The 121,896-nt window shown below is 55.3% G+C and overlaps 2 protein-coding genes across 6 annotated transcripts; both read right to left on the reverse strand.

Moving 5' to 3' along the window:
• Positions 1 to 31,395: 31,395 nt before the first annotated feature.
• On the reverse strand, positions 31,396 to 113,732 carry OSBP2 (oxysterol binding protein 2). Of its 5 annotated transcripts, none has more exons than XM_065692158.1 (15): positions 113,528 to 113,732; positions 105,156 to 105,233; positions 89,130 to 89,338; positions 60,722 to 60,972; positions 45,965 to 46,163; positions 44,190 to 44,310; positions 43,704 to 43,770; positions 43,178 to 43,345; positions 38,593 to 38,838; positions 37,528 to 37,648; positions 36,785 to 36,888; positions 36,306 to 36,401; positions 35,759 to 35,943; positions 34,670 to 34,890; positions 31,396 to 34,182 (listed from the first exon to the last, which is right to left on the reverse strand). In XM_065692158.1, exons 1-15 carry the CDS (start codon positions 113,689 to 113,691, stop codon positions 34,040 to 34,042), a joined length of 2,373 nt encoding a protein of 790 aa, XP_065548230.1. In that variant the 5' UTR covers positions 113,692 to 113,732; the 3' UTR covers positions 31,396 to 34,039. The 5 variants fall into 5 exon arrangements, with proteins under 5 accessions (XP_065548230.1, XP_065548231.1, XP_065548232.1 ...); XM_065692159.1 differs by having other exon boundaries at positions 44,190 to 44,307; positions 113,528 to 113,731; XM_065692160.1 differs by lacking the exon at positions 105,156 to 105,233 and having other exon boundaries at positions 113,528 to 113,731.
• Positions 113,733 to 114,672: 940 nt separating this feature from the next.
• On the reverse strand, positions 114,673 to 121,059 carry IQCD (IQ motif containing D). Its single transcript, XM_065692579.1, has 5 exons — positions 121,044 to 121,059; positions 119,353 to 120,191; positions 117,892 to 118,125; positions 116,316 to 116,387; positions 114,673 to 115,145 (listed from the first exon to the last, which is right to left on the reverse strand). The coding sequence occupies exons 2-5, from the start codon at positions 120,034 to 120,036 to the stop codon at positions 114,876 to 114,878; spliced, it is 1,260 nt and encodes a 419-aa protein (XP_065548651.1). The 5' UTR covers positions 120,037 to 120,191; positions 121,044 to 121,059; the 3' UTR covers positions 114,673 to 114,875.
• Positions 121,060 to 121,896: the final 837 nt, after the last annotated feature.

The raw sequence follows: 121,896 nt of genomic DNA on the forward strand, positions 1-121,896 counted from the left end.
AAATATTATAATCACCAGGTGCCAGAAGAGAGCTCCTGCACAGGCTGCAGCACCATTCCTGCAGGTTTTAACAGTGAATTCCAGGATGCAGCAAATGTGATGATCCAGAGTCTTAGCTTATGTTTGAACAAAGGCAGTTGCAGCTTCTCTGGCTTTTCATGCTTTAAATTGTCCCTCCTCTTGAGGATCCTCCCCAAACTCCACATATCCTGCTGTGGGTTCCCTTCCCTGAGGGAGTCTGAGCAGGGCTGGCAGCTCTCAGAGGGAGGGATGAAGGGAAAGATGCTCCTGCCCCAGGAGCAGCACAGCGCCAGGAGTGTGAAGGTTTTGGGGGCACCAGGCAGGAGGACAAGAGGCACAGCAGGGAGTGGGGAGCCTGCAGCTCCAGGTGAGACTGAGCAACCACTGACAAGACTGAGGAGCAGAGAACAAAGCTAAGAAGCAGTAGAAAAAGCCCTCTTAGAGACAGACTGAGCTGTGTAGAGTTCACCACAAGCAGCAAAGCCCCAGCGTTACGTGAGGCCAAGCCTGGGTGCAGACAACCACTCACAGGAAAGATGAAGATATACACATAAACCTATTTATATTCATCTTTTTTCTCTAGCTCCTTGGAGTTGCCTTTATTTATAAATTAAATATTATAGGCTTTACTCTAGAAAGCCTTGGGATTTGGATGTAAAAGCCTTTTCTTTGCGGAGTTCTCTGTAAGAGAAGGTCCAAGCAGACCAGCCACAGGGCTCTCTCAGATTCAAGACTGCATCACATCCCCACAGATTTTAATCTATCTTTGGCTGAGAAATTCTTCTTGTTCCTATGATCAAGGGCCTGGCCTTCAAATTTCTGTCTCATTGTCCTAGCAGAGACTTCCTGGAGCTGTGTTAGGAGATCACAGCATTAAACCACTCAGTCAAAGTAGCAGCTGGGAAAACCCCTGTGTCAAAGGAGAAATAGGGTGAGTTGATAAGTAGACACATGGGCATCATAAACAACCTCCTCCTTCAACATGATGCCTCTGGACAACACAGCAAGAGCGGGATGCTGGAAACCATAAGCAGACAGAAAACTTACTGCCGCTCTCCTGGGGCACTGAAACAGGAATGAGTTTCCTTTGGCTGCAGAGCAAATTCATGATGAACTCTCCCATCTACTGAAAGCTCTGAGGCCAAAGCAGTGGCTGCCGGTGGGAAGCAGAAAGCCATTGCAGAGGGAGTGAGCCCACAGGATTGCAGCAAGGTGCCCTGCAAATGGCTGGGCTTGGGGGGAGGATAGAGGAGCTCATAGCTCTATGAAATATGAACGGCTCCAAGCAGGAATATTTGGCTTCCAAGATCTTTCATTTCTTTTTTTCACTTTCAGAATAAAAGTGAATCTCAGCATAGGACAGAGGAGGCCAACAACTCACCAGGTTGGCAGGAGCCAAGGGGGACTGACCATAAACAAAGAGCAGCCAGTGGTTTTCAAGGGAGATGTTTTTCATTATCAGTCTGGGGCTGAATTTGAACCTCCTGCATTCACAAAATCCCTGTCCTACACGCCTTAGCAAATGAGCTGGTATTTTCCTGCCCCACAATCTTATCTGTTTCTTTGACACCAAACTTTCAGGTTAAAAAGCCAAGAGGATTGGAAGTTGGATCTGCCCTTGCACAGTATTTACTCTCCATGGTAGTCACAGGCGTACAACACTTCAACAACCTGTCCTTCTTTACTGTAAATGTGTCTTCAGCAAACTAAAGCAATTAATACTGAAGACAATCAATACTGCAGCCATAACAGGTTTGTTTCTCAGGTACTGTAATTAGCTATTGTGCTGGTAGCTGGGAGTTCTTTGGTACCGTAGTACATCATCCAAAACCCACTACAGTCTTTGGGATAGTCTATAAAACAAGCAGCCCTTTCCTGAAAAGCATTTAAATATAAAACATAGGATTCCCTGTGATGAGTTTAGGTTTTTACCTTGGTGGAAAGCACACAGAGTTTCCTACTATATACTATTCCAAGTACAAAGGAAAATGTAAATGGATTTCATCAGCGCATACGAAGCAAGAGAGCTTCAGTTACTGCCCCATGCTTTCTGAAAACAAAGTGTTTGTCATCACAGTTGTGTGGAGGTTTTCCCTGGGTACAGAAAGGATTTCATCACAAAACAACAGGAGACGGGGAGAATGGCAAGCCTGAAATAAACCTGCCTGGCACCAGAGCGCGTGTTGGTTCAGATTCAATACCAGCTCCAGCAAAATCAAAGTAAGCGATGAAGATACAGGCGGCTGTAATTACCCAATGAAGCATTTCCGCTGGTCCTGAATTTCAGGCTTATGGAAAGAGTTTTCTATCATAAGGCAAACTGAGGTCCCTGATGAGAACTCCTGTGGCACATTCTTCATGGTAGCTTTTGAAATGACCTCTGGATATTTGGTGCTGGGGAATTTCAAGCAATATTGAAAAGTGACGAATTGAAAAGCACCTGAAACTCCGTCAGACTTCTTTTGGATTTTGCATTTAATTGAATTTTATCCTGTATTGTCCCAAAGTGTCACTGAGAAATGATGTGTCTTTTATAGCTTCTGTGAAGTGTTATCTTCCTGGAACAACAGAAAGTGTAAAGAGCCACCGAGACAGGCTCTGTGTAGACACATTATTAAAAGCTCACTGCGCTTTCTGATCTATATGCACTTCTACAAGTGGATGGGAGCAGTGGTCCCACAGCCCATCCCAGCACCAGAGTACTGCCAGTCAGAGAGGTTTAAAATGAGATAGACATTTCATTCAACATGAAGGCAATGCTCTCAGGGAGAAATGTGACATTTTTACGTTCTTTGTGTGACCAGAATGAATACATGGGTAATAGCGTTCTGTGCCATTACAGCCCCATCTTTGTGCTGAATAGCATTAGGATGACCAAGGGTGCAGCTTCAGCATTCTCCACCCTTTCCCTTTTCTTGGGTGCCCTGTGCAATTTTAACAGCTGCACATCAGGAGAGGAGAAAATGGACCCTTTTCTATTGTGAAAAATATCTGTTCTGTTCTATTCTACATCTATTTGAAGAGAAGGCTCAGCAGTGAATGTAATGCACTCTCCAACCACTTAAAAGGAGGATGGAACCAGGACGTGGCTGGTCTCTTCTCCCAGGTAATAAGTGACAGGACAAGAGGAAACAGCCTCAAGCTGTACCAGGGGAGGTTTAGATTGAATATTAGGGAAAACAGGGGGAACAGCGAGGGATAGGGAGGGGTGGTGAGATCTGGAGCCAGTTCTGCATCTACAAGCCCAGATGCTGAGGAGAAATAAGGCAATTCCTATCTGTGGGAGGTCAAAGCAGAGCACAAGACAGACATGCAGCACATCTTCCCATGGCTTCCTTAAATGCATGAGGAAGCATCTCACCTAGCAGCATGGCTTCACGCTGGATTGGTACTTTCTGGTGCAGCAAAGGGCAGTACAGGACTCTAAAATATGCAATTTGATTTGGCTACAGAAGCTGTCTCCAACATGGGCATCTTCATCCATGCACTGAACATTCTCTCCTGGAGATAGCGGAGGCCATGAGCATGGCCTGGGATGGGCTCAGCGCATCTTTTCTCATTTCATTTTGCACTCTTGGAGCCAAGTCCCATTTTAAATGATTCAACACCAAACCCTCAGCTCAGACCTGCTGTGGGATGCTCACAAGTCAGTGTTTTAAGAGCTGAAGCCAGGGTTGCCAGTGCTGCTGGCATCCCTTGGGCTTGGCTTTCCCCAAGTTCAACCCATGCTGGTTGCTCTGCTGTACATTCCTGCCCTGCCTAGGAACAAAGCAGAGATCATGAAATGCAGGTTCAGAGAACAGCTCAGTTCCTCTAAGCAGGTAAATAATACTAACACCAACCTGGAGAGCAGCATCTCCAGAACATTCTTTTTGTTTTAAACAAAGCTCCCCTTCTCAGAGACTGAAGCCATAGCACAAAGGCTTCTCTTCCTGTTCTTTCCCCCTAGAAGCAAATCATGTTCTTCCTTTGTCAAATGCCGGTGCCTGAAGCTCTCTTTGCATTACTCTCTGACCAGATGACTCCCTGCAGCTCATGGGATGGGTTTTCCCCATCAGAAATTTCTGTCTGTTCTTCACTAAGAAACTGGGGGTCTGATGTTTTCCTGGTTGTCTGAGCTGGGGAAAGAGCTTCTTTCATCACTGAAGGGGCCTGTTCAGCCTGAGTTGAGCACAGGAGAATTTCTAGCTCAAGAACATTTTTAATTGGTTCCATTTCAGAAGTTGGGCTGCACAGCTTTGAAAGGGTCCTAATTCTTATTAATTTCCCTGATAGCAGACGTGGCCTTCTTTTGATGTGCAAATTTTCTACTCTTTTTTTCCCCACTCAGCGTAGATAGGGATCTTTGGGAAATGAATATTATAGCAGCACAGGGGGAAGGGAGGAATGGATAGAGAGGGATGGGCACAGTGTGTCAGGAGGAGAAAAAAGCGTGCAGCAGCCAGGCAGAAGATGACTGATGACTGTTTAAGAGATCACAGAATGGTCTGGATTGGAAGGGACTGCAAATCAAGAGCAAAAACTAACACCTTGCATGAACATGCGAAGAAGCTTGGACATGCAAACATGGACCCAGCTGTATTGAGGACAAAAGTGTTGCACTTTAGGTACTTTAAAAGCAGCCGTAGCATCATAGAATCCCAGCCTGGTTTGGGTTGGAAGGGACCTTAAAGCTCATCCAGTTCCAACCCCCGCCACGGGCAGGGACCCCTTCCACTGGAGCAGCTTGCTCCAAGCCCCTGTGTCCAACCTGGCCTTGAGCACTGCCAGGGATGGGGCAGCCACAGTCCCCCTCTGTCAGTCTAAAGCTATTCCCATGCTCTGCCTGGGCTAAGTTCGGGAGGTCAGGCGAAGGAGCAAGCTTCTCCCTGGTGTGATCTATGACTTCGGGTGCTGTCTGGAGGACATCTGCAGCTGAGCTGTGGCACCTTCCACTGCTCCGTGAGCACCCAGTGTGCCACAGGGAAGCCGTGAAGTGTACTGCTTCCCTCTGGTGTCACAAGGAAGGAAATGGACAATGCTAAGGCAGTGAGCCGCGCTGCTGTGAAATGAGTTCACTCCTGCATGAGCCCTCTCTTCCCTTCCTGTGCTGGGAGCCCCTACATGAAGACACAGCTGAGCTTGTGTCTGTGCAATCTGGATGCAAGGCAGGCCTGAACAGTAGCAACAGCCCAAGCAGATGCTCAGGAGCACCATGGAGGTGCCCTCAGTGCCATGATGGGTTAATGAGCTCCTCAGAGATGTGTCTGTGCACAGACCTTGGAGCTGCTGCAGCCTTTCCCCAAGGAAATGGGCAACAGAAACATTTTGGCTTTCAGATGCATCTTACCTGCAGCAATACCTCCAGCAGTCAAAGGCTGATGGGAAATTCCAGTTTTGTCACTTCTTTGGAAGGAAGAAAAGTGTTCTTCTGGGAGGAAAGGAAGTGAAGAAAACTCATTTAAAGGCAATAAATCACCATGCACAAATATGTGTTAGAAAAGGAAAGGAAGGGGAAATATGTCAGAGATGTCACAGTAAAGAATAAATAAATAAAAAGCAGCAATGGAATTCTCCAGAGCGATTTTCCAAGCACTCTTCAGCAATCTATTTCTCTTTCTTTTACTGGTTGAGTGGACTAAGATGTTGTTGTCAGATAAATTAAAATAGCTATAAAACATTCTGTATGAGTCCTTTGGCTTTGTTTCCCTGTATCTCATTGTAACTGCTTATTACTAGCCTGTGTCTTTATGGCCCACATGGGCTCTGCAGTCACTGCATGGTACATTCCCTTGGTTCTCACTAGCACCCTCACCCCCATGGCAGGTTCCGCTCCCTGTAGGGTATAGCCCCTCACCCCTCACTTCTCAGGTACAAGCTATTTCTTTCTAGAAATCCAACCTTTCACTGAACGCTATTAAAATGCACGTTCACTGCAGCTCCTATTGTCAAGTAATTCAGTAAAAACCGGCTTGTCCCTGTGCACCAGTTTGTGTCACCTGCAAAATTCATGGCATGATTTAAGACATGCTCGGCTCTGGATCATTGACAAGGATTAAGACTTTCACAGCACCCCCCCAGGAGCTCAGACCAACTTTGCAGAAGTTTATGACCTTTGGGGGACATTATATCCCCAGCAAACTGTTTTAGTGGGGGGACTCAAAGACACCAAAGGACTATATATCAAGTCAAGCAGAAACAGAAGCCATACACAATTTGGGAAAGGCATACCCAACTTGGCTATGAAAATTACTTCTGTCACTTCTGCCCGCTATGAATGAGGGATCCAAAATGGTAGAGAAACCATCCCCAGTGTGACTCAGTCCTCACAGAAATATGTCAGAAGAATGCCACTGAAAATGTATACTGTACAAAATGATAAATGGAGAGCAATGCAATGGAGCTAACACGGAGAATTGGAGCTTGACCAGAATATGGAACTTATGTAAAAAATAAAGGAGACGATAATAAATGTGAAATTGAAAGATTTAATTTTTTGGTTCAGAAGTTTCGCTTTAGAACACAGCACAGATGCCCAGCCTATCTCAGAAGCAACTATCCAAACCCACTCTGGAATCAGCCTACTCCACTGTGCTGTCCGTATGGGCACATCCATACGTTTGCATGTAGAGGAAGGGGATCCTGCCAGCCCAGGCAGGTAATGAGTATTCCCTGTGCACTCTTCCTATAGCAGGACCCAGCACAGGAAACTGCCTGACCCCAGGGCTCAGAGACAGGGGCAACAGGTCAGCTGTAAACACATGGCATCATGGAAAGCCTACAGAGACCAGTGCCCATGAAGGACTTGCTCATCCCAGGCTACTTGGAAGAGCCTTCCCCATCCACCTTCCTTTCTCCCTGTTCCTGGGTGCCAGCACAGCTGAGTTCCAGCTACACCTCCACAGAAAGAAAACAGAAGAGCATTTCTAGCACTTATTTTGCTCCATTTCATCTGATAGTCCAACCCCAAAAAGGACATTCCTAGCAAACTATAATGATAACCTGCTGGTGGAAGTAGAAGGAGAATGGCAGAAAAGCCAGATGCTTCTGAGGTTAAGAAGAAAAAAATCTTTCCATCCTTGCTGGACAACATGACCATCATGACCAGCAGCAAGTGTTCTCCCCATCCAATATACAGTGGGTCATCTTCTCTCAGCTCAAGGCAAAGAAAGCCACTAACCACTGTCAACACTGCTCAAGGAAGCCAAGGGGTCATGTTTTGCACGGGAAGAGAAGCTGGAGCCGTGGTTGTATGGATGTGCTCCCTGGTGCAAGGCCCACAGGGATGGCCACAGGGTGAGGAGGAACCATGGGCTACAGGTACTGAAAGTGTCCAGAGTCATTCTTGGCCAGACTCATGCTTGCGTTCCTCCAGCTGAAGGAGGAGGAAGGGCTGTGGTTCCCAAGGAGAAGGGAAAAGAATTTCTTGCCAAACATGACGTCTCTTTGCTGGTGCTGGTGTGGCAGCATCATAAGTGTGGGTTCCCATGACACTGTCAGGAAGAAAAACCCATCTGAGGGTCCTCGCTACTCCTTCACACTTTCCCTGCCTTCCCCTCTTGGGCAGATTTTCAGTGTCCTGCATTTGAATGTCATGAACAAGATTTTAGGCAGTGAAAAATCCCCTGCACTGGCTTGCTATGAAGGATGAAACGCTGGGGCTTTGTTTGCGTTTTGGCATCTCTCAGCAGCAAATTTCCTTAGCAACTTTGATGCTCGCCTGGGCGAGTTATTGGGGGTGGATTTTAGCACACAGAGAGGAGGTATAGTCATCTTTGACCAACCGTCTTTAATCAGGGTGACTGAGAAAGATAACAGAACCAGCTCAGTTCCTCCTGATAGCAACTCAGCCTGGCTTGTTGCAAGCACAGAAAGCGGAGGAGTGGCAAATTCATCAGGGAAGTTACACCCTAGGACGAGACAGTGAAAGCAGCAATTGTTCAGCTATTGATCTCCCACCAAAATATGTGGGAGTAGGCTGAGCCCAGCCCCAAACTAGCTAAAATGGATTCAGTTACAACCGGGATGCGTAGCCAGTTCACACACCATAGCTCTGAACCTACGACTTTGCTGATGACAGTCTGAAGAGAGGAGGGGAAGCCTGCACCAGTGAGCATTTTAAACATTCTTGTCTCTTAACTGAAGATAGAAGGCTGAAACATGTGACGGGGAAGTCCTGTTCCCAAATGGTTATTTAGGCTTTGGCATACGATATGCATTAACGGTTCCTTTACGCCTGAAATATAACCTATGTCTGTGAACAGCACATCCACAGCACATCTTCCACCAGCTCCCTGTCCCACGACACCCATAGTAGATGGGAGTGACTGGGGCTGCTGAGGGAAACCAACAGGGGCTTGGGTGGCTCTAGGGACCTACGGCACAGCCAGGTTCCCCTGACAGATCAACATCAAAGTACTCCAGAGAGATCCTTGGAGGTGCGCAAAGCATAAATGTGTGTCTTCCCATAAAGCTCAAGGGCATAAGTTGCCTGAAGGCTGTAAATACACACCAACGTTTTTAAGAAGCACCACAGTTTGTGAAAGCAAAACTGTTTTCCTCTGGCTGGTGCATTCACCATCCATGAGCAAAGTCCCAGACCACAGTGAAAAACTTCAGGGCACTGAAAAACTGGGAGGAACAGGCCTATAACAAAGCTTATGTCGTAAAAAATTACCCTTGGCAGCATGACGCCCTGAAGTGAATAGGCAAGGGGCTAAAGGGTAGGATTGCTTTCTCTTGCTTGGTTTGCTCTTTCACCACTACGTCCTCGCAGGGGAACTCAGCACAAGGGCTTTGCTTATTTCTTTTCAATTTCACATACCACTGCTTTTTGGGTGGCCAAGTGAAAGCAGAACTGATTTCCAGAAAGTGCTGAACCCTTACCCTTGAACTCTAATCCTGTTCGGGTTATTAAAACAGCCAGAGCACCCGGCAGCTTGTAACAGCCTTGGCATGAGGCCACATCTAAGGCCTGAATGGATTTTTAGAAGACAAATCTTCTGGCAGAGGAGCAAGGGTGGAAAGGAAAAATGAGACGCATTGTTGGAGCCAGGCCACATTAGAAGACTTGTTCCCCCTGGCTGCCCTGAGCATCCCATGGACAAGGGGGGCCGTTCTTCAAGCACAGCCATTAAAGTGCCCCTGCCAGCAATAGCCACAGCACGGTGGAGTTTATTCCCATTTGCACCTCTGATTGATGTCCCTGGAAGCACAGCTCTGGGCACACCACAGCTCTCCAGCCTGAGGTGGATGAGGACCCTGGAGCTCCCAGGCACTGCTCCAGGTCTCGTTGCAAAGGGAGCATCTGTACTGGGTTGTTTTCCTATAGGCAAAGTGGGTTTGGGCCCTGCAGCATCGCACAGTGCCATGCTCAGGCGCAAGATGCATCAGCCCAGCCCTGTGAGAGCAAGAGCCGGAGGGGCTGTGCGACCACACAGGGAATCATAAAACTCAACTACCCTTTTCATTTCCTCAATGTGGAGAAGCTGCTGTGTGCACATCGACAACCTGTGTGCTTCCTCGGGGGATTCTCCCACAAAAAAATATAAGGATTCGTTTAGAGAAGAAAACAGCAAGTTAAAACAAACACACAGGGTTTAGATTCCACTTGAAAGTGATACTGCAGGCTGAATGGATTGATGCTGCTGGAAAGTAACAGTGGAGTTTGACATCTGCTTGACTAATGGTAGCGCTGGGCAATGCACAGCAGTGGGGGTGTCAGGGCTCACATGCAGCCAGGTTTAACAGAGGTATTTTTGGTAACACAGATGTAGATTCCATCCCTTAAATCTTTAAGGCTTATCAAAGAGGGGTTTTTTTCCTTCAATTTTCAGCTCTGTCTATTCTTAACCACTGAGATCTTCTTATGTATAATAAACACAAAAATGCTTCTCTTTTCAGCTTTGCTGCTAAAGCCAAGATGATTATAAAGCTAAATCCTCAGCATATGGTATGGGTACTGTTCTTGCAAACTTCTCAGTGTGTCTTACATGGAAGGGTGAGTTAACCCTTGGTAAGCAAACAGTGCTGTCCCCCCTCAGCTACCTGTGCCAGGCAAGGAATCAGGTCAAAGCATTGACCACAGCATGCAGCAGTGGGACACACACGACATGGGGCTGGTGACGTTTCCTCCTGCACAGGCTCACATGCAGGAAGGGAAGCAAAGGGACAAGAGGCAGAAGAAAGCTCTAGGTAATGAAAGCACCTGCATTACTCCAAAATTTAGACCCTAGCCTTCTGAAAGCCAAGTCCAGAGAAGGCCAGGGCACAGGCATCATCCCACCAAACAGGATGCAGCCACAGGGAGCTGGTTTTCTCCAAGCTCAAATCAGGTGTGCCAGGGGTTATCCCAAGGCACTTTGAAGATGCTCTTTCCAGAGTCCAGCTTCTAAAACCAGACACTCCCTCTAAATAATGAATGGCTCAGCTGCCTCCTCCGCAGACAGGGATGGCCATCAGGGGAAACTCAACCACCAGTAGCACCCAAATGGGTAGCAGAGATGCAACTGGCTGCTGTCCAGAGGGGTCCCTGACTCTGCAGATGGGAAAAGCCTGAGGCACTGCAGTGCTGAACACACCTCGAGGGGGTCAAGAAGAGCTGCAGGTTAGGGATGTGTCTGCCATGAAATGCAGCTGCAGGAAGAGCCCCGCTTTCATCAGGTGGGGTAACAGCCCCACTGTGTGGCTCCAGCGAGATCGAGTGCATCTCACACAGTGCAGGAGCACTGGCAGAAGCGTTGGCAGGGAACAAGGGACAAATTCAGAACATCCTTCAGAGGTGAGGATGAAAGGTGGAGGAAGGCAAAGCAGATGTATTGTAAACCCTTAGGAATATGCGGTTTTCCTTTGTGTGCGTGTGAATTCGCAGAGCTTTTCTGTTTCATTTCCAAGTTTCGCAAAGTTTTTCTCAAAAGTATTCTTTTTTCCAATGCAGGGGAAATGTCATTTTTCTGTACCATCACCTCTTACCCACTAGTTGGATGTGAGATGCCAGTAGAAGTATTTATATCTGCAGAAAAAGACAACGTTCCACAGAGCCTTCAAAAATAGCTAAAGTGCCTTCCCGCTTTATCTTGCAAGGATTAAAGAAAGTGATGCTGGTCCCTAAAGTTAGCTCTGACAATAGTGAGCTCTGAAAAGGGACAGCTCCAGCTGCCAGGGAAGGACAATGAGACACCAATGGGTAACAATTTACAGCCTGAACAAGCAGCTCTCCAGTGTCTGCTGGTTCATGGGCTAGCCCCACATACAGGGAAAGAGCAGGAGGATTCTATTGTGTTCTATGAGAAGGCTCCAGAGACACACTGCAGCTCAGGCTTCTTCTCTCAGGAAGAGAACAGGAGAAAATGGTCACTGGAAAAGGGTTTGGGGGAGAAGAGGGGAGCGGGGTGCCTGTGGGTACAGAGACAGAGGAGGTTTCTCTGAGCAGCTCCCACAATATGACAATCCTGTGCCTGGATGGTGCCAGGGATTGAGTTGGAATGTGCACTGCTGCAAACATGCTGTGGTCAGAACCCAACGCTCCCTCTTTACGTGCATCTTTCCAAGGCGGAAAGCGAGGAACAAAGCGACAGCACTGAGCTGTGTCAGCATCAGGCAGTTCAGATGCTTGATTTGCAAGGAGGAAAACTTCAGCCCAAAGTCACTCTCGGGGCTCTGCCTGTGGCAGTCATTAATGACGAGCTGGATGGTTGCACAGGTTCAAATGTGGATTCTTGATCACATCTCAAAGAAGGGGTACATGTGGTCAGCTGAAGCGGTGATTAGTCAGAAGCTCACACGTGGCACCATAAATCAAGCAGTCCTGAAGGCAGTTCAGAGCCAGAGGACTTTGAAAGTATTTTTTGAGTTTCAAAAGAAGGAGGCTGCATTTATATACATATATTGCCTCTGTTCCTTAGGGACCCTTTAGCACTCTGTTCAGTGCATGTGTTTAGTGCATATCATCCATACATCACCTAGATGAGTGCTTCAGACAGCTCTTTGAACAGTGGACACATTTTGTTCCGTGGGTTCCTTTCAAATATGTTTTAATCATGGACAAGGAGTTAGCTACACAGATAACATGAAGAGCTCTCTCCCTACTGGCTCACATATCTCCACAGCTTTTGATCGCTGGACCATTGCGGTGTAATTCATCATAGCAGAAAGGCTGTCAACAGTGAATAACCCTGGTCCTGAGTGCATGAGATTAACAGAATAACATCAGCCAACCTCCATGCTTCGCTTACATTGCTGCCCATCCTCATGGACAAGATGTTACTGGGTACCTGGAATATCTCAAAGATCAAGGAGTCTGGAGGACTTCTGTCTTTCAGAAGATGAAAAAAGTGCTGAGCTATCTGGAAATCAGTTCTGTGACTCTGGAAGAAGCTTTCAGCAAGATCTTTTACAGGTAATTTGTCACTTAGCAAAGAAACATCCAGTTCAATGATTACATTAATATCTCAATGGAAAGGAAAACCAGAGGTCACTCAGACATCCACTTTCTAAAGGGGGACAGTGTTTAGTCCAAACAGAGTTCCTTTTATGTCTTGCAATATTACGGATTAGAGCTTTATACCCAACTGCATTGCCAGCGCTCCCCCAGTTGAGCCAGCTGCCTGCTTCCCTTCAGAGCCAAGCACTCAGCAGTCATCTCCTTTGACCATATTCTATAGCAAATGACCATTGAAATGTTCTAAAGAGGCTGTGGAAACCCACCAGGCACCAAACACAGCCTGATCCAGTGGGATTTGTAGCATGATAGGGTCCTGTGAAAGACGACCTAAGCCAGAACACAACTTGTGCCAATCAGTCTTCTCTATCGCAACCGCAACTGTGATTTAGTATTTCACACTCACTTCTTTGAAAAGTGGCTATTATTAATAACTAAACCAGCTTGCCTCCCAAACAGGGAGCAAAACAATGAAGTGGACAATCCTACAGATGGGCTTAGGGAGAGGAATGTGAGCCCAAATGCTATTAAATTACAAGGCAAGGAGACAAAGACAGTGCATAGCTCGTGTGATGTCACGTAGGAACAGCAAAAGCAGACCTGTAAATCACAGGGATGTAATCACCAAGCAAACCCAAAAGAAGAGCATGTTTGTGAATCATTGTGACAAGAGGACATCAAAACTAACTGCAGGTGGAGGAAGTTCATTTGTAAGAAAGCGTCTCAAGTGTCAAATGGGTCACCTATGTTGATAACACATCACTGATGCCTCTTTGAAAACCTAGTAGAAAATGGTAAATTGTATGATCAAGAGGAAATGCAGTTTTACTGCTACATAAATCCATGGTTCAGCCATACCTTTTGATCTTCTCATCACAGATACATACTAGAGCCAGGAAAACATCAGACATGGTGACCCAAACAACAGGGTGATCAAAGGTCTGGAATGGCTTTTGTACGAGGAAAACTGGAGGACAAGACTCTTCAGCAGAGAAGAGATTGCCATAATGGGCATTTGAAAGAAGTCAACATAATCATAGGGGCCCTGAGAGGATGTGTGGGGCTCAGCTTTTCTTTTCTGTTCTTACAGAAGGACAAGGAACACAAAATAAAACTAGAGGGAATAAAGCTCAAAGCAAGCAAAAAAGAGCTTATTCTTGATCCAACACATAATAGATTTGCTGGCCTCCTTGTCCACGAAAATTGCAAATGCTAAAACTTTGCATAAGATGAAGGGAACACTGGAAGCAATTTGGGGGAGAGATTCACCAAACCCCTCACGGTTCCTCAGGAATCTGCAAGATGCCTCTGGAGCAAGAAAACTGTCCCACCAAAAGCTTGCAGGTCGTCTAAGATGCCAAAAGAGAAGATCTTCATAGATAAATGTCTGTCTAAAAAGCAGGAAGCAAAGGACTGGAGTGCTCGGTTTCTGGAGCACAAGGAGGTGGCTTTTTTGAAGGGATCTCTGCTGAAGACAGGACACTTATGCAGGATCTGTGAAGGAAATGGATGGAAACATAACCCAATTTGCTGAACTGAGTTACCGAAGGTAATAAGGGCAAGGGCTGACAGCAGAGAGTTTCAGGAGGAGCTCATAATATTGAGAGAGTGGATGACAAAACGGCAGATGAAATTGAATGTAGACAAATGTAAAGTGATGCACACCTGAAAACCGACTCCTAACTTCAGGCACACCATAATGGGCTCTGAAAAAGAGCTCCAGGAACAAGAGCTGGATTGATAATGGAAATAGTTCTGTGGAAATGTCAGCTCTCTGCAGTGCTCAGAAAGTCAGAAAATGAAACACTGAGAACAAACAGAAAGAGACAAAACCCACCCTTGTGAAACACTGAGGTTCACCTGCAAGCACAGAACTGTGGTCTTCCCTGTCCCCATCCCAGCTTCAAAGGGCACATGGCAAAGCCAGAGGATACACCGAAAAAGAGTGATAAGGAATCAAAAAACAGATGTTATTTGATCAAGGGCTATTAAAGAGAGGTCAAAAGGAGTCCCTGAGGCACAGGCTGTTGGGACCAAGGATATCACATCTCTATGGCCTGATGCTGCTCTCAACAGCTCCTGAGCACTGACCTCTGCGCTCATTGTGGCTCCAGGTGAGCAGATGTTGGACAGGACTCTGTTGGGATGATGCATATAGCCAGCTCACGATGAAGCAGAGGTGTGGAGAGATCAGGGATGTACAAGCACCAAGATGTGGATCCAGGCAGTCAGCAGGCTCCCGTTTCCAGCCAGTGGTATTTTCTTTCTCAAAGACAAGTAGATTACATCAACTGGATCCCTGGGCCACTTGATTCCCTGCCCTAGCTGACTACTTCAGAAACTCCTAGGAGCTCCTAAGGTAGGGTTTCCATTCACAAAAGCCTTGTTGAATTTTCCCATAGGTCACGTCTCACTTATATAGAATCATAGAACAGTCAGGGTTGGAAAGGACCTTAAGATCATCCAGTCCCAAACCCCCTGCCATGGGCAGGGACACCTCACACTGAACCATCTCACCCAAGGCTCTGTCCAACCTGGCCTTGAACGCTGCCAGGGATGGAGCATTCACAACCTCCTTGGGCAACCCATTCCAGTGCCTCACCACCCTAACAGGAAAGAACTTCCTCCTTAGATCCAATCTAAACTTCCCCTGTGTAAGTTTTAACCAATTACCCCTTGTCCTGTCACTACAGTCCCTGATGAAGAGTCCCTCCCCAGCATCCCTATAGGCCCCTTTCAGATACTGGAAGGCTGCTACAAGGTCTTCCTGCAGCCTTCTCTTCCCCAGGCTGAGCAGGCCCAACTTTCTCAGCCTAGAGCCTAATTCCCTTCCATACTGCAGTTTCACCTCCTTTGGACATCAGTTTTAATAACCCGCTCTTCCTGGATTTGCTCAGAAGCACTTTCGAAAATGAAGGTCTCAGTGCTTGCTTTCCCTCTGATACTGAGAACATTTTAAGTGAGAGCTTTCACAGTAGGTTTAATACAGTTAATAGTTTGGCTATTTCATCCTTGAATTCCTTTAGAGCTCTTGACTGAATAATATCTGGCGCTACTGAACTGTTACCATTTATTTTGTCAAGTTGGTTTATAACTTCATCTACTGAAACATCACTTGGAGACACATCTTCTGACTCGTCCCCCACAGAAACAGTTCCAGGCTGGGGACTCCTCCACAAGGAGAGAAAACAGTTGCTGAGCTTCCCTGCTGCGGGCTTATCCACTTCATTCCATCCACATCCTGGGCTGCAGCAAAAGGAATATGAGCAGCTGGTAGAGTGAGGGGATCCTGCCCCTCCGCTCTTGTGAGACCCCACTTGCAGCACTGGGTGCAATTCTGGTGTCCTCAGCGTAAGAAGGACATGGAGCTGTTGGAGCAAGTCCAGAGGAGGCCATGGAGATGACCAGGGGCTGCAGCACCTCCCATATGGAGCCAGGCTGAGAACACTGGGGCTGCTCAGCCTGGATTAGAGAAGCTGCGTGGAGACCTCAGAGCAGCTTCCAGCGTCTGAAGGGGGCTACAAGGATGCAGAGAGGGGCTCTTCATTAGGGACTGTAGTAACAGGACAATGGGTGATGGGTTCAAACCGGAACAAGGGAAAGTCGGGTTGGAGATAAGGCAGAAGCTCTTCCCTGTGAGGGTGCTCAGGCGCTGGCACAGGGTGCCCAGAGAAGCTGTGGCTGCCCCATCCCTGGCAGTGCTCAAGGCCAGGTTGGACACAGGGGCTTGGAGCAAGCTGCTCCAGGGGATGGGGTCCCTGCCCGTGGCAGGGGTTGGGACGGGAGGAGCTTTAAGGTCCTTTCTAATCCAAACCATTTTGTGGTTTTATGATTCAGTGCTTTTGCCTCTAAATCATTAGCTGGCCTTAGTGGAGTGGTCCAAGAGTGGTAGGGCGTCAACAAGGAGACAATATGAACATGAAGGAGAAGAATACTTTCTGCTCTAAAACTCCCTTGCTCCAGTGAGGCTGGATGTGTAAAAATGATGGTTTATAGAAGAGATTTTTTCTTGAGCTTGCTTTGGCTTTGTGGGTCCATGCGAAGTTTCACCAAGGAGGATGATGTGCTTTGAGAGCTGGCTCCGATCTCAGCCAAAGCTTCTCAGCTTGCAAGCGGTGAATGACGTGTTGATTGCAACTTGGCAGAGATCTGCATAGGAAAAGACAGCAAATATTAATGAAGAGGGATAACTCTTTCTTATCCTTCTTTTCTGCGGTTACAGGCCAAGCCACAAGGGTTGGCTTTTGGGTGCTAGATCCAAAGTTTGGATCTCAGAGATGGCACATAGGAAGGATCCTGCAGGATTTGGTCCTTGACAGGTGCCATTCCTCCAAGTCACATCCTGCTCTTGAAGAAGTCAGGCTCTGCCATCAGGTGACAATAAAACCCAAAAGACAGTGCTTTGGAAACAGCAGTCTTCTAAGACAAAGAAAGGCCAGTACCCTTGAGATGCATTCAGCCGCAGATTCATATTGGGCTATACAGTCAGTTGTCCTGAATGAAGAGCTACATCCCTCCTTGCTAAGCTGCAGCATGATGCATCCATCTAAAGCAAAGCTGCACCTAGATTTGCCACTTTGCCTCACAGCCTTGATGCTGCTCTATATCCTGTTTGCTTCTGCAGGAGGAAAAATGCTCTCAGTCCCTGGGGAAGGAGGACCTCCTGCTTTTTCATTATGCAGCTTTCCAAGCGCTCTGCAGATGAGCAGCGCCAGGCAGGGGCCTCTCGTTGTGCAGAGCAAACTTGCCATCTAGTGGGTGAGAGCACCTCTGCCTGCCACAGTCAGAGTGGGATTTATCTCTAATGGGTATCTTCTAAAGGCAGAGCTCCCACTTAACCCAGCCTTCGGGGTAAGAGCACCTTCCCATAGCGACTGCTCCAGCTGCTCTACAGCTAACTGCAAAGAGACTGGATGCCCAGTTCTTACTCCAAGCTTGCTTTTAACCCACCAGTATTAGGCAAGACGGATCCTGTGTGCATGGCCACAGGTAGTGAAAGGCAACAGGACACTGTCCTGGGGATTTGTTCTCTGTCTGTGGCCTCCTTTTCAGCTCTGTGGTTCCAAGTGGAGCTCCAACGCAGGCTTCTCTGGCAGCTTCTACAGATTGGCAGTGTACAACGTTATAGTGAGGCCTCTCCATTACACACCCACAGACGTGCTCAGGCTGTAATGTCACGGAGTGGTGGCTGTTTCACAGCTCTGTCTTCTATTGCCTATGCCCAGTTTGGAGAGGATGTGGCAGACGCTACAATTCACGATCCTGTGGTACACCAAGCCTCACAAATCCTCCAGGAAGAGTGAAGGCATCCTCTGAGCTCAGCTCCCTCTCCCGATCCCTGGTCCTATGGAGCAACCATGGTGAGTTTTGGTTACCAAAGTGCCATGGGTGCTGCAGCAAGCGCAGGATTTTATCATCCAAGGAGCTGTGTGAGAGTTCCTTTACAGTAACACACAAGTCAGGAGTTACTGGCTCTTATCTGCAAGCTCAGGGGCCATGAACTCCATAAAATGTACAGGTAAGTTTGAAGTGTGACGCAGAGCAAGGTAAAAGTATTCCTCACCCTGCAAGGAGGAAATAGTTTGGGTGCCAGGTTATTACTGGCTTTTGCCTATTGCAAAAACAACTCTTGAAAATCATTTAAACATTTCTGCTAAAGTTGCTGAACAAATGGGGAAAGCAGTTAATGTGTTGGAATACGAAGTGGTAAGGCTCTTCATTTGATGGCAACCATTATTCTCATTCTCCTGAGCCCTAAAGAGCTTTTGTGGCCAAGAACCTTCTGTTCGATGGTCTTTCAGATGTGAAACCATTAAATGTGAACTTGTTTCAGGCAGGATTAAGAGGAATCAGAGAATTAGCACTAGGAATACCCAAGCAGTGATGCGTTGCAAGAGTGAAAGGTGCCTGTCCTTATGTGGTTCTTGGGCATGTGGAGGAAAGCCTACAAGCAAAGCAGGATCCCAGGGTTTGCCTTCCTAAACCAGGGCCTTATACATGGTTTTTGTGGCCTGATCCATCTCTATTTCCCCCACGGCAGCCCTCCTGTGGGAAGAGATGGAGGATCCAGGGCTGCTCCATGGTGGTGGGATCCCTGTCTGCACTTCAATTTCTCTACCCCAAGGCGGTTTGCACTGGGGGTGCGGTCTCTGTCCATCATCACCTGAACTTCCCTAAGGATAACGGAGTCTGGACAGCAAAATCGCTTTGGATTAACCAGCTTTGTGTGGGAATTGCTATCTAGGAGAGCATTCAGTGCCGTATGACCATGCTGCTGCAAGAAGTGGGGACAGAAACAGGAACAGAAAAGATCTTGTTGGCTGGTGCTCTCCAACATAAATCAAATGTGCTCAGTTAATTACGGTCACTTCCTCAGTGATGCTGGGAATTATTAGGAAAACACCTTTGATTAATCCCCATTACCTAGAACTCATGGGAAAAATGTTAAACCCTCTTGTTAAAGCCTCTGCTCAGCCACTGCTACACACGATGAAATTCATTAGAAAGCTCAGAAATTGCTGTTACAAGGTAAGCACGGCTCATCATCACCCTCATTGCTCAAAATTGCCAGGAAAAAGGTCTTATCCAGAGTGAAAACAGGTATCCTGACCCCTTACAGAGATGAGGGCATTTATCACCATAAATTATATGTATTCCCACTGCATGCAGCTGCCTCAGAGTAATTCAAGCTTTCAGAAAGTCACTGGTCCCTCCAGCACACTTTGTCTTCATGGCAGTCAACCAGCACACCACGAAACTGGTTTCCAACACAACCATTCCCTTCTGACTGCTGGGAATCAGGTATATTGGCCGGAATTCCCGGGGATACTGGGAATTAACCAGCTGATGACAAATCCGCACCTCATCAGCCATGTCCCCAGGGAAAGGGGGGGAATTGCTCACCGTGTACACAGGTACACGTACCATGTAGCACAAACCCTCTCCAATTAGCTGATGCAGTCCATGGAGAATAGGAAGGAAGCAGCTTGAGACAATTGACTGCCAGTGCCCCAGCCATAAATAATAATGGGAGTTTTTCAGTGTAAGTACAAACACTTAATAAACCTAATTCCCTAGAATTAATCAGCATAAGACAAGCCTTGCCCTGTTTAACAATACCAGCCACTCCATGCAAATGATCAAATTATGCTTTCGCAACCAAATATGTACCTGATGAAGCAGCGCTCTCCAGGGAGGGTGGGAACAGGTCATTGCAGCCAGAGGAATGGAAAGAAACACAAAGAGCAAGTAGGTTTCTCAGCATCGGATGGGAGCTTTTGTCACAGGACAAGCAGGTCTCTTCACCCCCAAAACCCCCGCTTCACACCCCAAAAAGCCTCCTTCCAAAAGGAGTTACTCTCTGTGGGCAAAGTACTCTTTGGTACTTGCGACTTTCAGAGGTGTTTAGTAACTAAACGTGTTAAACCAAGTGAACAGCTCATCCTGATCGTCACAAACACCCTCAAAATAGCAGGAGATAATATAGGCAAAAAAATGCTGCTGATTAAGTAGTGTCCTACAGAAATTATCGGAATTAGATAGCAGACAGCAAATATGCCGTTAGTTCAGCACTACTGCACCCTACATGGCTGTGTGGCACTAATAACTAACCAGGAGAAAAGAAAACAGTCTTTTCCAGGCTGATCCTGCCGCAGAAGAGCAGAAATTACTCAGCAGATGGTAAATGTACTTCCATAAAATCAGTGCTCTGCACTCCCTATTGATTGGCTGGGGTTAGCTGTGATAATCAAAGGAATATAGCCAATTAACCAGGATTGCCTGGGAATAGTGGGAATTTGTTAATTAACATAAGGCAGGTCCATCTGCAGTTAGTCCAGGCTGACTCGGAGCTGTGGGTATTTCCCATCATAAGCAGAAATTGCCTGCTTACCTGGCACTTCCCAGGAAGCTGCTACAATCAAATGTGACTAAGATTAAGTGCCATTCCCGAATACAGCAAGCGCATCAGACTGTATCAGCATAAAGCAAATATACCTTCAATTAGCCACCACCTGTAATTCATACAAATGATGGGAGTCTTTACCACATTCCCAAATGGCTCTGATTAACCAGCCTGGCCTAAGAATCAGGATAATGAATGAGCAGGAGGCAAATGCATGCAATACACACAAATAAGCACCCTTATTCTCCATCCCCTGGGAGTGCTGCTCCTGCTGTGCTCCTTTTCTCAGTCCATGTGCCCAGGAGGTGACTGCAGCCCAGCTGAGCCCCTTCCTCCCAGTCTCCTGCCTGGTCTGCATGGATGCTCTGACTCTTTGGGAATAAAGCTTCTGCTGACTGATGCTGGATGAGTCCGAGATGCGTTAATGCTGGTCTATGACAGCACCTTGCTCTCCTGGGTGCCCCTGTCCTGGGCAGTCAGACTCATTCCCAACACCGGGAATTTACCGTAAGTAAATATCTCTAATGGGTGAGCGCTCTTCATAAAAGCATACAGAATTACTCCACAAGGTGGGAAGTGATCTTCCAGCTCGGCAGCAGGGCTGTGGGTGGGGGGCTGTCAATGGTGGCAAATAACGGTGGCTTCTATTCATTCCATCCAAGCACGAGGAGGGGAGCATCTTCAGCTTCACCTCCCTGGAGCCCCAGGAGCACCATAGGAGAGTTGGGCAGCGAAGGTCCCAAGACTTTTCACCATCTGAATTAGGATAGCTCCTTCTTTTTTCCTTGGCAAAGCATGCTTCAGAACCCCTGCAATCAGAGAGAGCCGGACCCCACCGCTGCAGGGCTGCAGAAGAGGAAGGAAGATGTGGAGCTCAGTTAGCAGGAGCTGACATGCAGCACATGCAGGTACATACAGATATAGCTACAGGATTGCTGCTGCCTGCTCAAGGTCTGTAGCAGAAAGAGCCATCCTGTCCTGGACAGGTTTGGAGCAGAGAAGCGTGCTGCAGGCTGGCTAACCTGGGCTGAACCAGCATCTGAACTGAGCCATCGCCTGATGCGACAGACCCTCAACCAGGAGAGCAGCTGGCCCCAAAATCGTAATAGCAGCAGGAGTTTTAAGCGGTCACATCTCTACCTGGATATATGCAAACGTAGAAGGGTTTTCTTTTTAAACCTCCTATCTTTATAAGCAAATCAAAGAGCAAGCCTCAAAAAACTGCTAGGGTTTGCTTGGCTCAGGTTTTTCCGCCTGAGAGCTGGAAGCTTTGGAATTTTTTGAATAGAGGAATGTTGAGTAATACATAAGGAGGAGTCCCAAGCATCCCTAGCAAGGAGAAAAGCTGGATCCATACACCCATGGTCACTGTTATCACAGTGGAAATGGCGACAGATGACAACTGCTGGAATTAGCTTCCCTGGTTGCAAAAAACAGCTTTCCTTGGGGTTTGCCCTTGTGCTACAGGGTCTCTCCCCTGTGCTTTTATCCCCTCTCTGTAGAAGGCAGAGGTGAACGCTCATGGTGTGTTCTCATCTATGACCCCTTCCATCCTTCAGCAAGGTCTGAATTTTCACCTCACCAGAAGCTGTGTGGAAACCAGGTACCAGGGAGAGGCAGCCCCAACCCCTCCTTGCAGCCCCATTAAAAGACTGCCAACATAAAGAGCACAAAAGAAACGAGCGGTTCAGGTCTCCAACCTGATTAAAATGAGTTCTGCCACAAAAAAAAGGAGGATCTGATGCGATTGTGTGGCGGTGCCAGGAGTGAGCGATGGGCAGCTTTCACAGAGGAGGTTTTCAATAGAGGGCTTTCATTCCTAGCAGCTTTCCTCCAACAATTCCTGTTAAACTTCTCCTCCTGAAGAAAAGGCTTTTTGTTACCCAGAGCATTTCATTTCTGAAAGCTCCTCCTTACCCCTTCCCCATAATCCAGACCTCTTCTCACCCCAATAAGGATTCAATGCCGGTGCTGGCAGCGAGGCCCTCCCAGCTCGTGCTCTTCGCACTGAGCAGGTTTCAGCGTGGGGCAGCTTTGGAAACCTTTAACTAAGAAGATGTTATCGGAAATGTCAGCCAAGCCCACGTAGTGCAGGGTCCAGCAGGGCCGGAATCCCAGCTTTAACCACGCAGCCCCATGGTGCTCGCGTTGTCTAATCCTGATTGAGATCTCTTAAATCCTCCCTACTCCTCCCCTTGCTGGAGGTGCACAAAACACCATCAAACAGCCATCGTCAGGCAGCACCTCCTCACTAAGGACTTTCTCCCCAGCGTCCCGAATTACACGCTGCTTCAGCAGAACTTTCCACATTCTCTCCAAGCACACCCTCTTGTCATTCTTTCCCCTGCACAACAGTTCACCACTTCTGGTGCGGAGCCGTGGCTCCAGGTATTCCCTCCAGCTTTCAAGCAGGCTTGGATTACACTGAACTAACCCTAACAGCTGCTCTCACATTCCTGCACTGCCTTCAACAGGGACACATCTTGTCCCAGATGCTGCCAAGGCTGCACTGGGGTCCTGAAGCTGCGCTGCCTTAGAGACCTTCCAAGCACAAGGCAAGGCAGAAGCATCAAGTTGTGTGGTTCCTAACGACACGGGTTGAAGCCGTCTGGCCTGTCCCTCCGCGGGTCCCCATGCGCTGTGCAGCTTCTCCTGCACGGATCTGTCTCTTTCTTTTTGTCTGCCTCCTCAGCATTTCTCATTCGCACCAATTTGTGCATTTCCCAACCCAATCCCTTTGCATTGTTCTCACTCTGCATTTCAACCAGAGCCTTGGTTTCTGCAGCTCGTGTCATGCCTCCATTTTCACAGCACATCCCTTCTTGCTTCTCATTGCAAGACTGGTTTGGCACCACGCTGTGCCTCCGCCTCACCGTGCTTCATTTTCAATCTCATTACACCTCCTGCATTACATGGATGTCGGCACGTACGTGTCAGCCACAGCACTCACAGAGCCAAGCACACAGCCGGATCCCTGTTCTTGCACTGCCCCCCTGCAACAAGCACATCTCATCCTCGTTAGTGGATTTAGCCCCAGCAGCCAGGGAAAGAGCCTTGTGGTTGCTGCCAAGTGGGAGCTCGGGCTGGGGCACATCGGCTCTGCTTCCAGCAGCTCGGGAGGGCTGCACAGCCCCTGCACCCCAGGAAAGGCAGCTGAGGAAGTGACCATTGAACCGCTGGAACCATTTGAACCACTGGAACCCTGGCACAGGGTGCCCAGAGAAGCTGTGGCTGCCCCATCCCTGGCAGTGCTCAAGGCCAGGTTGGACACAGGGGCTTGGAGCAAGCTGCTCCAGTGGAAGGGGTCCCTGCCCGTGGCAGGGGTCGGGACTAAGTGATCTTAATGTCCCTTCCGACCCAAACCAGGCTGTGATTCTACCATCTTCCTGCAGAGGATGCTGCTGTTCCTCATTTCATCCGCTGACTTGCTGGAACAAACAGCAACTCCAGAGCAAAACCAAAGACCTTACCTGAACACGCAAAGCAGCTCGGACATGTAAATGTAAATGCAAGATAAGGACCTGATTTGAGGACGGAACTGCTGCACTTTAGGCATTTTAGAAGAAGCAGCAGAATCGCAGAATCTCAGGATGGTTTGCCCCTGCTCCTGGGATAGACGCTGTTGTGCATGAAACAGGGCAGTGGCTGGCTTTGGACGTGGGATAATTGAATTTCCATTGTCCAGAGCTGTTTCTTTACACCAACAGGTCCTCCAACAGGAACAACAAAAGAATGTCCAAGATCTGAATCTCCCCTGAGCATCCTGAGTGTTCATAGCCCCTTTCCAACAGTTCCTACCCTGCAAGCTCAAAGCCTCCTTCATTCATCAGCCCTTGCTGGAGAAGCAAACCCCACCGTTTCCATGAACGGCAGAAGAACCAGCAAGCTCTGCCATGAAAGCCCATCACTAAAGCAAAGTTAACCGTGGTTGATCTTCCACTTACGATGTCTTCAGCCACCTCCAGAACCAAAACCTTCGTAACAACCGAGATTCCAACAGGGAAGAGGTGAAATTCCCAGTGATGAAAACGTTGTTGTGATCATTCAGAGATATGGGGGCATTTCTGCCTCAAACTTCTGCTAAAGAGCCAGATTTGTCTTCCCTGGTATTAGCCATATGGCCAGGAACCTCATCCTACCCTTTGCAAAGATGTCCATGGACTTCTGCAAGCATTTGGGGCTTAATTCAAAGTTCTTTAGAACAAGAACAAGATACACAGAGCCTGCACCTCAAACCTCTTTGTGAAGCTTCAGATCATGCAGTAACTTCCGCACGGGAACGACTGGGAATTACAAATCATTCCAGAAACCTCCCCAACCCAACACTGCAGAAAACCGCCGCGAAAAGCCCTTTTGATGGAACCCGAAAGTCAGCACACAGCTACGGCAATCCCGTCCCCCCTTTCCCCTGGAAGGAGGCATAGGAACAAAATGCTGCAGGGAACTGGCATTCCGCCCTTGCACATGCAGGACCTCTCCTTGGACTCACTCCCGTGAAGGAAAGCCGGATTCCTCTCCAGGGAGATGTGTAGAGAGGGGAAAGCAGGCGGTGCACTCTGCCCCTCTTGCATGGCTTAGCCGTTGGGTGAGGCTGTGGCAGACGGCAGGTCCCTTGTCGCAGGCTGTCCCTGTGTCTCCTGTGCTGTGGTGCCCGGCTCCCCAGCGCTGTCAGGTCACCCAGGCTGCAGCTCCCGGAGGTGGTGCAGGAGCCGCAGGGACCCATGGCCGTGCTGCGGGAGGGCAGGCGCTCAGGGACAAGGAAGAGGTGGGATGGGGGCAGGGGTGTTCACCCCATCTCTGTGCGTGAGAGAGGAAAAGGTCACCCCAGTTTGGAAGGGAAGGGGCTTGGAGCACCCTGCTCCAGTGGAAGGGGTCCCTGCCCGTGGCAGGGGTTGGGGCTGGAGGAGCTTTAAGGTCCCTTCCAACCCAAACCAGGCTGGGGTTCTATAACAGCATCACCAAACCCTCAGCCCCCGGCTGCGTGGCGCAGGCAGAGGGCACAGCGAGGGCTGCTCCCTGGGTCAGACACCATCAGATGAAGCCCTCCCTGTCTCAATGGCTTCAAAGGGAGAGATCCATCCCCATCCCCACATCACCTCCCTCCTTCAGCCGGTGCGTCCCTGGGCTCCCTCTGCAGCTCCCTGATGTGCTGCTGGATTTGCTCCCGGAGGCCACACAGGACATGGAGCGCGCGGCTGGGGCAGAGGAGAGGAGCTGCAGGACACAACCCACAGCCAGCCCGGGAGCACCCATGGCTCCTCCAGAGGATGCCCTGGGGCTGGGGTGCTGCAGGAGCCCACATCACCCACCCTGTGCGTGAGCACCCTGCAGCCATGGGGCTCACCTGACTGCCGCTGGCACCGGGCCCTGCCCCATGGCACTGCTGGGGTGCAGCTCGTGTTGGCACCGGCATGCTGAGGTGGTCCCCATGGCCGGGCAGCTCCCAGCCTGCTCCCATGGGTGGCTCAGGCGGTGCTGCAGCCGTGTGGTCCCGACAGCCCTTTCCTTGAGGAGCAGTTGCTGGGAGAGGCATGGATCAGAGCGGAACCCGCACCCCCAGGTCTGCCCCCCGCTCCATTCGGCCTCTCATATGGAAACTGTTGGCCTTGCAGCCAGGCCAGAGCTCCTGGGAAAGCCCTGGAGCCACCCTGCACACGTAGGGCTGAGCAGGAAGGGTTTGGAATGAGCAGGCATGGAGGCACCCAAGGAGGCATCTCCTCTGCTCCCTGAGCATCCCCAGCCCTGCCGAAGTGCAAGCTGCGGAGCCTGCTGCCTGCTGCACCCAGCAGCCCAGGGTGACCCTGGGGGAGCAGCACTTCTGCGCTGATGTGCCCCCCGGTGCTGCTCCCGTCCCCGTGTGAGCCGCAGCTCCCGGAGCGGGTGGTCTGGCTGCGGCTGAACACAACGGCCACGGTGTGCGCTGGCAGATGGACCCTGCCCGTGCTCATTCAGCTCCAGCGCCCCGGAGTCATCCCGTATCGCCCCCCATTCCCTTCTCCCTTCCCCACCTGCTCCAGAGCCTCCTGGAGCTGCCGAAGGGCGTCCACCTTCTCCTGCAGGAGCAGCGCATGGAGCCGGCGCAGCACCTCCTGCCTCTGCCGCAGCAGGGAGCGGGAGCGATGCTCCAGCTCCCGGAGCCTCTGCAGGAGAAGCTGGGCTCACACCACCCCTTGTGGCAGCCTGTGCCCCCCGCCAGGGCCAGGAATGCTCTTCCCAAGGGCAGTCACTGTGCAGGACACCCCGAGCCCCCGCTCGGCCAGGCACAGGGGTCGGTGGCACCCTGGGAAGAGCTGGGGTTTGGTGGGGAAGCGTCATCAGCACCGGGATCACCACCCGGCACCAAGCCCTGCCTGCACCCAAGGTGCCTCTGCTGGGAGCCTCCAGAGCAATGGCCAAGCCTGAGCACAGCCGGAAGAGTCGTTTCCCAGCAAACCCTTCCCCCCGAAGCTCCAGCCCTCAATAAAACCTTCCCGCAGGTACATTTAGTTTGGCTCCTTAGGAATTTGGGCAGCCCTGAACACTTCCATGGGACATGTGCGTGCCTGGCTAAGGGGCTGAGCCTGCAGTGGGGAATGTGACGTGCTCCTTCCCAGAGAACCTCCAGTGTGATCCCGGCCGCACTGGGAAGCCAGGAGGCCACTGACCTTCTGCAGCTCCAGTTTCTCTTCTTGCAAAGCCGTTGTTTTTCTCCCCTCCATCTCCAGCCCCTCCGGGCAGCGCTCACAGGCTCCTTGCCCCTGCTGAGACCCGAAAATCCCCCTTTTCCACCTCCCATGCCCTTGTCTCTTCCAGGAGCCAGCTCCGGCCCCCCTGCGGTGCTCAGGAGCCGCAGTGCTCTTCCCTCCCTAAGCCCAGCCCCTGCAGCCCCCTGACCCCCGACCTGTTCTTGCCACCGGGGCTGCCCCTGCCCACCCCGCTTTGCCCAGCTCGGGGGCACCTCACCATCCTCTCCAGGCCCATCGGGTCCCAGCAGCACGCGTCCAGCCCAGCCCTGCAGCGGGGACACCAGCACCCACGTCCCCACCAGCACCACTGCAGACAGTGGCCCCGCAGGATGCCCACTCAGCACCAGGGGTCCAGAACCCTCCTTGGGCTCCCAGTGCCATGTTCTGCTCCCAGGCACTGGCACCTGTGGGCATCCCCGGGCTGTGTCTCCAGCCTCAGCACAGGATCCATCATCCCTGGGCCCCCGGTACCTGGCTCTGTCCGCTTTGCTCTGAGTCCCCTTTGCAGCAGCTCCTGTGTCCCGTGTCCCCTCCTGCCTCCCCTGCAGGGACCAACGCAGCGGCACCCGCTGCCTCCCTGCACGCTGGTGGCGAGCCCATTGTCCTTTCCCAGGGCATTCCCGTGGCCACCACACAAAGATCGGGACCAGGTTTGGTCTCCAGGGGCCATTCCCACCCCGTGCATCCCGACACAGCCGGGGCAGCCCCCACCCCTCGGTACCCCACAGCGGGGCAGAGCCAGCCCCTGGGCCGCACCTTGCAGGGCAGCACAACCTCCTGCTTCCCAAGCTGCCAGCGGGCCGCTCGTGCCGGGCAGGGTGACCCGTGCACCCCGGCCCCACATCGCCCGAGGGGTCCCGATGCTGTGGGACCTGTGAGAGAAGCGGCATTTGGGGTTGGGGGCAGCCCACACAGCCCGGACAAGCCCCAGTGAGCAACCGGTGCCGTGCCCAGAGGGTGCCTGGCCCGGCCATGCCCTTCCCCATGCTTGGTCCTGGCCCTCCAGCACCCCCAGCGCCCTGCAGCCAGCCCAGACTCACGGGGAGGGGCGCAGGGAGCTCGGACCCGCCTGGTGCCTGCTCCTCCCTTCGCATCGCCGTGCACTGCACGGGCACCGCTCCCTCCGCGCTGCCCCCGCGGTGGCTCCTGCTGCCCCGGGACCGGGGCCTCGCTGCAGCGAAGCCCCCCGCTCCTGGCATAGCCGGTCCCTGGCAAAGGGCCCCCAGCAGAGCCCCTGCTCCTGCCCGCGGCGGGGCCCGCGGCCCTCCGGGGACACCCGGCAGCCGGGTCTTTGCCTTCCCCACGCCGGGCGATGCCCAATCGGTCTCCGTGGGGAGAGTCCCCCGGGGCCAGGGCCGGGTGCGGGGAGGCGCCTGGCCGGGCCCCCCCTCCGCTCACCCCCGGAGCTGCGCTCCGGCTCAGTCTGCAGATCCTCCCGCCCAGGGACTCCAGGCTCTGCCTCCTCCCCAGAGGTGGGGACCGGCCCCGCACCGATTGCGCCCGGACACGCGGGCTTCTCCCTGCGGGAAGCGAGGGCTCGTCCCGCCCGGGGCCCCCAGGCGCAGCGGGCTCCTCCTCCTCCGAGGACAGCAGGGGCCGCCCCGCGCCCGCCCGGAACCTGTCCGCGGAGTCCTCGGTGCAGACGGAGCTGGAGCCGCTCTGATCCCCCGGGACGGGCCGGGAGCCGAGGAGCGGAGCCAGCCCCCAGCAGCGCTCCTGCCCTGGGGCAGCGCTGGCACCGCCCCGCGGACCCCCGGCTCCGGGTCCCTGCAGAGCTGAGAGAGCAGAGCCCTGAGGCCCCTGCACCGGCCCCGCTCCCCAGCGTGGACCCGGCTCCGGGGCACCGGCACCGCCCGCTCCCAGCGGGGAGCAGTTGGTGCTCCCCGAACCCTTCCCAGCCTCCCCAGCCAAATCCCGACTTCAGCTGCTCCCTCCCCACGGAGACCTGGAGAGGGGCTTGGGACAAGGGCCTGTAGGGACAGGCCAAGGGGAATGGCTTGAACCTGCCCGAGGGGAGACTGAGCTGAGCTCTTAGGCAGAAGCTCTTCCCTGTGAGGGTGCTGAGGCGCTGGCACAGGGTGCCCAGAGAAGCTGTGGCTGCCCCATCCCTGGCAGTGCTCAAGGCCAGGTTGCACACAGGGGCTTGGAGCAAGCTGCTCCAGTGGAAGGGGTCCCTGCCCGTGGCAGGGGTTGGAGCTGGAGGAGCTTTCAGGTCCCTTCAGCACAAACCAGGCTGGGATCCTGGGATTCCAAAGTTCCAACATCCCCTCTTGGGTTTTTACCCCTGGTGATGTTTCCACTCATGGACGCTCCCAGGCGCTGCTGCCGCAGCTCAGCTCAGTGGGTGCAGCACAAAGCCTTGCCGGGGCAGCAGGGCACGGGGGAGGATGCTCTTAGCCCTTCAAGCACAAACTATGGGAAGCCTCTGCCTGACAGGAGAGCCCTGGTCCCAAACCGCCCTTTGGCACCTCTGCGGGAGCCCCAGTGACATCTCCCAGCACCAGGTTTGCTCTCCCCACCCTTGCTGCTTTGGTCTCTACTGCTCCGCCGGCCGCCTGTCCCCGCTGGGCATCACTGCAGGACAGGGGGCAAAGCACAGCTGGGAGAGCACCCAAGGGCCCGTCCCCACTCACCAGCCACCCAGGAGCCATCGAGGAAGGTGTCAGGAGCGATGGCACCGGCCCTGCCGCTGCCTGTGCCCAGGCTGTGCTGCTGCAGAGGGGACACCAGGCCATGGGGCACCCCGGCAGCTGCGCACCCTCCATCAGTGCACCCCGGGGCTGTTCCACTGCCCCCCCACAACGTGACCCCCTGCCCCACACCTGGCTGTGCTGGGCATCAGCGGGGTTCAGCCCTTGGTCCTGGTGTTCCCTTGCCCAGGATCCTGCAAATCCCAGCAGCTTCCCTGGGCCCAGCCCTGAAGAGAGGAGGAATTCGGTGCTGCAGGTCAGGACAGAGCAGCTCTTAAAGCCCTGGGGGGCAAAACCCCCTGTGCTGGGGAGTGGGGAGCAGGCAGGGAGGGCAGCAGCAGCAGCCCTGGCCTCTTGCACCCTGGGCTTCCAAACTGCTCTGCTGTGGAGTGGGTGGGACATGCGTGTCCCTGGCAGGACGGGACCAACAGCATGGGGAGAGACAGATATCCCTCTGGATGCAGCCTTACTGCGTGTCTGGCCTTTGGAGACAGCCTCCTCCAGCTCCATGCCTGCCCCGAGGCCTGCAACACAAGGCAAGGTGAGGGTAACATGCTAGAAGCCCCCGTGCACTCATTAGGCTTCAGAGTGAACACACCGATGCCCCCACAGCCCCCCAGCCCCGGTGCCGCAGTGCCCGGGGCTCTGCAGGCGCTGTAGGACACAGCTTTGCCCCCCATTGAAGCCAAGATTCCAGCACACTGGAGCTGCCAGGCCTTCACCTGGGGCCATGTGCCCCATGTGCTGCTGTCTGCACCCAGTGCACGGATGCTCCTCCCCAGCTCCAGTGCCTGCACGGACAGAGCGGGTCCGGTACCAGGGTCCCCAACCCCAACCTGTGCTTACCTGATCTGACTGGGCTGGGGTGAGCAGGACAGCGGGACAGGACAGGACAGTGGGATGGGACAGGACAGGACAGCAGGACAGGACAGCAGGACGGGCAGTGCTGTGCGTGCCTGTCTCCTGGCAACGCTGCAGCCTCCGGCCAGTCTGAGCCTGCCTGGGCTTCCCCCACCCTCCTGCAGCTCCCCTGGGCCACCTCCTGCCCTGGGCACCTGCCTTTGGGCCACCTCTCTTCTCCCCTGGGCGAGCACCTTCTCCCTTGGCCAGCCTGCACTGGGACATCTCCCGGCTGCTCTCCTTCCCTGGGCCTCCCTTCTCCGGGCAGCCCCTTCTCCTCTAAGCTCTCTCCTGGACAACCTCCTCCCATGGGTCCCTGCCCCTGGGCCTCCTCTCGTGTTCCTGCTTTCCTGGACCTCCCCCCTGCGCAACCTCCCCTCGGACACCTCCAGCCTTGGACAGCCCCTGCGGAGCCAATTCCTCCCCTGACCTCCCTCTCCCCAGATCACCTTCCCTGCACCACCTCCTCTCTGGGCAACCTGATCCTTCTCCTTCCATCGACCCCCCCTTGTCCCCTGGGCCACCCCTTAAAGCCCTCATCCCTTGGGCAACCTCCTTTCCCTGGGCCATCTCCTCCCCTGTCCCACCTTCCCCGGTCCATCCGCTCTCTGGATCCTCTGCCCGGTCCCTTCCCTGGCCACCCCACCTACCATCCACCATGGAGCTCACCCACCTTGGGGCTCCTCCAGGCCCCCTGCCTGCATCCTGGGGAGCGAGTGACCATCTCAGCACTGCAGCTTTTAAAACTCCCGAATCCAAGTTTTATTTCCGTGTAGGAGAAGAGGGATCACTCACAATATATTGTTCCAAAAGAAATACATCTGACAGCATTTACAGTGGAATGACATTAAAATCCTCGGGGAGGGGCAATAGAAAGAGCAGGGGATGTGCTGTGGGTAAGTGCTGCCATTAGGTCTCTGGAAGAGAGAGGAATTCTTAAAACCAGCCTAAAAAAGAGGGAATTCTGCCTTGGGGGTGCTCCTGGCGCTGCCCCGCGGGGCTGAGCGGGGTCTGGGATGGGCATTCAAATCATCAGCAGCGACTTGGGGGCACAGCAGAGAGCACGTCCCGGGCTCCCAGAGCCCGGCAGGACCCTCGGTGTCAGCACTTACCGAGCTCTGCTCCGCCGCGGGTACGCTCGGATCCTCGATCGGGAACAGCTGGGGCAGGAGCTCCTCACCCCTCCAGCTGCACCCACAGAGCACACAGGGCACATGAGGCTTCTGAAGAGCTCCATTTCCAGCCCCTTTCCCAACAAGCCCCACCCTGGGCAACTTTGGTTGCCACCACAAACCACGCTGCAATGCCCACGGAGCCGGGAAGTGGCTTGGAGCAAGTGGGGGACACCGAGCACCTCCCTTCAAACCCCAAACGCATCGTCTCCAGAAGGGGATGCCTCTAACACCGCCTGAACGCTCCCGCATCCAGCTCTGGAGCAACGCGTTGCTTCTCCGCTTTGGGAGTTACTCGGCTGCCATCAGCCCTACATCCTACCTCTGGGACGAGCCCAGGGAAATGGTGCTACAAAAACTCAGACAGACACTTCTGTCTTCATTATTTTTCATCTATTGTGTACCATAGAAATTTAAGCAAAATAATTTTATATATATTTATATATATATGTATAAATTAGAAGCAAATAAATAAGATTAAAGGGTACATGGGAATCAGTGGGTGTTGCCACTCCCAAGAGCCAACTCACTACTGTTATGCTGTACGAGGTCTATATATACTGTACACATAGGTGTGCTGTGAAGAACGGGTATGGAAGGTGCTGGAAGAGAAGCCAACCAGGAGGAGACTGATGGTTGAAGAACCTGATTGCATACGTGTCCCATGTGCAGCCTGGGGATTCCAGTTACCACTGCCTCCAAGTTCATTATTGCTAATTATCTTCCAATGTGGATGTGACAGTCCGGGTAGGGCCGGGCTCTGACGCCTGCGAGGCAGCAGTGGGTGATCTGGTGAAGACATCAAAATGAGATCCGACGGGGCAAACGTCCAGGCCCCTGACACGCTCTGGCCCAGCGGATCCCACCTTCGGGACCTGCCACCTCCATCCTCCCGTTCCATGCCCCAGCACCGCTCGCTCCTGGTCCTCACCGATCATCAGCAGGGATTGCTCCGCTCCTCCCGGCAGGTCCAGGCCTGCAGGAGGGGCCAGGAGGGATGTGGGGCTCCCCCAGCCCCACGCTCAGGCTGCGTTAGTGATTACCTGAAACCGCTCCTGCGATAGAGCAGCCACGAGAGAGGAGGACGAGGGGAGCTGGGCTGTGGGTGCCCTCCAGGCTCAGCCCCACCGTGCCAGGGGACCATGGACCAGAGCTGCATGGCTTGATGGGGAAGACGCAGAGATGGGAGACCCAGGACCAAGACTGTGCCTCAGGGAGGCTCCATCCCATTGGCACCATGGCACCTCTTCCCTCCCGGTGTCCGGCAGAGCTCAGCAGGGAGATGCTGCCTACACAGCCAGCACGGAGGTTCAGCCCCTTGGCTGCAGTGGTATGGAGCAGGAGGGGGCCAGAATGTGGACCCCAGAGCAACACTGGGGACAAACCTCTTTGCCCTGGGTCTGCCAAGCATTCCCAGCATCGGCAAGGCTGTTTCTCCTTTGGATGTGGTTGCAGGAAAACCAAACCAACCCAAACCTCACTCAAATCATTCTAACAAAGCTTCTTGCTAAAGACAGTCCCAAACCTTGGCTAAGCACAGCAGACTGCAGGGAATCTGCTCCAGCGCTTCTTAAAATAAAGGGCAAAAAAAACCCCAAAGTCACAGCTGAAATATCCGAATTGGTGCTGCTGGGACCACTGGGCACTGTGGGAACCACCAAAAGCCTCCAGGATCAAGCGGCACAGCCCCTGGGGACAGTTTTCCCTGCAGGACACCACGTTGCTCGTGTCCGTCTTTGAGGGAACCTGAACCAGGAGCCGATGTAAAAAAATAAAGTAATTCCATCAAGTCCACACAGAAATGGGGGAAAAAGAGAAAACCACGCCAAAGGGAAGAGCTCACACGAGTGCACCGCATCCCCACAGCGTGAGCATCTTTGGAAGCTGACGTCTCAGCCAGCACAGCCGAGATGCTGCAACACAGAGGCAGCAGCTCCTAACAGCAGCAAACACGTTTGGGTAGGATGGAGCCGGCCTCGGGGGTCCTCCCGCCTCGGCAGCTGCTGCAAACCCATGGTGAACCCCACCATCCATTTATTAGTGCGTAAAAAAATAGCTTCGGAGTCCCTGGGTACGTTTGCTTCTCACATTCCTGCAGGGGCTGACTCGGGGGGGGTGGATTTGCCCTGTCAAGTGCCAGTGGGATGCTGCTGGCGTGGCCTCGCTCTCCCTCTGTCTGTCCCAGTGAGCAGGGGCCAGCCCGGGGCGGCTCAGAAGATGTCGGGGCACGTGCTCCAGTCCTGCTTATCCTTGGCCTCCCAGTAGCCACCTTTATAGACACAGATGAGCTCCCCTGTCACGGTGTCCACCTTGCGCTCAAACCACAGTGGGATGTAGCCCTCGTAGTCCTTGCCTGCCAGGGGGAATCATAGAACAGTTTGGGTTGGAAAGGACCTTGAGATCATCCAGTTCCAACCCCCCTGCCATGGGCAGGGGCACCTCTCACTAAACCATCCCACCCAAGGCTTCATCCAACCTGGCCTTGAACACCGCCAGGGATGGAGCACTCACAACCTCCCTGGGCAACCCATTCCAGTGCCTCACCACCCTAACAGCAAAGAATTTCCTCCTTATATCCAATCTAAACTTCCTCTGTTTCAGTTTGAACCCATCACCCCTTGTCCTGTCACTACAGTCCCTGATGAAGAGTCCCTCCCCAGCATTCTTACAGGCCCTGTAAACACAGGATAAGGGACGCTTTTCCCAGCCAAAAGCTGGTGAATCCCACACTAAGAGCCACAGGGTCCTTCCTTCATACCCCAAACCCAGCGGGGGGTTTCAACACCGCAACCCCCCTCCCATGGTGGTCCCTGCCCCGCCAGCATCCCACAGGATCTCACCTTCCTCCAGGGCCTCCACGGCCTCGGCCTCCCTCCTGCGGCGCACGGCTCGCTGCTTCTCCTCCAGCCGCTGCTTCTCCACGTTGGCCTCGTCCCAGCGGCCGCTCTCCATGAGGCGCTGGTCGGGGCGCAGGCGGCTGTCGGTGGGGGCCACGCGCTCCTCGGGCTCGTTCAGCGTGAGGGCCAGCTCCGAGAAGAAATACATGTTCTCAGCGTTCTCCCTGCGGCCACAGAGCCCCGGTCAGCGCGGTGCAGGTGGTGCCACCGTGAGCAGAGCTCCCCAGCCCCTCGTGTCTTCACGTCTCATCCCAGCCCCACTGATGCTTCTCCTGCTACCCCAAACCAGAGGTTTTATACAGGGTGCCCAGAGAAGCTGTGGCTGCCCCATCCCTGGCAGTGCTCAAGGCCAGGTTGGACACAGGGGCTTGGAGCAAGCTGCTCCAGTGGAAGGGGTCCCTGCCCATGGCAGGGGTTGGAGCTGGAGGAGCTTTAAGGTCCCTTCAACCCAAACCAGGCTGGGATTGGGGAGCCCTTCCTCCCACCTGCTAAATGGAGATGCCACTGATGCTTTGATGGGTGTCTTGGAGGGGAGCAGATACCTCCTCTGCTGCCTCCACAAGGGCAGGCTAAAAGCCAAGCCTGTGACTTCTGAGTGCACAGGCAAGACACAGCATGGTTTCACCAAAAAGCTGCTGGATCACAGAATCACAGAGAATTCCAGCCTGGTTTGGGTTGGAAAGGACCTTAAGATCATCCAGTTCCAACCTCCTGCCACAGGCAGGGGCACCTTCCACTGACTTCAGAGCAGCTTCCCTGCTGTGGGCAGGAGAGTGAAGAGGACCAGTCTCCTGAAGGCTAAAGCAGCTGCTGGAACAGGATAGCCAGCGATGCCTATGCAGCCAACACATCTGCCATCACCAGCAGCGCAAAAACCAGTACCTCCAACTGCCCCTAACATCCCCCAAAGCCACCCTCCCCTTGCAGGGACCTGCTGTGTGCAGCCACACAAGCCCTGCTCCCCTTCCCACGTCCTCTGCTCTGGGCACACGCGTTCACCCTGTGGGGCTCAGGGTGACAGGAGGGACTCACGGGAGGGGGTACTTCTTCCACAGGACCTTTGGAGACAGCGTCTGGTAGACGGTCTTCTGCTTCCCCTCCGTGCTGGTGCTGCCGTGGCTGCTCTGCACGATCTTGGAGCACTCCATCTTCTCATCCCACGTGCCAGACATAACGTAGTGCGCTTTGCCATCGGCGTCGCTCACCACTCCTGTCACCTGGCAGGAGGAGATGGCTCTGGTGACATTTGGAAAGGCCCAGAGGACAGGGAGAGGCGCAGGGGGGACAACACCCTCCAGGTCCCCAACTGGAGCCCAGGACAGGGGCAGTGTGCTCCCATTCTGACCATGAAGGGGGGTCTCCAGCCCATCAAACCCTTCCCAGGTCTCAGTGCTGCAGCTCCAGCACATGGAGAACCCAACATGGGCTCTGCTTGGAGGCGCCCCCCAGCCCTCCCTGGTGATCCATGGCAGAGGGGCCAGCATGGGCAGGACTGTGGCCCTCTGAGCCCAGCTTAGAGGCAAGAGTCTCATCCCAGCCAGGACAGGCAGAAGGAGCAGGGAGATTGCTGGATACACACCTTTCGGGGAACATCTCTGGAGAAGTAGCTGTAGGGGGTAAATTTCAGCTGGCATTTATCTTTTGACTTATGGTTAACAATCTCTATTTCACCAGACTAGATAAAAGACAGAACCAGAGCAAGTGAGAGGCTTGGCAAGGAGACAAATCAGGCATTAGTTGTAGTGCAGGTACAGATCAACACCAGCTGCAGCATCACCCGTGGCTGCAGCCACCACCCGGCCACCCCAGGCAGCCCCATGGGGTCAAACCCATCACCCACCCTGCCCCATGGAGCTGCTGGATTTGGGAAGAACCATGAGGAGCTCCGAGAAGCTTCGCCCCATCCCTACAGGGAAGCACAGCTTCCTACTGTGGTAGGAGTACGGTGGGGACACCAACATCCACCCCAGAAAGGCAATGCCTCTCCAGCCCCCTGCCCAGAGCCACAGCCAGGTGAGGCCAGGCAGGACCCATCACCTCAGACCCATAGGCACCAACCTGGTCAATCCAGAGCTTGCCCACGATGATGTTGTGAACAGTGGAGGTGACTTTCCTCCAGACATAGTGATTCCCACTGGAGTGGAACTCGAGGTGGATGGCACCTGCAGAGACAGGGCAGGGCTGTGGGCACCACCCCAGCACCATGCTGGTCCTCAGAGTCAACCCAGCCCCTCTACCTGCATCTCCCATCATTCACCCCTCTCTTTGCTGCATGCTCTATGTTCTGCTGCAGGTAGGGACCTGCACAGCCTCTGCCCTCTTCCCAACACCCCAAAACCACTCATTTCAAAAGCAGGTCAGAAAGGTGTTGCCTGCTTGACTCTCAGTGTCAAAACCACTTCTACTCAGCTCAGGGACAGGCAGAAGACAGACAGAACACTGGAAGGAAGCAGCTTATTGCATCTGGCTGCCAGGGAGGGGGTTAAACCAGGCAGCAAGACAACCTGTAAGGATCACTTCAAGAGAAATCAATTCATGGGCAAGCAGGGCATTTCCAAAGCACCTCTGCTACGGTGCCAGCAGCAAGCAACGCAGCCTCTTTGCAGCTGATGCATTAATTTCCAAGGGAGATGAGTTAGCACCAGGTTGTCTGTCATCAGGAGCACCAATCCGTGCTCCCAGGGTGGAATTCACTGAGCCCTGGGTGAGCCCAAGGCACCACCAAACTGCTTTAACCTTTAGGTATCGCATGAGCTGTGCAGGTACAAAAAGCAAGCCCCAAACCTCCGTGTGTCACCTACCCAGTGGCATGATGGAGAGGTATTTGCCCCTGAACTTGCTTGCGATGGTGATTTCCTGCCACAACGTCCACCCTCGCGTGGAGAAGACGTGATGGGCGGCTGCAGGGGGGTGGTGGCTCACCTGGGGAGAGGACAAACAGCCCATGAGGGACAGCCACCAGCACCAGAGAGCCCTGGTGAGTGCTCGCAGTGTGGCTCCTGGGACAGGCAATAGCTCCCCGCCAGCTTCGGCCCTACAGATGCTCCACTGCAGTGACCTGAACACCCTGCTCTTCTCCTGGGCATTGGGGTGACCTCCTGTGAGGTTCCCCAGCAGCAAAAGGAGGTGAACCAAGCTCCTGCCAGGATCTGCTGAGGCTTGTTAGCAAAATGTTACCTTAGAACCACAGCTTGGTTTGGGTTGAAGGGACCTGAAAGCTCCTCCAGTCCCAACCCCTGCCACGGGCAGGGACCCCTTCCACTGGAGCAGCTTGCTCCAAGCCCCTGTGTCCAACCTGGCCTTGAGCACTGCCATGGATGGGGCAGCCACAGCTTCTCTGGGCACCCTGTGCCAGCGCCTCAGCACCCTCACAGGGAAGAGCTTCTGCCTAAGAGCTCAGCTCAATCTCCCCTCCTGCAGGTTAAAGCCATTCCCATGCCAGGGTGCTGAGTGCCCCAAGCTGCTGGATTACACACAGGAGCACAGCAAAGAGCTCCCTGTTAAATCCCACTGTCACCAGCAGGAGACAATCCTATTTGGATAACAGGATTTCAGGCACAAGATTATCAACGCTTTGCTCAGTGCACTGGGCTGAGCAGCACATGCAGCATTCAAGGGAGGTTCAGAGCAGCTGGAAGAGCGTCCGTCTGTCTGTCCCATCTTTGTTGCTCTACAACACTGGGATGGACACTCTGCTGCCGAAAAATGGCTTGGGTTGTGCCTGCTGCTGCTGCTGCTGCCAATGCCAACAGCAACCTGCAGGCTGCCTCAGCCAGGAGGATGCTCAGTGCAAGGAGATGCTGGTGCTTTGGCTGGATATGGGCAGCAGGACAGGCACACAGAGCCCTGAACAGCCCCCGGCTCACCTGCTCGCAGAGGGAGCGGAAGCCCAGCTCCTCGAGCCGGTCCAGCTCGTAGGTCTCCCCCAGCAGCGGGTTGAAGGGCTTTGCGGTGCGGTGGACGGTTGTGGAGTAGGAAGACACGGAGAAGGCAGCCACGAAGCACATCTGCTCCGTGGAGCTCTCGCACTTGGCTGCCTTGTCCAGCAGCTCGTGGTACTCCAGGTCCTCTGTCAGCCTCTGCAGCATGGAGAGCGGCTCGTTGAAGTTCACCTGGAGGGGCACAAGGAACGCTCAGCAAAGCAGGAGAGGTGCCAAGCTGGGAGCTGCACCTTCTGCCTTCTCCCCCCAGCACCGGGCCCTGCTGCCACCAGCATCCCACGTGTGGCTCTCTGAACATGGAGCAATGTGCTCCAGGAGGCCGGATCCAGGGAGGATGGAAAGCACTGAATGGAAGCAGCAGCCCCCAGGGTGTGGGGCTGGATGAGCCAAGGCACTCTCCCTGCACCCTGCCTGCTCCCTCCCTGCTCTCTGCTGGCTCCCTGCCTGCTCCCTGCTGGCTCCCTGCCTGCACACTGCTCACACCCTGCCTGTTCACTGCCTTCACACTACCTGCTCCCTGCCTCTGCAGCATCACAGAGACATTAAAGGTCAGAAACCCACGCTCTGCTCCCCGAACTGTAGCACAAGAGCTGGGAGCCCCATGAGCTAACCAGATACAGAATCATGGAATCCCAGCATGGTTTTGGTTGAAGAGACCTTAAAGTCATCCGGCTCCAACCCCTGCCATGGGCAGGAACACCTTCTACTAGAGCAGCTTGCTCCAAGCCCCTGTGTCCAACCTGGCCTTGAACACTGCCAGGGATGGGGCAGCCACAGGTATAAACTTGCTCTGGCGATGGAGCACCAGTGACCCCCAAAACAAGCTGCAGCAGCAGGACCAGCTCCCTCCTGCCTCCCGGCCAGTATCCACCAGCCACAGGCAAGAGGCAGCGCAGAGCAGGGACACGCTGCTCTCTGGCTGCCCTCCATCCTCCCATCACCTCCCGGCAAAGCCATTCTCATACCAGCTGCAGTCCCACTGCTCAGAAAACCTCGAAAAGGCCCATTTTGGGGTGTCCCTGCATAATACTGGTACTGATGTTATAACTCCTCATAGTAAAGATTCACTTTTCACTACCGGTTCAGAACAAAGAAACGTATTTTAGAAGCAGCAGATGGTTGAAGGATGGGAGCACCACTTCTATAAGCCAACCTCCATATTTCATCCTAGAGAAAACAAATTGCAGCTTGTTCCACTCGTGGATTTAGCCTGTAAGCAGCAGGGCTCTTACAGCATCTGAGAAGGAGCAACAGACAGACAGGCAGCATCACATCCACATGATAAAGCAAATCACTGCTGGCTTGAGGTAACGCTCGGGAGAGACGCAGAGAGAGAACAAAGCAGCAGCTGCATTCTCCCCACTAGCATCAGCAAAGCTAAACCTTTCCACAGGGAGAGAATATAAATGGCTGTTGGAAGGAGATGGAATTGTCCTCACATTGCCTCACCATGGGCTGCTTGTTCTTGGGGTGAATCTGCCAATGAAATGTCACGTGTGGCTGAGCTTGTGGAGGCAAAGCATCTCCCTGGCTCAGCTTGCAGGGTGTGAAGCATCTCTCTGCTGAGCTTGTGGGGTGCAAAGCATCTCCCTTCCTCTACCTGTACAGATATGCAGAGAAGAGCTGACAGTGAGTGGCTGAGTCCTTTCTTCACAAGCAGTGCTGGGAAACCAGATCCACTCACCCCAGGGAGGGATGGAGGAATTACATCCCCTGAGCCAGCAGAGGGGCTGCTGTGCCAGCAGAACATACTGCCCTCAGGTCTGGGCTCCTTTTAGCAGCTCCTGGCACGATTGGATTGATAAGGAAGGTATTGATTTCCTCTCTCCAGGAACCAGCAGCTGCTGGTATTTCGCATCCTGAGCTTATTTCTGTTCCCATCATGCCTCTATCTGACACTGATGCTGCTGCAGAAATGCCAACAGGCAGTGCTGGGCTGTGTATCTTGGCTGAAAATAGCACAGGCAGAGAGAACCCAGCGCTCTCACTTGGAGAACATCAGGTACTGTTTTAAGAAGAGATAAAACACCAACAAGTCAGCATCCAGGCCCCTGTAACACACTCCTACTTTACCCATCAAAGGAAGGACCCCAGATAAGGTTCATGGCTCATAAGGCTTTTTGAGGGAAAAAAAGAGGCTTATAAAAGGTGGAAGCAAGCACAGGCGGCCTGGGAAGAGTACAGGGATGTTGTCTGGGAAGCTAGGGACCAGGTTAGGAAAACTGAGGCCCAGTTAGAGTTAAACTTGGCCAGGGATGTTAAAGATAACAGGAAGGGATTCTACAGGTACATTGTGAAGAAAAACTAGGCTAGGGACAATGTAGGCCCCCTGAAGAAGCTCTCGGGAGAACTGGCTGCACAGGATTTGGAGAAGGCTGAGGTTCTGAATGACTTCTTTGCCTCGGTCTCCACAGGCAAAGGCTCTGACCGCACCACCCAAGTCTTGGAAGGCAGACGCAGGGACTGTGAGAATGAAGACCTTGGGCCCACTGTAGGAGAGGATCTGGTTCGAGACCATCTTAAAAATCTGAATGCGCACAAGTCCATGGGACCTGATGGAATCCATCCATGGGTCCTGAAGGAGCTGGCGAATGAAGCTGCTAAGCCACTGGCCATCATATTTGAAAAATCCTGGCAGTCAGGTGAAGTTCCTGACGACTGGAAAAAGGAAAATATAACCCCCATTTTCAAGAAGGGGAAAATGGAAGACCCGGGGAATTACAGACCAGTCAGTCTCACCTCTGTGCCTGGCAAAATCTTGGAGCACATTCTCCTGGACAGCATGCTAAGGCACATGGAAAACAACAAGGTGCTTGGTGACAGCCAGCAAGGCTTCACTAAGGGGAAATCCTGCCTGACCAATTTGGTGGCCTTCTATGGGGCTACAGAACTGATGGACAGGGGTAGAGCAGTTGATGTCATCTACCTGGACTTGTGCAAAGCGTTTGACACTGTCCCACACCACATCCTTGTCTCTAAATTGGAGAGATATCATTCTGATGGATGGACCACTCGGTGGATAAAGAACTGGCTGGATGGCCGCACACAAAGAGTTGTGATCAATGGCTGGATGTCCGGCTGGAGACCAGTAACGAGTGGTGTCCCTCAGGGATCGGTGTTGGGACCGGTCTTGTTTAACATCTTCATCGCTGACATGGACAGTGGGATTGAGTGCGCCCTCAGCAAGTTTGCCGATGACACCAAGCTGTGTGGTTCAGTTGATATCCTGGAGGGAATGGGATCCACAGGGACCTCGACACGCTTGTAAGGTGGGCAGATGCCAACCTTATGAGTTCAACCATGACAAGTGCAAGGTCCTACACCTGGGTCAGAGCAATCCCAGGCACAGCTACAGACTGGGCAGAGAAGAGATTCAGAGCGGCCCTGCAGAGAAGGACTTGGGGGTGCTGGTCAATGAGAAAATGAACATGAGCCGGCTGCAGTGTGCACTTGCAGCCCAGAAAGCCAACCGTATCCTGGGCTGCATCAAAAGGAGCGTGACCAGCAGGTCGAAGGAGGTGATCCTGCCCCTCTACTCTGCTCTTGTGAGACCTCATCTGGAGCATTGTGTGCAGTTCTGGTGTCCTCAACATAAAAAGGACATGGAACTGCTGGAACAAGTCCAGAGGAGGCCACGAGGGTGATCAGGGGACTGGAGCACCTCCCGCATGAAGACAGGCTGAGGAAGTTGGAGCTGTTCAGCCTGGAGAAGAGAAGGCTGCGTGGAGACCTCATAGCAGCCTTCCAGTACCTGAAGGGGGCCTATAGGGATGCTGGGGAGGGACTCTTCATCAGGGACTGTAGTGACAGGAAAAGGGGTAACGGGTTAAAACTTAAACAGGGGAAGTTTAGATTGGATATAAGGAGGAAACTCTTTACTGTGAGGGTGCTGAGGCACTGGAATGGGTTGCCCAGGGAAGCTCTGAATGCTCCATCCCTGGCAGTGTTCAAGGCCAGGTTGGACAGAGCCTTGGTTGAGATGGTTTAGTGTGAGATGTCCCTGCCCGTGGCAAGGGGGTTGGAACTGGATGATCTTAAGGGCCCTTCCAACCCTAACTATTCCATGATCCTATGTAACAGCCATGATGTCAGAGCCCATCACCACAAAGGAACTGGCACTCCATCCCCATGCTGCTGGGGCAGGTTCAGCTTCCCAGCTCTCCAGCAGCAGAAGGATGATTCCAATGGGCAAATAAATTGCAGTGAAAACGCCAGGGCTTGGAGTCAGCAGCACAGAGCAGTGAGGACACCCTGATGGTACAGAGCAGGGCTGGGGAGGAGAGTGAGGGGGTTCCAGAGGGCTCTGCCCAGTGCAAAAGCCAGACCCAGGATGGGGTTGGCTCCTGTCCCACTCTGGGCTGCTCTGCTGCCATGGGACAGAGCAAGATCAGCCAGAGCCATCACCCAAAGCCTCTGCACAGGCAGGAGCCATGCCCACACCAAACCTTCAGCACCAGCACCACAGCAGCACCTCCTCCCCTGCCCTTGGCGCTGGGACACACTCACTTACGGGCATGGGGATCTTGGAGAGCTCTTTGCCGATGCAGTTTTTCATGATGCTCCAGAGGTTAAGGCTGTAGTTGGGTTTGTCAGGGATGCGGCTCCGTCTCCTTTTCTTCGGCAGGAGATCTTTGCAAGTGGACTCATTGTAGCTGCTTTGATTTGAGCTTTCAAAGACCTGCAGGAGCAACAGAAGAAACACGGATCTAAGTTGGACTTGCCCCACATGACCCAACCAAACCCAGCAGCTCCCAGGAGCAGCAACTACAGGTCAGGAGATACTGTGGGCATTTGTGCTGGGGAGCAGTGCTGGAGCCTGTTCTCCAGGGCAAGGGGGAAACACCAATGTCCCCAACACTCTCCTGCTTCCCTTGGAGGGGGTTTGGGTGCTGCTCTAAGAGTGCTGACATCTGTGGCTCACAGAGGAGCCAACTCTGCTCCTTCCTGGAGGCACAGAGTTCCTTTCCTCCTTTCCTGCTCCTTTCCCCTGGTTCCATCCCAAGGACCATCCCTCCCGCCCTGCCCGGCCAACTCACGCTGTCCTCCAGGGTCCAGTCCTCAGGGTGGCCCTCGCTGGCCCCACTCAGGTTACTGCCCGAACGCCTGTGGGGCAGGAAGTACACGTCAGGGCAGAGAAGGGGAAAGAAGAGCTGAGGCTGGTGCAGCACAGCCAACATCACCCACACCATGGCCCTGCACCACCCCAGGGTGCTGCAGGAAAGGCAGCAAGGTGACAGGGGCCATGCACAGGCACTGGGAGGGGATGCTCAGCACAGTATGACCCAGCCTGTGGGCAGCAAGCCCAGTGATGTGACCATGGTTCAGACCACCAGTACCTCCGGCCCAAACAGACGTCCAGGGAGGTACAAGAGCACGAGCTCTGCACACGGAGCAACCCCATGGAAGGGGATGCCATCCTCAAGCCCAAGCGCAAGGCCCACCAAACCACTCCCTTCCTGCTCTTCCTGCGCTCACAGCAGGTTGCACTCTGCAACACACGGCCCTGGGGCAGGGGCTCATACCTGTGGTGCTTGGGGTCTGCAGTTACAGTGATAAAAGCTGGTGCATCCTCCATGGCATCAAAATACTCTGTCTCTTCATCTTCATCACTGGCCTCTCCTTTCGCAGACTGCACACTCCCTGCTGGCACAAAGGGTGTGAGACACTCGGGTGCTGCTGGTGCCCTTTAGAGACAATTGAGCACGAGTCTGCCCCCAGCGCCCACCCTCCACCACCCATTTCCTCTCCAACACTGGCTCCATCTACAGCTTGCCCCCTCCTCTCCATCCCACTCCACGACAGGAAGATGCTGTACCAATTTCCAGCTCCTAAAAGCAAGGACGTGCCCTGGCAGCACATCTGCTCCCAATGCTGGCTCGCAAGGGCTCCCTGCTGCGCTTGGGAAAGCCTCCAAATGCCACCCAGAGCATCTGGGACCAGAGCAGCCACCTGGCTCCAGCCACCCCACCACAGCACCCATGGGGCTCAGCACTTGACTCAGCTTCCCAGCAGGGCTCAGCAACCTCCTTCCCTGCATCATTCCCAGACTCCTCTGAAGGAGGAGGGTCACCCCTTGTGATAGGGCTGGGCCAGCTTTGTGCCTGTCCCTACAGCAGCGTTCCCCTGCTCTCCCCACTGTGCCAGAGTCATTTGGGTTGGAAAAGCCCTTAAGATCATCAAGTCCAACTGTTCCCCAGCACTGCCAAGGCCACCACTAACCCATGTCCTAAAACACCACAGCTTACACGGTGACTCCACCGCATCCCTGGGCAGCCCGTTCTGGTGCTAGACAGCCCTTGTGATGAAGAAATTGTTCCCAATATCCAACCTAAACCTCTCCTGGCACAGCTTGAAGCCATTTCCTTGAGGCCACACAAGAACAAGGGCAGAGCCTGGCACTGCCATCATCCTCCCCACAGCCACGATTCTCCCCCTTGAGTCTATCTATCCTTTACAATGAGACCAGGCACAATTGGCAGGATTTGGCACTGCTGCTGCCCACTGGGAAGGAGATTTGGCAGGAATACAAAAGCTGTTTGATTTTATTGCCCAGTAACTCCTGTGAGCAGCAACAAGTCCTGGCAGAGCCAACAGCACCCCTCACAGCCGGGAACCTCGGGATTCCTCCAGGCACTTCCAGCAGCCAGAAAGGTGCCCACAGGTGAGGGTTCTGGCTACCAAAATAGTCTGGGGTGAGCCCTCTCCTGCATCTGTATCTTGGGGACATCCTCAAGCAAGGAGCAGCAGGAGAGTTAGGAATAATTAAGGTGTAATCATGGAATCCCAGCCTGGTTTGGGTTGAAGGGACCTGAAAGCTCACACAGCTCCAACCCCTGCCACGGGCAGGGACCCCTTCCACTGGAGCAGCTTGCTCCAAGCCCCTGTGTCCAACCTGGCCTTGAGCACTGCCAGGGATGGGGCAGCCACAGCTTCTCTGGGCACCCTGTGCCGGCGCCTCAGCACCCTCACAGGGAAGAGCTTCTGCCTAAGAGCTCAGCTCAGTCTCCCCTCGGGCAGGTTCAAGCCATTCCCCTTGGCCTGTCCCTACAGGCCCTTGTCCAAAGCCCCTCTCCATGTTTCCTGTAGCTCCCTTAATGTACTGGAAAATACAGGGCCTTTGGAAAGTGATGGATTGGGAGGTATTGGAAGTAACTGGACCTGTTAAAAGCTATCACCATGAGCATGCCGGGCACTGCTCTTTGCATCCTTCCCATCCATGACACCTTGCTGGGACCAACCAAGCAGAACCCCCCCACCGTCCATCACATGCTTCTGCAGGGCTCTCCCCGATGCTCACCCTTGGCGGTGCTGGTGATGCCCGTGGTGCTGGAGGAGAGGCCGGGGGCTCCACGGCAGGCTCGCTCCAAGCTGTTGTGCTGCTTGGCTAGCTGCTCGATGGTCTCCTCCAGCCGGATGCGCTGCTCCCGCTCATACTGCAGCGCCCGCTGCCATTTCCGGCTGTGAGTTTCGGCTAAATCCAGGAAATCACGGCAAGCCTGGAGGGGAGGAAGGGATGGATCAGCCCTGGCACAGCCCTCAAGCCTGGGAGCTCGCTGTGGAGCCAGCGCTGGCACATGGTGACACCAGAACTGGCTCCCCACTACCTCATCTCCCAGGATCCCGGTCTTCCCAAACACCATCCCAGAGCTCTGCACAGTCACCCATACCCATGAGGCAAAGGACACTTCAACTCTGACCATCCAAGCATCAGTCATGTCCAAGGAGCTGCACCACCAACAGTGCCTGGAGTCCATGAAGCCCCAGTGATGTCCCCGCTCCCGTGGCCATGCCCAGCCCCTCAGCCTGTTCCTGCCCCCAACCCCATCCCTGCTCCCCATAGCCCAGGCTGGGCTCACACAAACCTCAGCCCTGAAACCTCAAGCGGCCACATGCATCCCCAGTCCTGCAGCTGAGGCAAAGCTGAACAGGACAACGGTCTGCAGGGTGACAGCCACAAACAGCAGAGAATGCTCATGCTGGGAGCCAGCCCTCTGCTCCAAGGAGGCAGAGAGGGAGGATGCCCAGCTCCTCCCAGAGCCACAGAGCCCAGCACACAGTAAAGGGCCTGGCCCAGCCCTCATAACACGTTCACTATGGCCAAAAGCCCTCTCCTCTCCACAATGGGCCCCTGGGACCCAGCAGTCACAGGGACACAGACACACTGGGCACAAGGGAAGGAGGGCTCATGGGATGCACCAAGCGACGCCTTGGAAGTCCTCTTGAGATAAAGCACGGCCTGAACAGCCCAAAACTATTCCAAAGGACTAAACCCAGAGAGCTCTGCATGTCTGACAGACTTTAACCACTGCCCAGGACTCGGTGCCTTTCTGTTTCCATCTACTTGGGTTCCACGTGTGATGATTTCAGCTCTTCTTGCCAGGTTACTCTGCATTTGGGCTGCAGCTGGCACCTGAATATTGAGTTATCTCCTGGTAAAGCAACCGGTTCAGGGCTTCAGCCTCCATGACCTGGCCTGATTTTACCAGGATCTGTCCAAAAAAGGCACCAGTTCACCAGTTCTTCCCCAAACCAGGAGCCCTCCACTGCCAGATCGGATCAAGGAAGGACAAGCAACGAGTTTGGGTCTGTCCTTTGCACAAGAAAACTCAATCAGTGCCACCTCTCCTGTTTAAAAGCTGTTTTGCTTTGTCCTCATCTCTGCACCCTTCTGCTTCCCAATACAGCAGAGCAGGACCTGACCCCACATCTGTGTCAACTCCATCCCTCATTGCTCCTGCCTGCTCTCACCATTCCATGGCTCTCCCTGTCCCCCAGCCCATGGGGCTGGATCATTCCCACGTCAAAGCACCCGGGGTGGCTTTAAACCCACAGCCCTGCTGCAAACCTGCTGGTTTTTCCAGGATGGACAGGTATGTGGAGCATCCAACACACGTCGCTCCACAGCATCATTAAGGCTCCCTAATGAGACACCATCAGGTGCAGCCTTGCCAGGCAGGAATGATTCAGCCAAAAAGCCTGTGCAAGCTCCACAATGTGGGTTTGCCCTGGAGCATCAGCGTCTGAGCCTCCTGCTTTCCATCTGTGGCCATCAGAGACTGCAGTGGTGCTGTCACACTGAGGGGGACACCCAGAACCCCTCCGTGTGCTGGGCTGCACCCACAGAGTGTGAGCAGCAGCTCAGGGAGGGGATTCTGCCCCTCTGCTGCGCTCTGGGGAGTCCCCACTTGCAGCACTGTGTGCAGCTCTGCTGTCCCAAACACAAGGGCATGGAGCTGTTGGAGCAAGTCCAGAGGAGGCCACAAGGATGAGCAGGGCCTGCAGCCCCTCCTGTATGGAGAGGGGCTGAGAACACTGGGGCTGCTCAGCCTGGGGAAGAGAAGCTGCTGGAGACCTCAGAGCAGCTTCCAGTGTCTGAAGGGGGCTACAAGGGTGCTGGAGAGGGGCTCTTCATCAGGGCCTGTAGGGACAGGCCAAGGGGAATGGCTTGAACCTGCCCGAGGGGAGACTGAGCTGAGCTCTTAGGCAGAAGCTCTTCCCTGTGAGGGTGCTGAGGCGCTGGCACAGGGTGCCCAGAGAAGCTGTGGCTGCCCCATCCCTGGCAGTGCTCAAGGCCAGGTTGGACACAGGGGCTTGGAGCAAGCTGCTCCAGTGGAAGGGGTCCCTGCTGTGGCAGGGGTTGGAGCTGGATGAACTTCAAGGTCCCTTCCAACACAACCCAGACCAGTGATTCTACCTGCCTGGCTCTATAAATACTCCCCTGCGAACACCACGCTGCCCTCTGGAAACAAAATTCCACTCCTCTTCCCAGCCCAAAAAGTCCCATCAGCAGCCACCCATGGCCACAAAGCCCAGCAGCAGACCCTGCCTTGATAGCTTCATCCCCACCTGCAAGCAGAAACCTCCCCCCATTTAAAACAATGCCAGCCTGAGCTGGTTTCTTTCATTACACTGATGCATTGCACTTAAGAGGATAAAACCACAAGGGCAAGTAACAAGATCGTGGCCGTGCCCTTCCCAGCCCAGCAAAGCTCGTTATCTGCTCCCAAGGTCCCTCCCTGCAGGCAGCAGGCACAGAATTATCCCTGCTGGCACAGCTCTCTGGCACGGGGCATGGAAAGTTCTGGCTGTCCCCAGCTCAGAGCACTTTAAAGCGATGCTCTAGGAGATCACCTCTTACCCTCCTGTAAGCTCACCATGGGCTGGAAGATGCAATGGTAAATTCAAGGAAGAGGTAAGGAGAGGAGGCAGGAGGAGGCAGCTCTCCAGAGCATCACCAGGCAGCTGGAGCTGGGGGGCATGGAGGAGAAACGGCTCCATCGGTGGAAGGGAAAACAGCAGATAAAACCTGGGATCCTCTCACCCCAAGGATGCTGAGCTCCACAGAGGATCCCTGCTGTATCCCAAAGGGAAATGTGCACCCACAGGCTTCATTCACAATAATCCAAGTGGTGGAGAAGTGGCTCCATGGAGCATGGGGAGGTTTTGGGAAGATCAGCCTGGGCAAGTGATGCTGAGGATGGCAAGAGGAGAACATCCTGCAAGCAAGACCCCCCAAGCCCAGGTCCCCAGCTCCTGCAGCAGCCAAGCCAATTGAAGTTATCCAGTTGGTTTTACACCTCCTACAGCCAGACAGCGCAGAGGTTCACAGGGATGCTCACCAGAGGGGCAGCAGCACTGAGGGGGCCTCAGGGTGTATTTTATCACCATTCCTGAGCTAAAACGTGCCCCAGACCCCAGCATGGAGCAGAGGCAGCACCATGAGCTCCCGGGAGCTGCAGGGAGCTGGGGGTGAGTAGTTCAGACATTGGCATCTCCCCTCCTTCAGTCTTGACCCCAGGGAGGTCAATACTGAAGGGAAATGAGTCCCGGCCCTCAGCTTGGGCTCTCCCGCCTGGTTTTCCCAGCCCCTCAGCTGCTGACATGGTCCACAAGGAGCCTGAGACACCTCAGCCACGTCTTGGCTCCATCCAAAGACAGGATGGAGCCCCCAGATACTCCGCACCAGAGCTGGCAGCAGCACGGCACTGCTGCTGTGAGGGCAGGGAAGCCTGTTGCTCCCCAGGGAAACAAATCCAGAAGGAAAATGTTCCTGGGGCTCTTCCAGGACCCGTCAGCTGCATCCTCTGCTCCAGGCTGGGATGGCTTCACCACTGCTCCCAGTGACATCCATCACCGAGATGCTCTTTCCAGCTGCGTGAGCACCACCATCTCCCAGGGCTGGTTGGGGCCTCTGGAGAGCAAGAAAATGTGGCTGGGAAAAGGGTCCTGGAGGAGAGGGAAGTGAAGGCAAGTGGGAGACAGCACTGGAAAGAGGGAACGTGTTGCAAGGTGTGGGGTTGGGAGGGAAAAAGAGCGACATTCACTGAGTGAAAGAGCCGGAGCAGCAGGCGGCACGACAGTGGGATGCTCTCCACGTGTCTTCCCCAAAGAGAGCTGCAGCAGAACCCCAGCCCGGTCTGTGTTGGAAGGTACATGAAAGCTCCTCCGGTTCCAACCCCTGCCACGGGCAGGGACCCCTTCCACTGGAGCAGCTTGCTCCAAGCCCCTGTGTCCAACCTGGCCTTGAGCACTGCCAGGGATGGGGCAGCCACAGCTTTTGTGCTGGAACTGCATGAGATTTAAGGTCACTTCCAACCCCTCTGTGATTCTATGTTTCTATGATGCTGGCACAGGGACATGCAGCTCTCCCTGCCCTGACTGCCCCAAACACACCAGCAGTGCCCTGGGATCCCCAGCCATGCTCCAGCCATGCCTAAAGCAGTACCAAGAGTGATGGTGCTGCACCTCTACCCACTGGGGCAACCAAGGAGGACTGGCTGCAGCAAGGAACAGTGTGACAAGGTCCGAGACAAGGAGACAAATCCCTTCATGCCCCTCCTCAGCCACGTTCTGATTTCGTACGGGGTCGGCTGCTCTGCACCGTGCTGGGATGAACTCAGCTCCACTCCCCTCCTGTGCCACTGACCCCGCCACAACAGCTCAGACGACGCTCAGGACCAGGGCTGAAAGCAGCCACAAGCAGCTCACCCCCATTGTCCCCATGCCCTCTGTTTCAGGAGGAGCCAGGAAGGCCAGGAGCTGCCACCCCAGCACCCACCTTGCCTCAAACAGCACCTGGGGGGAGCCTGGACGTTCTGCTTCACCACTCACAGGCATCCCTGCTTCCCACCTCCATTGGGATTGCGTGGTGTCATCCCCAGCAGCAGCAGACCTTGCAAAGCCCGCAGGATCAAGGTTGCGAGCTGTTTCCAGCAGCAGCAACCACCCCTCTGCAGGTGGCCAAGGAGCAAAGAGGTGATGGCCCCAGCCAGTGACACTGGAGGGACACAAGTGGCACCCTGGACCAGTCCTGGTGCAGATTAAGGTGAGGGCAGGAGACACGAACCAAGCTGGAACTCCAACATCCCAGGTCATGGCTCCTTCACTTCATTCATCCCCCCAGCTCCAAAGGTGCAACCAACCGCACACCTCAAATCCAGCTTAGAGAACCCTTACGGAGCAGCAGCTAAATTTAGTCAGAGCTGAGCCTGATCTGGGTTGTAAGGCACAGCCCCAAATCCACGCTGCTGCCACAGGGACACGGACCATCCCCACAAAGGTCAGAGGAAACTGCCACAAGCAGAGCACAGGGCCCGGTTTGCAGGAGGGAAGCAGAAGATGAACAAGTCCTCAGTGAGCTCTGGGGCTGGGAGTCAAGGCTATGGGCACCTGAAGATGCAGCCTTTGCACAGACACTGCATCATTTGCAGAGCACATTACCCACCCCACAGCTTCCCAGCAGCACAAGGAAAACCAAGTCACACCCCATATGCCCATGTCCCCTCCGTGCCACCACTGCCACAGCGCAGCTGCTGCAGTTTCATGGAATCATGGAATGGTTTGGAATGGAACAGAATCTTAAAGCTCCTCCAGTTCCAACCCCATACCCCTCTGGCAGGTTCAAGCCATTCCCCTTGGCCTGTCCCTACAGGCCCTTGTCCCAAGCCCCTCTCCAGGGTTCCTGCAGCCCCTTCAGGCACTGGAGATGCTCTCAGGTCTCCCCTTCAGGAGCCTTCTCTTCTCCAGGCTGCCCCAGCCCAGCTCTCTCAGCCTGGCTCCAGAGCAGAGCTGCTCCAGCCCTCGCAGCATCCCCATGGCCTTCTCTGCACTCGCTCCAGCAGCTCCACGTCCCTCTTGTGTTGGGGGCCTGTTTCAAACAGGCCTGCTAAAGACAAGAGCAAGCTCCATCCATCTGCAGTACAGGCACAAGACCCAGGGCAGCCCAGCGGTACCTGCAGGCAGGTGGCAGGAAGGATGGAGGGGGCTTCTCGTCCACTCCAAATTGCAGCAGGACCTAATCCAGCATCGGATGGTGTAATGTAAATCACCCTCAAGACAAGGAAGCACAGCCGAGGTGGCCAAAAGAGTGTGTGTTCATGGGAAAACACCACTGAGGCTCCTGCAAACTGCCATGGAGGAAGAAGCAAGGTGGCACCAAGACCCTGCTGGGGAGCCGGAGGTGAGCCCTGGTGCCACCACTGCCATCTGTGCCCAGCAGCAGTGGGTGAATTTAGCACCATTCACACATTTGTCATGGCAAATGGAGCACATTTCACAGCTTGCCACAGGCTAATGGGAACACCATCAACAGCCCACGGGTTATCTATGCAGCTGGAAAGGATCATCCCGAGGTCATCCACATCCTACCCAGTGGTGCTGGTTCCTCAGTTAATATGAGGGACAAGGAACAGAGAGATGAGGTTCGTTAGCTCAAAAGTAAATGATCCAATTGAGATACACCAGATCTCTGCCCAGGGTCTGAACCACAAGAAGTGACAACCTCTCAGGAAGTCCTAGCAAGGTTTCATCACCTCCAACACACTGCTGATGGCAATGCACTCAAACCCACAGTCCCACTTTCCCCAAGCATCCTGGAGGAACAGCCCTGTCAATCTAACCTTTAGGGAAGAGAAAACCTTCCAGGGACGTGCCTACTGTTCCAGGAGCAACACCTCCTGCTTCTCAAGCAGACCCTTCCTTTGCCTGCACGGGACAAGGACCACTTCATCACCCAGGAGTGCCACGAGAGAAGGCAACCGCCAGATGTGTTCAATCATCTCTCTTTCAGTGGTGAATTATACAGCAGGAGCTGTCACTTCATCAGCTCCACATTGCGCCTGCCGCCTCGGAGATAAGTGCTCCCTTCCTTCCTGGAGTCATCAAAACCCTGGGACACATCTGCTTGCTGCAGATCAGCCCCCAGGGGCAGGGCGGTTCCTGATCCTCATTAGCTCTGAACACATTCCCAACACATCAGTGCTCCTGGCACACGGCATGAACACGAGTGTCTGCACCAGGAGAGGGTTCATTTGTCCTTTCCCCCACCGCAAGACTCTGAGCAGAAAGGAAAAGGGAAATGTAAGGACAGAGGCAGCCTGAATCCCAAATCACATCAGATGCGGATGTGGTTTTGGGTGTAGCCATCTGCTGCGACAGGGATGGTCCCCACAGCCGTGCCAGTGGCTGGACAGCACCAGGAAACACGCACATCAACACAGGCTGCTTCAGTAACAGCAGAGCTGTCCCAGATCCTTGGAGTGACCTCAGCCAGCTCACGAGCATCCCCCCTGGCTGGAGCAGGAGGATGCAGGCACACCAGGAGCTGCTTCTCCCGGGAGCAGGGCTGGTGGCAAGAGGAGAGCCTGAAAGGAAGTGCTGGGTTCAGCCCTGCCAGGCTCAGTCTAAAAACCTGAGTTTGACACCAGAAATCATCCCACTCCCTATTGCTTTTCTTTTACAGAATCACAGAATCCCAGCCTGGTTTGGGTTGGAAGGGACCTCAAAGCTCCTCCAGTTCCAACCCCTGCCACGGGCAGGGACCCCTTCCACTGGAGCAGCTTGCTCCAAGCCCCTGTGTCCAACCTGGCCTTGAGCACTGCCAGGGATGCCCTGAAGACACAGCGCTCCCCCATGAGCCAGGCTCAGCACTGAATAACCCACCAAGCACACCTTGCCCATGGCGGAGCTCCTCAAAACGGACCTCACCCTGGGCAGTCCTGCACTGTCCCTGCCTGCACCATGACTGATGTGTGACCCCATGAGATATGGAGAGGATTAGGGTCAAACAGTGGCAAATCCACCAGCCCAGCTGCATTAACAGGCTCCAGTCCCTAACCCACACAGCCCTTACGCAGGCTGCCCAGGCTGATTCACAAATCACCAAATCAGCTGGGTTGGAAAAGAACTTTAAGCTCATCCAGTCCAACCTTTACCCCAGCACTGCCGAGGCCACCACTAACCCATGGCACTGAGGGCCTCGACCATCTCCTGTTTGGCACAATGAAAAGAAATTCCCATCGTGGCTCTAAGAAATGGAATAAGCCAACACTGGCCATGGGTTACGGACCAACACGATGCCAGCCAGGCCCTGCTGGTTGGTCCTTCAGGGACCACAGCATGGCGACATGCTGGGACCAGCACAGAAGATGCACAAGGAGCGGAGACTTTGTGCTGGGATCTCCTGGACCCACACAGGAATCCAAAAAGCAGAAGAGCTGGCTCTGATGTGCTCTGAGCACTCTGGCCTGCAAAGGGCTCTCACAAACAGATTTAATGAGGCTCTTGCTGGCAGCTCCTTTCCTCTTCTGCCTGACGGAGCAACCTCCGGGCTGGGAGAGCATCTGTCCCGGTGCCACGGTGGCAGTGAGCAGCTGGCACTGCCCGCGGGCAGCCCTGCCCCATGAGCTGCTGCCACCGGGACCGCGGCTTCAGCCTCATGCGATGCCTTTGCCAACAGCTCTGCTGCTCAGAGGGGCTGCAGGCGCAGCAGCTCCTCGAGCCCACTCATCTCCCAGTGCCGTGACTCCTTCCTGGGTAAATCCATGGGAGACCCAGTGCTGCCACTGCAGTGCCTTCTCCTCTATCAGGCAAGGGAGGGAGGAGCTGAGAGAAGCATCCCGGGTGCATCAGCCAGGCAAGAGGTGAACACAACCCTGGTGACAGCAGGGGCAGAACCCCAGAGGGATTAACCCAGCAACACTTTGCTATCTGCCCTTCCCGTGTCCCCAGGGTGCCGACAAGCACTGGGCACAGAGGGCCACAGGAGGTAGGGACAGGGCTCACCCAGTCACAGCACTGCGGTAGCACCGGAGGCAGCGCCTGGCTGGGCTGTCCCATGGTTCAGCTCTGCTGACCCACAGCAGGCACTGCTGACAGTGCAATCCCCATCTCGGATGTGCTAAGCCCACTGACACACAGCCCTGCTGATCCCGCAGCCGGGAATGCTCCAAACTCAGCTCTGAAGCTGCACAGAACACAAAAGTTACCGCTTTTAGCCAAAACCCAGGAGGGCTGAGCTGTGAGAGGCGTCCTCAGGTGCTGGTGACAATGTGTCCTTCACCTTCTCACATGAGGCTCTGTGGGGAACCCCAGGACAGAGACTGAAGCCTCCTGGGGGTCAGATGAATACAGTGAGGAGGAAGAGGAGAAGAAGAGGAGAAGCCCTAAGGCACAGTGAGGTTAAAGCAGGAGCATCACCGAGAGCCCCAGTGGTGCGGAGGTGTCATGGACACACTGTGCAAGGTCTGAGCACACACCCCTGGGACAGAACCTGGCTGGGAGGACTCAGCATCCACAGGGAATGATGATGAGTACAAGGAAGGCAGTGCCTGTCTGGACAGATCTGATCAGAGACACCCTCTAAATCAAAACACCAATAAGAAGGCTCCAGAGAAAGCTGCAGCAGCTCCGAGCACAGGGCCAGGCTCCACATCCCCACATCCCGGACCCCAGCCCCATGGGCAGGGACAGACCCCAGGGTGACACCCAGCACCCTCCACCCCTCCCCAGAAAACAGCAAAGCACCCACCGGTTGCTCGTCAGCACGGCGCATCCGCAGCCAAACCACCCCGCACACACGGAGCCCTCGCTGCAGCCTCTCATCCAGCAAGGATTAGGGGTGGAGTGAGGGATTTAATCCCAAAGCCGGGGGTTTTCTGGGTCGGTGACATGGTTTCCAATGGGCTGATTAGTGTGTGTGTGTGTCATTAGCGCAGCACGGATCATTATCACAGGCAGTGGGACATGCCAGAACCAGCTCCTCCTATGTGATCACCATTGGAAGTCACAGGGAGAAGAAGCCCTGCCCCATTGCTGGGGTTTGCTCTGCTTTTAGGCAGCAGAGAACCCACTGAGGCCACCGAGGGCACATGGGGACAATCCCTGCTGCTAAAGAAGCAAACGCAGGGGATGAAGCTGGAGCCTGCTTGAATCAATCCCTGTGGTACATGGATGCATGGGATGGAGAGCTCCTCCTGCCCCCACTGGCTGTGCCGGGGTGAACTGGGAGCACCCCAGCAGGCAGCTGTTCCCTCCCTGCTCAGCATCTCTGCCCCAGCTCCCATCATCCTGTGTCAGGATGGCTTTGGGGATCCCATGGGACCGCACCGCAAACCCACTGCTCTGGGACCCCGCCAGGTCTGCACGAGCAGCATCACCCCAGCCATGCAACACCCTGGGGAGGAAACCCTGGGAATTCTGCTTCCCACCAGCCTGAAGCCGCTTCGCAAGCACAGACACCGACAGCGGTTACCTCACTACTGAAATAAACCCTTAGAAATTACCTGCCAGGCTGGAGGCTGCTCCGGGGAACCCGGCGCATGCACTTGACATCAGTCAGGTTTATATGGAAGCAGTTTTAGGAGTAGGGATTAATCACAGCAGCATCCCACAGGAAATGAACGCAGCGGGGACGCTGGGACACGGGAGGGCAGAGGAGCAGCTCTACGGAAGCAGCTCACTCCATCACAGGCACCCGGGAGGTCTCCAAGTGCTGCTGGAATCCCACAGAGGCTTTAACCAACAGCCCCCGGCCGCCTTTCGAGGGGGAGCAGCAGGATGTGCTGTTACGGGTCTCACGTCTGGTTCAAGCCCGGAGTTTCACACACTCAAAAACCCTCCCCGCAGGTTCAGAGCCCTGAAGGATGCTCTTTGCTGATGTGTTTGGGTGCCGGAGCTGCAGACAGGTCCATGAGCAAGCTGCTCTAGCGGAAGGTGTCCCTGCCCATGGCAGGGGTTGGAACTGGATGAGCTCTAAGGTCCCTTCCAACCCAAACCAGGCTGCGATTCTGTGATTCTACTCCTGCAGGGAAGGAAAACCCGGGTGGGAAAGCTCAGTCTGCCTCAAAGTGGGCGCTTCCATGCGATGGGCTTGTGACCACTGGCAGTGTGTCTCCTAAGGGCAGGCATGCTACGGGGTGCTGTGGCCCCTGGGACCACTGGTTCCACTCCAGCCCCACAGGGGCTGCCCACTCAGCACTCAGCATCTCCTTGCCCCAACAGCCTCTCAGCCCTATTTGCCTGGGCTGCACCAGCCCCACAGACCCGTCCTCCACCTCTGCTCCTCAGGAACCCCACGGATAGTGCAGGAGTGACACAGCCAAGCCCAAGTCCCGCTGGTCTCCATGCCCACATCCCTTAAGGAAGCACAAGGCAAGCCAAAGGCAGAGCGCAGCTCCTGCACAACACCACAAGCCCCATTCCCATTAAAACCCTACTGCCAGCACCACCCACAGCCCTGGGAGCTATTCCGGATGCCAAAACCGCTTCCTCAGCGTGTCCCTGATGCTCAAGGATGAGTCGGAAGCTCTCACTGCTCCTTGAACAAGTCTAAGCACTCCAGCGCTGTGCTCCCCAGCCCTGCGCCTCTCATTAGCCCTTTAATTTGTTGCCGCTTATTTTTACACGCCTCCCCTGCAGCAGATTGCAACTCGCTTCCCTGCATCCCCTCCCTGAGTGACACAGGAACACTCTGACCCCTTTGATCCTCTGCGAGCATCCCCCATGGGGCGTAACGGAGACTCCCAAGTGCAGATGGGAGCAAAGGGCTATGAGCAGGAGGTCAAGGGAGGGGATTCCACCCCTCTGCTCTGCTGAGATCCCCCCCTGCAGTCCTGATCCAGCTCTGGAGAAGACTCCAGGCAGACCTTATTGCAGCCTTCCAGTACCTGAAAGGGGTCTATAAGATGGGGAGAGACTTTTTAGCAGAACCTGCTGTAACAGGACAAGGGGTGATGGTTTGAAACTAAAAGAGGGGAGATTCAGGCTGGATGTGAGGAAAGAATTTGTTACCGTGAGGATGCTGAGGCACTGGCACAGGTTGCCCAGAGAGGTGGTGGCTGCCCCATCCCTGGAGCCATTCCAGGCCAGGCTGGATGTGGTTCTGAACAACCTGGTCTCACTGAAGATGTCCCTGCTCATTGCAGGGGTTGGACCTCATGAGCTTTGAAGGTCCCTTCCAGCCCAAACTGTTCTATGATTCTGAACTGAAGCCCTACAACAGCCTGTCTCTGCATGGATCAGACCCTCATCTGTAACACAAAGGTCCAGCACATCCCTCTCCACCATCCCAAGCATCCAAGGGGCAGCTGGAGCCGCCTTCCCCTCCAGATCCTGGGAGGAGCAGCAGCGGGAGCCAGCAGAGGCAGGATGGGGAGCACGCAGCGAGGTCACCTTCGCAGTGAGGCTCTTGTCATCTGCACAGATTCACTTCCCTGCACTCGCTCCCTGCAGCTCCCGGGATATTTACATAATCGGATCACAGGCGGCTGATGGAAAACACAAGGACCAGCCCCGGAGCATCCGTCCCCTCGCGCTGCGGGCAGCACAGCACAGCCTGCCCCTGCCCTGCCTGTGCACAGAGCCGGGCCCGAGGCTGCTCATGTGCTCCAGCCAGGAGTAACTGATTTCTGTGCTTCAGCCCTGACTGCCTTGAACTGCCCTGAGGAGCCGTGTTCATCCTCATGGGCTGATGGGGATGGAGATTGGGAATGGTCAGGAAGAGCCCTTGAGGTACTTGTGCTAAAGTCTGGCTTTGGGCACCCGGTCCTGCAGGTGACACAGCTGAGAGCAGAGAATCACAGAATCCCACAATGGTTTGTGCTGAAGGGACCTGAAAGCTCCTCCAGCTCCAACCCCTGCCACAGGCAGGGACCCCTTCCACTGGAGCAGCTTGCTCCAAGCCCCTGTGTCCAACCTGGCCTTGAGCACTGCCAGGGATGGGGCAGCCACAGCTTCTCTGGGCACCCTGGGCCAGCACCTCAGCACCCTCACAGGGAAGAGCTTCTGCCTAAGAGCTCATCTTTTTCCTGCAAGGAACTACCCACCCACCCAAGCACCCTGTGCTCCCATGGGAAGTGTGTCAGGAAGCCTGTGGCAGGAGCAGGGTGTATTTTCACCTGCTGCCAGGAGATGGCTGGGCTCCCTGCGCTTCCCTGCAGCGATGGTTCATGTTTCAGTAAAGAAGATTTGGAGACCTTTGCCTTGCAGAGCCCCCAGACACCCCACAGGAGTCTCTCTGGGCAGGCTCCATGCAGCAGCATCACCCAATGCTAACACAAGGCACAAAATGGGACTCATGCAGGACAAGGTGACCACATAGCTGGGAGCACCATCCCGCCGTGATGGTGCTGTCACGATCTTGGTCCCCCTCCCTCTCATTCCCTACAACCCTGCCCTGCTCACCCTCCTCCTGCCTTCCTAATCCACCCCTCCACACAAAGCATCACTGCTTCCTGGGGTCAGTGTCCCCCTGCCCACAGCTCTGAGGCCCCCACCCCACAGTGACAGGCTGAGAGAGCCACAACCACCCCAGGAGCTGCTGCTCTGCTCCCATCCTGCTGCTTCCACGGCACCTTTCCCCTTCAGACATGTGGAGCTGCTCCTGAGCTACCAGAGGATGCTGCTGTTCAAAGCTGATCTCTAACACGCACCTGAAACCCTGCTCCCTCCCCAGCCCCTCTCACCTCCTCAGTGTTCGGTCAAATCCCGTTTCTGCTGCTCCTCTACCCAGTGTTTGTGCTGTTCCCACTGTCCAGATGGCTTCACTCAAGCCTTTATCACACTGCTGCCACTGCAACCTCCTCCTTTCGGGGCTGGACAAGGCAGGCATTGCTCTGCTTGTCTCTTCCCAAAAGGCTGCTACAGAACCCGTCTCTCCCCAGCCGTTTCCTGCACACATCCCAGCGCTGCTCTGCCTCCGAACCACCTCGGCAGCACCAAGGGCTCCGCTGTCACCTCCCACTGCTCCCACCGTGCTGCCAGCCCCACTCCAGGAGCTTCCACGTCTTCCCAGGGAAAGCACCGCACATTCACCCCCGGAGCTGCTCCGAAACACAAGGCACCACCTCAGGAAGCCTTCTCCCTGTTAGCTACAACCTTCTGCAAGTGGGGACAGGCTCCCAAGTGCCCCCAGCTCCTGCTGGGGATTACATTATTAATGCTGTATTTAAAGCCCACTTAAACAAGACACAACCTCCTTTAGCCCAGGGCGAGCACAGCACGGCGGTAGCACTGCTTCATTCACAAGTCCCCGAGCTCTACTTCAGTACGTTCTTCCAGGTCTGTGAGGCTTTGGGGCTGGGTTTGCTGGATTTTCCCCTCAGTTTTGCTCTCCCTTCCCTCCCCAGAGCTCCCCAGGGAACAGGAGGCTCCCCAAAAGGGCATTTGGCTGTGACAGAGGCAGATCCGCACCCCAAACAGACACTGTCCAAAACAGAAGCCGAGAGCAGGGTCACGCTGCGCAGGGCAGGGAGCAGCGCTGGAGCCAGCACACGCTTCCCGACTCAGCCAGCCCGGCTGGGAAGCACAACCAGGCCCCGAGGGGGTTAAATCCCCGCTCGTGTGAAACAAGGGCAGCTTCATGGAGGTCAGTGAGGATGTGACTGCCGTGTGGGTCTGAATGCGCAGCGGGAACCGGCCCCCGGTTCTGTGCCCATCAGAAAGCCTTGCCCCGGAACGGCAGAAAGCCCCTTTGCATTCCACACCTCCACCCGGCTTTTAACATCCACGGTGTGTCAGTCTGGAGCAGCCTCTCCAGAAAGCATGCCATGAGGACACAGCAGACCATCCGTTCTGCTTCCCGAGCTGCCTGTTCCTAACTTCCCATCCCCTCACCATGGCACTGAGCTGGCACCAAGCCCCTAGCCATGCCCAAGCCCTGAGCAGACACAATCCAGCCCACAGCTCCAGTGGGAAGCTGGTGCTTGGGGACAACACGGGGCCATGCCGGGGGGAAGAAAGACGACGGAGGGAGGAGGAGGAAACCACAGCAACTTACGTTGATCATAGCATTGGAGGTGATGCGGAAGAGCGTGGCGCGTTCATTCACTGCCTTGATCTTCTCGCCGCTCTCGGCCGGCAGCTTGAGGTTCTCCAGCTCGCTGAGCGAGCGCTGCAGGGCTGCCCCGTGCTTGGCGATCAGGTCATTGCAAGTGCTCAGATCCTCCAGCTTACTCGAGAGGGTTTTCAACGTGCCGTGCAGCTCGCTCTTGTCTGACTGCGAGGCAGGCTCCTCATCGCCCGAATCATCTGCAAAGGGAGGGATGGAGGAGAATCAGTTTCCATGGTTACCCCCGGACGTGGCGCGGGCAGGGGACCTCCTGCCTCCCCCCCCGTGCACAGGCAGCTCTGCCAGGGATGGGGCTGTGGCCACCGTGTCCCCCCAGGAGCACAGCATGGAGTGTTGGAGCAACACAGGAGTCACCCGGAGCGCAAAGGAGGTGACCGAAGGGCTCCCATCACTGTCACTGAGACTTGGGTAAGGGCTGAGCAATGGGGGGGCAAATACCAGGGGGGCCCAGTGCAGTGTGAACCTCCTGAGGTCCTGAGGGCTCTGCACACTCTGCTTTGGGCAGGATGAACTACTTCACACAAGGGAAAGGGCAAAAAGGCACAGAGCAGCCTTTACCCAAAACCATAATTACATCCTCAGAGAGCAGAAAATCCAGGACTGACAGCTCAGGTACAGCACAATTGGATATTCCAGCAATTCCAGAGCACTGAGGTGACTTAAAACCAGAAAACCAACTTAAAACAGAGCAGTGAGTATAATGCATCTCTCCAGGCTGCCCCACCACTCCCCAGGAGGTGAGGGGCTGCAAGAGGAGGCACTGCCCAAAGCAGGTATGAAAAGCCAGAGCAGAGCAGGTCCTGTGCTGGGTCTGCACCACATCCTTGTGGCCAAACTCAAGCCAAGGTTTCCCCAGGTGCACCCAAAACCCACTGAGGCAGCAGAGCAGGGAGCAGCCCCTTCATCTCCCCTCCCTCCAACAGCTCTTTCTAGATTAGAAAGAGGTGAGGACCAGCAACACTGGTTCAAAACTTGCTCAGCCTGGAGAAGAGAAGGCTCCTGAAGGGGAGACCTGAGAGCAGCTCCAGTGCCTGAAGGGGCTGCAGGGAACCTGGAGAGGGGCTTGGGACAAGGGCCTGTAGGGACAGGCCAAGGGGAATGGCTTGAACCTGCCCGAGGGGAGACTGAGCTGAGCTCTTAGGCAGAAGCTCTTCCCTGTGAGGGTGCTGGGGCGCTGGCACAGGGTGCCCAGGGAAGCTGTGGCTGCCCCATCCCTGGCAGTGCTCAAGGCCAGGTTGGACACAGGGGCTTGGAGCAAGCTGCTCCAGTGGAAGGGGTCCCTGCCCGGGGCAGGGGTTGGGGCTGGAGGAGCTTTCAGGTCCCTTCAGCACAAACCATTGTGGGATTCTGTGATTCTATGGCTGGGGGACTTAAGAGGATGAGGACCGGGTAAGCCTGAGACACGTGAAAGCTATAAATCATGGACCTTGGGATGCCTCAGTTACGAGGAGGGGCATAACATCCCCTTTCTGGGCTGTAAGGGGAGCAGAAAAGCCCATAATTCACTGACAGGGGTTGGGGTGTATCCGTGGCTCATTTATGAGATCTTTCAAAATGCTGTATATCTTGTGAGGGATGTTCAGCCATCGCTCATATCCACTGCACTGCTCTTGGGCAAGCTAAGGGCAATGAGAGACAGAGCTGCCTTCATGGAACAGCACCAAGGCTGCTCCCAAGGCAAGAGCCAGAGCAACCTGGAAAACAGCAAAGGACTCAGGGTCGAAGCAGCAGCAGAGCACACACGGTGCTGCACCAAGTCTCGTGGCTCTGAAGCTACCCAAAAAGGATGTGATGGGACAAGGAAGGACATGGGAGAAGAATTCAAAGCCCTGCTGGGGAACAAGGCACAAAGCAACATAGAATCAGGGCAGCATCTCCCGAAACAGCCTCCTGATCCATCTGCAACCCAGCCCCGAGCATCCTCACACGACAGCCACGAGGAGCAGTGGTTAAAGCCGGGAGGTGAAGCACCTTATGGCCGCTGAGGATAAAGGATTACCAGAGCCAGCACTCCCAGTCCCCAAGGAAGCTCCCTGAGAACTTCCCGGGGAAGGAGAGCAGCTGGGAGAGGGCTGGGGAGCCATGGAGCTGGTGGGACAGCTCCACTCAGGGATGGGAGCACACACAGTGCCAGGGAAGTCTTCAGCATAGGCAGAAGAGACAGGCAGGGGAAGGGGAATGGGAACAGGCAAAATTTGCAGGGCTCCATCCCAGGAAGGTGCACAGAGGCACCACAGGGATGGGCATGAGCTTACACCACAGCATCCTGTATGTGCCAACTGCACGAGATCCAGCAGGAAAATTTAAGCCACTTTTCCACCAGTAAGGAAATAACCAAAATCTCCCTGAGGCCCCCTTTCTGTTCCAAATGTTTCCAGTATTCCCACGGTGCCTTTCATTCCAGGGCACACAAAGGCAGGCTGCTCTGTGGCAGCACATACGCACCGCCCTGCGCACTGAGCAGTGCCTGTACCTGTCCTGACCTGGTGCACGGGAAGGATGGAGCAGGGTGTACCCTGCAGCACACAGATGCTCGCTGGGACAGGGACCTCGTGCTGCTCTGAGCCACCTCCCTGAGGTTTTCCAGGGCAATCTTGGGTACAGGCTGGAATCCATCACCTTCCCTAGTCTCCACACAAAGACAGCATGAGCTTTCACCAGATCTACTGAGCAGCAACACAAGTTCCACCCGCAGGCACGGATCCAAATGATGCTTGGACGAGCATACTCGGTGGGAAGAGGGGGGTGGTGGACTTTACACAGCTCAGCCTGGTCCCAGTTCAAGGTCCCTGGAAAGAGACCTTAAAGCTCCCCCAGTCCCAGCCACTGCCACAGGCAGGGACCCCTTCCACTGGAGCAGCTTGCTCCAAGCCCCTGTGTCCAACCTGGCCTTGAGCACTGCCAGGGATGGGGCAGCCACAGCTTCTCTGGGCACCCTGTGCCAGCGCCTCAGCACCCTCACAGGGAAGAGCTTCTGCCTAAGAGCTCAGCTCAGTCTCCCCTCGGGCAGGTTCAAGCCATTCCCCTTGGCCTGTCCCTACAGACCCTTGTCCCAAGCCCCTCTCCAGGGTTCCTGCAGCCCCTTCAGGCACTGGAGCTGCTCTCAGGTCTCCCCTTCAGGAGCCTTCTCTTCTCCAGGCTGCCCCAGCCCAGCTCTCTCAGCCTGGCTCCAGAGCAGAGCTGCTCCAGCCCTCGCAGCATCCCCATGGCCTCCTCTGCCCTCGCTCCAACAGCTCCATGTCCCCCTTGTACTGAGGGCCCAGGAACACGCTCACATTCTGCCCACACTGAAGCGGGTGCCCCACAAGCTGAGCCCCTTCCTCCCCATCTCACACTTTGTTGCGACTTCCAGGCAATGTTGTTCCTGTTATTTGTAGGGCACTCCATAAGCGGTTGCCATGGGAACAGCAGCATCACCATAAACCGGGAAGATTATTTTTGGCTCTGTGATGCTATTTAATCCATGTAACACGGATGGGCAGCCACCGTCCCTAAGCTTTCCCTCGCTTGTTCCTCAGCCGGGAGAGCAACACAAGCCCTCAGTGCCCAGGGCAGCTCCCCACCAGGAGGCCATTAAGGCAGGAGCTCTCTTTATAGCCCGTTTTCCAGCTCTACAATACCCCTCGGCTGAATTGCTCCCATCACTTGCTATTTCCCCGGAGCCGGTGGGACGGCGCTGGCTGGAGGCATGACGTGGGGACTTCCCTGCGCTGGGAATGCTCCTGCCTGCATCACCGCCCACGGGGCAGGCAGTGACACAGAGCCCGCCAGAGGCAGCACCATGCTCCCACCCAGCCTGCTCAGTCCTTCAGAGCCGGGGAGAGCCTTGCCATGGGATAACCAGGAGCAGGAAAAGGACTGAAGGGCTCAGCGTTAGACCCATCATTCCAAGATTCCCAAAGTGCATCCGGAGCCTGGCTGCGACACCTCCAGCCCAAAGCACCAGCGCTATACGGCACCACACCAGTGAGTCCCTGCTTACCGCCCTTTCCAGGTCCAGCACCATATCCCGCACCTTCCTTCTCCACGCTGTGAGCAGAAACCTTCCCGAGTATCCTCACTTTCAGGGAAAGTCCTCATTCTTCCTACATCACCTTTTCCCTGACTCTCCTGCAGCCCCGAGCTGCTACAACCGCTCACCAGAGCCTCCAGAGCCTCCCAAAGGCAGGGCTGCCCTGTGCGAGGAATGGAACCTGCCTTGCTGCTGGCAGGGAAGGGAATGAGCAGAGGGAGCTGGAAGGGTGGGATCGGTGCTGCAGGAGCCAAGCCAAGAGACTGGCTCCTGCACCACGGCTCTGCAGCGCCGGGAACCCACCGAGGAGACAGGAAAACCTGACAGCAAACAGTGCACTGCAAATGCCCTCTGCACCCAACCAGTACCAGTCACCTACTGGGAAAAGAGATGGTCGAGAGCTGTCCAAAGGTAAAACCAGCACAGAACAGAAGCAGCACTGAGGGCTTGAATTGAAACAGCGTTCCTGGGCTCCCCCACAGCCCCCAACCACCCCTGCACTGAGGATGGGGCATCTCGGCAGCTGCCTTTCTCTCTACCAGCAGCAAGAAGGCGGCAAGAAGGCTCCTTAAGAGACCTTAGAGCAGCTCCAGTGCCTAAAGGGGCTGCAGGAAACCTGGAGAGGGGCTTGGGACAAGGGCCTGTAGGGACAGGCCAAGGGGAATGGCTTGAACCTGCCCGAGGGGAGCCTGAGCTGAGCTCTTAGGCAGAAGCTCTTCCCTGTGAGGGTGCTGAGGCGCTGGCACAGGGTGCCCAGAGAAGCTGTGGCTGCCCCATCCCTGGCAGTGCTCAAGGCCAGGTTAGAGCACCCTGCTCCAGTGGAAGGTGAGCGGCTCCCAAAGCAGGAGAGCCCAGCCCCGCCGCTGCTGCACTCAGAACCAGCAGGCAGCACGTTTAGAGCAGCAGCATGAGACTGCTGCCAGAGACAATAAAGCTTCCTGCTGAAAAAGCAGAGCTTTACCTTTCCCAAGAGCCCCTCTGTGCTCAGCCCTCAGGTCAGTGTTTATCACCACCTCAGGCCACTGGGAACACTTAGCACCCCTATTTCCTTCCAGCACTTACAAAGGAGCATTCATTTAATGCCTACACATCTCTGTCACCTGGTTTTAGGGCTCTGATCCCCAGAGCCATCCCCCAGCCCTTGATGATGACAAAGGCAGCCCCATGTGTCTGGACCAGGGATCTAACTCCAGCTGACTGATCCAGGGACAATGAACCTCCGCTGAAGTCCTGCCCCCTCCTTCCCTTGCCCCGGGGAAGGAAAAAGCTCCATCCACATCACATCCAGCAGTAGATGGTGCCTGGCCATTGCCTGGGGAAACGCCACCAGAGCGCAGGGAAGGACCACGGGATGCTCGGGGGATGCAGTGCGCCAAGACGTGTCTGGGAACAAGATGGAGAATTCACTTCTGCAACCAGGAGCAGTCCCAGAACATCCCCATTGCACCCACCCCAAAACTATCACCTTGTTGAGCCATGAGAGGAGCATCACAGACTGTGCCTCAGTGTCCCCCCCACTGCCAGCCAGAGCCAGTGCCTGGGAACCACAGACCCACAGGATCCCAGCCTGGTTTGGGTTGAAGGGACCTTAAAGCTCCTCCAGCTCCAACCCCTGCCACGGGCAGGGACCCCTTCCACTGGAGCAGCTTGCTCCAAGCCCCTGTGTCCAACCTGGCCTTGAGCACTGCCAGGGATGGGGCAGCCACAGCTTCTCTGGGCACCCTGTGCCAGCGCCTCAGCACCCTCACAGGGAAGAGCTTCTGCCTAAGAGCTCAGCTCAGTCTCCCCTCAGGCAGGTTCAAGCCATTCCCCTTGGCCTGTCCCTACAGGCCCTTGCCCAAAGCCCCTCTCCAGGTTTGCTGCAGCCTCTTTCAGCACTGGAATCATGGCACATTTGCTGGGTTTGGAGAGGATAAAGCAACAGTGTGGGACAAGGACGGGATGGACAGGACACAACCCAACAACAAAATACTACAGGAAAACAGCAATTTTTCATCCTTAGCCTCCTTTTTCCCAGCTCCACCCCTGTGCACCTTCTCCTGCCTTTCCCCACATCTGTCCTGGAGTTTTGTATCTAAATCCCTGAAAAATTCCACAGTTAGTTGGTAAAAGCCTTTTCTCCCCACAGAGCAGAGCAGAAGAGGTCTATGAGAGCAGCAAGCACCAAGCCAACCTCTGCTGTGGCAATCCCAGACAAACCTTCGAGCCCTTGCTCCTCACAGATGTTTCCACATGTAAACACCACAGAAACCAATCCCACCTCCCTAGGAGATTCCCCGTTTATCCCAACATCAACCAGAGTCCCTGCTGACACCAGGAGAGGGATTCAGAAACGCCAGCCCTTCCTGCCTGGGGTTGTCCAGATCTCTTGGAAGCACTGATCACCCCTCGTTGCTCAGCCAGAGCAATTTCCACGTTGGCTCTAGAAGACACATCTGCTTTCATCCCTTTTAATAGCTATGAATATTAAATGGAAATGGGTATCTATATTTAATAGTCCAGCCTGGCTGCCAGAAGATGGATGGGTTTTGCAGCACCTCCAGCTGCAGGCACAGGAGGTTCTTTTGTGGTTACAAAGAATGAGGCTGGAAATGAAGCACCAAAATAGCACAGCAAATAATCACCCATAAATCATTCCAAACTGGGGTGATCACTTCCCAGCTATCACCAGCCCTGCTGATGCAAATGGAAAGCTGTTCAAGCACATGGAGCCTTAAAAACAGCAAATAGTGGGTGCTTGTGGCAAGCAGGGACATCTCCTGAAGTCACATTCAGTGCAAGCTGATCATGGGCCAAGCAGGAGGACCCCAACCCAGTGATGGGGCTCCACAGAACAAATCCAGAGCAAACAACACTTGCCCCACTATAGCACAGGACCAGGAGCCACCCTTGCAGTAAGGGTCTTGGAACCAGTGAAGCCACAGCAGGGATGAATCCTGACCCACCCTGCGCTGCCAGCTTCCTTTCCTAGGAATTATCTACTAAAACAACAAGCCTGACTGTGGAGCACACATGCCAGGCCACGGATGCACAGAAAGGATTTGTTTCTTGCAAAGCAAAGCAGTGGGAAAGCACAACTTATTCCTATTACAATTACTGCAGCATTCCCAGTCCAGCTACTGAGTATCTTAACACTGATGATGGTACCAGTCAATGAGGCTCAGCAGCAAATGCTGCACCTCATCTGGACTGTGCCCATTCTCCTCCCAGCACATACAGGATCCTCTGATCAACCAATCCCCTGAGCAACTCCAATAGCTGTTAGGTGAGGCTACAAAGACATACAGGGGGTTGGGCATGCCAAACAGCAGGGTTTAAACTCAAAACAGGATGGGAGAAAGAGTGTAGAGCAATCCAACCCAACAGACAGGTTAGCGGGAAAGGGGCCAATGATCATGGAACCCCAGCCTGGTTTGTGCTGAAGGGACCTTAAAGCTCCTCCAGCTCCAACCCCTGCCACGGGCAGGGAGCCCTTCCACTGGAGCAGCTTGCTCCAAGCCCCTGTGTCCAACCTGGCCTTGAGCACTGCCAGGGATGGGGCAGCCACAGCTTCTCTGGGCACCCTGTGCCAGCGCCTCAGCACCCTCACAGGGAACAGCTTCTGCCTAAGAGCTCAGCTCAGTCTCCCCTCGGGCAGGTTCAAGCCATTCCCCTTGGCCTGTCCCTACAGTTCTATCACTACAGCCCCTCTCCAGCATCCCTATAACCCCCTTCAGACACCGGGAGCTGCTCTGAGGTCTCCATGCACCTCCTCTTCCCCACGCTGAACAGCCCCAGTGTTCTCAGCCTGTCCCCATACAGGAGGTGCTGCAGCCCCCGCTCATCCTCGTGGCTTCCTGTGGACTTGCTCCAACAGCTCCAGGTCCTTGTGTTTGGGACAGCAGAGCTGCACACAGAACCAGGCTGAGTCCCCAGCCAGGACATTACCCATGACAGCCCTGCAGGGAGACCCACACTGCCTCTGCCTTCATGACCAGCTCCACCAGAGCAGTAGACACTGACCCCACCGACACCAGATCTGTCCTAAACAATCAAGTCATTTGCTCCTGACTGACAGATGAACAAAAGCAATGAAGAAATGTACAAACTGTGGCATTTAATTGTGTCTGTCCATTAAGTCACTCAACCCTTTAGGATCCAGTGATTACTATGGATGTGCACAGGTCTCCTGTGCTGAAATGCAGGAGATGCTGCAGTTTGGTGGCACCACAAGTGTGGGAAGATGTCCTCGTGTCTCTGCACGGGCTGCAGGCAGGAGCAGCTTGCGCAGCCCGAAGCAGGGCAGCAGCATCAGCAATGGCACAACACTGAAATGTCCTGGTAACTGGGAGGCCATGAGCTGTCTTCAGAGCAGACACCCACAGACGTGACCGCTGCGGCCATGGGGAGATGCTCTCTTCTTGCACAAACAGCAGCAGCAGCGCCTTGGCACGCAGCTACGGAAAACCACCGGAGGTCTTGGATGTCCTCCCAAGTGCGTCACTGAGCATCCATTTTTAATGATGCTTAAACATTTTCCACCCTCAGGTCTAGCTACGATTTCAGCAGCGCGAGGCCTCTCCTGACATCCACCAGTGACCCACGGCAGCGCTGATGGGAGCTGGGAACCGGACAGCACGAGACAGGCACATCAGCCAGCACACACCGCACCCTCCACAGGAGAACATCATCCTTGCTGCAAGCAGGAGCGCTCCCAGGGGGTTCACAGAATCACAGTCACAGCTTGCTTTGTGTCGGGAGCAACCTCACCCAGCCCCAACCCCTGCCACAGGCAGGGACCCCTTCCACTGGAGCAGCTTGCTCCAAGCCCCTGTGTCCAACCTGGCCTTGAGCACTGCCAGGGATGGGGCAGCCACAGCTTCTCTGGGCACCCTGTGCCAGCGCCTCAGCACCCTCACGGGGAAGAGCTTCTGCCTAAGAGCTCAGCTCAATCTCCCCTTGGGCAGGTTCAAGCCATTCCCCTTGGCCTGTCCCTACAGGCCCTTGTCCCAAGTCCCTCTCCAGGTTCCCTGCAGCCCCTTTAGGCACTGGAGCTGCTCTCAGGTCTCCCCTTCAGGAGCCTTCTCTTCTCCAGGCTGCCCCAGCCCAGCTCTCACAGCATCCCCATGGCCTCCTCTGCCCTCGTTCCAACAGCTCCACGTCCCTCTTGTGCTGCTGCCCCAGAGCTGGATCAGGGCTGCAGGGGGGGTCTCCACAGAGCACAGCAGAGAGGTAGGATCCCCTCCCTCAACCTGTGAACAAAGATGCCCACCTGATCTCCATAGCCCGTGACAAAGGGAAAGACACATGGCAGGCACTGCAGACAAAACCCACCCCATATCACAGCCTGGTTTTCCCTTACCATTATCATTAGTAGTAGTATATTGTACTTATTAAACTGTTCTTATCTCAAGCCATGGGTTTTACATACTTTCAATTCTCTCCCCATCCCGCCCGGGGCTGAGTGAGCGGCTGCTGGTGCTGAGTTGCCAGCTGGGTTTAAAGCACACCACCATTAAAGCATGCCCTTATGTACATCTAAATCCACCCATGCTCAGGTTACTGGTGTGTAAAAGGATCAGGGCAGGTGTAAGTTACCCACCTTCCTCCAATTCCCAAAGGTCAGGACACACCAGCGCCAAGGGAGTGATGCTGCAGGACCTGGAAGTCTCCCGGCCCCTTTGCTCTGCTGCCCAGCACGTAACTGAGGGCTCCAGGAGTGGGGAGGGGGAAGAGGGTCACAAGCAGCCCCCCAAAAGGCATCTGACACCCCCTTCCCACTGTGTTTGCCTTTGGATTTCAATGCTGCCCCCCTGGTCCTTGCAGGCAGGCAAAGCCCCGGAGCACACATCTGCACCAGCCTGCTCTGAGCACCGGCACAGCCTCAATAAGGGCTTGAACTGGAGGGAAAGACAAACCCCCAGTGAATCCCTTTGTAGGTGAAGATTTTCCAGCAGAGAGCAAGGGGAAGCTATGGGGAAACACAGAACCCAACCTAAATGCCAGAGACCTCAATGGGGTGTAGAGCAAACCTGCACTGGGATTGGGGAATGCAGGGAGGGCGCAGTGCTGGGACCCCACCACGGGCTGGAGCCTCACAGACACATGTGGTGACAGGTCTAAACCCTTCCCTGCTCCTTCCCCTCGCTGGCACCCAGCCTTCCCAAAGAGGCCAGAGCAGGCAGTGCACAAAGCCGTGTTCTGCTCCAAGGGGACACAAGAGCGATCAGGAATGGGCACACAGCCCCAGCACAGCTCCTACAAGGGAAAGGTGATTTCAGCAGTTCCACTCAGTGACAGATTCGAGCCAGGGCCCTGTCACACATTCAGAGCTCACAGAACCACAGAATCCCAGCCCAGTTTGGGTTGGAAGGGGCCTTAAAGCTCCTCCTGATCCAGCCCCTGCCACGGGCAGGGACCCCTTCCACTGGAGCAGCTTGCTCCAAGCCCCTGTGTCCAACCTGGCCTTGAGCACTGCCAGGGATGGGGCAGCCACAGCTTCTCTGGGCACCCTGTGCCAGCGCCCCAGCACCCTCACAGGGAAGCACAACAGGTTAAAGTCACCCTTAAGCTCCCAAGCCCCTGCCAGGTGACCCAGGAGCCTCAACAAGCTCTGCAGGATCACAAAGCAGGATGGCAGCAGCTTGCTGGGGCTGGCCACACACTGCTCTTGACACAGCACTACTATGGATGATTTACTGCAGCAAGATCCTCTGAAGCAGGAGTTCACCTCTGGATTCTCTCTGCTGTCAGCAGCCCTCAGCCCAGGCTTGCCTGGGGAAGAGCAAGGACCGGAGAAGGTCAGCCGCTGAGATGCAGCATCTTCTTGTGCTGTGCTGGCTCAGTGCAGCCTTGTCACTAGTAAAGGAATAAACTACAGAATTCCATTTCTGCTGTGCACAGGGCCCCTCTTGGCAGAGCATTCAGATGGAGCTGGAAGCTCAACTCCTCTCCAGTTCTATAAGTGCATTTCTGGTCTCTAATCACACCCTCAGCCTGGCAAGGGGACCACTTCCACCCTAATTACTCTGCTTTGTATTTAAGCCACAGCTAATAAACCCAGATTATTAGTGACTGCTGCCCATGAGCTCCAAGGAGAACACCTCCTGCCTCGTGCCAAACTGCTCTGGCACCCATCCTGCACCGCCAGCACTGGCAGTGCATCCAAACCGACCAGCACCTGCATGCCCTTGGGGCGCATCCTCTTCCTACCAAGCAGGAACCATTTGAATGAACCCTACAAATGAAGGGGAAAGGGGCTGAGAGGGCATCAGTCCCACAGACAGTGAGAAAGGGCAGAGACTTCATTTCAGCAGGGACCTGCTCGAGTGAGTCCAGAGGAGGCCATGGGGATGCTGCGAGGGCTGGAGCAGCTCTGCTCTGGAGCCAGGCTGAGAGAGCTGGGCTGGGGCAGCCTGGACAAGAGAAGGCTCCTGAAGGGGAGACCTGAGAGCAGCTCCAGTGCCTGAAGGGGCTGCAGGAAACCTGGAGAGGGGCTTGGGACAAGGGCCTGTAGGGACAGGCCAAGGGGAATGGCTTGAACCTGCCCGAGGGGAGACTGAGGGGAGACTGCTCTTAGGGTCCTCAAAGGACAGGGCTTGGAGCAAGCTGCTCCAGCGGAAGGTGTCCCTGACCATGGCAGGGGTTGGAGCTGGAGGAGCTCTAAGGTCCCTTCAACCCAAACCAGGCTGGGATTCTGTGAACTATGGAAAACCCTGAGAACATCTGAATTAGCAACTTCAGAACAAACGAAGCGCGCTGTGCTCCGTGCCACTCGCTGCTGCAGGGATCTCAAGGCCACCTCATGCCTTCCCAGTCCCAAAACAGAAATAATCCGACCTGAGCCTCCCTTGGGACACATCTCCCTGGGTTCACTCCCTGTCGTTCCCGAGGTCTCCCAGAAGCCCCAGCACTGTTTCACCACCGCCCGCCTCCCCCTCCATTTCCACACAACAGCAGCCAGCCTGGGTTCAGCTTTTTGTGAGAATGATTCTGGTTTGGGGCATTTTATCCTGCACTGAAGCCTGGTTACATAAAGTGCTGCGCCTGCGTGAGCACATCTCCTGTTCCACACGTGTCCTTACATCACCCAGCGAGAGAAAGGGCTTGAGAAGAGAACCAGAGGAACGACCGGGATTTGACAGAAAAGCTTTTCTATTCTTCCTGTCATCTGAAGCCTGCTGTAAACCCCCCATCACTTGAGTTTTGATTTGACCTCTTTGCCTTTCTCCTGCCTTTGCCTTTCCTGGGGGAAGGAAATCACATTTAGCCACAATAACTTCTTGTGAAGTGACGCTTGAGAGCAGGACGGGGATGCACGGCCACTGTGCAGGGACCAGCTCAAGCGATGGCTCATGCTCACACACCACACACTGAGGAGAAGGAAACGGGTGGTGGTGACCTTAACACTTGTGTCTAAAGAAGATGGGATAACTCATCCCCAGCTGAAGATGGCCCTGCTCATCGCAGGCAGCTGGACTACACCAGCTTTACGTTTCCCTTCGACCACAGCTATTCCATGATCTCACCTACCTTCGGGCAGCCAGAAATGGAATGGCCAAATCTGAGCAGATCCATGCCCACGCTTCCCTCAGGGTCAGAGGTGACCAATTTTGGGAGGAAGGGAAGAGCTCTTGGAGGTGCTGGTTCTCTACTGACAACAAGGACAGCACTGGGTGAAGCTTTGACATTGGAGATAACGTGATCCCACCTAGTGTGAGGCAAGATGAAACCCACACAGGACAAAGTGACACGATTCCTAATGGATTTCTGTAGGAGATGCTGACTTGATTCCTGAAGAATTTTTTTTGTCTAATTTGCCCCTTTTCCTTCCTTAAACCTATTAATTGTCCCAAACTACAGGGAAGGAGTAACTATGACATGTGAGCACCCAGGAAGCCCAGGAGTACATCACCCAGTGCCACCAGTGCAGCAGGCACAGGCCCTCTAGGCACCACAGCAACTCAACATGACACAGGAAGGACTGAGCTGCCAGTGCCTTAGAGCAGAGAAGGTCAAGAGCATCCTGCAAACCCTCGTTTCTCCCCATCACGCCTTCTCCTTTGCTGTGAGCAGTCTGGGTTCGTTTGGCCACTCCACCAAGGAAGCAACACAGAAGTGGTCCAAATTGGAAGGCAGCAGCCAACCCCCCAGAGCTGGTCTGCATCGCAGCATCCAACCCAGGAAAAACACACCCAAAGTGTTCAGCAGCACGGCCGGAACAGGGATTTCTGCCCCAAAGCAGCCCTGATCGGGACAGAGCATCACTCACTCCAGAAAGGACAGAGCTGAGCTCTCCTGGGACTGGCAATGGGGAATGGCTGGAATAACCTCAGGAGCGGTAACAGACGGGAGATTAGAGTACACAGCCTGAAATTAACAGCTCACCAGCACTCAGGTGCTGCTGGAGAACATCTCTGCCCCTCCTGGGACGTCAGACTACAGTATGGGCAGGGTGGATTACAGTGCAAACACCATTATCACCACAGAATCATCCCGCAATGGTTTGTGTTGGAGGGGACCTTAAAGCTCCTCCAGTCCCAGCCCCTGCCACGGGCAGGGACCCCTTCCACTGGAGCAGCTTGCTCCAAGCCCCTGTGTGCAACCTGGCCTTGAGCACTGCCAGGGATGGGGCAGCCACAGCTTCTCTGGGCACCCTGGGCCAGCGCCTCAGCACCCTCACAGGGAAGAGCTTCTGCCTAAGAGCTCAGCTCAGTCTCCCCTCGGGCAGGTTCAAGCCATTCCCCTTGGCCTGTCCCTACAGGCCCTTGTCCCAAGCCCCTCTCCAGGTGCTTCAGCAGCGTCACAGGAAAGAAGCTCCCATTTCACCTCAACAGCAAAGTCATTTGGCTTTAACTGAACAAATCCATCTGATTTACTGAAACCACGACCAGGTCTGACCAGGCTGCAGCAGGAACCACTTTCCCCATGATAAAACAACCAATTCCTCTCTGTGATATTACAGACACGTAATAAGAACAATCTACCATCAAATGTAACTCCCTCAGCAGCAGAACACAGTAAATCAGAACCAGGGGTGATTCTAACACCTGACAAAGCAGAAAGAACAAGCTGCCGCACACGTTACAAACCTCAAACCAAACCCAGAAGGACATTGCACGTGATTCCCCAGAGTCCCATCCCTGCTGCCACATGAACGCCAACAGTGCACCCGCACAGAGCATGGTCTGTATCTCCCTGCGTCCCGGGGCTCCTGTATGGGGTTAAACACCCCCCATCACCCCGGGAATGCACCTCGCCCGCTGGCGCAGCCCCTCCATCGCTCCCGAGGAGCCCAGGCCGGGCCGGATCCCTGCGGCACGGCGGGAGGATGCCGGGAATGCCACTAACCCTGGTGAAATTTATTCAGGCAGGCGGCGTTGCAGAAGGCGCGGATGGATCCCGTCTCCCAGCAGCCCCTACCCTTCATCCCCACAGCGGGACCGCTCTCGCAGAGGCTGTGTGCGACATGGCTCGTGGCTTTAGGATGGAGAAGAAGGGAAAGAGAAAGAAAGGAGAAATGAAAACGTCCAAATGTCCTTCTCCAGCAGCAGCGCGGCGGCCGCAGCGCCGCACTTACAGCTCCACGCTGCCCATCACCAATGCTTGCCACATGCTGTCAGCAGAGCACAGCAACCATCAAACCACCCTCTTACCAGCATGCACCACGGAGCCAGGCTTAACTCCCTCCCTGCCAGAAACAGGCAGCATCCTGCCCAAAAAAAGCGGGGGGGGAAAGAAAACCAGGAGCGCAGGAGTCCTGCCTGGGGGAGGTGTTGCTGCAGATGCCTCTGGAGCAATGCTGTTGGGTATTCAGCCTGAAAACCAAAGGGATGCTCTTTTGGGGAGGAAGAAGGTATTTGGGGGCTTGTCCCTTTAAATGTTGCTGGAGGTTATTTTTAGGCCCTTTGCTTAAAATATACATCAGAATTTCTTTATTTGTAGCTGAAACTTCATTATACATTTTCCTCACGCTGCTGCTTCCATCCCCCAGCAGCTCAAGAACAAAACCTCAGAGGTTTCACAACCACATGGCTCCTGAGGTCTATTTTCTCACCCCTCCGCAGTGGGATGATTGGATTTTCCCAACCTTTCCCATTTTACAGGTCTGGGGGATTTGAGCACATTGAGGGGGAAATGCGGCATAAGTCACAGTTCATAGAACCATGGAACCAACCAGGCTGGAAAGCCCTTTCAGCTCATCAAGTCTGCTCTTTACCCCAGCACTGCCAAGGCCATCCCTGCCCCATGGCACTGAGGCCTCGTCTCCACGGGCTGTGAACACTTGCAGGGCCAGTGCCTGCAGCCCTGCCCTGGGCAGCCTGTTCCAATGCCTGAGCACCCTCTGGGGCAGGAATTGTTCCTCAGCTCCATCTAAACCTGCCCTGGTGCTGCTTGAGGCCGGTTCCTCTTGTCCCATCCCTTGTTCCTTGGGAGCAGAGCCCAGCCCCTCCTGGCTCCATCCTCCTGTCAGGCACTTGTAGAGGGAAATTCAATGTGCTGGGCAGTAACACACACAGCCACAGCATGGGATGCTGGACACCACACGCTGGCAAGTACCAACACATAGTAAGAGCTCATACTTGTAGTTCTCTCCCTTTAGCTGTACTGCAAGAACCTGACAGCAAAGAGGGCAAGGCTCATAGTCCATCTTTTAAACTGCGACTGCTCTCCTTGTATCCATACCATAAAAAAGAGGCAGGAACTCTGCAAGATTCTGGGTGGAAAAGGGACAAATCCTGGAAAAAACAAGCTATTGCCACACTATGCCTTGGAGGCAGGGAAACGCCAGGCTAGCAAGGCACATGCATGCAAAAACATTTATTCCCTTGTCTGCAGACATGTTCGTGCCTTAGGGAAGAACCAGCCACTTTTCAAGGGGAAAATGTCACAACCACCACAAGAACAGCAAGTGTTAACTGGAGGGAGAGGCCTTGGGGGGGTTTAGGCCAAAACCAGCACTTCCATTTCTGTTATCAGCTCCTAGAACCAGATGGAGCCAGGATCTGTGCCTGACACTAACATCAGAGCCAATACATCTCTGTGTCTATGTATCAGTGTGTGTACACATACACCCGAAGAGAGGCAGACACACACATGCACACACACATGGATACACATCTCTCATACTCACAGAATCCAGCCTGGTTTGGGTTGAAGGGACCTGAAAGCTCACCCAGCCCCAACCCCTGCCACAGGCAGGGACCCCTTCCACTGGAGCAGCTTGCTCCAAGCCCCTGTGTCCAACCCGGCCTTGAGCACTGCCAGGGATGGGGCAGCCACAGCTTCTCTGGGCACCCTGTGCCAGCGCCTCAGCACCCTCACAGGGAAGAGCTTCTGCCTAAGAGCTCAGCTCAGTCTCCCCTCGGGCAGGTTCAAGCCATTCCCCTTGGCCTGTCCCTACAGGCCCTTGTCCAGAGCCCCGCTCCAGAGGTCAGGATGAAATGGCTTCTTACTTCCTACAGGAAATACTCAAACCATGATGTTACTTCTTGCTGAGCGAGAGGCAAGTCAGTACATGAGTCAGAGGTGGGAAAGGCTTTGGTCACCCAGGGGCGACCCAGGGGAGCAGGAAAACACCAGGAGAGGAACGATGAATGAGAGGAGCCAGAGGAGGAAATTCCACCTCCCTGTGGCACATGCAGCATCCCGAGGGACACACGCTGCCTCCCAGACCACCAGAGCTCTACCCTCAGGCTCCAGTGGCAATATCAAACCATTCTGTTTGCAGACAACTGTATCAGATAGTAAAAAACACCCCGTACCTTGATGCTTCCACCTTCCAAACACCCGGTGTGGAAGCAAACCAGGCAGGAATGTTGCTGGGATGATGTAGTTCGGTTTTAGTCTGACTCCTTTGTCCAAATGCAACACCAAAGCGGTCTCCACTTTGGTTTTGCATTTCAGCTTCAACTGTTTTCTGGCTTCGTGTTCCCAAGCATGACCCCTACCACAGAGCCCCAGCACAGCTCCGAGGTCTCTGCTCTTTAGTGTGACATTTCCTCTACTCACCATTCTCATTCAGCTCACCCTGAAAGCACCCATAGCCCTTAAGTTTGGAGCATCTTTATACCTGTACACATCCATCTCCCAAGCCAATCCACGAAACATGAGGTGAATTTAAAATCCCAGAGCTCCAGGGGGACTGGGGCACTGGAACAACTCCAATTCAAGCCCATCCATTAAAAATGCATGCAAAACACTTGATTTGTAGCAGTTGAAACACCTTCCCCTGGTTTAGGTGCAGAAAGCAGTGCTGGGTGCAGTGGGGAGCACGGGCTGCCCCATGCAAAGACTTGCTGTGCCTCTGCAAGCCCTGAAGACCACTCACACATGGGAAGAGTCATCCTTTTATGAACTTATACATCAGTTGCAGCATCCAACCAACTTCAAGGTCTCCCTCAAACACTTTCGCCCCCATTGCACACCTGAAAGGAGCACAGCCCCACAAGCTGCAAGCCCCAGCACTCAGCCAGCACCAGCATCCCAGAGCCCAGCCCTCCTCCTGCCCCGTTAGAGGCTGTAGGTATGGGATTACATACTGCGCTTCCCACAGCACCTCCTCCTCATCCAGGGCTCAGGAGGCTGCGGCTCCGCGAGGAGGGGACGTGTGCTGGGAGATCACACCTGGAGGGATGCGACCAGAGGTGACGGTTCCCCTGGGATGCTCTCTGCAGGCTCCATCTCCTCATTGCTTCCCTTTCCGTTCCCTCTCCTCTCTGTAGATCTCATTCCCCCAGCACTCGGGGCTGGGAGATGCCTCCTCCTTCTCCTCTTCCTCCTCCTTCTCCTCTTCCTCCTCCTCCTCCTTTCCCTCCTCCTTCTCCTCTTCCTCCTCCTCCTCCTTTCCCTCCTCCTTCTCCTCTTCCTCCTCCTCCTCCTTTCCCTCCTCCTTCTCCTCTTCCTCCTCCTTCTCCTCTTCCTCCTCCTCCTCCTTTCCCTCCTCCTCCTCTCGCTGTCCTGCACTGCCCCAGCACACAGCAGGCACGGAACAGGCTCAGAGAAAGCAGGAACTTTGGACATCCCAGCTAGTTGGGTTTGGGAGAGCACCAAGACCTCTCCTGGGGCGCTGGAGAGCAACAACAGCCACACACGGACAGGCTCCTCACCACATTCCAAGTCCTCACTTCAAGCCATACAGAAGCCAGCATGGCAAAGCACCTTCAAATAACTCGGGGGGCTTCTGCACGCAATGGGATCCTGTACAAGGCACTCATTAGAATAACTATTATGGTATAACAGAGTTGTCCTGACACAGACCTGTCAAACACTGCCCTGAAAATGCTGTTTCCACATGCCCCTGCTCTAGAACTCATTTGCAGGCACGGAGTTGGTTATTCCCAGCACCCAAGTGATTTTCTTGCTCCACACCGAAGGGAGCATCTCTGCCCCCTGCAGACACATGGAGGAAAGGGCCACCCTTCCCCTAGCAGAAACCTCCAGTGTTGGAAGGCATCATCACATCTCCATAACCTGCTTCCTTTCTGTAGGTTTTAATTACCATTTGACTTTAAAACTCTTCCTGGAATGCTGGGTGTTCCTCACAACGCCCCAGAAGCCTGCCTTTCTAAAGAGTGATGCTCCAATAACACCCGTATTTACCTACACAAGTGAGAAATAAAATGAATCTTGAATATAAACCTGCCTGAAAGCAGCCAAAACACCACTAATTTCCATTGTAGACGATTATACATATATAAATACATATAGGATTGATTGGTGATTTACCCCCTGCTCTGGGGAAACCCCCCCTGCAGCCCTGATCCAGCTCTGGGGCAGCAGCACAAGAGGGACCTGGAGCTGCTGGAGCGAGGGCAGAGGAGGCCATGGGGATGCTGCGAGGGCTGGAGCAGCTCTGCTCTGGAGCCAGGCTGAGAGAGCTGGGCTGGGGCAGCCTGGACAAGAGAAGGCTCCTGAAGGGGAGACCTGAGAGCAGCTCCAGTGCCTAAAGGGGCTGCAGGAAACCTGGAGAGGGGCTTGGGACAAGGGCCTGTAGGGACAGGCCAAGGGGAATGGCTTGAACCTGCCCGAGGGGAGACTGAGCTGAGCTCTTAGGCAGAAGCTGTTCCCTGTGAGGGTGCTGAGGCGCTGGCACAGGGTGCCCAGAGAAGCTGTGGCTGCCCCATCCCTGGCAGTGCTCAAGGCCAGGTTGGACACAGGGGCTTGGAGCAAGCTGCTCCAGTGGAAGGGGTCCCTGCCCGTGGCAGTGGCTGGGACTGGAGGAGTTTTAAGGTCTCTTCCAACCCAAACCAGGCCCCAGCAGACACCCCTCCACTGCTGCCTGGCAGAAGCAGCACATCCATCCATCCATCCATCCATCCATCCATCCATCCATCCATCCATCCATCCATCTCTTGCCAATGGAGCCAGTGAAAGAGGCCACATGTAACTATCCAGGAAAGATTTCCTTGCAATAAAACCAAACCTGAGCAGAACACAAAGACAGAACCATCCTACCCTCTCACCGCTGACCTTCACTTCCCAGCACATTCATTTGAACTGAAACACTCCTCAGCAACACAAGAATCATCTGTTTCCCAAGCTGGACCCCAAAGGAACATCTGTCAACAGCCAAGCTGATTCCAACGCCAGGAGCCAGGCGCTGCAGGAGCACAAAGCACCACAAGATGCCAGCACAGCCCGGCTGGAGGAGCCGTGTCCACCCCGGCAGCTCAGTGTGCACTGTTCTGATGCCATCACGGGGTACCCCTGGGCTCTGAGCACCCGGAGCCAACCTGGCCCCAGGGAAAGAGCTGCGATGCTGGGGGTAGGAGTAGCAGCGCTCCCCCCCCATGGGAGCTACTCTCCTGACCCATGCAGAGCATTGGAGCAGCGTCTGGCTGCCAAACCCCTCTCCTGGAAGCCATCCATCAAGCATCAGCAAGCAAATACCTTCAGCACCAGGCTCTCTGCAGGGATGTCTGCCATGCAGGAGCTGGGGAGCCTCAGGGCAAATCCTGATGAGTGTTCACCGGAGTCAGGGCTGCATGGAAGAGAGTGTCAGAGGAGGATAAACCCTCTCCTGTTGCCCTACCTTGGCACAGAGCATGGACCAAACCACCAGCAACCCTGTGCTGCATCCTGAATCACAGCATCCTCTTCATCAGTGGCTGTAGGGACAGGCCAAGGGGAATGGCTTTAACCTGCCCGAGGGGAGACTGAGATGAGCTCTCAGGCAGAAGCTCTTCCCTGGGAGGGTGCTGAGGCACTGGCACAGGGGTGTAGGGCAGGAGCTGACTTGCTCCATGCGACACAACCCACGCTGCAGCAGGGATTCCTTCCTGTCCTCCACTGCTCGGTGTGGACCAGCTCTGCCGCCTGCACCGCTGCCCAGCCAGCCCCCAGGGACGTGCTGCAGGCTTCCTGGAGGGATCAGCTTTCATCTCATCACAGGCTCATCCCAGACTGACTCATTTCTAATCAGGAACTATTGTTGTTATTGTCAGGTCAAAACTGAGCTTCCTCCAACAGGCTTTTTCCGTGCCAGTGAAAAAAAGCAGCACTTGGGAGTTTCAGAGGCCTAAAAATAACACTGAAATCCAGGGAAGTGCTGACGTGAGCTGGAAACGCTCCCCCTGGAGTTCCCGGAGATGAAAGTCCTCATTAGAGAACCTACTGAGAAGCTCCCCATGAACACACAGCACTTGAGCCCAGAACCCCACTGTGTGCGGGGCTGCACGCCCAGAGCATGAGCAGCAGCTCAGGGAGAGGATCCTGCCCCTCTGCTGCATGAAGGGGAGACACCCCTGCAGCCCTGATCCAGCTCTGGGGCAGCAGCACAAGAGGGACGTGGAGCTGCTGGAGCGAGGGCAGAGGAGGCCATGGAGCTGCTGAGAGGGCTGGAGCAGCTCTGCTCTGGAGCCAGGCTGAGAGAGCTGGGCTGGGGCAGCCTGGACAAGAGAAGGCTCCTGAAGGGGAGACCTGAGAGCAGCTCCAGTGCCTAAAGGGGCTGCAGGAACCCTGGAGAGGGGCTTGGGACAAGGGCCTGTAGGGACAGGCCAAGGGGAATGGCTTGAACCTTGCCCGAGGGGAGCCTGAGCTGAGCTCTTAGGCAGAAGCTCTTCCCTGTGAGGGTGCTGAGGCACTGGCACAGGGTGCCCAGAGAAGCTGTGGCTGCCCCATCCCTGGCAGTGCTCAAGGCCAGGTTGGACACAGGGGCTTGGAGCAAGCTGCTCCAGTGGAAGGGGTCCCTGCCTGTGGCAGGGGTTGAGCTGGAGGAGCTTGAAGGTCCCTTCCAACACAACCAGGCTGGGATTCTGTGATTCTAAAAACTGCACTAAAAACTCCCTACAGGTGAAACGTGCCTGGCTTCAACATGTAAGTAACGAACATCCATCCTCAGTGCTTGGCAACAGCTCAAGGCATGAGAGGCAGCGAGAGCCGGGGTGTGCGAGCAGGTCACGGGCCTCAACCATGCAGAGCTGCAAGCATAGCAGCAAGTTAAACTTCAACCCAGGCAGAGCATTAGAATCAGCACCCCTGCACTTGCGGTCAATAGAAGGGACCATCTGCGCTGACTTTCATCCCAACTCTGGTTTTAAGGATACCGAAATGACAAATCAAGCTAATATTAGCCAGGGCAGCAGAGAAGGAATGGCACGGATCATCCTTCCCACTTCTGCCACCAACGCAGGAACAGGGATTTTTAAGATCTCAGGGAATACAATCTGCAGGCCAGGAGAGAGCCACGGAGGCAATTCCTTGGTGACAAGCTGGGAATGTTCAAGTGCACCCGCTCTCCAAAGGACAAGGCAAATGGTGGGATGAGCACCAGGATGGTTCACCAAGGCCAGCAAAGATGTGAGCTGCCGTTCTCCCTTGGCCTGTCCCTACAGGCCCTTGTCCCAAGCCCCTCTCCAGGTTTCCTGCAGCCCCTTCAGGCACTGGAGCTGCTCTCAGGTCTCCCCTTCAGGAGCCTTCTCTTGTCCAGGCTGCCCCAGCCCAGCTCTCTCAGCCTGGCTCCAGAGCAGAGCTGCTCCAGCCCTCGCAGCATCCCCGTGGCCTCCTCTGCCCTCGCTCCAGCAGCTCCGCGTCCCTCAGTCAGTGTCAAAGTTTCCTTTGAGATCACGGTAAAACCAACTCCACCCAGGATGCTGTACACACCCCAGAGCCAGCGACACCTCGCAGACCCCGTGTGCTCACCCAGCACCCCAAGGCTCCGTTGTCGGCCAGCATCCTCGCGTTGCACACTCCATCCCCCTCCTCCTGCAGGAGCATCTTCCCAAGCACCAGCGTGGGGGCAGCGGCTCCTCCCCACGCTGCTGCTGCAGCTCCTCACCCCTCCCCTCCTCTGCACTGTCACGCTCCTCGGGGGTTATTTTTAGGGGGTTTATGAAGGCAGCCTCACCTGTAGCACTGAGTGCATCAGAGCCCAAGCTGCTGCATGAGCAGCTCCGGGGGCCCAGGCAGGGTCAGTCACTGCCCCAGGCACAGCTCACAGCTCACAGCCTGCTCCAGCAGCTGCAGATCAGGAGCCCTGAAGCGTGTCAGGAATTGAAGCACAACCTGCCAAGAGCACCCAAGTGCAGGGTGACAGCTCGGGAAGCAGAGCACCAGGGTTCCCTTTGCCTCCTGCTCCCCCAGGACAATGGGGTGGTGGGGATATTCCAGTGCCATCGGGCAGGAGCAGGAGCACGTCCTGCAGATGCAGTGGAGCTGGACATCACTGTCCATCCCACATCTAAACCCCACTTGCACACCACACGCTTGCAATGCTAACATGGACTGCTGCCCCAGTACCATTCCACACACAATAGTGGGCTTTTTTTCCACAGGAGACCTTACAGCAGCTCCAGTGCCTAAAGGGGCTGCAGGAAACCTGGAGAGGGGCTTGGGACAAGGGCCTGTAGGGACAGGCCAAGGGGAATGGCTTGAACCTGCCCGAGGGGAGACTGAGCTGAGCTCTTAGGCAGAAGCTCTTCCCTGGGAGGGTGCTGAGGCGCTGGCACCGGGTGCCCAGAGAAGCTGTGGCTGCCCCATCCCTGGCAGTGCTCAAGGCCAGGTTGGACACAGGGGCTTGGAGCAAGCTGCTCCAGTGCAAGGGGTCCCTGCCCGTGGCAGGAGGTTGAGCTCTAAGGCCCTTTCAACCCAAACAGGCTGGGATCCCAGGACTCCATGATTCTGCCAGTGTTTCCCTTGCCTTTCGCTGCTGCTGTCACACACAAACCCTCTCCCATCCCTGCACACCAGCTCCTTCGCTCACTGCAGCGGAGGTGGCCTCAATTCCACAGTCCCCGCTGAGCTCCTGCTGGAATGTTGAATCTGTGCTGTTACATAAGCCACATTTTCGGTGTTCCTTCCCTCTAAACCATCAGCACAGATTCCACCTGCAACAGGATCACAGAGATCAGAGTGCTGTGCCTGGGAAACAAGGGCCAGAGCAGCGCCCACCCCAGGAGGTACGCGCATGGCCTGGGTAACTCCATCCCCACGTGCAAGTGCAAAACAGTGGCAAGAGGATTCCAACCAGGTATTTCCTGGCTTGTGAAATACAGGGAGATTCCTAAAGATTTCTCCGCTCCCCGCCACATCTGCACTGCACTGCAACTGGAGGCTGTACAGACCTCAGACTGACTATAGCCCATCTCTGCTGAATGCACATCCATCAGGATCTCACCAGCTCCAGCACTCACACTGCCTGCTCAAGTACCCACCACCCTGGGCTTCCACCCCAAGGCCTGCAACGCCCTCGGGTTAGGAAGCATTCCCAGGCTGGTCAGACACACTCTAAAAGCAGCAACAACGGAAAACCACTTCTTGTTCTTCCTGTCACTTGACTTTCCCAGACCACATCACGCATGTGTTCAGACCACTTCAACCCCTGGATTTAAAAGGAACTCAATGCTTCATAACCCCCCATGTTTAGGGCAATTGCTGATGGTCCCATCGCCTGCGACACCCCAAGCATTCAGCTGCAGCAGATGTGGAGGGCCACAGCCATCTCCTGCACATCCCAGCCCCAAAACTCCTCCCTTCCTTGGCAGAGCCTTTCCATTCCTCATGAGATGCCCAGGAGCCAGAATATTCCTAAGATCTCATCTCAGTCTCCCCTCGGGCAGGTTCAAGCCATTCCCTTTGTCCTGTCCCTACAGGCTCTTGTCCAAAGCTCCTCTCCAGCTTTCCTGTAGCCCTTTAGGCACTGGGAGCTGCTAGTATGTTACTGTCCTAAAGGATATTTTTACTGCCATGAGAAAGGAATACTGACCACAGTCAGCAAATACTTGTAAGTTCACATCCTCCGGAGCACAGCTGCAGAGAAGAGTGAGCACAAGGAGCAGATAAAAGTGTTTCTTTGCCCCCACTCTCCAAACTCAACGTTGTCCAGAGGCTGATGCACGAGCTGACAAAAATCCAAGGGCCAATGTGGGTGCAGTGTGGGGAGTGGGAAGGCTGGAATTACCCCAGGAGCTCACAGCAGTGGGACCAGAGGGTGGTTAAAGGCATCTGACTCTCCATGGGGTGACAGAGCTGGGAACCCTGTGAGCAAATCAAGTTTCCTCCAACTTCACCAACACACTCTAAGCCCATCCAGGAGGAGAAGGAACAGCAGCCGGGGCTGAGCAGAGGCTGGAGCTGAGCTGCCCACCCAGCCCCTTCTGTCCTGACTTACACTGTACCTTTATCCCGGAGGAATTACACCCCACGTGGTAACAGAGGAGAGCAGCTCGCCTCTACTCTCACTTTCTGCCACTAATCCCCAGTATCAGCAGGCCAGTTTCTCACCAGTGAAGCAGGATGAGGACATGATCTTCCTCCGGTGACATCCATCAGCACGTCCCTGTGCCCCTGCTCACAGCTCCTGACCAAAATAGTCCTGGCTACGCAGCGGGTACAGGGGAAACCAGAGCTCCTTGAGTTACAGCAGGAGGGAACAGCAAAGTCTCCCATCTTGTGGGGGGTTTGATGTTTCTTAGAAATAGAAATGAAACCCAGGGCTGTGGGAGCAGCTCCTCTGAGCACACGGCACCAGCCAGCAGGGCAGGCACCAGCCAGCAGGGCAGGCACCAGCGCTTTCCTGTCTGCTCACTGCAAGAGAACCACAGGGGGAAAACACTCTTCATTCATCCCAAAATAGTCTCCTCCAGTCAGGATATCTGCAGTTAACACCATGTGCCAGTCCTACACCCCACCAATCCCAAGAGGAAAGCAGCGAGGACCCCCTGGTGTCTGCAGAGCCACAGATGACCAGAGAACTCCAGCTCTCACTGGACCATGTTGTATCTTCAGTAGAGCCCCAGGTGGGGCTCACCCTTACATTTCAAGTTACCTGGCTTTGCTTTCTGTGCTTTTAATGAACTCGTTCCACACAAACACCCTGGCCCTTCTGGATGCAAGGAGAGAAGCCAGGTTGCTTGTACCTCCTGGGGTGTCAAAACTGGCTTAGACATTGCTCCTGCAAGAACAAATGAATGTGGCTGTGAGAGGGAAGGGTTCAGCATGGGGCTGGAGTTGTACTGGCTCCTTGAAGGGGGGATGAACACCAAGGCGCCTCAGAGGGCTTGTTGAGGCTCCCCAGTCTCCTGGCAGGGGCTTGGGAGCTTAAGGGTGACCTTAACCTGTTGTGCTTCCCTGTGAGGGTGCTGAGGCGCTGGCCCAGGGTGCCCAGAGAAGCTGTGGCTGCCCCATCCCTGGCAGTGCTCAAGGCCAGGTTGGACACAGGGGCTTGGAGCAAGCTGCTCCAGTGGAAGGGGTCCCTGCCCATGGCAGGGGCTCAGACTGGAGGAGCTTTAAGGTCCCTTCCAACGCAAACCAGGCTGGGATTCTGCAATTCTGTCACTCCAAAGGACATCCCCTTCCCTCTCCTGGATGCTCCTTGCATGCTGAAAAGCTGCTCCACACGTGAGACTGCCACGGGGCTCAGCAGCAGAGACACCTCAGCAGCAGCTGACTGGAACCCAGCCCTCTCCAGCAGCCTGGAGCATCCATAAGGATGCTCCTCATGTCCTTCCCCAGCAGGACAGGCAGCGTTAGAAGCAAACCTGCTTCACTGCTCTCCTCACCTATCCCCTGCACTGCTCTCCCAGTCTTCTGGCCACCCAGAGCCATCAATGCCCCCTCCTTGCACTGGGAATTTGATTTAGACTCAAGTGAACCTAACACACATTCCTGGTTTTCCTTAACTGAAAGATCTCTAACTGGGACAAAACAGCATCAGCTTGGTGCACATTGGAGTTTAAAGTAAACCACGGCTGTCCCCAGCTCCAACTGCACAGCACAAGGGCTCAGCGCCTGTTTACAGTGTCTTATCCCCTCGGAGCAGCTCAGAAAAGCCTGGAAAAACAGGCTTTTGGGTTGGTCTATATCTCCCACTCCTCCCTGGCCTGGATCACTGCAAAGAGCTGAGTCAGCACAACGGTGAGGCCGTGCCAGAACAAGCTCCGCTGCTGCACCACCCTTCCCGGGAAGCACGGCCCCAGCTGCCTGCAGTTCGGAAGTCGGAGCCTTAGGACAGGAAGTCTCTGTGCCTGCTGTTTAGATGTAAAGACACCACCCACACTGACTGTGCCTGGCTCCAGGAGCAGCACTGCCGCCCTGCAGCTGCCCCGGCACCCCCCCATCACCCCATGCCCAGCAAGGGGAAGGTGAAGCCCTTCCAACCCCTCCCACACACAAGATCCTTTTCCAAACACCCACCCAGCTTAGGACGTGCTTCCCGCTGTGGGATACATGGCATTCCCGGGACCGGCAGCCATCCCAGCTGTGACCTGGCACAACCTCATGCTCTGCCAGGCAAAACTCTGCCCAGGAGCTGCCCTCTCCACTGATATTTCCACACATCCCAGAGCTGGAGCTCAGAGGAGCAGAGCTCACAATACTGCATGTCAGTCCCACAGACACCAGTGCCCCGGAACACGGCACACTGGAACAGCGAGGGGAAGCAGGGAAGTGGCTCACACAGTGCTCAACCTCTGCGTGACCTTGAGGGCTGGCTGAGGAGACACAAGTCGGACCACATCATCCAGGACCAGGGGTTTGCTCTCATGCAAGTCAACCCGCTGGCGCTCCGGCTTTGTGCTGCTCTGTACAACACATGACATCAAGCACAGACTCTGCCCCCGGCAGCCAGCATCCCAAGGGACAGTCCCACTGGCACATGGACAAAAACATGAATGCGCCATGGTCACACGGATTTGATGCTGACTGTGTGATTTTCTAAGCCAGCACGTTACAGAGCAGCCTCCATCCACACAGCCACGGCGCGCAGTGGGCTCAGTGCACCGGCAGCAGCAGTGCCCCTGGGGAAGCACAGGTTTGCACGGATGCACTGAACCAACCCCAACCTTCCCTGGAATGCTGAGCTGCAAAATATTTGACTTATGTATCCGTATTCCCTGCAGTCCATAGCACAGAGCGGCACCTGCAAGTGTCCCCAAGCTCTAACCCGGACCAGGACGGGGAGATGCTCCATAAGCACTGAACCAAAGCAGCTCCAAGCCGTGCTCCAGGGCCTGGCATGGTACAGTATCTGGTCTCAGCCTCACCGACCCGCTTCCTAAAATATTTGGGGCATTTTCTGAAGCTACATTTTCATTTCAGGCAGAGCATTACAAAAAGCACAGCTGATGTAACAACCGACATCAACTCTCTTGTACAGGGCCTGGTTTGCTTTTCCTTTCAGCTACTGGAAGCAGTGCTAGCTTCTGGAAGAAAACCAATTGTTAGTCCCAGAAGAGTTATGAACACTGAAATACTTCTGTAACACTGATCAGCACTGAACAGAGCCATCAAACAACGAGCAGCAGCAATGACACCCTGGGGAGGAGCTGTGTCACAGGCACGGCACTGGGACAGCCTTACAGATCACAGCCATTCCAAATGGACAGCAATAACCCCCACCCCACAGCAAGGTGGTGTACGGAGAAGGAGGAATGTGCACAGAGAAAGACAGCTCAGCTACATGTGTGTGTCATCCATCTGCCAAACTCCCCTGAGCCCTAGGTGAATGCGGAACGCACGGCTCCAGCACCCCGCTGTGAACTGGTGCTCCCTGTGGTGCCTCTTCCAGCATCCCCCATCCACACATATCAACACAGAGTCTCTGGGAGACAGACACATCCATCCTGCCATGAGAAGCATCATCATCAGCTCATTTTGACTGGTCCTCTACAGCTTACAGCCAGCACCAGGGACTCTGCAGACCAGCCCAATGCTGCACAACCAGAGGAGATGACGTTTGGTGCACACAATGTTGTTTAGAACCCTTTGTGTCTGTGTGACACCACCAGCTCTGTTTAATCATGTATGACACAGGATCTGCCAGGCTTTCTGCACGAGTTGGCAAGCACAAAAGCACTGCTTTACAAGGAGGTTTTAGAGAGGACCCAGCTGCAGGGTCATGGCCTCTACCTGACTGGTTGTTCCTCATGCGGATGGCTTTGGCTTTGGCCAGCTCCAGGGCCGTGACCCAGCGCTGCCTCTCCACTTCCGAGTTGGCCTTTAAGTGGTAGGTCCTTCCCCCATTGGAAAGCACAATGTTACAGGAGTCCTCCGTGTCGATGTGAGCCGTGGACAGGTTGATGGTCCCGCGACACGTGTGGGCCATTTCTGCCTGCGTCCTGCAGAGGAACAGAGGGAAAAGGAAGCGTCAGCCCCCCTGCACCCAGCCTGTCCCCAGAGCACCCGGCCACACCACAGAGACCCACGGACACGAGCCCAGCAGGAGGTAAGGACAGCAGAGCCACCACAGTCAGACAGGCTCCTGCAGCACAAGAAAGGGGACGGGCTGGGGCACCTCGAATCCTGTGTTCAGCTCTGGGCCCCTCACTACAAGACAGACATTGAGGTGCTGGAGCAGGGCCAGAGAAGGGCAATGGAGCTGGTGTGCTAAGATCCTGCATGTAAAGATCGCCATGTGAAAGGCAAATGGAAGCAACACAAGTCCTCAATCAGCTGTTAATTTAAACACCTTTAATACTGCCAAAATGCATAGAGTCACAGACTTGTCCAGCCTGGAGAAGAGAAGGCTCCTTAAGGGGAGACCTTAGGGCAGCTCCAGTGCCTAAAGGGGCACCAGGAAACCTGGAGAGGGGCTTGGGACAAGGGCCTGTAGGGACCATAGGTTAAGTTCAAACCCAGCGCACAGCCCTGCTACATTTGTGTGCGGGAGGGGAGTGAACTGGCACCAAATGAAATCAAGCTCTGATTCTCACTTCCAAAGTCACCCTCTTTGTGATGCAGCACACACTGATGTGTTCCCAGGAGGGATTACTTCCCCCTTCAGAGAGCTGCTAAAATGATTTTCTCCTCTACACAAAACAGAGGTCTCCAAGGTGACTTCACTCAATCAGCGCCGGTCACATTCCCAGCCCTGCTCTCCCACCCAGAACACCATTTCAGCCCAGGTTTTTGTTCTGCAAGCTCCATTCCCATGCCAATCTGCACAGAAACCAATCCCCATCCATCAGCACCCCGACACGAGGCAGGCACCTGACCCAGCCCTGAGCCAACAACCAGCGACTCCTCTGTGTGCATGGGGAGAGGCAGGAGGCGGGGGTGCCCTTGAGGAGCGCTGCCGATGGGGTGGACCTGCTCAGCACCACCAGCAGCTCCGCTCTTGTGTAACACAGCCCAGGCACATCTCCTGACCCTGCGCTGCCGGCAATAATCCCAGCGCTGCACATATGGGAGAGGACCTGGGCTGGCTGCAACGGAGCCAAAGGGAGGTTAAACCTGGGCTCAGGGCACAGAGGTGGAGGCAGATGAGTATCTGGGATTTTTTTGCTGTTCCCTCGCAAAGCTCATCACAGAATCATCCCAGCCAGGTTTGGGCTGAAGGAACCTTAAAGCTCCTCCAGTTCCAACCCCTGCCAGGGGCAGGGACCCCTTCCACTGGAGCAGCTTGCTCCAAGCCCCTGTGTCCAACCTGGCCTTGAGCACTGCCAGGGATGGGGCAGCCACAGCTTCTCTGGGCACCCTGGGCCAGCGCCTCAGCACCCTCACAGGGAAGAGCTTCTGCCTGAGAGCTCAGCTGTCTCCCCTATTTCAGTTTAAACCCATCACTCCTTGTCCTATTGCCACAGCCCCTATTTTGGTAAGGACAAAGTGCCTGGAGGTGCTCATGGCCTGAGCTCACCATGAGAGGCAGATCCCACAGCAGCACCCCAAGACCTGAGCACAAGACTTGACGGATTTGTTCTGTTTGGCTACAGTCCCAGGTCAGTGAGACGTGTCCCCAGCACGCTCAGTGCCCTTCATCCTATCACTACACTCCAATCAACCTTACCCCTACCCAGGCTGGACGAGGTTCTGGCTGACCTGATCTAGTTGAAGATGTCCCTGCCCATGGCAGGGGTTGGACTAAAAGAGCTCTGAAGGCCTCTTCCAATCCAAACCATTCCATGATTCTGTGACGGATTTGCCCTCAGAGGTCTATAACGAGAACCGTGCAGGGGGAGGATGAAGAGGACCGCCTTGCAGGGAGTGCTTGCCAATGGCACAAGAGATGCCCTGCATCTCCTGAACACAGGATAAAGGTTACCTGTGGGTGTTAGAAAGCAGGAGGAGTAAAGAACATCCAGCAAGGAGGAAGCCGATGACCTGGGTGAACAAAACCCCTTCCCCAGAGCCCAGCAGCGAGACACTCAGAGCCCCAGGGCAGCTCCATGCGAGTCCTGAGGTACCAGCTAAGGCACAGGCTCCGCTGGGAACGTAGCTCAGACTCTGGCCATCAACTGCACAGCACGGTTTATTCCCCAAATCCCTCCTGGGGCAGGAATGGGGCTTCCCTGTGAGGGTGCTGAGGCGCTGGCGCAGGGTGCCCAGAGAAGCTGTGGCTGCCCCATCCCTGGCAGTGCTCAAGGCCAGGTTGGACACAGGGGCTTGGAGCAAGCTGCTCCAGTGGAAGGGGTCCCTGCCCGTGGCAGGGGTTGGAACAGGAGGAGCTTTAAGGTTCCTCCCAACACAAGCCAGGCTGGGATTCTATGAATCCCCAGAAAGATTTCTTACTCTAAAAGCATCAATGCACTGTCACGATGCCAGCAGGTCCCTATTTCAGCAGCCAAATCTCCTCTGGCAGCATGCAGGGATCCCAATTCCTGCATACACCGATCAGAGGATGCTGCTCTGAAAACAGCTGAAAAGCTGCTCCAGCTGCTTTCATACCACAAACCTAAACATACAGAGCTTGACAAGACAACTCCTCAGCATCAGGTACTTAAAAAGGCTTTTGCTATAGAACTCCTGGAGTCTTAATTTTAGCAACTCCTACTCTGCAGCCTGACAGATGAGCCACACAGCACAGTGCAATCAGAGAACAGCAAGTCACCATGTAAAGCCCTGCTTTCCAGCTCTGAGGCTGCTCAGGCCGCCAGCGCTATGCAAAAGATGCTCCAAGACATCTTTCTATATATAAAACCCTGAAACTCCTTTGTAAGAGCTCTGAAGACAGACTGATAAACAGAGCCAAGAGAAGAAGGGGGGAACGTACAGAATAAGCTGGTTTTCATCTCCAAGCTCCACAGCTTTGCTTTCAGCTATATCACAACAGCCCAACATTTACCTGTAGACGCTGGCAAGACACTCACAGGGATATTTTAATTACAGCTGTGTGGCTCTGTGGGAAGTTAATGGGATACAGCAAGAAATGGAGAGCTCCAGAGCTCACACCCTGCTCCCAGCCACGGCTCACGTACAGCAAAGAAGCACAATGGGTGCTCCTGGGATTTATCTGCTAAGATGGAGCTGTTGGAGTGAGTGCAGAGGAGGCCATGGGGATGCTGCGAGGGCTGGAGCAGCTCTGCTCTGGAGCCAGGCTGAGAGAGCTGGGCTGGGGCAGCCTGGACAAGAGAAGGCTCCTGAAGGGGAGACCTGAGAGCAGCTCCAGTGCCTGCACCTTCAATCCCCACCTTATCACTCCCCAAGCCACTTGCTCTCCAGCAAAGAGGTCACTGCAGGGCTCAAACCTGTATCCATGCCCACCTCCCCTGACAGCCTTGGTGACCACAGGGTGAGCAGCACTCAAGGCCTCACAGGTTCTCCTGTTCTATTCCTGCACATCCTTCACCCAAGGGCTTTGCTCACCATGGTTGCTCCACAAGCACATTTGGGCACATCCATGACAGGCTGCACCTGAACCTCCAAGCCCCTGACCATGCACTTCGGGGAATTCACGCTGGTGAGAGCAGGGATGCTGGAGCCAGCACGCTCCCAAGCAGCCACCCGAGCATCCTTCCCTTGGGAAAGCAGCGCCGAGTGTTTGAACAGGAATCTGCTGCGAGTGCAGCCCTGGCAGCAGGCACCGCCAGACACGCAAGGCTTCTCCAGGTTGTCCCTCAGCTGCCTGCTCCCTGCCTGCCAGCCAGGAACCATTCCAGTTTAAATGGCATTCACAGGGAAACCTGCTGCTGCTGCCGTGCAGCCTCGCGGGGGTTTCCATCCCCTCAGTGCTCTCTTGAGCTGTCACAGCTCACACCAGGCAGCTGATGCTTTACAAAGCTTCCTGCCCACGTCTGAGTTTAGAGCGTAGGTGAGGAACAGCCTCTCCAGCACCACCGGCACCACCACAACAGCCGGTTCCTGCAGCTCATGTGCTTTGGGTGGGTGGATCAACACAGCCCAGGGACAGCCCCTGCGTCCAACCTGAGCACTGCCAGGGATGGGGCAGCCACAGCTTCTCTGGGCACCCTGTGCCAGCGCCTCAGCACCCTCACAGGGAAGAGCTGCCTACGGCATGAAGCTGGACACAAATCCCAGATCCATTGCTGGAGCTGGCAAACAGACCTCAAGGAGCTTTTGGCTGTCCTATGTCAACAGAATTATGGACCCAGGCTTCTGCAGTGCTGCAGATCACACCCAAACCCCAACCCCAGCACAGCCAGAAGGAAACGCTGCACCATTCCAGCACAAACCCAGCACCGCAGGGCACCCCCCTGCACACCAGGAGATCTGGGGAGGGTGAGGCTGATGAACACGTTGGCCTGTTGCTGCCAGTGCACCTCCGGTGTCAAAGCAGCTCAAGGACCCCGATCACACCTCAGAGCCCAAGAACCAAAGGGCGCTGCAGCAAGATGATTCTGCCACCCACCCCCAACACCCCCATCCTGCTGCCCTCACTGCAGTCCCGAATCCAGGCAGCCCAGCATCCCCTTACGCTGAGCACTCACACGCCACCAGGTAAACACCACCGGCGGTTGCATCAGTTCTCAGGGAGACGATGAGGATAAGCGCTTCCATCCTGACCTATCCAGAAGAGAGCGTGGCAAGAGACATGCACAGGGCAGCACAGCCAGGAGGCACAGCCCCAGTCAGAGGGAGCCCTGCTCCTGCAGCTGCTCCATCTTCCCAACAGCACATCCCATGGGGAAAGGGAAGTCCCCGCACTGGCAGCTCGGGAGCAGCGGAGCACATCCCGGCCAGGAGCCCAGGCGGTTCCTCTGCAGAGCGACGTGGAACAGCATCACCCTGCAAAGCACAGTGGTCCAAGACCCTGCATCACACGAGGAAGAAATCCTTTACAACGAGGGTGATCAATGAGGCACTGGCGCTGGTTTCCCAGGGAGGTGATGGATGCTCCATCCCTAGAGACATTCCAGGCCAGGCTGGACGTGGTTCTCAGAAACCTGCTCTAGTTGAAGATGTCCCTGCCCATTGCAGGGGGTGGGAACTAGATGAGCTTTGAAGGTCTCTTCCAACCCAAACTGTTCTATGGATGTAATGGTGAAGTGCAGTGTTGTAACTACAAGAAAAAAACCCAAATGCACATCGAGGCTCATTTAAACGTGGGCGTTGTTGTGATCAAGTGGTACATCACAAACAGAGGACACCAAACTATAAACAGCTCAGAGCATCCCCCAGCTGAGCCTCTCACTGCTGCCGTTTCTACCAACATCTCAAGATGAGGCAGCATTTAATCCAGAACCTGCAGGGTTCCCAAGCCCGGGTTTGTCCAACAGGATATTTCACTCCCATTAACCCTGCACACAGCATGAAGGCCATTTTCTAGCAGCCAAAGTATAGATGTTTGACCCCTCTTACCACCCCATACCTGATTCGGGTTAAAACCTAAACAGGGGAAGTTTAGATTGGAGATAAGGAGGAAATTCTTTCCTGTGAGGGTGGTGAGGCACTGGAATGGGTTGCCCAGGGAGGCTGTGAGTGCTCCATCCCTGGAAGTGTTCAAGGCCAGGTTGGACAGAGCCTTGGGTGGGATGGTTTAGTGTGAGGTGTCCCTGCCCATGGCAGGGGGGTTGGAACTGGATGATCTTGAGGTCCTTTCCACCCCTAACTATTCTATGATTCTATGATTCTATGATTCACTGGGACCTCATCTCTGTCTCCACGTTCTCAGCTATTTGGACACCTGGAAACATTCAGAAGTTCAGCCAAAAAACACTTTTTAACTCCTGTCCCCTGTGCAAGAGAAGAAATCACAGGACCATAGATCACAGAATCCCAGCCTGGTTTGGGCTGAAGGGACATTAAAGCTTATCCAGTTCCAATCCCCTGCCACGGGCAGGGACCCCTTCCACTGGAGCAGCTTGCTCCAAGCCCCTGTGTCCAACCTGGCCTTGAGCACTGCCAGGGATGGGGCAGCCACAGCTTCTCTGGGCACCCTGGGCCAGCGCCTCAGCACCCTCACAGGGAAGAGCTTCTCCCTTATCTCCAACCTGACCTTCCCCTGTTTCAGTTTGAACCCATCACCCCTTGTCCTATCACTGCAGTCCCTGATGAAGACCCCTCTCCAGCATCCTTGTAGCCCCCTTCAGACGCTGGAAGCTGCTCTGAGGTCTCCAGCAGCTTCTCTTCTCCAGGCTGAGCAGCCCCAGTGTTCTCAGCCCTTCTCCATATCGGAGGTGCTTCAGCTCCTGCTCATCCTTGTGGCCTCCTCTGGACTTGCTCCCAACAGCTCCATGTCCCTCTTGTGCTGGGCACACCAGCACTGCACCCAGTGCTGTAAGTGGGGTCTCATGAGAGCAGAGAGGCAGGATCGCCTCCCTGAGCTGCTGCTCACACTGTGGGGATCAGCCCAGCACATGGGAGGAAGCTGGAAGCTTCCCAGTGGACACCTCTCTGCTGCTTCCACCACCCACCTCTCCTAACTCAGAGATGAACACCTATTTTTCCAATTGTATCTTCATGGATTAAGTTGAAACCACCTTATTCATCCCACTTTCCCATCAGACTGGAAAACATCGTCTCACGAACTAAGTGCAGGGCTCTGCAGCCACAGAGAAACACTTCGACCAGCTGCAAGACTGGGAAATACCATTAGAAGAAGCTGCAGAGGCTGCTGCAGGCAGAGGCAGGGCCAGAAATGAAGGACATGGATACAAAATCAGCAGAACTGGGCAAGGCAGTAGGAGATGGGGACCGAAGAGGAGACAGCAGCTGGATGTGGAAGAGCAATGCTTTGCAACGCTTTCTGCGCCTTTCTCTTTTGAGATGCTGCAGAACAGGCAGCACAGGCGTCATCAAGCTGATCCCCCTCTTAACTAACTGCGTATGACAATTTCTCCCGAGGGATTTTCTTCCATTACCAGGAGTTAGGACCACACAGAAGATGAGGCAGCCACAAGCCCTTGTGGTGCAGGAAACGCCATTGGTGCCCCGGCGCAGAGCAGCACGGCTCTTCCCATGGGATGCTGCTCTCTGCTTGCCTTCCACAAGGCACAGACTGGCTGTGGACAATGCACAAGGGTTTCCACAGGGAATTCGCAGCCTGACCAGGGATGAGGTGGAGCTCTCCCTGCCCCAGGCACGCCAGCGCTGCCGCAGCACAGGGACAGGAGCCGCGCTCCCCATCTCACCCCAGTGACAAAGGGCTGTTGTGCCACCACCAGCATCCCGGCAGCGGCTCCCTCCCACCACACAGCAGCTTCCAGCGTTGTGCCACCAGTGCTCAGGGTGCTCTGAGCCTCAGCAGCTCCTCCACGCTGAGATCTGGTGCTCCATCCTCACCCTGCCCTGGATGCAAGCACATCTGAAACATCTAACAGGTTAAAACTTAAACAGGGAAAGTTTAGATTGGATATAAGGAGGAAATTCTTTACTGTAAGGGTGGTGAGGCACTGGAATGGGTTGCCCAGGGAGGTTGTGAGTGCTCCATCCCTGGCAGTGTTCAAGGCCAGGTTGGACAGAGCCTTGGGTGGGATGGTTTAGTGTGAGGTGTCCCTGCCCATGGCAAGGGGGTTGGAACTGGATGATCTTGAGGTCCTTTCCAACCCGAACTGTTCTATGATTCTATGATCCCCTGCAGCACACGTTACAGACACCCAACTGCACGAGCACCCCACGGCGTGTGTCCCATGAACTGGGTTTTGCACATCCTTTGGTCCGAACAACCGGAGCACACAGCCAGTGACCTCTGCATTAGCTTTCAGGCATGAGCAATCCCAAATAGCACTTTAAAACTGGGTTCCTGTTGAGGCTAAACACTCACGTGCCTGCAGTTAGGGGTGGAAGCACAGACACCAAACCTCCCCTGGTTCAGGAAGGAAGGATTTTGATGCTGACTCAATGCCAGCACACAAATGCCCCGGAGGAAGCGGGCGCGTGGCTCGGGCAGTGAGCAGCGTTCCCTGTCAGCACATCACCAGCTGCTTCAGCTCGCACAAACCACAGGCTCCACGTGACAAAGAGCTCGGATCATGTTGTTTTCCTTCCTCTTTTTGCCTTCACCAAACCTACCACATCACAAACCAACCCCAAACAAGCATATGGCCAAGTGCTGCGCTGAGATTGCTGCAGAAACACCCGATTTAGTGCTATTTAAAGGCCGATTAATCCGACACTGCCCACAGTCAGGATGGGCAAAGATTAGGAACACTCAGGTTTCAGGGACAAAGCCTGCAATTCCGGCTGTGATCTTCATCCCGCAGCACAGGAATTGCCCCCCCCAACCCATCCAGCAGTTTCCCAAGCTGAGTCTGGGATAAGTCCTAAACACCCCAAGGACCCAGCACTGCAGAGCCTCAAACAGCGCTGCACAAGGAAGGATTTAGGGGTGACCTGACTAAACCTCCCCTAGAAACACAGGGATGCAGTAAGCAGAGCAATCTGGACTTCACAGTTCTTCCCTGACCGGACCACCTCGTACATCTGCATGTTTTGCCAGCAGTGAGTTTTCCATGACTCACTGGTACGTGAAGATGCCTCCAACCTCAAACTGCTGACGCTGGCAAAACAGGCTTGTGAGATGTTGCATTAAACCTTTATGGCCCAGAGCATCCGGGATGAGTGCAGAGCCTTGTCCTGCACTGCAGTGCTGGGAGGAGCACGTCCTCCTGATGAATAACCTTCCCTCCGCTCCCTTAGAGGTTTGGTTTTCTCTTTGGGAAGCACAGAGAGATACAGCATCGGGTGAGGAGAAGCTCCCCATGACGCGCTTTAGCCCAAAACTGCCCCCCGTGTGCTGGGCTGCACCTCAGCACATGAGCAGCAGCTCAGGGAGGGGATCCTGCCCCTCTGCTGTGCTCTGGGGAGACCCCCCCTGTAGCCCTGATCCAGCTCAGGGGCAGCAGCACAAGAGGGACGTGGAGCTGCTGGAGCGAGGGCAGAGGAGGCCATGGGGATGCTGCAAGGGCTGGAGCAGCTCTGCTCTGGAGCCAGGCTGAGAGAGTTGGGCTGGGGCAGCCTGGACAAGAGAAGGCTCCTGAAGGGGAGACCTGAGAGCAGCTCCAGTGCCTAAAGGGGCTGCAGGAACCCTGGAGAGGGGCTTGGGACAAGGGCCTGTAGGGACAGGCCAAGTGCTCAAGGCCAGGTTGGACACAGGGGCTTGGAGCAAGCTGCTCCAGTGGAAGGGGTCCCTGCCCATGGCAGGGGTTGGAGCTGGAGGAGTTTGAAGCTCCCTTCCGACCCAAACCAGGCTGTGACTCTACAAAAACTCAGCTGTGGTGAGAAGGTGAAAATAAGGCAGCAGCAGAACAGGACAAGGTCTGACAAAGGGACTCTTGTTGGGTCGCTCAAGAAACAAATGAAAACATAAAACAAAGTTAAAAACCCCAAACCCAAACCCAGGTACAGAGAGCTCCCCCTGCCCCCCCAGCCGTGCTATCTCCTCTCCCCTCTGCAGAGGCTGGAGGTGGCCCTGGCTGATAAGGGCACGAGCCCTGTTAACAGGGCACCAGCAGAGCTCTGGAGGCTGCTGCCTTGGGCGAGCAGCTTCACGTGCTCCCCATGGTGAGTCAGCTCCTCACTGAGCGGGGCAGGAGCAGCTCTCCATGCTGGGGTGACACCACACCACTGCCTGGTGCATGGGGCTTGGAGCAGGCTGACTCAGCAGAAGCAAAGAAACGGGTCCAGCTTTCCCTCAGCACATCCTGCTTCTGGCAAACCTCTTCTCCAGAGGTCAGCTTCGGCAGCTCCCTCCCTTCCACACCAGAATCAAGTTGCTGGTTAGGGGCCATGAAATCGCTACCCCTGCCTGAGCAGAGAACGGAGCGTGAACTTGAGAATGGAAACACTTATGTGCAGAAGGTACCTCCGGGATCTCCATTACCTATGAAGGGATCAATCAGCCTCCAAAGCCATGCTCCTGGGGCATGCAGAGGTCAGTGATCCAGTGAACAGCATTTGGTTCCATAAGGAAGGACTGATGAAGGAGAGAGGGGAAACTGCAAGCAGGCTATTAAACTATGTCTGCAATGTGAGTGGCTGGGGCAGGGGGACACAGGGTAAGATCTTTCCCATTCCTTACAACACAACCCAAAAAATAAACTTTGGCAGCAGCTTGTCAGCCGCTGGAGATGCCAAGAGCTTCCATAACGTACAAACTGAGAGTTAACTGCTTAGTGACCCATGCTTCAGATGAGGAAACCTCTCGGATCAAACACTGCAGGTGCTCAAAGGGCCTTAGAAAACCACTTCTGGACATAGCTGACACATCCCCACTCTGGAGAGACACTCAGCATCCTGCATCCAGCTCTGGGGCAGCAGCACAAGAGGGACGTGGAGGTGCTGGAGTGAGTGCAGAGGAGGCCATGGAGATGCTGTGAGGGCTGGAGCAGCTCTGCTCTGGAGCCAGGCTGAGAGAGCTGGGCTGGGGCAGCCTGGAGAAGAGAAGGCTCCTGAAGGGGAGACCTGAGAGCAGCTCCAGTGCCTAAAGGGGCTGCAGGAACCCTGGAGAGGGGCTTGGGACAAGGGCCTGTAGGGACAGGCCAAGGGGAATGGCTTGAACCTGCCCGAGGGGAGACTGAGCTGAGCTCTTAGGCAGAAGCTCTTCCCTGTGAGGGTGCTGAGGCGCTGGCACAGGGTGCCCAGAGAAGCTGTGGCTGCCCCATCCCCGGCAGTGCTCAAGGCCGGGTTGGACACAGGGGCTTGGAGCAAGCTGCTCCAGTGGAAGGGGTCCCTGCCCGTGGCAGGGGTTGGGGCTGGAGGAGCTTTAAGGTCCCTCCAATGCACACCAAGCTGTGACTCTGTGATTCTCTCAGCTGTGTCACCTGCAGGACCGGATGCCCAAAGCTAGAGTTTCAGCACAAGTGCTTCAAGGGCTCTTCCTGACCAGTCCCATCTCCATCCCCATCAGCCTGCAGAGATGAACACGGCTCCTCAGGGGCAGCTCAAGGCCATCAGGGTTGAAGCACAGAAGAAAGTTACAAAGATTAGAACAAGGTGTTACTCTGAGAGTTTATGTAGATAGATGCGTATAGATGATGGAATTACTTCACACTGCATCACATCCATTGTACCATGTCATATGTATTACCAGTAATACAGTATCAATCAGATGTAATATTACAATGCATTCTGTAATTTGTCTCTGAACTCAAATAGCCCCAAGCAAGCCCGAGGTGACACCATGTGTCTGCATCCACCTGCACAAGGGAAGTGCAGGACAGTGGGACCACTCCTAGCACTATAGGGCCACCCCATTCCCCGAGCCTGTACACAGGAATACCCACATGTAGGTTATTCCAGAAACTCCCCTTAGGGCTCCAAGACACATGGGTGCTCTGGGATCAGTGCTCCAGAGACATGCTGTCTGTGGACACTGAGTGTGGGTCACCAGGACCACAAGAGTTAAATGTGTGGCCAAGAGGGCAGGCGAAGGCAGTGACCTCCACAGGGCCCTGCTGGGATGAGTTTCAGCTTGAAGTCAGTTTCCCAACAGCTCACACCAGATTCTCAGTGCTATTCCAGGGCATGTGGGGCAAGACAACTTCTGCGGCACCAGGAGCTGAGCTGCTCAGAGCTTTCCAATGCAGAAACATCCCAATTGCCGCAGCACAGCCCAGACCTGCCCTCTGCCCCTCTGCGGCAGTCAGGCACCAGGACCAGCCTCGCAGACAGCACTGCACAGGACACCTCCACACCTGCTCCAGAAGCTGCCACCCCATCCCTCTCCTCCATGCAGGCAAAGCTGGCACCACAACAGCATCGCTAGCACTGCGGTCAGTGTCACTGCCAGCCAGTTCTTCATAGGAGAGGGGCAGCTCTGCTCTGGAGCCAGGCTGAGAGAGCTGGGCTGGGGCAGCCTGGACAAGAGAAGGCTCCTGAAGGGGAGACCTGAGAGCAGTTCCAGTGCCTAAAGGGGCTGCAGGGAACCTGGAGAGGGGCTTGGGACAAGGGCCTGTAGGGACAGGCCAAGGGGAATGGCTTGAACCTGCCCGAGGGGAGACTGAGATGAGCTCTTAGGCAGAAGCTCTTCCCTGTGAGGGTGCTGAGGCGCTGGCCCAGGGTGCCCAGAGAAGCTGTGGCTGCCCCATCCCTGGCAGTGCTCAAGGCCAGGTTGGACACAGGGGCTTGGAGCAAGCTGCTCCAGTGGAAGGGGTCCCTGCCCGTGGCAGTGGCTGGGACTGGAGGAGTTTTAAGGTCCCTTGAACCCAAGCCAGGCTGGGACTCTGTGATCTCAGCAGCCGCTTTGGGGAGCCCAGGCGCAGTGCAGGGGCTGCTGTACCTGCGCCATGAAGGCAAAGCAGCTGCTGAAGAGCAGAACCAGCCTTTGCCCAAGCAGGCGCTTTGCCGGGTCAGACCCCTCTGCTGGGGCTCTGGGGCAGCAGCAGGATTTCACCAGCAGGTCCCACAGCCCCAGCGCAGCTCCAGGCCCTGGTGCTCCATAAAGGGCATTAGAACCCTCTGACCGAGCGCCCGTGTCCAGCAGTTCCCGTCACAGGGCAGGAACAGTTTATTTTTAGAGCTCAGGCTCAGCAACATCCATTTCCGCAGCAGCCATCGAGCGGCTCCGACAGCTCCAGCCCCGCTGCTGGCACACAACAAAGGCGATGCTGTTTGTCAGCAGGACAGTGTGAGCCGGCCGGGGCAAGCAGGAGCCCACAGACACAGGGGCAGCGGCAGCAGCAGTGTGCCAGGGCGGAACACATGAACGGGAGCAGGAAAAGCGGGGGGCTGCTCGCTTCGGGGCTCTGCAGCTCCGGGTGTGCTCATGCACACCCCGGTGTGGTGTCAGAGGAGGACAGTTACACCTTTGGAGACAGGTATTGACCAGCACAGCCCAGCACCACAAGGAGAGCTGCGTTCTGAAGCCTTCCAACAGCACAAGAGTTGGCTTCTGCTGCACAGCTTTAAAGTAGAACATGTTGAAGACCAAACATCTATAGAATCATGGAGTCACAGCCTGGTTTGTTTTGAAGGGACCTTAAAGCTCCTCCAGCCCCAACCCCTGCCCCGGGCAGGGACCCCTTCCACTGGAGCAGCTTGCTCCAAGCCCGTGTTCAATCTGGCCTTGAACATGTACATTGCAGAGGTGCACTTGCACTGACTTCCAAGCCTCAGGCTGTCCTTCCCTCAATCCAGAATGCCACGGAACGGGGGAGTCAATGCCACACACAGGAACCACCGGCGCTCCTGGCACTGCCAGGGCAGGCCACAGACGTGACGTGGTTTCTCTTCATCCTCCATCAGTACCCAAACAGTGAAGGCAAACTCACCAAGCTTCAAGCATCTGAAACCAAGGAGTGACAGAATGGCCCTTTAACCAGGGCTGGAGGCACCTCAGGAGGCCTCAGGGCCACTCTCCTGCCCAGGAGCAACCAGATGAGGTTGCTCAGGACCTTGTCTAGCCACAGCTTGAGAATAGCCAGGCATTTCCTTCACCTCTCCAGCCCCTATCCCAGTTCTCAGCCCCCACTCCCAATTAAAACATGTTTCCTTGTGTCCATACGGGATTTCCGTGCTCTGGTACCAGCCCGTTGCCTCATCCCATCACAAGCACAGCCATGTCCTCTCCACACACTCCCACCATGGGCAGCAGACAAACCTCCTCCTCCTCCTCTCCAGCCTTGTTCAGGGGACCCCACAGCAGACCCACAGCCCTGAGGGGCTGAGCAGAGGGGATGGTCCCTTCCCTCAACATGCTAATGCAGCCAGAGAGACTGCTGTCCCCTGACAGCCCCTTGGTGTCCACATGGGCCCACCAAGGGCTCTTCTGCCTTCACGCCAGCTACCCCAGGGCAGGGCTGGCATCTGCCACTGCTGAACATCACAAGGATCCATCACCCTGTTTCTCCTGCCTGCCACGGTCCCTCTGAAACCCAGACGTGCCTTCTCTCTGCTACAATTGCTGTCACCCAGAGCCCGGCTGTGCTGCACTCACCCGTTAATAAACACATTATAAAGCAAATACCAGGACTAATGTGGTGTCACATCTCCAAAACAAACCTCAGCTGCTCTGCTCAGACACTACACACTAACAACTGTGAAGCCACACACTGCTTATTCCTAACCCATCCTTGGCAGGGTATGGCCACCATGAGCAACAGCACCACGCCAGCTTCCAAAGGGGGTCCCATGGGTTGTCCCAAGCCCATGAAGGTACCGTAAGCTGACAGCACACCAAGCATGCCCCACACGGCTCGCACAATGCGCGGCTCACACAATGCATGGCTCACACAACGCGCGGCTCACCTTCTGTACCACCACAAACTGACTGTTGCATTGAGCACTCTACTCCCTCCTGCTTATGAAAATGACACGCAAGAGACATTCCTAGCTGGGGTGCCCGGAGCAGCCCCTTCCCAACACAGACCCAACCAGCAAGGAAAGGAACAATCCTACATGGACGAAATAAAGGCACATCTTAGTTTCATCTCAGCACACACTAAAACCTGCAGCACTTTGCGCTCCATATGCTCTCCTGGGAACACCCCAGAGGGAACATGGCAGTAATAAAAGTGGATAAACAGAATCCAGCTTCAGTCACAGGAACACACACACTGGGAAGAGCAAAGCTGGAGGGTCTCAGTCCTTGAGAAACAAAGGATGGGATTGTGAAGTGCGCAGCCCTGACACGTGGCCACTGAGGAGTCGCCTTCCAGTGCCTCCAAAAAGGACTTCAAACCACAGGCTTCAACACTTCACTAACACTGAACCGGCTGCAGTCTCAGCTGGCAACCCCCTGCTGCTCATCACCTCCAAAGTCACAGAATGGTTCGAGGTCGAAGGGCCCTTAAAGCTCCTCCAGCCCCAGCCCCAGCCCCTGCCACGGGCAGGGACCCTTCCACTGGAGCAGCTTGCTCCAAGCCCCTGTGTCCAACCCGGCCTTGAGCACTGCCAGGGATGGGGCAGCCACAGCTTCTCTGGGCACCCTGTGCCAGCGCCTCAGTACCCTCACAGGGAAGAGCTTCTGCCCAAGAGCTCAGCTCAGTCTCTCCTGGGGCAGGTTCAAGCCATTCCCCTTGGCCTGTCCCTACAGGCCCTTGTCCCAAACCCCTCTCCAGGTTCCTGCAGCCCCTTTAGGCACTGGAGCTGCTCTCAGGTCTCCCCTTCAGGAGCCTTCTCTTCTCCAGGCTGCCCCAGCCCAGCTCTCTCAGCCTGGCTCCAGAGCAGAGCTGCTCCAGCCCTCACAGCATCCCCATGGCCTCCTCTGGCCTTGCTCCAACAGCTCCAGGTCCCATTTGTGCTTTACATTGAGGAGCAACTCTGGATCACCAGGGGAATTTTAACCAAACCCCTGTCCTGCAGCCTTTCCTGGAAAACACAAGGATTTCCTGCAGTAAGTGACAAACCCCAGTGTACATCCCTGCAGCCCCTTCAAGTGCTCTGAAGCGAGGCACAGCTCCATCCATGCCACCAAACCCTGAGGCACCACATCACCACAGACAGTGTGTGACACAGCAGCACTTAAACCTCCCTCATAGGTTTCCTGTATCTCCTTTAGGCACTGGAGCTGCTCTCAGGTCTCCCCTTCAGGAGCCTTCTCTTGTCCAGGCTGCCCCAGCCCAGCTCTCCCAGCCTGGCTCCAGAGCAGAGCTGCTTCAGCCCCCGCAGCATCCCCATGGCCTCCGCTGGAGTCACCCGAGCAGGTCCAGGAGGCCATGAAGATGACCAGATGGTCTTTAAGCCAAAAAGGTTCTTCTCTAACCATGTCATCTCCCCTCATGCACAATCCATGTGGAGGTAAGGATCATGTCACTGTCTGACTGGCACAAGCACATCTCCATCACCCATGTCCAATCTGCAGCCCAATACACCCAAACTCACCCCATCCTCCGGGCTGGCACCGGGGTGCTTTTCACACGCTTCCAAGCGGAGCCATCACTCCTGACAGTTGCTGAAGACCTGAAAGAAAAAGTTGGTGGAGCCACCCCTGTGCACTTCACAGGAGAAGAGACACGTCCAAAGCCCTGCAGGCTTCCCAGCACCGACGATGGAGTTGCCATGGACCTCCTGTGTTGTGCAAACGCTCTAATTCTGTGCTGGGACAAGTGCTGGGCACAAAGCACTGAGTCAGCTGGGAAGAGCCCGACACTGTGCTCTGCAACACAGCCCAGCATCACCCAGCGCTGCAGGGAGCAGCCCTGAGGACACGGAGCCAGGACCTGAGTGTGTGCCCCGCAGCAGGAGCCTCAATGTCCTCCCAAGCAGCTCTGCTGCAACCCTGGTACCACACCTGAGAGGCAGGCCAGGGAGAGCAGCAGCGTGCTGTTCTTTAGCAGAGCACGCAGCCACCGCGCTCCACAGCCATACGGGCTGACAGCCTGAGAACAAAGATCTTGTGCGCTGAGATCAGCGGCTCAGGGAGGGGATCCTGCCCCTCTGCTGCTCTCTGGGGAGACCCCCCCTGCAGCCCTGATCCAGCTCTGGGGCAGCAGCACAAGAGGGACGTGGAGCTGCTGAAGCGAGGCCAGAGGAGGCCATGGGGATGCTGCGAGGGCTGGAGCAGCTCTGCTCTGGAGCCAGGCTGAGAGAGCTGGGCTGGGGCAGCCTGGACAAGAGAAGGCTCCTGAAGGGGAGACCTGAGAGCAGCTCCAGTGCCTAAAGGGGCTGCAGGAAACCTATGAGGGAGCTTTAAGCTCCCTCACACCCACACCAGTTTGTGACTGTGCAAGGCACGACTGCTGGATGCAGGGCAGACACACGTGATAACTGCTCTCTAACACGCACAAGGCAGCCAATGCTCTTACACTGCAAGCATTCCATCACTGTGCAGCACTGTCTGCTCCACGATACACTTGTGAGCAGGAGCAGACCCAGCAGTGCTGCAATGTCACACAGGGATGAGAACATCACCTGGTGACAGCAGGAGGCTAGGAAGACAGAGAGCAACATGCCACATTGCCAAACAGTTTTGGAGCAAGCCCAGACTTGCAAAGGCAATGTGAGTGCCTGGAATAGGACCAAGGAGGAGATTTAGAATCAAAGAATAGTTTGGGTTGGAAGGGACCTTAAAGCTCCTCCAGTTCCAACCCCTGCCATGGGCAGGGACCCCTTCCACTGGAGCAGCTTGCTCCAAGCCCCTGTGTCCAACCTGGCCTTGAGCACTGCCAGGGATGGGGCAGCCACAGCTTCTCTGGGCACCCTGGGCCAGCGCCTCAGCACCCTCACAGGGAAGAGCTTCTCCCTTATCTCCAACCTGAACTTCCCTTGTTTCAGTCTGAACCCATCACCCCTTGTCCTATCACTCCAGTCCCTGATGAAGAGCCTCTCTCTGCATCCTTGTAGCCCCCTTCAGACACTGGAAGCTGCTCTGAGGTCTCCAGCAGCTTCTCTTCTCCAGGCTGAACAGCCCCAATGCTCTCAGCCTGACTCCATACAAGGTGCTGCAGGCCCTGCTTATCTTCATGGCCTCCTCTGGACTTGCTCCAACAGCTCCATGTTCTTAAGCTGGGGACACCAGCACTGAACCCAGTGCTGCAAGTGGGGTCTCATGAGAGTAGAGGGGCAGGATCCCCTCCTTGACCTGCTGCTCATGCTCTGGGGATGCAGCCCAGGACACAGAACATTTGTTGTGCTCTTACCCCATTGCTGCCACTGCCAATGGACTCATATCTGCCCTGTCGTACCACGCTTTCAGTTTGCATCTTTACTTGTGAGGTTGATTCCTGCATCTCCTGAAGGCTCAGCACTGGCCTGTGTGAGTCAGCAGTCACTGACCCACAGCAAGCAGCATGTCCAGCTTCGTTATCCTCCATCCCTAATCCTGCTGAGCATCCTGCCGCCCACAGACACCGACCCATGAATCAGTCATCACAAACACACTTTTCACCCTAAACCAAACCAAGGCTGATACCAAGTGTAGCACGATCCCTGCCAAGGTGCCACAGGAGTGATTGCAAGAATTGAACAGCATCAGGAAGACGACCTGAAGGGAAATGTAACACCTGCCGTGAGCTCAGGTTTTGGAGCGCTATCCCATTTAGGGGACAAACCTCCAGGCTGTTGCAGCAGGACGAGCTCCTGCCCTCTGACAGCAGCCTGGGGCTGCTGTCATCTCAGGGTGATGACAGAGCTGCTGGCCATGAGCAGCAGATCTACACGAAGCAAAGGGTTCTGCTATCACCACACACCAAAGTTACCTCAAATCACCCAAGCACATTCCAATGCAATTCATGTAAAGCACAGAACAATACAGGAAACTCAACGGTCTGACTTGCTGCAAAATAGGAATCAACCTTCAGGTGATGGAAGTGCAGGCTGCTGAGGAGCAATGAACTCCGCACATTGTGCTGGCTGGAAACTCCTCTTGAGGAGGAGCTCGGGTAGGTTAAAGGGTTACTGCAAGGGAAATCCCAGCAGGTTTCTCACACTACTTCTGACAAGAAGGCTCAGCTCCTTCACCAGTGATTCACTGTGGCACCGGGGCGACAAGCACAAACTGAAACCTGGAACTGGAGCAAGCAGGGTCAGAGCTGAATTCCTATTACCCTGGCAAAGAACAGGCGTAGGAGCTACAGCCACAGGGAAGCAATGCCATCACCTCAGCGTGCCCGGGCCAGCCATGCCAATGGACACAGCCCAAGGCTGATGGCAGTCTAAGGGGAGCAGCAGCCACCCCACACAGCCCTTGGCTGCAACAGGCAGAGCTGACCCAGCACCAGCACATAGGGAGCAGCACAGGACCAGAGCACTGACCTTCCCCTGCCCCTGCAGAGGACAGAACAAAGGCTGCAGCAAAGGCGGAACCACACCAACAGGTTCTCCAGCAACTAAAGCTAGAGCAATTGAGCCCAGAAGGGTGAGAGGCACATTCCTCTCCATAAACACCCAAGCACCTGAGCCCACAAACATGCTTCAGGAGCAAACAGCTGCAGGAGCTACAGCTGCAGTGTGACAGTTCACAGTGCACATCTCCTTGAGACAGCAACACAGACTGGGGTCACTACACAGAGCCACAGGCATTGCCCCGCTCAAAGCTTCAGCTCTGCACAAGACAGACCAGTTACTCTGCTACAGTTCCATCAAATGAAGCACTTGGGTCAGTACATTTAAGACTGTATGGGTGGAAATAAAGGATCAAGATAGTTGACAGCTCTTGTGCTGCTGGGACGTGCCAGGCCTGGCTGGAGGTGGGCAAGCGCCGTGTCCCCAGTGACAGAGAGGAGGCTCCTCAGAAACAGGCAAAGGATGAACAAGAATGGACAGCAAAGTGCCATGGGGATAAAGTGAGCGCCAGGGGGAAACTGTGTGAGAGAGAACAGGGATTGTTTAAAACAAGGAGCTCAAAGTCACCGTGCAGCTACAGGGCTGTCCCCAAAACCTGTGTGCTGCAGCACCCCAAGGATGGCCAACAGAGAAGGACAGGACATCCTTCCAACAACTAAAGGGGCTGCAGGAAACCTGGAGAGGGGGCTTGGGACAAGGGCCTGTAGGGACAGGCCAAGGGGAATGGCTTGAACCTGCCTGAGGGGAGACTGAGCTGAGCTCTTAGGCAGAAGCTCTTCCCTGTGAGGGTGCTGAGGCACCGCACTGGGAATCAATGATATTCAGCCGCTCCTACGCCTGCTGAGGGACCAGTTATTACAGGAATCATTCTAGGAAAGCATCTCTCTCCTCATTTTATAATGTCCAAATCAAATAGAAGGAAACATTTTACCCCCAAGGACTGTCCAACACTTAAGAGGAGAGGGGCCCCCCGAGGCTGCATAACCTCATACCTCGGAGGCATTGAAACCTCAGCAGCCTGGCTGGGGGCCCCGCATCAGAGGCTCTCAGCGGTCTCTTCTGGATGCCCTCAACTCCTCCACATCGCCAGTATCGGCAGCAGTTTCCAAGCTTCTTCCTGACCCCACCACCTCAGCTTTCAGCTGGAGTCTCAAGGCAAGAAGCAAGAAAAGCCCCTCTGTGTTGTACTCCAGACCTTACAGTGCTCACCAAAGGCTAACTGCTGGATACCCAACGGCGGTGAAGAACGCTGCTCTGGGAAACACCGAGCACGCATCCTGGGTGCGAGCTGCCCATGCCCTGCACCAGCCCAGCAGAACCCAGACAAGGCAGCTAAAGCATTCCCCTGCTGAAGGCTCTTCAGACACCAGCCCCTGAGTACAGGGCTGAGGACCAAAGCCACAGAGAGCACAACACGAAACTCAAGCTCTTTGAAATCTAAGAGAGCTGCTTGCAGAAGACAATGCTCACCTGGAGCATCGATCACAAGAGCCAATGTCAACCTTTGATGAATTAATACCTCAAGATCCTCTCTAATCTCCTTGAGAACACTTATCTGTTCAAGGTGATTAGATTCTCCTGGACAGGCTAATTACAGCTAATGATAACTCTGGGAGTGGCAGCCTGCCAGAGCAGCTCAGAAAGAGCGTGGATCATGAGCAAGCCAAGTAGAGCAGCTGTGCCCTGCGAAACTGCCTCCCTGCACAGGCATCACCTCGGGCATCACTGCAGGTTTCCAAGTCAGCCACAAGCCTTGGTCAGCCCAAGAGGGACGATCAAGGGCATTACAATGGTTCGAGTGCTGGGACTGAACCCCTTCCACTGAGCTTTGATGACTGGGTGGGCTTGCTCAGCATGAGCAGTGCCCAAGCATGGGGAAGCTGAAGTTCACCCCCGCCCAGACAAAACTTAACCACAACCTGTGCTTAGTTATGGGAACAAAGGCCTTGAGACCAGAGCAGATTGGAAGATGAAGGAGTTGCATCTCTTAGCAAGGAGCTACAACCTGAAAGAGGAAACCTAAGAGGAAATTTACAGCCAGCCTGGAGTCAAAGAAAGAACCCAGTGATGGAAGTGGAGACCCCAAACCAAATGTCACTGCTGGACCAAGAGGCACATGAACAGTGTGTGGCGGTCGGGTGCAGAACATCAGGGTATAAAGCCCCAGTGATCTCCTTGTCCTGGGTCCATGCCCAGAGGCTCCCAGCTCCAGCTGCTCCCATCCCTGTTCCACTCCAGTATTTACTTCAGAATTGAATGTCCAAGCCCCTGCTGGGGAAAACCCAAGGAGGAGAATTCTCCTTCCCACAACTCCCTTGCTGGGTGACTCCTGGAGCTCCTCAAGCCACGTGCATCACTCCAGAGCAGGGTATTGCAGGGGAAAACTGCAAGAATTACTCAGCTGTTATCACTCTGCACAGCTTCAGATCAGGGAAGATAAAGTGAAAGCACATGACCTGCAGGGAAGCTTCACTGGCAGTGGGAGTTGATGCCTTCATAGATTTACAAAGAACAGGCTTTATAACATTGAATCACGGAATCCCAGCCAGGTTTGGGCTCAAGGGACCTTAAAGCTCCCCCAGTCCCAACCCCTGCCACGGGCAGGGACCCCTTCCACTGGAGCAGCTTGCTCCAAGCCCCTGTGTCCAACCTGGCCTTGAGCACTGCCAGGGATGGGGCAGCCACAGCTTCTCTGGGCACCCTGTGCCAGCGCCTCAGCACCCTCACAGGGAAGAGCTTCTGCCTAAGAGCTCAGCTCAGTCTCCCCTCGGGCAGGTTCAAGCCATTCCCCTTGGCCTGTCCCTGCAGGCCCTTGTTCCAAGCCCCTCTCCAGGTTTCCTGCAGCCCCTTCAGGCACTGGAGCTGCTCTCAGGTCTCCCCTTCAGGAGCCTTCTCTTCTCCAGGCTGGCCCAGCCCAGCTCTCTCAGCCTGGCTCCAGAGCAGAGCTGCTCCAGCCCTCGCAGCAACCCCATGGCCTCCTCTGGCCTCGCTCCAGCAGCTCCACGTCCCTCTTGTGCTGCTGCCCCAGAGCTGGATCAGGGCTGCAGGGGGAGTCTCCCCAGAGCACAGCAGAGGAGCAGGATCCCCTCCCTGAGCTGCTGCTCACACTCGTTTTGGGAAAATACACTCCATTTGGAAAGAAACACTTTAATTGGAAGCTTAATTCAGCAGAACTTCCCTGTGAAACCAAGCAGGCAGCAAAGAGGCATCACATGGGGCTGCGAGAGCCCCAGCGAGCAGCTCCTGCTGCCCACACACCCCGAAGGGAGCTCCGGATGGGCTGAGCTCAACTCGCCCAACAAACAAACCCACCAGGGATCTCCCCCAGGCAACGTGCTGGGCTGTTCCCTCAAGCAAAGCTCAGCAGTGAGCACTCAAAACAAAACCCCCAGCTTCATCTGCAACTACAGCAACCCACACCAGGAGCCACCCGGGCAGCACGGCACAGCTTATGCAATGAAGATGATTTCAGCATAGGAGCCAAGGGAGGTTTCTATCAGCTAGTCCCGAACAGCGAACAGAGGAACCAGCCGGGGTGTCTACCAGTGCAACCACCTCCCAAACTCAAGCTACAGAGGTTACAGAGGTGTCAAAAGCCAGTGAGGCGCAGCGAGGGCAGCACTGAACCTGCAAAGCCCTTTATCAGCACAGGCAGAAGAAGGCACCTCTGGCACACACCTTCTGAGCGGGGCTGAGCCCAAAGACCCAGCAGAAGGGACAACAGAGCAGCAGGAGACCTTTCCAGAGACATTCCTTGAACTCTGCACTCAAGTCAAACAAGCAGCAGTCTCCACGGCCGCTCATATGGAAGAAGACACATTGGAAGAGCTCCAGCCCAATACCTGGAGCTCTCTTGCTCCTGTCATTAGCCAGAAGGTGTAATTACAGCACAGAGCGGTGTGAGCTGGCACGGGCAGCATGGCCACCAGTGAAGAGCAGTGCTTTTGAAGAGCATCACAGAGGTTCCATTCCATCCACGAGAAACTTTCGCCACGTGCTGTACCTCTGTGCTCCCGACTCACAGCCACATTCACTCAGCTCTCATGGAGCCAGGGCTGAGAAGGCAGCACAGGACCCTGCTCTCCCCCAGCAGCTGCTGAAGGCTCCACGCTGGAGAGCAGCTCCAACCCCTTCGCATGCTGCTCACAATCATTTCCTTGGGTGTTTCTGTTTGTTGTTTCAACCTAAAACAGATCAAATGGTCTTAAAATAAACCCGGTCGTTCTGATCTGAAATAATTGGGGAAGAAAGCCACTTGTTTGCTCATGGCTGACTTGGCAGCAACACAGAACAAGAAATACTCTGACACGGGCTCAAGCGGAGCATTAGAACTTCCCCAACCCTCCCAAGACAGTGCTGCTGGTGCAGACCTGGACTAGTTCAAGAGCATAAGCACACCAGAAGGGATTAGAAAGGAATTAGCCAAACTGCTGCGAGGGAGCCACATTCTCAGGTGCATTACAGGGCATTCTTGTTGGGCTGGAGCTTGGGGGTGGGATTTAAACAAGTCCAAGTAGAGAAACACACCACTGACCTCCTGAGCTGCCGCCCACCACAGCCTGAGCACAGCACGCCGGTCCCAGATGTCCCTTCAGAGCTGCAGGGGTTTACATTAGCACCTGACAAGCTCCAGGATCTGCTTCAGGCTGGAGCACAGAGGGGACCAGAAGATTAACTCTGTGCCAGGAGGACAAACAGCTTCTGTGCAGCCTTTACAGAGCTGAACTTGCTCAGGGGGCTTGGTCCTTTAGAGGTGCACTATTTCATAAAGCTCTAACCATCATTAACACCCTGGCACAGAGCCAACACACGCTCCACAACAGCGAAGGTGACAGAGCACTTGTGTTCCAAGTGACACGAATAAACGGGATCCTGCCAGCAGGGAACACCCCCAACCCCTACAACACCAACGCGTTTACGTTTGGCCGACTGAGCGCAGACAGACAAGGGAAAGCACTAAGAGAACACCGCTCTGGATCGACCCTCACAGCCCTGGTCCCTGTGGCAGCACCGCCCCACAGCCTGCCCCACACCCGTCCCCTGCAGCAGCGGGGGAAGCGGGGCAGGGCTTGGGACTCACCCCGAGGCGCTGGAACCACCCTCCGGGCCCCAAGCCCGGCGCCACGGCCCCTGCCCGCGGGGATGGCCCGGCCCCGGCGGACGGAACCGCGGGTGCCGAGCACGGAGCAGCCCCAGGGGAGCAGCGCCGGCGGTGCCCGCGCGGGCGCCGGTGGCTCCGGCCGCGGGGAGGCTGCCGCAGCCGCTGCAGCAGCGGGGGGCGGAGGGACGGGGCTGAGCGGGGCGGCCCATGCCGGGGGGCGCGGAACGAGCACCCGGGCTGAGAGGATTCGAGCACAGCAAAGGCACGACCCGGACCCGGACCCGCACCCCCAAGGGGCTCGCCCCGCACGGGCGCAACCCGCGGGACGCCCGGAGGCCACCGCGCCAGGCCCCGCTCCGGCCCGCGGTACCTGTAGTAGCTGAGCAGCCCGTTGCTGAGCACGAACCAGCGGCGCTGGTAGCCCTTCAGGTAGTTGGTCCACTTGAAGAGCCAGCCCTTGTAGGTGTCGGAGCCCGGCGCGGCGGGCGGCCCGGCCCCCGCCGCCGTTCCGCGGCCGCCCGGCTCGGCGCTCATGGCCGGCGGGTCCCGGCGCGGAGCCCCACACCAGCCCGCGCGGCGCCGCCGCCGCCTCCCCCATAGACCCGCCGCGCTCCGCCAGGGGGCGGCGCCGCCGGCACGTGACGCGCCGCGCGAGGAGGGGGTGGCTGAGGAGAAGCGGCGCGGGCGCCCCCTGGCGGCGGGGCGGGAAAGGGCCCCGCCGCCATTTCGCGAGCCGCGGTTGTGGCGCTGCTGCAGCGGCTCTCTGGTACCCCATGGGGCCCCGGTAGAGCTCGGGGCGGCGGCCGGCGCCAGGAACGCCTCAGCCCTTCAGCTGCGGCTGCAGCGCGGGCAGAGCGGCGGGCACGGAGCAGCGCCCGGCAGCACTGCCCCGGCCCGGGCAGGGAGCTGCAGGCAGGGGCCGCGGGGTCGGCAGTGAGGAAGCGCCCGGAGCCCGCTCGCTTTAACACGGAGCGGAGCGGCGGGGGCCGCGGAGCGCAGCTCCCCGAGGGAAGGACGGGCACGGGGCGCAGCTCAGCCCTGGGCAGCACAGGGGCGCAGAGCTCCGCGCGGTGAAGGTGCTGCAGGGACGGGAGGAAGGGAGCCAAGGCGCTGGAGCCGGGCCCTGCGGGAGGGACGGGAGGGGGCACCCGCTGCAGAGCGGGGTCCGCGCCCAGCGCCACCGCCTGCTGCCCGGCTGCGGGACAGCCCCGGCAGGCAGCAGGACGCGGGCGGGCTGCGCCACGTCCCGCCTGGGGCTGCCCCCCTGCAGAGCGCCCGGCCAGCACTTGCGGCGCTTGTGCCCCTGCTGAGCCGCGGCCTGCAGCTTCCCCCTGCACAAAGGGGCACGGAGCCACGCAGCAGAAACCCTGCCAGGCGAAGGGGCTCATCCTGCCCCCGGGAACGACCTCACTGCCCCCTTCAGTAAGAGCACAAGCGAGGAGAGACTGAAGTGAAGGCGGCAAGGCAGGAACCTGCCCTCCTGGCCCAGCCCCTCCATCAGGAGACATCCTCCTCCCTGCAGGGGCAGCAAAGCCAGGCCTCAAGTGGTGAGAGCTGTCTTCATGCCACTGCTCCAACATGCTCCAGCTATGAGGGGCAGCCCCAGCCCTAGAGCCCTCAATGCAACTGCTCTCTCAAACCTGTTGCTTTGCCTGGAGGCGCTCAGTCCCAGCACAGTCAGCAGCTTTGCCAGGAGGAAGGAGAACAGATTTTGCGCTTTATTTCTTGCCCTTCTTGCCCTTGCCCTTCTTCTTTTTTGGCCTGTAGAGGCGCCGGACCAAGTAGCCTTTCCAGAGTGCCTGGATGCGGGCAGCAGCGCGGTTCTTGGTGTTCAGCTCCTTCAAAGCCTCCTCCTCCTTCTCCCGAAGCATCCTGCGTTCCTCCTCGATCTGGGTGTACTCCTGGAGAAGCAGAGCGTGTTTCTCTGTCAGCAGGGACAGCTGAGCCTTCTCCTCAGCATAGGCAGCATCAACCTCCTCGTACTCAGCCTAGCAAGAGAGCACATACCAGGTACAGCAGTTGTGAGAGCCTTCAGCAGCTCCTCCCTGTACATCCCTAGGTAAGGGTTCCTAAACCCATCCCAAACGCAAGCAGAGCCACAGCTGGGAGCAGAGCTGAATCCTTCCAAAGGGACTTGAAAAGGTGCCCAATAGCCAGGGAATTTCCTGAGACCAGGTCCTCACAGGATCTCACCATTCTCCCTGTGCTGCATCCACCCTCAGCTGGGACCTGAGCAGGTCAGAGCCCCTGCTGCAGATGCTCTGTACAGAGCCATGTATCACGATGGGTAAGGCTGAGCCCAAGTACCAGCTCTGCTGGGAAGGTATTTAGATGAGCAGCTCATCTGCTCTTCACTGCTGAGAGCATGTGAAAAGCCAGGCCATGGCAGCCTGGGAAAGGCAGTTTCCATGGTGGCACTGCCCTCTCAAGCTCAGCAGCAGTTTATGCCTTTCTTAATGGTCTTGAGGAAGCCACAGGGAGGTGGAAGATCAGGGGAACCAGCAGAGTGGATGTGTGATGCCTTAGTGAGTTCTGCCTCTAACATGCTGTGACATGGTGCCACCCAGCAGGAAACAACCCCATTGTTGAACCCCTGACAAGAGGGACCATCTCCTACAATTAGCAGCCAGCTTTTAGGCCCCTCCCCACATTTGGCTTTTTCGGTACCCCAGCAGCTTTTCTCCATCTCCATAAAGAGGGTGAGAGCAGGAAAACAGGTGGGGCTTTCTCAGAGGTGAGTGCTGAGTGCCCCTCAGCCTGCTGTGGTTCAGCCGGGACCAGTGGTATGCAGCCTGTTCGGTGTCTCAGCACATCTCCCTGGGGTGCCAGCAGAACCAGGAGTGTGATTTGGACACCAGGCAGGACTGAGGACTGAAGCCACACTGTCCCCTGGCAGCAGGTGGATGTGTGTGACAGAACGTGGCAACGTGGCTTTTGCTCCAAAAACAGTGGGATTTAGCAGCAGGTGTAACTGAAAGTCAAAGTAGCAGAGACCTCCTGAACACACAGGCGGGACAAACATAAAGCCTGTGCTGCTTCTGGATGGAGAACTGCCCCTCACTTCCACAGCCACCCATATGGGAGCCACATGTCCATGTGGACAGGAATCCACCTGAATGTGTCACCTCCTGGGAGAGCACAGCCCTGAAAGCAGATACCTGTTTTTCTGCCATGTCTGTGTCGTATTTCTGGACCCAGTTCCAAATCTCCATCTCCAATCTGCACTTCCTCTGAAACAAAAGACAAGTTCCTTGCAGGGACCTGAACCCTGGGAAAGAGTAGTCTAAGCTAGAGAACAGGGTAGCTTTGAGCCCCAGCACCACCACATGGGAGTGTAACACCTCCTTGTGGCAAGCTTCCTCCAGCTGACACACACTGTGCGCCCTCGTTTGGGATTCTCATGGGATATTCCCTGAGGCCAAAAGGGCCTTATTTGGTTTACAGCGTGGAGCCAGGGACTGAAACACATCTGAAAAGCACATTCTGCAGCTGGGGATGAACATGCCTGATGGAATGTGGCAAGTCATTGACAAACTGGGGCAACCACCCTCAAATCAGAGCAATAGAGAACTGCTAAACATGGAAGTGAGACGGAAAGAACTCAGAAAATGGTGTTTTTCAAAATGAAGGCTATACTGCGGTTCCCAGATACATCAGTTTACCCCTGTGCTCCACGGAACCATCAAGGGAAAGGTCAGCTAGAGCCCAGCACAAGTGTTTCCCGTATGGCAGCGACCCAGGGTGTCCCACGGGCTCCTAGGCCATCATGAGGTCACACCTCAGCTATTTAAACCACAACTGCAGTCTTGGGCCACGCAGGGCTAGAGGATGTCCTAAGGAGGGGGAAAGGAGACTTATGGGGTCAGGAAATGCCCCTGCCTGAGCATTGGAATGAGCTGAGCAACTCCCCAGCAAACACTGGAGTCAGTGCCTGGCAGCCTTGGAAGCAGCTGCCTGATAAAACCACTCCACTAAAGGAGGTGAAAATGCGGAGTTTTGGGAATTGTACTTTGTCACGGCCCAGCCCCACTGCCACCCTACATGGTTCAAAGCAAGAATGAAAGAGAATCCCCTTGCATATGTGTGCTACCCTGCACTTGTTTGGAGCAAATACCCACCAGGAGCAAACTGAGGGGGAATAACACCCCTTTTCCAGCTCTGGATTCTCTGTGTCACCAGCATGTCCTGCCCACTGCTCCTGTTTCCTCCTCCTGCATCTGCTCAGCACTGGGATAAATTACATTTACCCCTCACTCGACTCAACCCCATCCTTGGCTTGTGTCTTCAGCTGAGAGCCAGGCAGATCAGGAGCTGTTCAGCTCTGAGAACCAGCTGTGCTCAACCTTGAACACTACATCACCTCTAAAGATGGCTTTATCAAAGCCAATATTATGTCTGTCCTGCTTACCCTGCACCAAACCCTCATTTCTTTCACCTCTAGCACTGCTGCTCTGAACCTGCCCTGAGCCCAGGCTCCCTCCGTGCTGTATGAAGGTGTTTTCAGAGCTGAGGCAGCAGCAGGAGGAGGTGAGGGAGCTGCTCCACTGCTGTCACTGCAGGGTTGCTTGCCACCAGAACCAGCAGAGCGTGAGGACAGAGCAGGTAAGCTCTGACAAACAGCATGTGCATCCTGCCAGCAGCCAGCAGGAGCTGAGCCACTGCTTACAGCAGCCAGACCTGACAGCAACCCTCCAAGTTCTCCATCTCCTGGTCTAGAGCCCTCCTCCCATTTACCTTCCTGAGCACCAGCTCAGATGCTCGGTGCTCCACCACAAGTGCAGTGAGTTGTCTCTGTAGCTGCTCAATGTCCTGCTGCAGCCCAGCACACCTGCTCTGGGAGGCTTGCAGCTCCACCTTCTGCTGGTTTTCTCCTTCCTCCTTGATCCTCTGCAAGCTGATCTTGGAGTCTTTGGCCAGATCTTGAATTCTGGTTTTGAGGTCTTTGATCGTATTGTCCTTCTTGCTAATCTAGACCCAGAAAACAAGGGAAAGAAATATCACTGAGGAATGCTGGTGAGGTATAAGCCTGGCAGGAGGAGTATGGAACCCTTGTGAAGGCACAGGAGATTTAAGGAGCCACGCTGCTGATGTGGCAACAAGAGGGACCTGCCACTGCTGGCTGAGGGAACAGAGGTAGATTTACATGAGGTGCTCTGGAAACCTCCCCCTTCTGCTCATCTGGGGTCCTGTTAATAAAGGCAGAGAATGAACAAACCATAGTGAGACCCACCAGCACTGTTGTCTGAGGAACAGCCAAAATCAGAGCTAGTGGAGTGAGCCCCATGGCTCCCTCGAGCTTTGGGTTAGCTCAGAGTGAGTTCCTGGGGGACACAGCTCAGTGTGCTGTGCAAGAGAAATCCTGAGCTGGGACCAGTGGAACACATTCATTCATGATGCCCTGCCCAAGCTGCACATCAAGATCGCAAATGTCTGGATCCGCAGATCCCCAAAGAGCAGAGGGAATGGGGAAAGCAGGTCCTGGCCTCCATTAGCACCATTCAGTGCAGCAAGCACATGACAAAACCTTCCCCTCTGTCCCCTCTGGCAGGAAGGAGAGAGAAAAGCACACGTAGGAAACAAAGCGGTGCTTGTCAGGAGCTCAGCCTTGGCTGTGCCACAGGGCTCGCAGCAGGAGCCTGGGAAATGCCCATTCACTTCTCTGTGCCTCAGCTGCCTGCCCTCAACAAACGGAGGGCTCCTCAAACCACACATGAGCCACCAGTGCTCTGAGGCAGCTGGTGTCAGCACGCTGCAGCTCACAGCAATGGGGGCTTTAAGCAGAATGAAGATAGAGCAGACATTAAAGATGGATTTTAATAGAGCAAACTCTCCCTGGAATGACTTTTCCTCCTTTCAGCAGCAGTGAAGGGAGGCTTGTGCTGGCAGCTACAAGCACCACCACAGTAATTTGTGCCTGTCCTGCAGCTCCTTTGAAACACGCTGACTTGTGTCACTCAAGTTAGATGGTGAGAGCAGGTTCCAAACATGCCAAATTCCAGTTTTAAAGTAATCCAACATGCAATAAGCATTTTTCATTATATTTTCCATGAAAATAGTATCTTTTCTATTTAGGATCTGGGTTAGAAATCACTTCTGGAACTTCTTTAGGAATTGCAAGCAAGGGATGAGGTTTTAGCTTACCAAGTTTGGCTTCAGTTACACTGTGTTGGAAAACATACTCCTCCGATATCATACCTCATCCTCTCGAGTCTGAATTGCTGCTGCCAGCTTTGCCTGCAGGGCTGTGATTGCTTCAGTGTGCTTCTTAATCTGGAGGGAGATGTCTGCCACAAACTGGATCTTTCCTTCCTCTTCCACAGGACTAGTCAGGAGTCTCTCCAGCATGAAATTCCTGAACACCCCAAAGGCTCTGACAAACACTTCAGCTGGTGAGTCTGCCACCCTGGCTTTGGGTTTCAGAGCCTGGGGAAGTGAAGGGTTGGCCAGGAAGAGTCTCAGCACATTTCTAATGGAACATTTCAGACGCTGCTTTAGAAAGCAGAGATGGCCCCGTTGTTCCTCAGCTCTCGTGGTCTCTTCCCCAGAGCCGGCAAGCAGGCATTCCATTTCCATGGAAAGCTCTTGCAGCTCCAGCAGGTTCTTTGTGATCTCCGGACCCAGCATATCAGCAAACCTATCGAGAGAGTCTATCACACGTGCGATCAAACTGCTCATCTCCAGCTTGGCAGCTGTCTCATGCAAAACATTCATGATTCTTTCTGTCTCCATGCTGTCAGGTTTCAGCTGATGAGGGTCTAACATCTTCATGGCATCAAATGTGATCTTTGCCTTCTTTGGTGATGCCATGCCCTTCACCAAAGGCTTGCTGCATTGCTTCACATCCTGAGATGGGAGCACATCTGGATCCCCTGTTGCCATGGCTCCAGTGAGTTGAGCTCTTTGAAGTTGCCGATTTGTGAGCTGAGTGTTTGGAAGTCTAGCAAGGGCACTACATCTCTTACATGAGGTGAGAGTCAAAGATCATCAAGGTCCCTCTGCTGCTGCTGTCACAGACTCCTCCTAGGATTTTCTCTCTGCAAGGAAAACACAGTGAAGGCATTAGAGAAACTGTAATTTGGGAGCGCCTGGGAGTTTCAGCTGACACTGGAGCTCTCCCTGGGTCCGTGCATGGGGTCAGGACACGGGATCGTGCCTCAGGTGCATCGGACCTGGTCTGTGTCCCAGAGGCTGTGGAACACCCACAGGAAGGGAGAAGAGTAACGGACTCCTGCTGTGAAGGGTGGCGGGGAGAAACCTCCCACTGCTGGTGGGCAGCAGCTGAGGTGGGGATCACAGAATCACAGAAACAAACAGGCTGGAAAAGCCCTTTGAGCTCATCCAATCCAGCCGTTCCCCAGCACTGCCAAGGCCACCACCAACCCATGGCACTGCGGCCTCGTCTCCACGGTGTGTGAACGCTTGCAGGGCCGGTGGCTCCAGCCCTGCCCTGTTCCAGTGCCTGCCCCCCCCCCCGCGCTGCAGCTCTGCGGTCCCTAAGGAGCAGCCTGCAGGTCCCTGGGCCCAGTGTGGAGGGAAGGGCAGGGCTCTCAGTGTGAAACCTCCATCCTTGCGACCTGCGCTGCTGGAGGGAGGAGAGGGGAGCTGCATGCCTGGAGGAGCAAGAGGGGGGGAGCTGGGAACCGGGGGAACCCAGAGATCCCCGGCTACGGGAGAGTTAGAGGCTGGAGGGGTGAGGGGAATTGCCTCCGCTGGGGAGAGCCCCGGGAGAGGCTCAGGAGGGCCGGAGCAGGGCAAGGCCTGAGGAGAGGTCAGGGGCCGCAGCGGCCCGGGGGGGCTCGGGGTTATCCCGGCGGTGTCGGTGCCGGGCTGGCAGCGCACTCGGTCGCGGTCCGGTCCCGGCCCCTGCCGGCGCAGCCCCTGCGCACCCAGCCGCCTCCAGCGTCCTCCGGTTGCTCGGCAACCAGCTGGGGCGGGGCCTCTCCCAACAGCCAATGGCGTGCGGCTCTCACTGGGGCAATCACTTGATGGGCAGCGCCGCTGCCCAATGAGACCTCCCGTGAGGGGCGGGGGCCGCCATGTTGTAGCGCGGTGAGGCGGGAGCGCGGAGCTCCCGTGTCTGTAGTGGAGCAGGGGCGTCCCGAGCAGTGCGCGCGCAGCGCAGGGCACAGCGCAGGGCACAGCGCGCAGCGCAGGACACAGCGCAGGGCACAGCGCAGGACGCAGCGCACAGGGCACAGCGCGCAGGACACAGGACACAGGTGTCGTGGTTTAAACCCAACCACAAACCTCGTTCACTCACTCCCCCCTCTTCTTGCCCTCCCCCTGCTCCTGGAGGGACGGAGAGGAGAATCGAAAAGAATACAGCTCCCACGGGTTGAGATAAGAACAGTTTAGTAACTAAGGTAGAACACAAATCACTGCTGCTACCACCAATGATAATAATGGTAAAGGAAATAACAAGTGAAGAGAATACAACACCTCAACACCAGCTGACCAATAACTCACCCCACTCCCCGACCCATACCTCGTCCAACCCTGCAGTGAACCAGCCCTTCCGGGTAACTCCCAGTTACGTCCTGGCCATGCCGTGCTGTGGTAGTCATGCTCTTTGGTCAGTTTGGGTCAGGTGTCCTGTCTCTGCTTCCTCCCGGCCTCCCCTCCTCCCTGGCAGAGCAGGAGGCTCAGAAAGTCCTTGGGCAGACCAAACATTTGAGCAGCAACTGAAAACATCGGTGTTATCAGCACTGTTCCCAGGCCAGAAGATCAAAACAGCACTGC

Source organism: Lathamus discolor, chromosome 12, assembly GCF_037157495.1.
Source record: "Lathamus discolor isolate bLatDis1 chromosome 12, bLatDis1.hap1, whole genome shotgun sequence".
In the NCBI taxonomy this organism is placed as follows: domain Eukaryota; kingdom Metazoa; phylum Chordata; class Aves; order Psittaciformes; family Psittacidae; genus Lathamus; species Lathamus discolor.

Bases quoted from the DNA above. Each gene is read 5' to 3' on its own strand.
- OSBP2 (XM_065692158.1), bottom strand. From the start codon at position 113,691: ATGAGCGCCGAGCCGGGCGGCCGCGGAACGGCGGCGGGGGCCGGGCCG. The intron at 34,891-35,758 runs GTGAGTCCCTCC...CTGTGGCCGCAG, and splicing joins TGGAAGAAGTACCCCCTCCC to GGAGAACGCTGAGAACATGT. The intron at 34,183-34,669 runs GTGAGATCCTGT...TCCCCCTGGCAG, and splicing joins CGTGGAGGCCCTGGAGGAAG to GCAAGGACTACGAGGGCTAC.
- IQCD (XM_065692579.1), bottom strand. From the start codon at position 120,036: ATGGCAACAGGGGATCCAGATGTGCTCCCATCTCAGGATGTGAAGCAA. The intron at 116,388-117,891 runs GTAAATGGGAGG...CTTTTGTTTCAG, and splicing joins CTGAGCTGGTGCTCAGGAAG to AGGAAGTGCAGATTGGAGAT. The intron at 115,146-116,315 runs GTATCTGCTTTC...CTCTCTTGCTAG, and splicing joins CAGACATGGCAGAAAAACAG to GCTGAGTACGAGGAGGTTGA.